Genomic DNA, 144,179 nt, shown 5'->3' with positions numbered 1-144,179 from the left:
GTAAATTCTTCTTTGCTTCTTTTTTCACTGCATGATGTAAAGATGTATATATACAACCCCTTGCCCTAAAAGAGTCCCCTGGAGAGAACTGATCTGAAATGCATGAAAATGCTATTTAGAAAGCTATTTTGCTTTTATTTCTATCCATAATAAAAAAAATTATCACCTCTCATAATTACATAAATTAGTGTTTTAGGAAATCAATGTTTTTCAAATGATCAAGATTTTCTTTACATTTCACACTAATGGTACAAAAATTAATGTTGATATATTGCTTTTCACTTTACAAAGCACTTGAAACCTATATTGGCAGCCAAAAGCTAGTCTAAATGTAAAAAGGAATACATTAGCATTCTATTAATAATTCCAAATAAAAATCATTTGTACACTTTTACTTGGTCAATTTCCTGTTTCTTGCCAAAAACAATCACCTGTCAATCAGTTGAACTATGGCAGAGGGAAAAAAAGCTAGAAGAAATCATCAGTACTCCTTCAAGAGCTAGAAATTATGAGTGTCTAAAAATATTATAATTAATTTAAAATATACATTATTAACTATAATTCCACAGTCAACACAGACCTGACATGAATGTATTTCAAATTATCTTGAGAATTTGTTCCATTGCTTTACTTGACAGATTTTTCTGGTACCATAGTTGTTTTTCCCTTTTGAATCAAAGTTTAATATCATCTATCAAGTATTAATAATTAGCTTCTCTCATTTTGTCACCTCTGCTCAATTCCCTCAACAAAGCAAAAACACATGAACAGCCCCGCCATATATGCCTTCTAGGAAAACGTGTTTATACTTTTCGGGATAAAGAAAACTTAGTTCATATTGTTCTGTGTGTGAGAATCTTCCCAAGGCTACATCAACACAAAGTAATCTGAGCCAGTATAACTTGCTTTGCCTTTTACTATTGTTATCTGTGTTAGCAGTCAGTGAGTACTTGGTACAGGGACACGACGATGACATGTTTTAAGTGTCTACATGCAAAATGAAACTTTCCTCATTCTCTCTTATATCTGCTTAGTAAAAAATAGGTGGATATAGATGATAGTGGATAGACAGGTAGATAATAGGTACAGTAAGCCACAAGATTTCTCACCAAATAACATCTTCCTAATCTGGCATTACTGTGTAACAGGTCACATGAATTAACCCAAAGTCTATAAGGCTGTAATGGTAGCTCACAATTTTTGAGCATTAGAAAGAGCCCAGGCATTGGGCTAAGTCAGTCGTGTGTTACTTTAATCGTCACAGCACTGTTATAAAGTGGGTATAGCTACTTTTCTTGTTTTGCAAGTGAACAACTAAGTTTTACAGATGTTACATATATAACTCACCTGAAGTCACACACCAGAATGAAGACCATAATGCCTATGTTAGAGGATTAAAAGAGTTAATATATATGTAAATTGGCTGACAAAAGCTGTGGCATTTAGAAAGTGGTCCATTATAATTTCTTCTCTCTCCCCTTATTTTAAAATGCTACGCTTAGAAAGAATACCTACCACTTCTGTAAGTTTCCTCAGTTATTTTCCAAACATTATCTTACTGAGGTGAGGCAGCTATTACTTCCTTTGTTTCAGAAACAAGAGATGAAACAACCTGCTCAGGTTCATGGGTAGTACAACTGAGATCCAATCTGTAAGGGGTCTGTTCTTCAGGGAGCTATTCCCATACAGAATAAAATTGCCATGGGAAAATTTAAATACAACAGATAACCCTATCAAGATACTCAGAAGTAAATCTTTGCCAATTTTCCTATAAACACATGGATAAGAGCAGAGGTTGGGAACCAGAAGAATATTTCAATTCTGACTTCAGGGAAAAATTTAAATGTCTACTAATTTGCTATTATAACTATTCTCACTATGTTGCATATGTACTGTGATGAATGTGATGAATGATGGATACAGCCAGAACTCTCCTATTCCAAATCAATCATGTATCTGTAGAAACAATGAGCTACACAAATATTTGGATGTCATGGTTCCTGTTTTGTTTTCATCCATTTTCATATTTTTAAAGACTTAGACTTGCTGAACCTAACAATCTATAGAGCCCAATATCCAAAGTGTAGAAAGTCACATTTTATTGGTTTCAATTGCTTTTTACAAAAGTATAAACAGCATAAATCAGTGTCCACTGCCATCAAAATCAACTGGCCTAATCAATCAGACTAAGCCTTGAGAAAATTCTCATTTTGCCTTTTTGATAATCCCATTCTATAGGTTTCCTGATTTTAAGTACAAGACTTTTAGTTTTGGAAAATGTTACAATTTGCTATGACAATAAATTTTTCAACAGGAAGCATAAGTAAATCCCATCATCCATTGTAGTTCTTTCTTATTTTACTCAAGGAAGCCCTATTGTAAACTTCTATGTTTTCTACTTCTACTATTTTACCCATGCTTCTCTTCACATATAGAAACACTAAATTAAAACCAAATCCAAAAAAAGTTATCATTTTCAAAATTTAAGATTCTCCTCCTCCAAATCTTCCCTTTGCCTCTTTTGTGATCAGAAAAATCGATAGCAATGATTTCACAGGGATTTCCTTCTGAAAAAACTTATTACCCTTCACAAAAGAGAATGTTCACACTACTTCTCACTCAATCAAAGAGAATATGCCTTTTACAATTGTTCAATGTATTAAAGCAATATAAAATAAAGCAATAAACTAAAATATAGTCAGTTCTCCACTCACTTTTTTCTCCTGGTTGGCACAACAAGGATTCATAACTAGAAACTTCAGAATCTAGGGCAGGGCAATTCAGTTTCTACCTTGTGTCTTCTGCTCTGCAAACTGCAGAAAGTCAACTAACAAGACAAGCCAGGTTTGAATGATCCTTCAACATCCATCTATTCACAGGAAACACCTGAGAGGCAATAGAATACAAATCTGGAATGTTCTATGTCCTTAACAAAATGATCTATTGATACCTTGAGGTAAAAATGAGTTGGGTACGTAGGTCAGCCAACCTAATGAGGAGCTTTCAAGTCCAGAAGAGCTCAGAAGGATGAAAGCTTCCAGAGAATTGGAACTGTGGGTTCCTAGAAATTAAGTTACTTCACAAAATAATTCAAATGTATTTGAATCTTCCATATTTGGATTGTAGTGTGTGATGACATAAGAAAAAATTTTCTAAAAAGTCATTGCTGAAGGGGTGAGAGCCAGGGTTGGATTTTAGGGGCGGCAGCACTGGGTGACCACTCACTGGGCTGTTAAGCAGACAGAAAACTCAACTGGGGAAGAAAGGGGACCGGGTGGGGGCAGAGGGGTCCTCTTGTCTCCAGGGCTCCAGGCCCTGCTTTACCTCACTCTACTGTGGCTCAGATGCCTCTGAAGGCCTCAGGCTGCTTCTTGCCGGCTCCCACCCGGAGCTGTGAGTCCACACCTGGCCGACTTCCCACTCTGTTTTGTCAGGATCCGGGGAGCTCTGGATCTTCTTGCTCTCCACTGTAAAGGCAAAGACACATTTAAAGGGGACTCTCAGGTATTTTGAAATGTGCAGTACATTCTCACTGATGCTTGCCACCCTGCTGTGCAACAGATGTCAGGGCTTCTTCCTCCTGTCTGTCTGAAACTGTGTCCTGTGACCAAATACCCATGCCCTCCCTCTGCCGTCCCCCAGCCTCTCATCACATCAAGCTACTGTACTTCTATGTGGTCATCTTTGCAGATTCAACACGTAAGTGATATCATGCTGCATTTGCCTTTCTGAGGTGATGGACATGTTAATTATCTTGATGCCACCATTCCACATAGTGCACATGTATATAAACTTCACATTGTACCCTATACATGTATACAACTATGACTTGTCTATTAAAACTAGTATCGGTAAAACCATAACAAATAAGATGTAGGAAGCATGACTGGACCGCCCACATACTTGATTTTGCTGCTTCAGCTGTCCACATTCCCTGGCACTACCTTGTTTAGCCTTGTGTGGCAGATCATTTGGGCTGGCAGGATACAGCAAATTCTTAAGAGAAACTTGTCAGATTTCCCAGCCAGCCTCGTCTGGCCCTGGTTCTCTTCAGAGGAAGAGGTTTAGGTTGTCCTGTCTGGCTGCCCAGCCTGGCGACAGGTGGCTTCCCCGGATGTTTCCTGGGGAGAGGTGTCCCCTCCTTGCTCTTCCCCATGGAAGCTGATGCTGTGGGTGGAAGGGAAGGCCCTGGGGACATGTTGGGGGGCTGTGCTTTGATGGGACTTGTGCGCAGGCTGTGCAGAGGACTGGCTGTCACTGTGGCTTTCCTGGTCTCCTCTGGCATCTCTTGCCCATTGATCCAAATGCCCCTCATAATTTGAAGGAAGGTGGGCCTCTCTCTGGAGTCAAGGGTCAGAAACTGTTTCAGAAATGCTTTCAGCTCCTTCTAGAGGAAAACAGGTGTCTCCACCTTGCATGTGTGATGTTGCTTTTAAGATCCCCCCAGTGCTCTCCATCAAATGGCAGAGTCTTGGCTGTCATGGTGTAGAGCACAACCCCTAAGCTCCACATGTCCACCTCTGCTTCCATAGAGTCCTTATTCAGGAACTTCTGGGGCACAAAAACAGGGAGTTCCACAAAAGCTTCCCAGCTTGATCCCTTCACTAAAAGTCATGGCAAAACCAAAGGAGCTAGTTTGATATTGTCATTGTCATCAAGTAGGATTTGGGGCTTTAGGTCCCTGTGGATAATCTGGTTCTCATGGCACTACTGCATGGCAGCCAGGATCTGTCACAATTTGGTCCAAGCCTCCTTCTCCTCCCTGTGGTCATGTCTCAGTATATGCTGGAAAAGGTCTGAACCACTGGCATATTCTGTTATTAGAGGGTGTCTTCAGTCTCAATGACATCCAACAGCTTAAGGATGTTTGGATGAATCAGGTTCCTCCTGGCTTTGACCTCCATATCGACGCTTTCCAGACCATGGAGGCTCTGATTGGACACGATTTGGGTGGCTACCTGGGTCCCAGTAGGAAGGTGCCAGGCCAGCATCACCTTGATGAAGCTACATCAGCTAATTTTCTTCAGGAGCTTATAATTGTTCAGTATCTCAGTGTACAAATTGGAGGCCACACCATGCTGCTTAGTCACCTCTATCTATGCTAACTCTACAGTAGTTATGCTAAGTAAGTAATGAACAATACCAAGTACACTACCTAGGCTAGGAATACTAACAATACTAGGTATATGAACCAGGCTAACAATACCATTGATACTAACTATGCTCACAATACTAAGTATGCTGTGCTAACACTAGTGTCAGACAATACTACCTGTGCTAACTACCTGAACAATGCTAAGTATAAAGTCTGGCTATGGTCAAACTCTGTAAGTCACCAGCAGCTTCCTGGGTGATAAGGGCTGGTTATGGAATTACTAAAACCTAGGCTAACCCTAGGTTTGAATAATTCTTAGGTTTTAGTAATTCCATAACAATGGCTCTTTCTGAGGTCAGAGCAAGAAATGGGCTAATCAGGGCTGGGGATAACCCAGAGTGGTTTGTTCCTTTTTTGGTCATAAGAACGTTTTCCTCTTTAAAGAAAACAAATTTTTTTGTTCACATGGTTATAGGGATCGATATTAAAGTCTACAGCCATATCACACTGAATGTGCCCAATCTTGTCTGATCTCGGAAGCTGAGCAATATTGGATCTGGTTAGTACTTCAATGGAAGATTGATGTTTAGTTTATTAGAAATTTAAATCTATACAATACTTCAGGGATCTTTCCATTTAGTAGGAGCTCACAGTGGAGGTGGAGAAAGATTTCTCATGCAGAAATTAAGATATAAATGTAAAAAAGTTGTTTATTTTGTGCTTTAGAAGGACAGATAGAATGAGAGAGAAAGAAAGTGGGGGGAGAGAGCAGGGTGATGAAGTGGCACCCCAAAGAAAGAGAAGGGAGATGCCAGCAGCAAGGCCAAGTGATTTTCTGCTTTTATGGGAACAAAGGGAAAAATAGTAATTGTTGTGGAGTAATTAGCAGGCAGTGGAAAGACATAAAGTTGTCTGTCTTTCTTGTTTCTTCTGTTCCTAGAGACTTGGTTATCTCTGAAATATATTCAGGCTTATCACAGGGGATATGATTTTTCCCCTGAGATATGGTTTAGGGCAGGAAATGAAGGCCTAGAGTTTACCCCTCTGTGCTCTAGTCTGGGAGCTTTCTCAGGAACACCTTTAAAGTATAGAAACAAATTCTAAAGGCTGTGAGCTGGTGACTATGGAGAGAAAGATTTACATTTCCTTTCTTTCGACTCTTTTCACACGTATGTGAAAACAGTTCCAGCAGGTTGCCTGCCAGCAGAGAGAGCTCATAGGATTGATCTTTAGCTGTCATTAGAAAATTAGGGAATTGGCTATTTTCCTGTTTTTTCAGCAAGACCTTCCTTACAGTTTGAAAATCTGTGATATCTTTAGGCTCCTAAGGATCTCATAATGTCTATACTTGAACTATTCCATTTCTTTTTCTTTAAATTCTGATTGGTGTCAGAGTGCTGCTAAAACATAGCTGACATCATGATACTATCAAAATGTCTTCTCTGGTGTGTAATACACAATAAGGTCCATTATTAACAGCTGTAGAGCTTCTAGAATAACTGTCATCATAATTAACCCACACAATCATCAGATTTGTCTTCAAAAAACCTCAGAGGCCAGGGAAAGAGACAAGATGGTGGACAAGAAACACCTGTGGCCAGAGTGTCTCTGCAAGAAGGACAGATTTTAGATGAATGTGAAAAAAAAAAATAGAGAATCATAGATCGGATGAATGTCAGAAGGAAGGGTCCCTGAACTTGCAGGAGACTCCACAGGATGAGGTTGTGGAGCAGAACTGGAAGGAGAAAGGCATCGGCAGGTCCCGAGCTACCGGAGACACCTGCTGCCACCAGCACAGAGATGACTGCCGTCAGTGAATAGTGAGCCTCTTGTGGACAGGGTACCGGGCTCCCAACTTCCTTGAGCCATGACCTTCCTCACAGACTGCAGCCAAGCAGCAGGCGCCATATTGCTTCATTCTCCCCTTTTCCTCTCCTACCTGCTGTTGAGAGAGACAATTTAGCCACAATCAGAAACCTCCATAGGGAATGGGACCCTTTCATTTGGGGCTCTGCAGCAGATTGAGGGGTACTCGAACTGTGAGCTCCCTATACACAAGACCTCCCTGGTAGTGCTTGCCTGGTGACCCCAGTAGAGCAGACAAACCCTGAGAGAGACATTGATCCAGCTTGGGCACCCCTTGGGTGACTTGAGACCAGCATTCTTCTCCCTGGCAAGGTCACTGATTCATCTCCAGTGCCCAGAGGACAGGCCTGCAGGCCAGATCCCATTCAACCAGGTCTCAATTGAATTGCCCAGGGGCACAGAAGGAATATTTGTGAACTAGTCTGCTGAGGTGTGTGTGTGAAAATTTATATCCACAAATGTCGACATCTGAAAGACAGATCACAAATCAACAATCTAATGAATTGTCTCAAAGAACAGGAAAAGGATGAGCAAACCAAGCCCAAACCAGCAGAAGAAAAAAAATAACAAAGATCAGAGCAGAACTAAATGAAATCAATAAAAAAAAAATCTATACGGAAGATAAATAAAACAAAAAGAAGTCATTCATTCACAAAATAAACAAAATTGACATGCCTCTTGCTACATTAATGAGAAACAGAAAAGAAAGGACTCAAGCTCAATCAGGAGTGAAAAAGGAGAAATTACAAATGATACCACGGATACAAAATATCATCTATGAATACTATAAAAACCTCTATGCATAGAAATGTGAAAATGTGGAGGAAATGGACAAACTCTTAGGAACACACAGCCTCCCTAGGCTCAATCAGGAAGAAAAAGAATTTCTGAACAGACCCATATCAAGTACTGAAATTGAAGCAGCAATAAAAAACCATCCTCAAAAGAAAATCCCAGACCAGATGGTTTCACACCCAAATTTTGACTCTGGGTGTGGAGGTTCATTCATGCCTGTAATCCTCATACTCTGGGAGGCTGAGGTGGGAGGTTATCTTGAGGTGGGAAGTTCAAGACCAGCCTGAGCAAGAACAAGACCCAGTCTCTACTAAAATTAGAAAAAAAATTACCTGGGCAATTAAAAATAGAAACAAACAAAGAAAAAATTAGTCAGGCATGATAGTGAGTGCCTATAGTCCCAGCTACTCAGGAGGCTGAGGCAGGAGGATCACTGGAACCCAGGAGTTTGAGGTTGCTGTGAGCTAGGCTGACGTCAGGGCACTCCTCTAGCCCGGGCAAAAAGTGTGACTGTGTCTCAAAAAAAAAAAAAAAAAAAGAAAAAGAAAAAAAAAACCACAATAAATGTTGATGAAGATACAGAGAAATTGGAACTCTTGTGCACTGGTGGAGGGAATGTACGATGGCGTCACTGCTATTCAAAATAGTATAGTGGTTCCTCAGAAAATTGAAAATTGAAGAGAATTACTATGAAACCCAGCAATCCCAACCTCTGGGTGTATTACCCAAAGGTATTCAAAGCACAATCTCAAAGAGGTATCTGTCTACTCAGGGTCATAGCAGTGGTGTTCACAAGAGATGAAAGGTGGAAGAAATCCAGGTGCTCACCAGTGATGAGTGGATACACCAAATGTGATCTATCCATACAGTGGAGTGTTATTCAGCCTTAAAAATGAAGGAGATTCTGTCGCATGCTACCACATGGATGAAGCTGGAGGACATTGTACTGAGTGAATAAGCCAGTCACCAAAGGTAAATACTGTTAAATTCCACTTATATGAGGTACCCAGAGTAGTCAAATTCATGGAGACAGGAAGTAGAAGTGTGGTTGCATGGGGGCCATGGGAATTAGGGACTTAATGCTTACTGGGGACAGAGTTTCAGTTCACGGGATGAGTTGCATAGGTAAATGGTGGGGATGCTTGTACAACAGTGCGACTCGACTTCCCGCCATTGAACTGGGGATGTAAAAGTGCAAGGCTGGGAGGTTTTTTGTTATGTGTATTTCATCATAGTCAACATAAATAAGGTTTTAAAAATTTAATGAAAACATTGATAGAAAATAAAGGTGGGGATGTAGGGCAACGGTTAATAGCAATTTTAATTGATGGAACCACTTTGAGAAAGATATTTGGCAGTAACAATGCATGCCCCATGGCCTAGGAATCTCACCTTAAGGGACACACCCAAGAGATGTGCCTAAGTGTGTCCTCAAAAAAGGAAGGTACACAGATATTCTTAGCAGTCCTGTGGATCAGGACCCCAAACTGGAAGCAACCGAAGTGTGCACAGTAGCATGGGTAAATCTATTGCTCTGTATTCACACAACGGCATAATATATAGAAAAGTGGATAAAGGATGTACAATGTGCAACAAATGAGGAATCTCATGAACTATATTGAGCTGATGAAGCCAATACAGAGAGTTTATGCTCAGTGATTCCCTTTATAGAAACTATAGCATCAAGCAAAATTGAGCTGTGCTGGGAGAAGTCAGGGTTGTGGTTTCCTTGGAGCAGGGGCTAGATATCAGATGGGTCTCCAAGAGACTCTGTGGTGCCAATCATCTGTTTCTTGATCTGGGTACAGGATACAGTATGTGTTCACTGTGTGGGAAAGAATTATTGTAAATTATATATCTGTGTGAATTATACTGAAATTAAAACTTTTTAATTTAAAAACATCAGATTACATATCAAACCCCAGATGAAAGAGGGACCTTCAGACTGTTGTGCCTTCCCCAGCAAAAGCAAGATCACAGCGACCACGTGCTGCCCTTTGTGTGGAGAGGCTGCCACCGGGCTCTAAGCAGTAAACCCACATCAAGGTGAGAGCTGAAGCCCAGGACTCCACCACGCTCCTGGTGGGCTACAAACATGGCCATGGCCACCTGAGTGCCAGGATCACCATCACTGCCTACCTGTCCCTCAAGGTGAGCCGGGAGCCCTGCCCTTCACCATGCACCCCGCCCCCTCCTTGCCTGATGGGAATTTCTCACGTGCTCTAACAAATCTGTATGAAACCCCAATTGTTCAGAATAGCTTTCGGCATAACTCCATCGGCCTGTGAAAGCAGGAATCGATGTAGAAGAAGCAGAGTCCCCCGATGGGGGACAGTGGTTGCTGACATCCGTATGATCACACGAGACAGTGCTTGGAAGGCTTGGCAGGGTGCTGACCTGCCAGGATCTCCTGAAGACAGCAGGGGTGTGGGCTCCCAAGGCTTCAAAATGTTTCCAATGGGGGTCAGAACAGAGGGGCGCTTCTGGTCCACTCCAGAGTTACCCTTCGGGATCCTTACAATCCCCAGAATTGGTACATCAGTCTTTGGTGTGTTAGAGTCTGGGGCCTGCCAAGACCTGGGTTCAGGGTGGATTCTGCCACTTGCCTGATGTCTGCGAATCCCTCGTCCCACGTGAGGAGGGAGGCGGTTGTGGCATGCACACGTGGAGTGTTCGGCCTCGGATTCCACTCTGGCCTCCCGAGGCTCAGTCCAGGTCTGACACGCAGCAGCTCTGTACTCTGCTCATTTCATTTTCCCAGCCTCCCATTCCCTGCCTGTAAAATGGGGGAGACAGCTCCTACCCCGTAGGGTTGTGCTGAGGATGAGCTGAGCTAATAAAAGGAATGGGCTGGAAAACAGCCTGGGAAGGAGTGAGTGCTCAGTAAGGGTTAGTTAGTAAAACATGAGAATAAAAAGGAGTGGGCCTTCCTCCGAGGGTGGTTGTGAAGGCTTCAGAAAAGGCCTGCCACACAGTAGGCTAGGGACTGCACTTGTTACTTACTGTGTTTGAATCCTGCCTTATCCACAAGAGGCCCAGAGAGGGTACGCTGGTGGGGAGTTCCTGCTGCCAGGGGAGCCCCCATCCTCCCAGCCTGGGCCGGGCAGCCCTTGCATTTCCCTGCCACCCAGAGTCAACCTCACAGACAGTGCTGGTCCCCATGGTTTGTAATGTTTTTTCTCCCTCTCTCCCATTAGAAGCAAGCTCAATGACCTTAGGACCTTCTATGTCTGCCCCTCTAGCCCTGGGCATAGTGCCCGGCACAGAGCAGACACCAACCGAGGGGGTTTTGTTTAGAATGAACGGGTGAGGAAATGGGTCCAAGGTCACCCAGCCAGGGCTGACACCAAGGCCTCCTGACCTCCAGAGCAAACACAGCAACACTTGCAGGCATCTGCTGGTGACCAGGGCCCAGCCTTGCCCCTCCTGCTCCACCCTTCCAGTTATGCAGCACATATCTATGCACTGGGAAGCCCTTGGCTGGAGCTGGGGGCCTCCTGGCCTCCTGGCTGGGCCTAGACACCCCGACAGGATCCCTCCAGGGCCTTTGCACTCATGCTCTGCATCCTGGGGGCTCCTTGTCCCTGGTGTGGCTCAGGTGTTCCTCAGCTTGAGGTCTCTGCTCCCTGAGAGCTGCTCTCTCTCTCAGACCCCTCCTTGCCCATGGCACCCACACTGCTCCTGGCACCTTTCTGTCCTTCACTCACTCTTCCCTGAGAGCAGTCACCGCACTTCCAGTGCCTTGCACGTGCCTGGTGTAGAGTGGGTGCTCAAATACTCTGACTGTGGGTGGGCATATCTGGGCCAGGGCTGGCAGTCTCCCTTGAATGACACGTGCCAGGAAACAGAGCCAGGCAGTATGCCTCCCAAGACAGTGAGGGCTGTCCTTGTCCTCTTGGGAGCCAGCCATGAAGACTCTTCCCCTGGGACCCTCCACCATGTCTGGCCTGCCCAACGTCTTTCTCATTTTCCCATCCCCATCCACTCCCCTATCCAATCCCCCAATGCAGTATCTACCACATGCTCCAAAGCCAGCCATCTGTTGTCAGGTCCTGAGGGTTGGAGGTGTGTGTGAGTCACCCGTGCTGTGGGGCCCGGCAGGGTGGGGTTTGGCTGGCATCTGAGCAGGACTGTTGCTCACTCACCTCTGTCTGGACCGGAGGAGCCGGCAACTCACTCCACCTTGGTTGAGGGAGGCCTCAAAGGGGATGTGGCTATTAAGCTGGGCTCAGGAGAACCCTGATTTTATCAGGGTTCGTGTCCCAGACATAATAAGTGGCCAGGAGCTGGGGCTTCTAGGCCTAATCTTCCCCAAGGGCGGCCTGTGAGCAGGCGTGGTGTTGGCCTGCAGCTGGCCATGGCCTCCCGGATCTAATGATGTTGGCTTTGCCCCTTCAGCACGACCCTCCCATGCCCGTGTCTGCTTCCATGGAGCTCATCCTGGTGGAGGATATCAGAGTGAGTCCAGAAGAGGTGACCCTCTACAACCACGTGGCATCCAGGTAAGGCCTTTGCCCTGCCACGGCCCTGCTACACGGTGAGATGTACCGAGGGGTCTTTTGCCCTCCAACATGCAGCCTGACCCCTCCCTGCCTCTCCCTCCTGCAGCTGGAGTGGCACAGCAGAGGAGGCTCCGGATACTTCTTCCTCAACACGAGCACTGCAGAGGTACTCAAGGTGGCCTACCAGCAGGCCAGGGGATCGCCTTGGTGAGTTGGCTTTAGTTCTTCATCCAGGCCACTGTGTGGTTAGTGGATTGACTATTTGAAAAGCTGGCACTTAAGCGGAATCTTTAGATTCTCTGATTCATTCAGCAACTTTAGTCATTGCCATGCTACCTTTGTGGGCTTTAGTACATACATATCCACAAAGTACTCATGCTATTAGTTACCTAATGGTTTCCTTTAAATCAATCTTTTAATTAAGACTAAAATGTTATTTCATATAGAGCATTATAACAATCATAAAGAAGATTGTTTTAAGAGAATGCATCAGCTTTTTCTATTAATATTTTCCCCATGTTTCTTTCTTGACCCTCTCCCTATCCTTGCAAGTATCAATTTAGCTAGGCCCGTGGCATGGAAATTAGCATTCTGCCGTATTCAATTGTGTTATGCTAGCATTTCATGTGTTTCCAAGCTTGCAATATAGGCTAGGTGATTATGTTTAAGCAGTCACTTATACTTTATCCATTGTATTTTTGTAGAGCATGTGGGCTGTCTAAAACATTTTGTTTTTCTAAAAATTATTACAAGGCATACAATAAAAAAAAGTAAAAACAAACAAATGCCAATATCCTACATGTCTGCATATTTGCAGGATGGATTACTAGGCAATCATGAAAATTGAACTTACTTTTAAAGGAAGATCTTACCACTGAATGTGTAGTAAAACCACTGCTGTAAGTCATAAATACCAAGGCTCAGCACTGACCTCCACATGTATGATTTCAGTATAAAATTAGAGATGGGGACCAGGCTGGAGGACTATCCGAGGGAAAGAGTCTATGCTGCACTGCAACCTGCACAAAGGTGCTTCATGATTTTCATGTATGAAAACACCATGTGTAACCACAATCCAGATCAAATTATTGAACATTTTCAGCACCAGAGGAGATTCTAGCATTCTAGCATGCTTCCTCCTAGCCACAACCTCCCCACACCCAAAAGTAATAATGATGCTGATTTCTACCCTCAGGGATTAGCTATGCCCGTTCCTAAACTCTGTGTAAGTGGAACAATACAACACCTACCTTCTTTTATCTTTTCTGTGTGTGACTCACCCTTGTTATTACACACAGCTGTAGTTTGTTCTGTTTCATTGCTGTGCAGTGTTCCATTCCTTGCAAATGTTACCATTGATGTTTCCATTCCTTTGCTTTGGTCATTACACAGTATGTGATTCTGTAGGTATGTGTACTTCTTTAAACTGTATTTATTAGAGCAGTTGTAGGTTCACAGCAAAACTGAGCTGTGTGAAAGTCCAGAGTTCCCATATCCTCCCCCCCCACAAACACACAGCCTCCTCCACTAGGAACATCTCCCAGCAGAGGGGTGCATTTGTTACACGCACTGAACCTGCACTGCTACATCCCTGTCAGCCAAACTGACTCCTTTAGCATCAGGGAATGCTCTTTCCTAAATATCCCTGTAACTTTTCTTGCTCTGAACTCTGCTATGATCCCTGCTTTTTTTTTTTTTCCATCATCTCTAATCAGCAGGTCTTCCCATGCACACCACGTTCTTCTTCTTCTTTTTTTTTTTAATTTTAGTGTATTATGGGGGTACAAGTCTTAAGGTTACATATATTGCCCATGCCCCCCTGCCCCTTGAGTAAGAGCTTCAAGCATGTCCATCCCCCAAATGTTGCACATCTTACTCATTGTGGTTGTATATACCCATCCCCTCCTCCCCCCTCCCACCCTCCCGACACCCGATAAATGTTACTCCTATATGTCCACTGAGGTGTTGATCCGTTAATACCAATTTGCTGATGAGTACATGTGGTGCTAGTTTTTCCATTCTTGAGATACTTCACTTAGTAGAATGGGTTCCAGCTCTATCCAGGAATATACAAGAGGTGCTATATCACCATTGTTTCTTAATGCTGAGTAGTACTCCATGGTATACATATACCACATTTTATTAATCCACTCATGAATTGATGGGCACTTGGGTTGTTTCCACAGCTTTACAGTTGTGAATTGTGCTGCTATAAACATTTGAGTGCAGGTGTCTTTTTCATAAAGTGACTTTTGATCTTTTGGGTAGATGCCCAGTAGTGGAATTGCTGGATCAAATGGTAGATCTACTTGTATCGCTTTGAGGTATGTCCATATTGCTTCCCATAGAGGTTGAACTAGTTTGCAGTCCCACCAGCAGTGTAGGAGTGTTCCTCTCTCTTCGCATCCATGCCAGCATTTATTGCTTGGGGACTTTTTGATAAAGGCCATTCTCACTGGAGTTAAGTGATATCTCATTGTGGTTTTGATTTGCACTTCCCTGATGATTAGAGATGTTGAACATTTTTTCATATGTTTGTTGGCCATTATTCTGTCTTCTTTTGAGAAGTTTCTGTTCATGTCCTTTGCCCATTTTTTGATAGGGTTGTTTGATTTTTTCTTGCTGATTTTGCTGAGTTCTAAATAGATTCCTGTTATCAGCCCTTTATCAGATGTGTAGCTTGCAAAATTTTTCTCCCATTCTGTGGGTTGTCTGTTTGCTCTCTTGACAGTTTCTTTGGCTGTGCAAAAGCTTTTTAATTTGATCAGGTCCCATTTATTTATTCTTCTTGCTGCTGTGATTGCCTTTGGGGTCTTCTTCACAAATTCTTTGCCTAGGCCAATATCTAGAAGAGTATTTCCAACATTTTCCTCTAGAATTCTAATAGTCTCACACCTAAGGTTCAAGTCAGTTACCCAGTGTGAGTTGATTTTTGTGAGAGGTGAAAGGTGTGGGTCTTGTTTCAGTCTTCTACATGTGGCTATCCAGTTTTCCCAGCACCATTTATTGAATAAGGATTCTTTTCCCCAGTGTATGTTTTTGTCTGCTTTGTTGAAGATTAGCTGGCTATATGAGGATGGTTTTATATCTGGGTTCTCTGTTCTGTTCCACTGCTCAATGTCCCTGTTCTTGTGCCAGTAAAAAGCTGTTTTAATGACGATAGCCTTGTAGTATAGTTTGAAGTCTGGTAAATTGATACCTCCTATTTTGTTTTTATTGCCTAGGATTGATTTTGCTATATGGGGTCTTCTCTGGTTCCATACAAAGCGTAAAATATTTTTTCTATATCTGTGAAAAATGATGATGGTATTTTGATAGGGATTGCATTGACCCTGTAGGTCACTTTGGGGGTAGTATAGACATTTTAACAATGTTGATTCTGCCGACCCATGAGCATGGTATATTCTTCCATCTGTTTACGTCCTCTGACATTTCCTTCTTCAGTGTTTCATAGTTCTCCCTGTAGAGGTCTTTTACCTCCTTAGTTAAATATATTCCAAGGTACTTTATTTTCTTTGTTGCTATTTTGAAGGGAATTGAGTCTTTGATTTGGTTCTCACTTTTACTGTTGGTGGTTATATATGAATGCCTCTTATTTCTGTGTATTGATTTTGTATCCTGAGACTTTACCAAATTCATTTATCAATTCAAAGAGTCTCTTGGTTGAATCCTTGGAGTTTTCTAGGTATAATATCATGTCATCAGCAAAGAGTGAGAGTTTTGTCTCTTCTGCTCCCATTTGGACGCCCTTAATTCCACTCTCTTGTCTGATTGCTGTAGTGAGGACTTCCAGCACTATGTTGAACAGAAGTGGAGATAGTGGGCAACATTGTCTTGTTCCAGTTCTAAGTGGGAATGCTTTCAATTTTTCCCCATTCAGTATGATATTGAATGTGGGTTTGTCATATATGGCTTGTATCATTTTTAGGTAAGCCCCGTCTATGCCTATTTTGTTGAGCATTCTTATCATAAAAGGGTGTTGAATTTTGTCAAATGCTTTCTCAGCGTCTATTGAGAGGATCATATGGTCTTTGTTTTTGCTTCTGTTTATATGGTGAATTACATTTATAGATTTGCATATGTTGAACCATCCCTGCATTTCTGGGATGAAGCCCACTTGGTTGTGATGCATTATTTTCTTGACAAGCACCTGAATTTGATTGGCTAGGATTTTGTTGAGACTTTTTGCATCTATATTCATAAGGGATATTGGTCTGTAGTTTTCTTTTTTTGTTGAGTCCTTTCCTGGCTTTGGTATTAGGGTGATATTGGCATCATAAAATATGTTGGGAAGGATTTCTTTCTTCTCGATGTTGTAGAATAATTTCTGCAGGATAGGCACCAGTTCTTTGTAGGTTTGGTAAAATTTGGGTGTGAAACCATCTGGTCCAGGACTTTTCTTTTTAGGAAGGTTTTTTATTGCTGTTTCAATTTCAGTATTTGATATCGATCTGTTCAGGAATTCTATTTCTTCCTGGTTGAGCCTAGGGAGGCTGTGTCTTTCTAAGAAATTGTCCATTTCTTCCACATTTTCCAGTTTGTGTGCATAGAGGTTTTAGTAGTATTCATAAATTATATCTTGTATCTCTATAGTATCAGTTGTAATTTCTCCTTTATTGTTCCTGATGGAGCTTATTAGAGATTTTTCTTTTCCGCTTTTTGTTAGTCTAGCCAATGGTGTGTCAATTTTGTTTATTTTTTCAAAGAACCAACTTTTTGTTTTATTAATCTTCCATACAGTGTCCCTGTTGTCAATTTTATTTAGTTCTGATTTGATCTTAATGATTTCACTTCTTCTGCTGGGTTTGGGGTTGATCTGTTCTTCTTTTTCCAGCTTTTTGAGACGATTCATTAGGTTTTCTATTTGTAATCTTTTCGACTTTTGGATATAGGCATTTATGGAAATAAACTTTCCTCTCAGGACTGCTTTAGCTGTATCCCACAGGTTTTGGTAACTTGTGTCACCTTTGTCATTTAGTTCAAAGAATCTTTTGATTTCCATCTTGATTTCCTCGTTTATGAAGTGATCATTCAGCAGAAGGTTGTTTAGTTTCCATGACTTTGTGTAGAAATGAGAACTCCTGTTAGGACTGATTTCTACATTTATTCCATTGTGGTCTGAAAAGATACATGGTATAATTTCTATTTTTTAAAATTGTTCGAGACATGCTTTGTGTCCTAGGATATGGTCAATCTTAGAGAATGACCCCTGAGCTGATGAGAAGAATGTATAGTCAGTGGTTTTGGGGTGGAATGTCCTGTAAATGTCAGGCAGGCCCATTTGTTCTAGAGTTCTGTTTAAGTCCATTATTTATTTGTTGCTTTTCTGTTTGGAGGATCTGTCCTGTGCTGTCAGTGGGGTGTTAAAGTCTCCAACTATTATGGTGTTGTTGTTTATCCATTTGTTTAGATCAAGCAGAGTTTGCTTTATGAATCTGGGTGCACCAAGGTTGGGTGCATATATATTTAGAATTGTTATGTCTTCTTATTGAACCATACCCTTCACCATTATATAGTGACCTTCTTTGTCTTTTATTACTTTTGTTGATTTAAAAACTAAGTTATCTGTAATCAGCACCACCATGCCAGCTTTCTTTTGGCTTCTGTTTGCTTGAAATATTGTTCTCCACCCCTTTACCTTTAGTCTAACTGCATCATTGCAGGTTAGATGTGTTTCCTGAAGGCAGCAGATACTTGGCTTGTGTTTTTTTATCCATTTGGCCAGCCTATGTCTCTTGAGTGGGGAGTTCAAGCTATTCACATTTATTGAGATAGCTGATAGGTGGGGCAGATTTCTGTTCATTATGTTGGGTTGAAATTTGTTGCTTTGTTTTCTCTCTTGAGCCATTGTGGTATCTGGGCTTTGATCTATAGCTCTGAGTAGATTTACATTCATGAGTGTTTATTGTGCTGATCTGTGGGTAACACTGTTTTGAGTACTTCTTGAAGGGCTGGTCTTGTCTTAGTGAATTCCCTCAGTCTTTGCTTATCTGAGAATGTCTTGATTTCTCCTTCATATACAAAACTTAGTTTTTCAGGGAATAAGATTCTAGGCTGGGCATTGTTCTGTTTCAGAAGAATGAGAATGGGGCCCCAGTCTCTCCTTGCTTGTAAAGTCTCAGTAGAGAAGTCTGGCGTTATTCGGATTGGCTTTCCTTTGTATGTTACTTGCTTCTTTCGTCGTACAGCTCTTAGAAGGGCTTCTTTAGATGATACTTTGGTCAGTCTGATGATTGCATGTCACGAAGTCTTCCTGTTTGCATTCAGACTCCCAGGAGTCCTCTGAGCTTCTTGAACTTGTATCTGGAGATTTTTAGCAAGCCCTGGGAAATTTTCTTTTATTATATCTTCAAATATCTTGTCCAACCCTTGAGTGTTTTCTTCTTCCCTTTCTGGTAACCCTATGACCCTCACATTAGGTTTCTTCACATAATCCCACATCTCTTGTAGGCTTTGCTCTTTTCTCTTGTTTCTCTGCTTTATTGCTGTGACTGATTTATTTAATTGGAAGGTGTTATCTTCAATCTCTGAGATTCTTTCTTCTGTTTGATCTACCCTGTTCTTGAGGTTTTCCACTGTGTTTTGTAGTTCCCTGAATAAATTCTTCATTTCCAGTTTGGTTAAATTTTCTTCATTATTTCAATTTCTTTAGTGAATTTGTGTTCTTGGTACTGGAGTCTTTTTGTGTTTTCTTTGTGGTGGTTATCCAGCTGTTCTTGCAAGTCGTTGAATTTTGTTACAATCCACATTTGAAATTCCTCTTCTGTCATTTTGGTTGCCTGATTTTGGTTAATGTCCACTTCTAAGGGGCTGGTGCTCATCTTTGGGGGTGGGTTTCCATTTGGTTCTTCATATTTCTGGAGTTCCTTCACTGATTTCTTCCCATCTGGATCAGTTGTTGCTTCTTCCCTTTAGGTTTTCGTTTGGGTATTGATACGCCTTGTTTAGTCTCTGAGCTGGTAAGTGGTGTTTGTGGGTGAGATTCGACCACACCCTGTATGATGAGTCAGTAGGTGCTGTGAAAAGGGTGTGCAGAATGTCCTCCCTGTCAGTAGGTGGTGCTTGCTCGGAGGAACAGGCTACACTATTGCTTTGGGGTCTTGTATCTAGTTCTTGTTGCCCTGGAGAGGCACTCTAGTGCCTCAGGTGGTGGGTGGGGCCCTGGGACTTCCTGGTGTGTCCTTTTCTCCACCTCAGTGAGGGCTGGTCTGGGAGTGAGTCTGGGCAGAGCTGGGTTGTGTAACCCTGCCCTCAGGCACCACCAATGCTGTTAGCGGGGTCAAAGTTCTTTTCTCTGCTTTGGGGGAAAAGCTGCCAGGGAGGGGCTGGAATGGCCCTGCTTAGTCAGATAGTCTGTGTGTGGGGTGGGGCTGTCTGAGACCCGCAGTCTGGAGCAGGCCTTGTTTCTTTCCACCCTCCCCAACTCCGCAGCTATTCCTGGGCCTCTGCCAGCAGGCCAGACCTCACACCACTGGGCCTCCTCTGGCTGGGAGGTTCCCTGCACAGGATTGCAGCCTGGGCTGGGTGCATGGCCCCCCTTTGGAAGGAGGGTTGCCCTCAAGGACACTGATCTGCCCCTGAAGGCACACACACCTCAGTAGGCTGTTCACGTATATCCCTTCTGTGCCCTGGGCAATGCGAGACCTGGGTGCACGGGATCTGGTCTGCAGGTCTGACCTCTGTGCCCTAGAGTTCAATCCCTAACCCCACCAGGGAGAGGAATGCCAGTCCCAATTCACCCATGGGGAGCCCAAGCTGGGTCTATGTCTCTCAGCCTCAGGTTCTGCCCAGTTCTCCTGGGATCACCATGCCAGCAGCACCTGGGAGGGCTGGAGGGTAGGGAGCTCACCATCTGAGTTCCCCTCAGTCAGCTGTAGGGCCCCAAAAGGGAAGGTCTTGTTCCCTGGTGCCTCTGGCTGGTGGCTATATTGTCTCTCTTGGCAGCCTCAGTTAGGGTCGGGGAGGGGAGAATGAGGCAATATGGCACCTACCGCATGGCTCGGGTCTGTGCACCTGGAGGTGCCCTGGGAGAATTGGGAGCCTAGTGCCACATCTGCCACGGGCTTACTGCTCACTGGCGGTGGCCATCTCTGGGCTGGTGTCTGTAGGTCTCTTCAACCACTGGGGAGCCAACCAGCAGTCCAAGATGCAAGAGAGGGGAAAGTTAACCGCTTTTCCTACCCTTGCCGCTGGTCTCCAGGCTACTCGGGAGATCTCTGCTTCTAGTTCTCCTCTGCAACCTCCTCCTGTGGTCTCAAGTACCCCTCCTTCTGACCCTCCTCTGATGTGTGCTCGTTTGCTTGCTTCTTTCTTCTTATTTCTCCTAGAATCTGTCTTTTCTGCAGAGATGATGGTGGTGTTTCTTGTCCACCATCTTGGTTCATGTAAAAATCGATCCCTGCTTTCTTTTGATGAGTGTTAGCATGATGTATTATTCTGCGTCTATTTACTTTTCATCTGATGTGTCTTTGTATTTAAAGTGGGTTTCTGGTAGACAACGTACAGCCACATCTTGTTTTTTGGTGCACATTGACAATCTTTGTCTTATATTTTAACCATTGACATTAAAGTAATCACTGATAGAGTTGGATTAATATCTAATACATTTGTTACTGCTTTCTATTCACTGCTCTGGTTCTTTGTTCTTTCTGAATTCCCTTCCTTTTCTGCCTTTTGAAGTTTTAATTAATCATTTAATATGATCCCATTTTTCTCATTTCTTTTTTAAACTTTTTTTAGTGGTGGCTCTAGAGTTTGCAACAAATCGAAGGCAACTTACACCGTACTCCTTCCTGGGTGGTACAGGTACCTTATAATAAAAAAAATTATTCTTTCTTTCTTCCTGTCCCTAATATCATGGCTGTTATTCATTTCATATAGACATGAGCACACACACACGCATGTAGTGGCCCGCTTACAGGATAGACGATGAACACAGAACACAAAACACAAACGCAGAACACAAAGAAAAATGCAAACACATGTACAAATGGTTGACTCGAGTAATAATACACTGGGTCCGTTTTATTTTTATACTCTAAAAAATTAAAGTTAGTTCCTTGTATGCAACCACCCAGGCATTGCAGCAATGGCCATAAATTCCAGAATAGCCTTAGGGAAGCAGATGTCCCCTGACTCACAATTTCAAGGTGGTTTCTCTAGGTGCTAGGCATAGATCATGGACCAAGATTAGCAAGGATGGGCAAGGTGAGTCACCGGGGGCATTTCTCATCCCCAGCTTCTCTTAGGGTGACCCCAGAAGATCTTCGGCTGAACCCCAGCGGCTGTGTCTGGCTTAGGTCGCCCCTCCCTTGAGGGGTCTTACCCATCATTGACTAACCAGCCATCTTATGGGGTGTTTATCATGTGGCCTCCAGACCCCCAATGCCGCGGGGCGGGGAAGCTCTTGTTTACTTGCAACTCAGGTCCTTTGTTATGCCTCTAGGCATAAACAGCCTTGTTTATCACAGGGAGCCTTTCCGGAACACATTACTTTCAAATGCTCTGGGTAGAACACATACATTACTCACTAACTTTAATTCTTAAACTAGGAAAATATATGTCAGTCCCCTACACATGCACACACACATGCTACTTTCATTGAATGCATGATGCTACTATTATCTTAAAGAAACTTGTCTGTTAGATTTAGAATAAGAAAAATAAGAGTTTCATTTTTCCTTTACTTATTCTTTCACCAATACATTGCTTTTCTTTAAGTAGAGCCAAGCCTCTGCCCTATATCATGTTCCTTCTCTCTGAAAAATTTCTATTAACATTGCTTGTTAGGCAGGTCCACTGGCAACAAATTCCCTTGGTTTTTGTTTGCCTGAGAAAGTATTTATTTCTTCTTCACTTTGTAGGAATAATTTTACAGAGAATAGAGTGCTAGATTGGTGGCTATTTTCTCCCAACACATCCAATATTTCACTCTATTCTCTTCTCCCTTGCATGGTTTCTGAGGAGAATCTGACATAATTCTTATCCTTGTTGCTCTATCAATAAGGGTTTCCCCCATACCTCACCACCTGGCTTCATTCAAGATTTTTTGCTTTATCTTTGATTTTCTGCATTTTGAATATGATATGCCTGGGGGATATGTATGTGTATGGTTTTTTTCTTCTTTTTTTACATTTATCCTGCTTGGTGTTCTCTGAGATTCCTAGATCTCTGGTTTGGTGTCTGATATTCATTTTGGAAATTCTCAGTCATTATTGCTTCTGGCATTTCTTCCGTTTCTTTCTGTCTTTCTTCTCTTTCTTGTATTTCTATTATATGTATGTTTTTATAGATGACCCACAGTTCTTGGATATTCTGTTCTATTTTTTTTCAGTCCTTCTTCTTCCTTCTCAGTTTTGGAAGTTTCTGCTAGTGTGTCCTCAAGCCCAGAGATTCTGTCCTCATCTATGTCCAATATAGTAATGACCCCATCAAAGGCATGCTTCATTTCTGTTACTCTGTTTCTGATCTCTAGCATTTCTTTTTCATTCCTTCTTAGAAAATCTCTCTTTTTACGATATATATCTGTTCTTGCATGCTGTTGGCTATTTTCATTAGACCCCTTAGCATATTTATCCTAGTAGCTTTAAATTTCCAGTCTGATAATTACAACATTCTTGCCAAATCTGAATCTGCATCTGATATTTGATCTATCTTTTGAAACTGTGATTTTATTTTATTTTTATTTTGCCTTTTAATATACTGCCTTATAATTTTTTTTGAAAGCCAGACATGATGTACTGGTTAAAAGGAACTCCAGGAAATGGGCCTTTAAGTGGTGTGACCATATGGTGTTGGGGGAGGGGAGGCATTCTGTACATCCACAGTAGGTCTCAGTCTCTTGGGGAACCTGTGCCCTTGAGCTCTGACCTTCCCATGTGCTTCTCAGTCTCCTCACCCAACCCCTTAGGTGGAGCAGGATGGAAAGGGTGGGCTGCAGTTGGGAATTCCTCTTCCCCTACGACACTTGGGCTCTGATAAAGTCCAGTGGGTCATGCCCTGGTTAAATAGTTTCTCACGAGGGGGTCTTGTTAAGAAGCAGAGATGCTCTGGCTTATTTTCAATTCCCTGATGGGAGGCACTAGGGGGATTTTTCTCTAATAGCACCTATAAGAACCTGGTAGGACTCCTAGAGGTAAAACTCACAAAACTATGGGTCCCTCTCTGACTGGGCCTCCTTGAAATATTTAACTCTCAGACTTATCTACCTGGAGCCTCCAGCAATGTGTCATCTGCAGGTGAAGCTTTCCTGACTTGGGACTGGGTCCTGGGGAGGTTTCTGCTCTTTAGTCTGTTTTAGTAAGTTGTGATCTCTTTATTTGTATGTCTGTCTGTCCCGAATTTTGGGGGCAACAACTTGCCCTGTCACCTACCTTCTCTGCCAGCTCTAGGAAGAGTTGTTGGTTTTTGTTTCTTCGGCTTTTGAGTTGTTGTTAGAATAGACTCATGACTCCCTAGCTCCTTGGACTGGAAACTGGAATGTGCACTTATTTTATTACCTAGGGATGAGACTGTTGGATCAGGAGGTATATGTATATTATGATAATACTGCCAAGGAATTTTCCAAAGTGGTTGTGCCAATTGACACTCAGTAGTGTATAAGAGTTACAGTTACTCCATATCTTTACTATGTCTTAGAACTGCTAACTTTTCATTTTATCCATTCTGTGGTGTGGGTGGTGGTATCTCACTGTGTGTCTGACTAACGATGTTGAGCACATTTTCATTCCACTGTATTTAACTTCTCTTTAAGTCCCTTCACTTTGGACTTATTTACCTGAGACTCTTCTTGGTTTCTGAGGTTAGCTCTAGTGGTAGTCAGCGTATATTTCCCCTTTACTTTATGCCTGCTATTATTTGCCCATTCTGCCCACTGTATTGGCATCCCCCAGCTTCTGGGGAACTCAAGTCTCTTTGTGCTCCAACTACCTGTGAGAGTAATTAAGAAAGTACCAAATTCAAACATTCTTTTCCCGTAACTCACACTCTCTAACCTCCCACCAAAGCTCCTTGGATTCCCATATGCATAGACCCTTAGGGCAGAGCTGGATCTCTTGACAGGTCTCATTATGCCCAGGACTCATGGTGAGTTCAGCACTATCTCAGGATGGAGCTCTGCTAGGCTTTAGTAAATTGAGCCACAAAGAATTTCATATTTTGAGACTGTGGATTTTTATTGAACAAAAAATACTAGGGATAGACACTGACTCCTCTTCATCACGGCTATAGATTTCTTCTAAAAGCCAGTCAGAATTTGCACTTCACAAAGACCCCACTCCAAAATGTAACATTTGAATCACTATCATCAACACCTCACATGGAGGGCTGGTTATTGTGAAGCCACAGACTTTAGATAATTTAAGTTGTCATGTACCTTTGTGCTAATAAAAATATATATCTTAACTCCAACAGAAACACTTATGTCTACACAAAGTCATGGAAACTAAACAACTACTGCTGAAGGATTGATTATTGGGTTAAGGAGAAAATGAAGATGGAAATCAAAACATTTTTAGAAGTAAACGAAACAAGGGACACAACCTATCAAAATCTGTGGGACACAGCTAAGGCAGTATCCAGAGGAAAACTTATAGCGGTAAATGCCTATATTCAAAAGATGGAAAGATTACAATGTAATGACTTGTCTCAAAGAACTGGAATAGGGTGAGCAGAGCGATCCCAAAACCAGCAGAAATAACCAAGATCAAAGGAGAAGTAAATGAAATTGATAACAGAAAAGGTATATGGAAGAGTAATAAAACAAATAGTTGGTTGTTTGAAAAGATAAACAAAATTGACAAAAATGTCTTTTGCTAGATTAACCAGAAGCGGAAAAGAAAGGACTCTAATAAGGTCAATCAGGAATGAAAACGGAGAAAATTACAACTGATAGGATGGAAATACAAAATATCATCTATGAGTACTATATAAAACTCTACACACATAAGCTTGGAAACATGGAGGAAAGGAACAAATTCTTAGAAACACACAGCCTCCCCAGGTACAATCAGGAAGATATAGAATTCCTGAACAGACCAATATCAAGTACCAAAATTGAAGCAGCAATAAAAAACCTTCCTAAAATTAAAGTCCTGGACCATATGGTTTCACACCTGAATTGTACCAGACATACAAAGAAGAACTGATGCCTATCCTGCAGACGTTATTCCACAACATCAAGAAGAAAGAAATCCTTCCCAACATATTTTATGATGCCAATATCACCCTAATACCAAAGCCAGAAAAGGACTCAACAAAAAAAGAAAACTACAGACCAATATCTATTATGAATATAGATGTAAAAATGCTCAGTAAAATCCTAGCAAACTGAATTCAGGTTCTTATTAAAAAAAAAATCACAACCAAGTGGGCTTCATCCCAGAGATCAAGGATGGTTCAACATATGCAAATCTATAAATGTAATTGACCACACAAATAGAAGAAGGTGTATCTGCAGGAGTGTGAGTGGACTTAGAAGATCCTCTGAAACCATGTCACACTGGAGGAACCAGAACCTCTAACAGCAGAGGGAGAAGAGGTTTCAAAGTCAGTCTAAAGTATGAACTAGTTTGCAGTCCCACCAAAAAAGACACCTGCACTTGAATGTTTATAGCACCACAATTCATAATTGCAAAGCTGTGGAAACAGCCCAAGTGCCCATCAATCCAAGAGTGGACTAATAAAATGTGGTATATGTATACCATGGAGTACTATTCAGCTCTAAGAAACAATGGTGATATAGCACATTTTGTATTTTCCTGGTTAGAGCTGGAATCCATACTACTAAGTGAGTATCCCAAGAATGGAAAAACAAGCACCACATGTACTCACCAGCAAACTGGTATGAACTGAGCAGCACCTAAGTGGACACATAAGAACTACAGTAATAGGGTATTGGGCAGGTGGGAGGGAGGAGAGGGGCAGGTGTATATATACATATTGAGTGAGATGTGCACCATCTGGGGGATGGTCACGCTGGAAACTCAGACTTGTGGGGGGAGGGGCGGAAGGGGAATTTTTTGAAACTTTAAATTGGTATCCCCATAATATGCCGAAATAAAAAACAAACAAACAAACAAAAAAAAACAAAGTCAGTCTAAAGTAGATTGAAACAGGATCTGCACTTTTCACCCGTCTCGTGCATGGTCGCTCCTCATCCCTGGGGATAAGCAGACAGAGAGAAGAACTGACATCCAGGACCCGCACTTTCCACCTCTCACAAAGGCCAGCTCCAAAAAATTATTCCTGAAAGGATGATGAAAGGGACCACTGTTCTTGAAGTAATGGGTGGGGGGGAAGATAATTCTTTGAAGAATGGTTATTATAAAGGCTCTGGGACCGACTTCTTTGAAATAGCCCCACATATTTAATAGCCCCCAAATAGGCATAGACATAGAAATAGCCTTCGAAAATAGCCTCCAAATAGGCATCCACATAGAAATGTCTTCAAGAATCACCTGAGGCTGTGAGCTCATGAAACCACTCCTCTAAAAATGCTGGGGAAATGCCTGGTGTCTTTGAAGATGGTGAAATAATGGTAAAATAACGCAGTAATGAGTTTTTCAACACTCGTGCTAGCTACTCCTCGAAAAACCCACATGACCGTGCCAGAGGACGGATTTGTCTGCCAGCACCATTTCCCCTTCTGGACTGAGTCACCAAACCAGTCTGAAGAGGAGGGTGAAAACTGCGGATCCCCACTTGTCACCTGTCTCGCGATGGGCACTTCTCATCCCTAGGGATGAGCAGCCGGAGGGAAGGACTGACACACGGACCCGCGCTCTCCACCTCTCACAAAAGCAAGCTCCAAAAAATTATTCGTGAAAGGATGGTGAAAGGGGCCACCGTTCTTGAAGTAATGGTGACCAGTGGGGAGATAATTCTTTGAAGAATGGTTATTTTAAAGCCTCTGGGTCAGACTTCTTCAAAATAGCCCCTTAGCTAGGCATCGACATGGAAATCTCTGTGAGAATCACCTGAGACTGTGAGCTCATGAAACCAGTTCTCTAAAAATGCTGGGGAAATGTCTGGTGTCTTTGAGAAGGTCAAATAATGGTGAAATAACACTTAAAGTAATGATGTTTTCAACACTAGTGCTAGCTATTCCTCAAAAAACCCCAGTGCCTGTGCCCGAGTACAGATTTGTCTGCCATCACCATTTCCCCTTCTGGGCTGAGTCACCAAACCAGTCTGAAGAGAAGGGTGAAAAGTGTGAATCCTCTTTCGGTCTAAAGTAGACCGAATCGGGATCACACTTTGCACCCATCTTGGGCATGTGGGCTTCCCATCCCTGGGGATAAGCAGAGAAGCACGGGACCTGGGCTCTCCACCTCTCGCAAAGGCCAGCTCCCCCAAATTATTCGTGAAAGGATGGTGAAAGGGGCCACCGTTCTTGAAGTAATGGTGACCAGTGGGGAGATAATTCTTTGAAGAATGGTTATTTTAAAGGCTGTGGGACTGACTTCTTCGAAATGGCCCCTTAGCTAGGCATGGACATAGAAATCTCTTCGAGAATCGCCTGAGGCTGTGAGCTCATGAAACCTCTCCTCAAAAAATGCTGGGGAAATGTCTGGTGTCTTTGAAGATGGTGAAATAATGGTGAAATAACACTTAATGTAATGATTTTTTCAACACTGGTGCTAGCTACTCCTCGAAAAGCCCCGGTGACTGTGACGGAGCGCAGATTTGCCTGCTAGCACCCTTTCCCCTTTGGGGCTGAGTCACCAAACCAGTCTGAAGAGGAGGGTAAAAAGTGCAGATCCTCTTTCAGTCTAGTAGATCCTTCAGTCTAGTAGACTGGAAGAGGATCCGCACTTTTCACATGTCTCGGCCATGCGTGGTTCCCATCCCTGGGGATAAGCAGCCAGAGGGAAGGACTGACACCCGGGACCCACACTTTCCACCTCTCGCAAAGGCCAGCTCCATAAAATTATTCATGAATGATTGGTGAAAGGGGCCACCATTCTTGAATTAATGGTGACCGGTGGGGAGATAATTGTTTGAAGAATGGTTATTTTAAAGGCTCTGGGACTGACTTCTTCCAAATAGCCCCTTAGCTAGGCACGGACATAGAAATCTCTGCGAGAATCACCTGAGGCTGTGAGCTCATGAAACCACTCCTTGCTGGGAAAATGCCTTGTGTCTTTGAAGACGGTGAAATAATGGTGAAATAACAATGAGTTTTTCAACACTGGTGCTAGCTGTTCCTCCAAAAACCCTGGTGACCATTCCCTGGCACAGATTTGTCTGCCAGCACTGTTTCCCCTTCGGAGCTGAGCCATCAAACCAGTCTGAAAACGAGGGAGAAAAGTGCGGATCAGTCATTAGGCTGAAACAGGATCTGCACTTTTCACCTGTCTTCCGCATGCGTGCTTCTCATCTCTCAGGATAACCAGCTAGAGGGAAGGACTGACCCGGGACCCACACTTCATACCTCACACAAAGGCCAGCTCCAAAAAATTATTCATGAAAGGATGGCGAAAGGGGCTACTGTTCTTGAAGTAATGGCGATCAATGGGGAGATAATTCTTTAAAGAATGATTATTTTAAAGGCTCTAGGACCGACTTCTTCAAAATATCCCCTTAGCTAGGCATCCACATAGAAATCTCTGCAAGAATCATCCTAGGCTGTGAGCTCATGAAACCACTCCTCTACAAATGCAGGTCAAATGCCTGGAGTCTTTGAAGAAATGATGGTGAGATAACACTTAAAATAATGCTTTTTACAACACCAGTGCTAGCTACTCCCAGAGAAACCCAGGTGACCATTCCCAGGCACAGATTTTTCTGCCAGCCCCGTTCGCCTTTCAGAGCTGAGCCATCAGACCAGTCTGAAGACGAGGGTGAAAAGTGCGGATCCTGTTTCAGTCTTTAGACTTGTTGTCCAAGACTAAGAAGAAGAGCAGATGCTAGCTTTATGGATTCACATGTCCCAGGTCAGATGAAGAATGGCATTCTATATAACGAATGTGCTGCACATAAGACATTTGCTAACAAGTGAGTGTTTGAAGAGAACAGTGGTGGGGAAACTGGGTCTCCACAGAGCACACATTTACAGACGCATCCCCAAACTCAAAAGAACCCATGTTAGAGTCTCTGAGCAAACTACAAGTGTGTTTCAAGAAAAAACGTAACATCACATAGAATTGTGTTGGTTCTTATTTTATAGGTTTTGTAGTTTTATTTATTGAAGGTTTGGTTTTTATGGTATAAGTATTATACCAGAAAAGTATTACAATTCTTTAAGTATTAAAGTACTAAAAGTTCTTTACATATTAAAGAACTTCTCATTTTTGTGTGTATCTATTTCAGAGCACAAAAAAATTTGTCTTCACTGGGGATCTGAGATACATTTTTTCCTCTTTAAGACAGAAGGGAACAACATTCAAATTTAAGAACACTGTCACATACTGTTAGCAAAGATCAAGGTCACTTTCATACTGGGGGGGGCACACACCCCACCCTCCTCGCCTCCCAACCTCAACCAAGTGCTGGACGCTAGCGCCCCCTTGAGGCTTACCTGCAGGGCAATTTTCTTCTTCTTGCTGCCCACGGCCCTGCAAGGAAGAGGAAGCCCTGTCGCGGCGGGCTCGGGCTGTCCCCCGCAGCCTGGCGACCGCCCGCCACGCGGATCAGCAAGCCCAGAGCCTCCTTCAGGCAGATCTCCAACCCCCCACCCCCGCTCATTTTTAAAGTGCCTCTAAGTGGCAGCACATCACCGCACTGATGCAGAGCGAACACCGCACGAGGGGAGCGGTGCATTTCTAGGGACCTGCGAAGCCCCTTCCCCACCCCGGGGCCGCCAGGGGCGCGCGCACCGGCCCGAGTGGGCGCGCGGCGCGGAGCAGCTTGCCAGGCGTGGGGACGAAAAGAGGACGCGGGACTGCTACCCCTACTGTTCCAAGTAGTACTGGGAAATCGAGCCACCACGAGCGATCTCCAGCCAGGTAGGTGCACGGCCTCCGACGCGCCGGAGTCACCAACGGAGTCGGAGGCGGCCCGGCCACGGTCGTCATGGCAACCCAGCACGCCAGGCCTGCCAGGAAAGGCTGCTGACGCGGAAGCCACGCCCGCCCCAGGCGGGAGGCAGTCTCTTAGCCGAGACTCTGGACCCGGCGACAGGCAGGAGGGAGTCCCGCCCCTTGCCGGCCAGGTCGGACTGTGGGGACGCTCTCATTGGCTGGAGAGCTTGTCATTGTCTGGAGGCTTTGAACCCACCAGGCGAAGACCCCAAGCACCTGGGCGTTGTACAGTTGCATCCCTGAATCCCTGCATCGCTCCTGCCGGGTCTGCCAGGGCTGGTGTGCAGTTTTTTTTTTTACCTTTACATATCCGCATAATGCGTACCAGGCGGGGGTGCCTGAAAGGTTTGAGGGGTCTACAAAAGTTCTCTATAAGCTGAGCAGTAGCTCCTGCCTGTAAATCCTAGCACTCCCGAGGCTGGAGGGGTGGGAAGGAGAGGATTGCTTGAATTCAGGAGTTGGAGACCAGTCTGAGCAAGAGTGAAACCCAGTCTCTACAAAAAAAAAAAAAAAATTGAAAAATTATCCAGGCGTGGTGGTGTGCGCCTGTAGTTAGAGGCAGGAGGATCCCTTGAGCCTAGGAGTTTGAAGTTGCATTGAGCTATGATGACGCCACTGCACTCTACTCTGGGCAACAAAGCACGACCCTGTCTCCAAAAATATATACATATAATATTACATGTCCAAAATTAGGTATGAAAGTCAAGTGAAACACATATGAAATAGCTACAAACATGGTAGATATTAATCCAACTATATTAATAATCACTTTATGTAAATAGTCTCATTACACTAATTTCAAGAGATCGGCAGAGTGGATTTTTTTTTTTTTTTTAAAAAAGGTGTGTGTTGTCTAAAAGACAACAATTGTGTGTTGTCTAAAAGAAACAGAGAAGTTAAAGGTAAAGGGCTGGAGAAAGCTATGCCATGCTGACACTAATCAAAAGAAAGCTGAAGTACCTTTGCTAATTTAGGAAAAGCAGACTTCAGAGCAAGGATACTTACCAGGGATAAACGGGAATTACATAAAGTTAAAGGGGTCAGTTCTCTGGGAAGACATAACAATACTTTATGCACTTAACCACAGAGCACATGAGGCAAAAAAACCATAGAACTGCAAGGAAAAATAGGTAAACCCAGTATTTTATTAATAATTGAATATTTATTTATTTATGAAGGGGTGGGGTTGTGAGGAGAGGTGTTCAGTTGCCTTGTTGGTTTTTTTGAGACAGAGTCTCAGTCTCCCACGCTGGGTAAAGTACAGTGGCGTTATTGTAGCTCACTGCAATCTCCAACTCCTGGGCTCTAAGCGATCCTTCTGCTTCAGCCTCCCAGGTAGCCGGAAGTACAGGCCTGCCCTGCAATGCCCAGCTGAGTTTTTTCCTTTTTCTCTTTCTTTCTTTCTTTTTGTAGAGACAGGGGGGGTCTCACTGTTGCTCAGGCTGGTCTCAAATTCCTGACCTCGAACGATTCCCCCCTCCCAGAGTGCTAGGATTATAGGCATGAGCCACCACACCCAGCCAATAATTGAATATTTAGCACCACTTTTTAAGTAATTAATAGATCAAGCAGACAGAAAATGAGCAAGGGTATAGTTGAACTGAAAAACATCAGTCAAATCGATCTGATTGACATTTATAGACTACTTCACTCAATAACAGCAAAATATAGATTCTTCTCAAGCTCACATGGACCATTCACCAAGTTAGACCATATTCAGGCTATAAAACATACCTTAACAAATTTAAAAGAATAGGAATCATACAAAATATGTTCTCAGACCACAATGGAATTCAGCTAGAAATCAGTAACAGCTGATGAAAGAAATCTAGAAGATTTAAATAAATTGAGAAATATTACATGTTCATGGATAGGAACAATCAATATTGTTAAGATAGCAATTCTTCCCAATATGATCTATAGATTAAACACAATTCCACTCAAAATCCCAGCAAGCATGCTATTTTGTGGATATCAACAAACTGATTTCTGGAGTTTAAATGAAAAGGTAAGAGACTCAGAATAGTCAGCACAATGCTAAAGAAGAAATAACAAAGTCAGAGAACTGACACAACCCCAATTCAAGACTTATTATAAAGCTACAGTAATCAAAACAGCATGATATTAGTGATATTCTTTCAAACAGTGAGAGAATAGATACATAGATCAATGAAAAAGAATAGAAAGCCCCAAAATAAATCTATAAAGTATAGTCCACTGATCTTTGACAAAGGGGCAAAGGAAAGTCAATGAAGAAAGGTCTTTTCAACAAACAGTGCTGAAATAATTGGATGTGCATTTCAAAAGGAAAGAAAGAAAAAGCAAAGAAAAAAAGAATCTAGATGTAGAACTTACAGCTTTTGCAAAAAATAACTCAAAATGGATTATAGTCCTAAATGTAAAATGCAAAACTATAAACTTCTAGAAGAAAACAGGAGAAAAATCAAGGTGATCTTGGGTTTAGTAATGACTTTTTAGGTATAAAACCAAAAGCATGATCCTTGAAAGAAAAAATTGATCAGTTGGACTTTGTTAAAATATAAAAACTGTGCTGTCCAAAAGACGTTAAGAGAATGAAAGGACAAGCCATAGACTGGGAGAAAATGTTTGCAAACCATGTATCTGATAAAGGACTTGTATCCAAATTTTACAAAATCCAACAATGAGAAAGCATATATCCCAATTAAAAAATGGGCAAAATACCTGAACAGACTCCTCATCAAAGAAGATATGCATATGGGAAATAGGTGTATGAAAAAGATGCTCAACCTCATTTGTCATTAAGGAATTAGTAATTAAAATAATAGTGACTCTTTCTCCCCCAGTGCATTGAAGAAGAAAACGGAGTCTGGACCAACACAGCACCAGTTCCTTGGAAAAGGAAATGAGGTGGAGAGGCAGCAATGAATGTGGATCATGAGGTTAACTTCTTAGTGGAGGAAATTTATCATTGGGATTCAAAAAATGCTGATGGAAAGTTAAGTGTGAAATGTAGGGTCCTCTTCTGAAATGACAAATGTGCCAAGCTCTTTGAAGTGTTGGTAAGAACACTCAGAACTGCAAAACATGGGAAGATTGTTATGTACCCAGGAGAGCTAGTTTTGCAAGGTGTTCATGATGATGTTGACATTATATTGCTGCAAGATAATGTTGTTCAAGTATCTTTATTTGTTGCTACTTTTTGTTTGTGGTTAACTGGAATATGAAGTCAAAGGACAAACACTTGAGCATACTTAATGTATCTTTATAGCACTTTATAAACAAAAGGAGACTTGTATTTTAAAAGTCTGTCCTTTTTATATCTTAAAAGAAAATTTATGTATTACACTGTAAAATAAACAGATTGTATTTTTTTTCCTCGGGAATCTGGTCGGGAAATGTAGGCAATGACACTTTTTTTTGGTGGGGATGGGAGAGTGTTTGTTTCATAAGTAATTCTTAGACAATTTCTACAGCTATTTGACATTCTGTGAAAGCAAGAAGCAAACTGAAAACCAACTCCCATGAGAAATATTATGCTTATATAATAAAGACATACAACTGTCCTTAAGAAAATAATAGTTCTACACATCTATTAATTAAAATGGCTAAAATTTAAAAACCTGACAGTTTCAAATACTGGTGAACATACAGAGCAATAATAATTTTCATTTATTGCTGGTGGGAATACAAAATGGTGCAACCACTTTGGAAGTCAGTTTGGCAGTTTCTTATAAAGCTAGACATAGCTTTCCATGTGATCCTAAGTTGTCACCAAATTGATTTGAAAACTTATGTCTACACAAAAACCTGCATGTGAATGTCTATAGCATCTTTATTCATAATCACCAAAAAATTGGAAACAACCAAGATGTTGTTCAGTAGGTGAATGAATAATCAAACTGTGACACATCCATACAATGGGATATTGTTTAGCAATTTTTAAATGAGCTATCAAGCTACAAAAAGACATGAAAGAACATTAAATGCATGTTACTGAGTGAAAGAAGTCAGTCTGAAAGGGCAACATATTGGATAGTTCCAATTATGTGATATTTTGGAAAAGGTAAAACTATACAGATAATAAAAAGATCAGTGGTTTTCAGGGGAGCAGGGGAGTTGGGAGAAGGATTATAGGTGAAGAACAGGAGATTTTTAGGGTGGTGAAACTATTCTGTATGATACTTTAATGGTGGATACATGACATTATGCATTTGTCAAAACCTGAAGAACTTAACTGTACAAAAATAAAATGTGTACACATTTTTTAAAAATTATGTAGGAAGTTCGAGGATCCTAGGAAGAAAGGCAGACTGTGACAAGAGAATCTAATTGTTCTATAAATGTTTGAAACAGTCTAACTGAAGGTGGAAGGAGGAAAGATGCAGACCTAAGTATCTTTGGAGATGAGTGCAATCGGTAAGACTAAAGGCAAAATGAACTCAACAAGGGCACTATACTATAGCTGATAAAGCTGGTTCCCCAGAGGTATAGTTTAACATTCCGATACTGCTATCTGTGTATACTAGAATTGCACAATTTAGTAAATAGATGGTGGATGGTGGAAGCCAGGGAAAAAATAATTAATGGGGTAGAAGAGACACATGTCCTATGCATAAGAATTCCAAATTGCTCCTGTAAATACTCTGCCCTAAAGAAGGGGAAGCTTTATTTGCCACTCCTTAAGTATGGACTGTGGATAGTGACTTCCTCCCAAAGAGTACAGTATGGAAAGAGTCAGTGGAAGAGCACCTTGACAATGGAGAAGCGTGACAAACACTACTCAGCTAGGTGGTCAAGGTCAACCTCAGTGATAAGTCATGTTGATAGTATGAACCCTTGTTAGGATGTGATAAAAATAATACCATCACCCCAGCCCAATTATGAGAAGAATATCAGACAAATTGCATTATAAGGCCATCCTACAGTATACACAACCAGCACTCCTCAAGACTATCTTGGTCACAAAGAAACAAAGTCTGAAAAAGTGTCATAGCCAAGATAAACTTAAGGAGATACCATGACCAAATGTAATGTGGTAACCTAGATGAGATCCAAGAACAGAAAAAGCACATTAGATAAAAACTAAGACAATCTGAATCAACTATGGATTCTAGTTCATAATAATGTATCAGTATTGGTTCACTGATTGTAACAAATATCATAGTAATGTAAGATGCTAATAATAGGGATCCTCCTGCCAGCACACTGAAATATAGACTTTCATTCTTTCCGAAAGGGTTAAATTTCCTACCATATGGTCACTATTACAAAACACATTCACGGCCAGCGTGGTGGATCACGCCTGTAATCCTTGCACTCTGGGAGGCCGGGGCGGGAGGATTGTTTGAGCTCAGGAGTTCAAGAGGGAGACCCCATCTCTACTAAAAATAGAAATTATCTGGACAACTAAAAATATATAGAAAAAAGTAGCCAGGCATGGTGGCGCATGCTTGTAGTCCCAGCTACTCAGGAGGCTGAGGCAGGAGGATCGCTGGAGCCCAGGAGTTTGAGGTTGCTGTGAGCTAGGCTGACACCACGGCACTCTAGCCCCGGCAACAGAGTGAGAATCTGTCTCAAAAAAAATAAAATAAAATAAACAACAACAACAAAAACAAAACACATTCACATCTTTCTGAGGCTGAACCTCAGAAACAAATTTAGGGAAACCACGTATCCTCAGTGTGCCTGGAACACCTCCACTTTACACCTGTTGTCACATGTAATAATAGCAATCCCTTTTGCTTTCAAAAGTCCACAGTTTGGACAATGTGGAAGGAACTTCATTAATTTTTCTCTAAATGGATTACCTTGGGTCACCTCTACTTTTTACATCCTGATTTAATAAAACTTCCATCTTTTACATGTTTTATGCTATGGGTCAGTGATCTGATTGCTTTGTTCAAAAACATGTTTTTAATTAGACATGCCCTAAGGGAGGTACTTTTTTTGTTTGTTTTGTTTTGGTTTTGTTTTAATGACAAAACTTCTAATTTTAAGGATTACTGAGATGTTTGGTCTTAAAGATTAAAAAACTATACCCCCATAATACGCTAAAATAAAAAAAAAGAAAAAAAACCAGAAAACAAATTCTTTGTCCTGCAACTCACATATATTGCCACAAGGTGGAGGCTTACTCAAAGGAAACCTTTCTGAGACCCCAATTGGACAGGAGGTGCATTTTATTTTATCAAAACACTTCAGAACTGATGTGACTATGTAAAACAGGAATGAACCTACTCACTTTAAGAGCAAATCATAGAGCAAAGCAGGGTGTTTTCCCAGGATAACTTCCAGTTTTTCATAGTAAATGATAAGACTGTATAACACATCTTTGTCTAGCATGACTCCTCTCTGCTTGCAGATATGTTTTCTTTTCTCCACGAGTAACAGCATGTCCCTCCTGTGACTTACGCTGAGGAAGGCAGCGGGGAGTAGTAGAAATGGGAGCTTTAGGGTCATACAGACTTGGGCTGGGTACCTATGTAAGCTTGGGTAAATGTTATAACTTCCTCAGTCTCAGTTTCTTTCTTTCTTTTTTTTTTCTTAAAGAAACGGGGGCTTGCTATGTTGCCCAGGCTGGACTTGAACTCCTGGGCTCAAGAGATTCCTCCCACCTTAGTCTCCTGAGTACCTGGCACTACAGGTTCGTGCCACCACACCCAACTTGTTTCCTCATCTTTAAATGGGGATATAATGTTGTAGAGAGAGATAATGTCTTTCAAAGTTTCTTGACACTAAAGCCAGTATTATTATTGTTGTTGTGAAGGTATCCTGCCCCCTTTCACGGGGTGGAATCGTGCTGGGTGGCAGTTGCCCAGTTAGGGATCACATGGCACGCCCAGCCCTCACCCCTTGCATCCAGATGGAGCCTTCTGCTTAGTTTTCTTCACTCAGGGTGGAAGTGATGATGCTACTTCTGGGCACAAGTTAAGTATCAGATGTGGAATCTCCACACTCTGCCTCCATCTGCCAGCTTCACGTGACCAGAGTGACCAGAGCGACTATAATGACCATAAATATTACAATTTTGACGAAGTGTAATTCATCAATTTCTTATTCTCTGTTTATTGGTTTCTTTGTCCTATCTAAGAAATCTGTACCTACTGTAAGTCCTGAAGATATTTCCCTATTTTCTTCTAAAAATTATAAAAAAGTTATAATTCTAGGAATTATTTAAAAATTACAACAAAAAATTATTTAAAAGTTACCTTTACTTTAGGCCTATGATGCATCTCAAATTTATATTTTATTTGAATTGAGATAATTGTAGATGCATGCAATTGTAAGAAATAACACAGAAAACACTTTTGTACACTTTGCTCAGTTTCCCCCAACAGTAACATTTTGCAAAACTATAGTATTACACATTACCACAAACAGGATATTGACATTGATATAGTCCACCCATTTTAGTCAGATTTACCCAGTTTTAGTTGTACTCATTCGTGTGCACGTGTGGATTAAGTTCTATAAAATTTTGTTACCTGCACAGGTTAGTGTGTCTGCCACCATGATCAAGATTCTGAATACAAGGATCCTTCATAACCACACCCACCTCCCTCCTGTGGATCTCTCCCAACCCCAACCTTCAGCTCTGGCAACTGCTATTCTCTCCAACATTTCTAAAATTTTATCATTGAAAAATGTTATATAAATGACTTTGTGCAATATGTAACCTTTGGGAACTGGCTTTTTTTCACTCAGCATAATTCACTTGGAATTCATAATTCCCCTGGAGGTTCATTCAAATTGTTCTGTGTATCAATATTTTAATTTATTTTTATTACAGCATATCCCATGGTCTCAGTATACTACAGCTTATTTCAAATTAATATTTGTGTCAGATGTGAGGTAAGGGTCAAAGTTCATTTTTTTCCCCCATATGGGTTTCTGGTTGTGCAAGCACCATTTGTTGAAAAGGCTTTGCTTTACTTCATTGAATTGCTTTGTTGCCTTTGTCAAAAACCAATTCGCCATGTAAGTGTGAGTTTCTTTCAGGACTTGTTAGTCTATTCCACTGATCTATTTGTCTATCCTCATGCCACTAGAGTCAACCTGTTAATGTTTTGAAAAATCCTGTTGGAAATTTCATTAGGATTGCATTGTAACTAAAGATCGACTTGGGGAGAAATGACATCTTAATGATATTGAGTCTTCCAAGTCTTATATATGGCATGTGTTCCATTCTTTAATTTCAGCAATGTTTTGTAGTTGCTGAACTAATCTTGCAAGTCATTTGTATTTTGTGTTCACTAATGTTATTATTAATAAAAATTGATTTTATTTTTAACTTCACTTCTAATTATGTGCTGCCAGTGCGTAGAAATACAACTGATAGTGTGTATATTGACTTTGTATTCTGAGATCATGCTAAACTCACTTCTTAGTGCTAGTAGACTTTTTGTTGATTGTGAGGGTGACTTTGAAAACACAAGATAGTGAGCCATAACATGGAAGCAGCCTGTCTCTCTGAGCCTACCAACCCATGTGGGACCCTATCACATTTTTTTCATGTTGTAGAAAGCAGTGGAAGTTACCATCAAAATGCTGTTCTGTATTGTGAGTCCTAGCTACTTCCTAGCGACTCTTTTATCACAAAGCCTCAAGTTCCAATCGTGACCAGAACTAATGAGCCCTGTGCTGCCTGACATTCAGCTTACTGAGAAGTTAGAGGAGATAGCAAGAGACATGCTACTTGTTGTATAGTAGTCTGATCATAGGTCCCTCCTGTTGGCCAACACTTCTTCGTGAGCTTCTCATGTTTCTGTACATTTCACAAGCAGAGGCTTTTTTCCCAACTATTTTTTCAGAAATGTTTATATAGTGAACAGCCTTGAAAGATAGAGCAGTATCTCCTTCTGAAGCAAAGGAAAGCTTACAGCTTTGGAAGATAGGGATAGCATCTCTTTATATAGAAAGCATATTTAGGCTGGGCACGGTGGCTCATGCCTTTAAGCACTTTGGGAAGCCAGGGTAGCAGGGTCATTTGAGACCTTCTTGGGCAACATACAGAGACCTTCATCTCTATAAAAAAAAAATTTTTTTTTTAATTAGCTGTGCATGGCGGCACATGCCTATAGTCCTAGCTACTTGGGAGGCTGAGGTGGGAGGATCCCTTGAGCCCAGGAATTTGAGGTTATAATGAGCTGTGATTGCACCACTGCATTCCCACCTGAACAACAGAGTGAGACCCTGCCTCCAAAAACAAAAATGAAAAAACAAACAAACAAAAACAAAAAAAGAAACTTACTCTCCAGTGTATAAAAGCATTAGTTTCTTGAAGCTAGGGTTCTTCACCTATAACACAGCCTACTGCATGTGCAGGTGTACTTGGCCATCTATGGAAATTAGGGTTCAGGAAATCTGTGCAAAAATGCTAATACTCTGGCTACTGCTATTGCTTTAAGTAATAAACTATCTTTCATATCTGACCCAGGAGTTTCTTATATTCTGCCAGCATCTATGAAACTATGGAATGATAACTTGTTAGTTTGCAAGTAGGATAAAATCTCAGATCTTTCACAGCTCTTGACACCTCCAGAGAGGTAATGAACTTTGCCCTTTGATTGTTTCAGCTCCTCTGGAGACAGGAGAGCATGATCTTCTACCCTCCCATTAGAACGCCTTGCCTATCTATTTTGGCCAACCAAAGAAGCTTTTGAGGCAGAGCTGGATCTCAGTCAAGCCACCAAAACCTCGTTACTAGGACCACACTCCTCCAGTGCTTCCCCTGAAGTTTCCTAAATGGCTACTCAGAGATTTTCAGGGATTAATGCTAAATAGCCTTATGGCACTTCTAAACTTCACTAATATTTACCTCAAAGATTTGTGTGCGTTTTGGAATATTACATATTAGTCTATATTTGTTTTAATGTAAAAATATCATTTTAAAATTCTAAACATCAGGGCTTTAAAAGTTTTCTGTTTTGTTTGTCAACAGGGGTGAAGCTATTGGATTCCAGAAAATTGGGCTAAATTGAAACAAGCAAGCCCTGCATTTCAAGTTCAGCATGCAGGCAATTTTTCTTTCTGTGACTTAGTATTACAATCCTTCAAGTACTAAGACTCATGAAAACATTTGACTACAGATGACGGTCATTTTTCCACTGCTTTACAGGCTGGGGCTGGGTAATTACTGGGAAGAGTTGCTCAGGAAGCTGGTTCCAGGGTATGGGTGGCAGAATGTCACTGAGAGCATCTCCTGTCGAGGGGCCAAGACACATTGTTCATGTGGCAGGAAATGATTTTCGCCCAAGCTCAGCTTCTTATCAGCTTCCAGGAAATGTTCATTATGGGTTTGTTTGTTTTTTTTCAATGAAGAAAAATGTCTGATGCTTAAAAAATTATTTTTTACCTTCAATGCTGTCATTTTTATCCAATGTAAATTTCTGAAAATGTAAGATTTTGGGTATATGTAAGTTACTCAAAAGACTCATAGTCCTCTTCACCCAACTCCCCAAGATTTGGAAAATAATCAACAGTTACATTATTTTAGTTCAAAAGACAACAAATTTGCTGTCCAAAGAGCTAGCTGTTCCCAGCCCCCAACCAGGCAAAGCACTAGTTGTGTGGGCGGGAGACATCAGCAGTAACCCATCCTGCTGCAGTCACCGCCCCACCCCCGTGCAGGCCTTTTACTTGATCAAGTCTCAAGAACCAAGACCAGCATGTGTTTAGGGAACTCCAAAGTATCAGGTTTTTACATCACTCACCGAATGTTAATTCTGGAATTTCATAAAAAAACATGAGAACGATTGGGAGAAAAGCAGGAGGCTCTTGATTTGGTTTGCATCTGCATGTAACGAAACCATTGGCAAGAATGAAATTTTAAAACTTTATTCCTTCAACTCATTGAGTAAATTCAATGCTCCAGGAAAATGAGCCAAGTCATAGCCTGTGATTGGGCCCTAAAGTCTCACACATACACTATACCTGGATGTGAGAAGCACAGACCTGGGAGGTCGGCCTGGTCTGGACACATGGCTTCCATAGTACCGTGTAAGACCCCAGAGAAAGCCTGGAGGTTCTTTGCTCCATTGCTGCCCCCACCCCCATTTATTAATTCATTAATAGCTACCAGAAAAAACGACCAGTTTATTAACACTAAACATAGAGACCACAATTAAAATATGCATACAGACTGGGCATGGTAACTCACACCTGTAATTGCAGCACTCTGGGAGGCCGAGGCGAGAGCATCGCTTGAGCTCAGGAGTTTGGGACCAGCCTGAGCAACAGTGAGACCCTGTCTCTACTAAAAATAGAAAAAATTAGCAGGGCGTGGTGGCTCACACTTGTAGCCCCAGGTACTTGGGAGTCTGAGGCAGGAGGAAAACTTGAGCCCAGGAGTTTGAGGTTTCTATGAGTTATGATGAGGCCACTGCACTCTAGCCCAGGTGACAGAGTGAGACTCTGTCTGAAAACAAACAAACAAACAAACAAACAAACAAAATGTGTCCACCCTAGGGGCTGGGCCTGAGCCCTGTTCCCTTTTCAGCTCTATTTCCTAGCATGGAGGGAGAAGTTGTACCATCCTAGAGAAGCCTTGCTTCTGAGAAGAGATGGAGGGAGAGATACTGAGCCCCAGGCCCCAGTCATGGGTACCATCTGACAAGGATGTATAAGGACTGGGAATTCAGCCCACACGTAGGCTTAGCCTGTGGCTTCAGGGGAATGAACATACCAGGCTGGAAGTCTGCCCTGATCACTCTGTGACCTTGGGCAAGATTATGTAGGAAATCTGTGCAAAAGCATTCTATCAGACCCAATTTATTGCTCCCACCTGCTCCCCAGGCCCTCGGCCACTTACACAATTGAGAGCCCAGCTGCCACCACCACCTCCTCCTTGCCTACCACCAGCTGTCCCAGCCTTTGCTGGGGTGAGAGCCAAGCCCTGGCAGGGCCTCCATTGCACCTGCTGCAGCAGGAGCCGCAGCAGCTCTGGCCGCCAGCCCTGGCTGACCAGACCCACTAGCCTCTAGCCGTTCCCACCGCCTCCTCAGACAGGTAAGGCACAGGCTCTGCCTCACTCGAGGGCTCTTGGAGAAGATCTGACCTGGAAGTGTAGTGAGTGCATCCCATGGAGAACTTTGCCTGTGAGAGACAGAAGACAGGAAGGAGATAAACTCCTTCCTCCTTCCCCTAATGAAATCACTACAGGGCTCAGTGCTTCCAGATGTGCCGCATGATAGACCAGAAGGATGCTTTTTCTTATAAGTGCCATCAGCCTCATTAGTGTACCATCTTCTGTTTGCTCCTCCACCTTTCCTGCCTCACTTCTCTTTTCCTCTCACTTTTGCTGCCCTGGCATTGTACCTCCCTCCAATAAAGCGTCAGTATAGATGCTTTCTTCAGGCCCTGTTTTCTAGGGATATGGTCCCCAACCCCCAGGCCATGGCCTGGTATCGGTCCATTGCCTGTTAGGAACCAGGCTACACATCACCGCCTGAGCTCCACCTCCCCTACCCACCCCACACACACCACCCCCACCACCGTCAGTGGAAAAATTGTCTTCCATGAAACTGGTCCCTAGTGCCAAAAATGTTTGGGACTGCTGTTCCAGAGAACCCCAGCTAAAATGATCCCCTTTCCTACTGCCATTCCCCACCATACCCCCATAGATACATTCTGATGTATCTCTTTCTTTGTATATGTACTTGCAAAATATTTTTTGCTGCATGTGCATGTGTTTTTGAATTATATAAGCATTATTGTGTTACATACTTTATTCCTCAGTCTGTTTCTAACTTTTTCAATCATCTCTATGTTTTTAAGATCCATACATGTTGCTATGTGAACACCTGGTCTAGGTGTTGCCTTGGTACTCCATGGCAAGTAGCCACCACGTCTTCCCTACCCACTCCCCAGTGATGGACATCAAGATTGCTTCCAAATCACCCACCTCAAACAGTGCTTCTCAGCAATAATTTTTGTTTGAAACTCTCATTTCACCTGGTGTCAAATTAAGTCTTGGCCAATTCCATATCATGCTAATGAATTCAGGATTTTCTCAGTTAATTACTGTTTCTCTCTATTCACCCCCAACACACACCCTTTTGTTGGAGTTACCCTTGCAGTTATAGGGGACTTTCCTAATGTTAGGGCACAGTGGGAGGTACATTTGGTATTGTTTACCTCTCTGCTCTGGCATCTTCAGGGATCTATGCATTTGGTAGTATTAGGTTATTACCCCATGCAGATGGCTACAGCCTCCTCCTCATGCTAACAGCAAGGTCTGTAGGGTCCTCTGGTTTGTGTGTGTGTTTTTTGTTTTAAGACTTCATTTTTAGAGCAGTTTTGAGTTCACAGCAAAATAGAGAGGAAGGTGCAGAGATTTTCCGTATATCCTCTGCCCAATCACAGGCACAGCCTCCCAATTATCAACTTCTTCCATAAGAGTGTTATATTTGTTACAGTCACTGAACCTACATTGACACATCATAATCACTCAAAGTCCATAGTTTACATTAGGGTTCACTCTGGGTGTTGTACAGTTCTATGCATTGTTTGTTTGTTTTTTAGACAGACTTGCTCTGTCACCCCGGCTAGAGTGCAGTGGTGTGATCATAGCTCACTGCAACCTCAAATTCCTGGGCTCAAGTGATCTTCCCATCTTGGTCTCCCAGAATGCTAGGATAACAGGTGTGAGCCACCATGCCTGGCCAGTTCTATGCATCTTGACAAATGTATAATGTATCCTCCCTTATAGTATCATATGGAGTATTTGCATTGCCTTAAAAATCATCTGTGCGCCATCTACTCATCCCTCTCTAACCAACCCCGACCTCCTGGCAACCACTGATCTTTTTACTGTCTCCGCAGTTTTGCCTTTTCCAGAATGTCATATAGTTGGAATCATGCAGTATGTACCCTTTTCAGATTTTCTTCCACTTAGTAGTATGCATCTAAGATTCCTTCATGTCTTTTTATGATTTGATAGCTCATTTCTTCTTAGCATTGAATAATATTCCATTGTCTGGATGTACCACAGTTTATCCATTCACCGGCTGAAAGACATCTTGGTTGCTTCCGAGTTTTTGCAATAATGAATACAGCTGATAGAAACGTTCACGTGCAGGTTTTTGTGTGAACATAAGTCTTCAAATCCTTTGGGTAAATACCAAAGAGCAAAATTGCTGGATTGAATGGTAAGGGTAAGTTAAATTTTGTAAGACACTACTAAATTGTCTTCCAAAGTGGCTGTACCATTTTGCATTTCCACTAGCAAGGAATGAGAGTCCCTGTTGCTCCACATCCTTGCCAGCATTTGGTGTTGTCAGTGTCCTGGATTTTTGCTACTCTAGTAGGTGAGTAGTGGTATCTTACTTTGTTGTTTTCCTTTGTATTTCCCTGATGACAGATGATGTGGAGCATCCCTCTGGCTTTCTGAGGCACTTCCGTGATGCTCTTGGCTGCAGACATGCCCTGTTCCTTGCCTCACTGACATGCCAGTGCTGAGACCCTCCTGCAGCTACCTGTTTTCTTCTGTCCCCACACTCTGTGGCCTGAGGTCTCTGGGAGACACACTACCTTCCAAAACTCATTAGAGGGGCACAACTCCCTCTGCTCTCAGTTTCCTCAACCCTGTCTGGGGTTCTCTTACTTCCTCTGTCCCATAAACTTTGCTTTCACTTTTTACTGACCCTTCATGTGTCCTTCACTTCCTTCTTTATTTCCATGTTTCTCTCCAGGATCATTTCTTTTTGGCTGGAATTTTTTTTTTTTACTGCTTGTTGATGATAAATTTCCTCAATTTTTGACTATCTGGAAATTTATTTTGCCTACATTATTGAAGGATATTGTCACTAGCTATAGTTCTTTCTTTTCTGCACTTTAGATAAATTATTCCATTATTTGCTGGATTCCACCATTTTTGTGGACCTGTCAGTTTTAAAGTTATATGTCTTTTTTCCTTTATCTGCTTTTATCATGTTTTTCTTTTCTTTTGTTTTTAGCAGTTGAACTACGATATGCCTACATATGGTTTTCTTTGTGCTTATCCTTTTTGGAGTTCACCAAACTTCCTGAATCTATGAATTTATGTCTTCCATCAGTTTTGGAATATTCTCTGCCATTATCTCTCTGAATATTGAGAGGTATTCTGTCCCATTACCTCTTTCCCCTCTCCTGGGATTCTAATGATAAGAATTTAGAAATTTCAGTATATCCTACCTAACTTTTATGCTATTATCTCTTTTGTTTTTTCAATTTCTTTCTCTGTGCATTAGTATCTCTGTATTCTTTTGATTTGTTTTCTAGCTTACCAAGCCTGTGCACATCTGTGTTCAAACTGTTATGAAACTTATCCAGAGAGTATTTATTTCAGTTATTATAATTTTAAGTTCTAGAATACTCATTTTATTTTGATTTTTTTTTTTGTATATTCCACTTATTGGGTGGCATTCTCTCTTTTTTCATCTATTTTATCTACCCTTTCCTCCATTTTTATTCAATATATTAATCATTAGGTGGCGATATTTTGAGTTTTTAAAGTATAACACACATGCAGTGAAATGTGCAAAGTGTACTAATCATTAATGTACAGCTTGGTGAATTTTTACATTTATATACATCCATGTAACCACCCAGATCAAGATGTATAACATTTCTGTCACTTTTTTCTCACTTAGTTATCACTCCCCTACCCCAAGACGTAACCACCACTCTGACTTCTTTTACTATCAATTATATTTACTTTTTATTGGACTTCATATATGTTGCCCTTTGTACCTGGCTTCTTTCCCTAAATGTAATGTCTATGAGTTTCATTTGTGTTGTTAATGTATCAGTATTTCATTCTTATTTATTGTAGTGTAGTATTCCATTGTATGAATAAACCACAATTTATTTATTATCCGGTTGGTAAACATTTGGGTTCTCTCTTCTAGTTTTTGGCTATTCTGAATAAAGCTGCTATAAGGATTGTTATACATGTCACTGGGTGGAAGTATTTACTTGGTTCTCTTAAATATAGACCTAGAAGTAGAAATATTGAGTCAGAAGTTAAGTGACATTTAGCTTTAGTAGATTCTAATAAACAATTTTTCAAAGCTGATTGTGCCAGTTATCAATTAATTGTCTGTTAGCTCCAAATTTATCCTTAATTGTCTGCTCTGTGATAATGGAGGTGGACCCTGAAAACATCTCTCCTTTGCTGGCTGGCACAATGTTAAGCTTTGTCAGTAGAGAGCAATGGCAGCCAGTGCAGGAGAAAGGGGCTTCTCTTCTTGGTTCTGATGTACCCCCTTGACAGGTGCTATAGTTTGGATATTTGTTCCCCAAACCTCATGTTGACATTTGATCCCCAATGTTGGAGGTGGGGCCTAAAAGTAGGTGTTTGGGTCTTGGGGGTGGATTCTTCATGAATGGCTTGGTGCCATCCTGGAGGTAATGAGTGAATTCTTGCACTATTAGTTCCTGGAAGAACTGGTTGTTAAAAAGAGGCTGGCACTTCCTCCCTACTCCTTGTTTCCTCTCTCACCATATGATCTCTGCACATGTCGGCTCCCCTTCCCCTTCCACCGCGAGTAGAAGCCCTCACCCAAAACAGATGCTAGCATTATGCTTCTTGTACAGCCTGTAGAACTGTGAGCCAAAGAAACCTCTTTTCTTTATAAATCACCCAGCCTCCAGGTATTCCTTTCTATCAACACTAAACAGATTAAGATGGCAGGTTCTTACAGCACATAGCTCCTGTGACATGCAGCAGCCAGACACACACAGCACATCTCCTTTGGCAGCTTCCTCCAATACACCAAAGGTCAACTTCCAGTGCATCATTCCTGTGGAAAGTTTTCCAGCAACTTCCAAGGCATGGCACCTTTCTGTGGGTGGCTTCCCTCAGCACCCAAGAGGAATGCTCTTCAGTAAATTTCATCTACACAGACCTTCAGTGAACTTCTTCAGCATCCAGTGGGTCATGGCTGTACCATCTTCAACAAGGTGTGGATCTCAACCTGATGGTCGAAGGCTAAGGTCTGGGCCTCATCTGGATCTGTTCCTTCCTTGGGTGCTCTGCCTCAGCCCTAAAGACTGCTCCTTATATCTGCTATAACTGTATTCTTTAGTTCTCCTTTCCTCTTAGTAGTAATTCTATCTTATATTTAATAATTTTTATATTAAAATCTACTTATCCAAATTACTGTGTAGTTATGTATCCTGAGTAAACCCTGACTGATATGTGGATATAGAAATATTTACTCCTACCAGCAATGTGTGGTAGAAGTAAGTTCTTCTACAATAAGTTAAAGTCTTTGTCTATCAACCACAACATCTGGATTATCTGTGTGTCTCCTTTTATTGTCTGGCTTTTTTCTCTTATCAATTATATTTTCATGCATCTTCACAAGTTTAATTATTTTTTACTATATGCATGCATTGTATAGAAAATGGCATGGCAACTCCAGATGATGCAGTTTGCCACAAAGAGTATTCCTTCTTCCCTCTGTTAGGCAGATGGGGGTGAGGAATGATTACATCAATCCAGGGAGGGATTGAACTGGGTTGGAGCTGGGTTTTGAATTTTGGAATCTATATGTCTCCAATCTATCTCTGGTTTACCTATATTCCTAGCATGTGGCTTTTGATGGAGACTCTTGCAGGTCTCTGTATCCTCAGCTGTGAAAGTCCGTGGAGATTCAGCTCTGCTTTTCAAATGTTCCCAGTTTACCTGTCCAGACTCTGTCCCCACAGAACTTCAAAATCTGACCAATGTCTTGAGATATGAGCTGGCTTTGTGTTTGAGGCAGGCCCTTCCTTCTTGGGAAGCTTTTGTTTTTTAAGTACTGGAAACTGTGGAAGATTTTCTTCTGCTTTTAGATGCATTTCTAGGCCTAGAACCCAGCAAATGTCATGTGGAAAAAATTGGTTGCATGTTTAAGGTCCCTGGTTCTAATTTGTCATTCTAGCACCATGTGGCCACTAAAAGCTTTGCTGGTTTCTCTTTCCTTCATTAGAGGTTACTTCTGGACAAAGCTTGATCATTAGCCATGGCCCCAAATTGACAAATGTCCCAGGTCAGGGGTGGGAGACTGGGGGAACAACTGGATAGCCTCATCTCATTTTGTTGCAGTAGGTGCCTGCCACAACTTACTAAAGCCTCCCTAGCAGAGTAAATTGCCTGGGCTTTTGAAACTCAAACCCTTTCTTTCTAAACTGTTGTTTTCTCTAGCATGTGTTTCAATATTTTAAAATTGATTTTTCTTTCTTGACAAATTTCTGCTGTAATGTCACTAACCTGAGGCTCTGGATATCAAAATATTGTTCAATATTTTTCAAACTATAGGTCACAATCCATTAGTGGGTCATGAAATTGATTTAGTAGGTCTTGCTAGCATTCTAAAATAAAAAGAATAGGATAGATCACAGTGAGTCACACATAGTAAAGATAAGTATTGTTTCATAAAACGTGTGTGTGTTTGTGTGTGTGTGTGTGTTCTGGTTTGCAATATAAAACCTACTTCTTCCTATGAGTTGTAATCCAAAATATTTTAAAGCCACTGGACTTTAGTTTAAATGGAGGAAGAGCCAAATTATCAGAAAAATAAATATCAGAAACAAATGTATTTGTTGAGTATGGACAACTTTTTGGAGAAGTTTGGCTGAGCATAGGAAGTAGGTTGATTGGAAGCTGCTCTTCGAGCCCAGAGAGCAAGAAAAAGCGCATGCTAAGGATGAACTGTAAGCATCAGAGAGGAAAACCGTGTGAGGCCTTGCTCCTAATGAGGCTGGAAGAGGTAGCGGGTGCAGAGGGCTATGCCTTGGTCTGTTTTCTGCTGCTATCACAAAATACCACAGACTGGGTAATTTATAAAGAAAATAAATTTATTTGGCTCATGGTTCTGGAGGCTGGGAAGTCCAAAAGCATGGTGCCAGCATCTGGTGTGGGTCAACCCATGGCGGAAAGGCAAAAGGCAGAAGCTAGTGGGAGACAAGAGAGAAAATTGGGCTGAACTCCTCCTTTTTATCATGAACCCATTCCTGTGATAACTAATCCGCTCCTGCAATAATGTCATTTATCTACTCATGAGGATGGAACCCTCATGACCTAGTCACTTCTTACAAGCCCCACTTCCCATAACTAAATTTCAACATGACTTTGGAGGGGACATTCAAACCATAGCAGGGTGGTAGGGAGGGCTAAAGATGAGAAGTGACTGGACCTGGATTGGTAAAGGCCATGAAAACCCTGAGAGCAGACTACGTAGTTCTTGATGCTATATCATCCGTAGCGCAAGGATAAAAAGGCCTTGTTCTTGGTGAGCAAGGTTCTTTCACTAGTCCATGCTTGGTGCTTCAGAGTAGCCAAAAGATCTAACTCCAGGCACAGGCCTGAAGAGACTGTGACTGGACTGAGTGCTCATCATCTCTTCACCTTCTCCCTGCTTCCCCAACACCAAATACACAACTGACCTGCCCATCGAGTGACCTGGCATAGAGGAAAGAGGACAGGCTTTCTGGTCAAAAGAGCCTGGCTCTCAGTACACCAACTGTGTGGGATTAGGCTCATAGTCTCCTTATGTCTAAGATGGGTCAGCACAGGGTTGTTGAGAGGTGTGCAGATCCATCACTATATCCGGTGCCTGACACACCATGTGTGCTCAGGAACTCACAGCTAATTTTACCCCTGGGGACTACACCAAAGCTTAGAGTTCTAGAGGAAGGTTGGGTCACAAATGACCTGGCTGACTTCCAGCTCCAAAGTCCCAGGCCCACGTGTTTATACACTGAACCACTACACACTGGCTTGGGTCTGCTCTGAGCAAGCCTCCAAGGGCAGAGAGGCAAGCACAGGACACATTGCAGTGGATGAAGCACGTTTGCTTTGTCACTGACTGGGGAAGTCCTACTCTTGGTTAGCCCAGTGACTCTGACCTTAGCCCTATTCTGGGAATTGACTCCAGCCCTGTGGCTGTCCTTGGACCTCTGGGCATGAAATTTGGGCCTGAGCCCTGCCTGGATTCTTGGTCAGGAGTATGGCCTTCTGCCATGCCTCAAACCCACTTGATCATCCAGGTAGAGCTGCTGGAGTTTTTAGAAAGACTTCAGCTCAGTCATGCCTCAGCATATAAGATTTTCTCTTTCCCTTCTCAGCCTACCTAATTGCTATTTGTCCTTCCAGACCTCGCTCAATCATCAGCTCTCACAGAAGTCCTGCCCTGGGCACTTGCTCACACCCACATGCGTTAGGTACCCTTCCTTTGCGCTCCCACCAGCCTGTGCTTCTCTCTTCCACACCATTTCCCCCTTGGTTCACACTCACTTTGCTTGAAGGTAGGTCTCTGCCCTGGTGTCTGACACTCAATGGATCTTCTGGCCACGTTTACTGGATGAACAAACTACCAAACCCAGGCCTTGCTTTTCTGCTCCATCTGTGACCCTGTTCTCTAAAGCCCCCATTTGCCAGCAACTGAGCCACACCTTTATTTCAGAGTTCAAAGAGCAGAGGTGGCGACCCAAATGGGACAGACCATCCCCAATCACAACCTGCACAATTTAATCTCACCATTAGAGAATCCATACCCAGGTAGCTGGGTATGACTACTAGCTGTTTAAAGTCCATTTCTGAGAAATGTGTTATTAATAATACATGCATGAAAGTGGTATAAAGACAGCTCTTGTGTAGACATTGTCACAGCTCAAGCTGGGGGTAACATTAGGCTTCTGCGCCAGTCAGGGCCCAGGACAGTTCTTTCACTCCCTATTGCCAAGGTGAGATACTCTTGATAGTACCCAGTCTGCTCTTCCCTGTTCTGGGCACTCTTGGGGTCTACCAGGCCTTCAGAGCAGCAAATGGGAGTGAGGGTGGGGGGGGGGGTATAACAGCTTCCACCAAATGGCTGGTTGGGTGGCCGGGATGCCAGTGGAAGCCTGCCTGGGATTGAGAGCCTCAGCGTGGCAGGCAAGCCTGCCAAGGGGACCTCACAGCAGAGCTGCAAGGTCCCCTTAGGCCTGGGGTGAAAAATGGGAAGGAAGTGGTTTCCTTGGATGTGTAAAGCTAGTTCCAAGTCATAGAGGTCCGCCCACAAAAAGACTGTGCTCAGAAATGATGCTGATAATCAAAACCACAATGAGATACCACTTCATCCCCAGTCGGATGGCTATAATAAAAAAGACACACAATAACAAGAGTTTTAGAGGATGTGGACACATTGGAACCCTTATACATTGTTGGTAGGAATGTAAAGTGGTGCAGCTTGAAAAACAGTTTGGCAGTTCCTCAAAAACTTAAACACTTTTTGAGGCTGGACGTGGTGGCTCACACCTGTAATCTCAGCACTTTGGGAGGCTGAGATGGGAGGATGACTTTGGGCCAGGAGTTCAAGAGCAGCCTGGGTGGCATAGAGAGACCCCAGCCTTACAAAAAATAGAAAAATGAGCTGGGAGCGGTGGCGCACCTGCTGTCTTAGCTACCTGGGAGGCTGAAGCAGGAGGATCGCTTGAGCCCTGGAGTTTGAGGTTGCTGTGAGCTATGATCACACCACTGCACTCCAGTCTGGGTGGCAGAATAAGACCCTGTTTCTAAAAATATAAAAACAAAAAAACAGTTAAATAGAGTTAACATATGACCCAACAGTTCCACTCCTAGGTATATACCCAAGAGAAATGAAAACATATGTTCATACAAAGACTTGTACACAAATATTCATACCAGCTTTATTCACAATAGTTCAAAAGTGGAAACCTAAATATCCATCAACTGATGAACAGATAAACAAAATGTGATATATATGTACAATGAAATATTATTCAGTCATAAACAGGAATGAAGCACTGCTACATGCTAAAACATATACGGACCATGAAAATATTATGCTAACCGAAAAGAAGCCACAAAAGACCACATGTCGTACTTTTCCATTTATAGCAAATGTCCTGAATAGGCAAATCCACAGAGACTGAAAGTAGATTAGTGGTTTCCAGAGGCTGGGGGGAGGGGAGAAGGGGTAAAGTCTTTTGTGTTGTTTTCTTTTTGTGGGACGCGATGAAAATATTGTTATTAGATCACGGTAATAGTTGCACAACTTTCTGAATATACCAAACACCACTGAACTGTGCACTTTAAAAGATGGAATTTTATGGTAGGTGGAGTATATCTCAATTTTTTAAATGAGGGGAAAACGACGCCGATGGAGAGGAGTTAGGGGAACTGAAACAATGAAATGGTGAGCAAGTGTCGCCTGTCCCCGTCGCGTCTACCCGACGAAGTTTGGGCCCAGGAACAGTACACCAAGAAGGCCTGGGGTAAGCGATGCTAGGGGCTTGGTCTAGGAAGAAAGTCATCTGGGGATTCAAAGAGAATGCGGTTAAGGTGGCGGCCGAGGACCGCCGAGGATTGGGGAGGCGTCCGTAGGCTCAGAAGTTGGCCGGGCTAGAGCGGAGATTTAAAAGGCTGGAGCGCAGAGGCTCTTAAAGCGGCCCGGCAGAATTCCCATTCGGCGTCACCTTAAAGCCAGCTCCCCCGCTCGGACCCGGGTAAGTGCGCGGGGCCGCGGGGGAGGTAGCGGCGCCGGCCCCGGCTGGTGGCCCGGCTCGCGCGCTCTGCCCGGCCGGGGGGACTCGGCGCGGGCGGGCCGGACTTCGCGGGGCTCGCGTCCCGGAGGACGGGGTGCTCGCGGAGCCGCGGGGTCCAGGCGCCGGGGCCGGGCTCCTCCAGCGCCCGCCACACCGCTCTATTTTTAGCAGGCGCCGTGGCAATATAAGGAATGCGCGGCGCGCCGGGCGCTCAGGGCGCGTGCGGGGTGCGCGGTCGCTTTAAGGAGGCGCCGGGGCGGGGACGGCCGGAGCGGCGGGCGGGCGGCCGGCTGGCGGGTGGCCGGCAGTCAGGCTGCCGTGGGCCCCGGCTGGCGCGGCGCTGCCTCCTCACCCGCGCGAGCATGGAGGAGGCGACCTGAGGGCCGGAGCCGAGCCGGGGCGGGAGCGCGCGGTGAGTGGTCGGGCGGCCCGGGAGGGGAGGGAGCCCCGCGGCGCCTCCCCCGCCCGGCCGGTGCTTTGTTCCGGGGCGGGAGGTGTGGCCGCCCCCGGCTCGGCAGCGCTCTCCTAGCGCGTGGTGCGCCCTCGGACTGGCTGTTCGTGGCCTTTTGCCCCCATCGCGTGCTCCAGAGTAACGGTGTGACAACGGAAAACCGGCCACTACTGAGACCCCGGTGGGGAGGGCCTGCTCACCGCTCAGAAAGACCCTTTCATGGTAATCACCCTTGGGTTCCTTGGCTGCCCTGGCCAGGACCTGTCGGGGAGAGGGGCAGCAGGACTGGGGTGGGGGTGGGGGTGGGAGTGGGGGTCTCTTTCCCCATGTAAGATGGTGTTAACGGGGGGGGGAGGGGGGGCAGGGATCCTTCAGGGAGTTGTCAAATTTATCTGAATAATAAAAGGCAGCCTGCTTCATAAACAACCCATCGCTGCACCCCCAGGGCTTGGGGAGCTGGGGTTCTGGTCGCAGCTAGGGCCTGGGCTCAGACATTTAACTGTGTGTCAGTCACAGTGCCGGTCTTGTCCCGCAAAACTGAGTGCCGACCCAGCGTGGTCACTGCTGAGATGGGGAATCCCAGGCGTCGTGGGATCCCCACTGTAGACCCGGTTATACTCTGTGGCGGGAGCTGAGGTCTGTGCTGGCCTGGGGTACCGTGGAGGCTGGAGAGGTGCACAAAGACCACTTCACTGTGGTCTTGATGTAGAGCTCTGGGATCGCCCTCCACCCCCATGGGCCCCTGCTGGTAGGGCACTTCCTTGGGCTAGAGTGATTCTGGCTTCTCCAGGACTCCCTCTGTCCTGGGCCTGACCAGAGAAGGTGACTGACAAGGCTCAGAGCTGTGGCCTCCGGAGGTTTGCCTGGCAGCAGGAGCACGAAGGAAATGTGACTTAAAAGCCCCAAAGCTCCGCTGTATTAACAGCAGCCAGACTGCTGCACTTGAAGTGGATTTGTTCATCTTTTGACTAAATGCCTCCAGAAAGGTTTTATTATTATAAAGGGTGGAAGAACTGGGGCAAGAAATGGTCAACAACTCTTGCTTTGGGCCATGGAGCTGTCCTGGCCCCTGTTGTGAGGGTCTGGCTGTCCTGGGCTTGAAGGCTGTAGTGCAGCCTGTATTATGTTTTATAACACAGCATTTGCTGTAGACATTCGCTGGTGGGTTGAGGTGTGAGGTAGCGAGCTGTGGTTATTAATAACTGGTGTCAGAGGCTTAGCAGTGAACAAAGCACTTTGCCGGAGACAGTTCTTAGAGTTTCTCCTGTTTCTTTTCCCAGGGAAGAAACTTGAGCTGCTAACATTTTGTAAACCTCCTAATTTCCTGTAAATCTCATGTCTCTGCTGACGGGGGCTGAAAATGTTTCAGGCAATGGTTTTCACCCTTGGGTCTGGTCATACTGCCTTGGCAGCCAGTTAGCTTCTCTGTCTGTAGTTTATGGCGTGGGGCTTTGATGCTCTGGGGTTTTCTAGGTCTGCTGACCTCTTTGTGGGGGGCATGTTGAATAAGCCTGGTGCTCTAGTGGAGACTGCTCCCCCAGATGTGGCCTCGACATTTACTTGGAGGGGTAGTCAAGGCCTGGTGATGCAAGCGATTATTTTTCAGAGTTGTCACCTTTGCCTCCTGCAAAAGACAGTTTATGTTTTTCACTTATATTGTCATGTAATAAGACATTTTTGTGACAGGTTTAACTTTTATTATTAGTTCTAGCCACAGGTATTTCATACTTTGATTTGATCTGAGCTACATATAAAGCTACTTACAAAGTTAACCTTGAGTTGGTTCATGAGTTCAAGTGGTCATCTGGAACCAGGAAGGACTGATGGGCTCTGGTAAATTAAGCCCCAGGGGTGACTGGTCCTAACCTCGGTCAGAATTACATGTTGACCAGCATCCTGGATCTAATGAGTTGTCAGGGAAATATGGCCTCCATTTTAAATTTCACATCTGGTGTAATCATTGTAATCTGTTCTACCAATGAAATGCCCCCAGAGTATGTCTTCCGCAAGCTCATGGACATTGTGTTGTTTGTACAAACCATAATCATGTGAACATGTTCATAATCAGTGGGAACATGTTCTTGTGCAAAGCTGGAATGTTCCCAAGTGTCCAGAGGGTGTACATTGAGTTCCAGAGGCTCTGTACCGGCCAGCCCAGGGCAGGCATTCAGCCAGCTATAAGGTACAGTCACCCTTGTCTGGGGATGGGAAAAAAAGAAGGATCTGGGGGAGTTCCCTATAACCTGGGGCATCTGGCAGGTACCTATTTTCTAGTGACTGAGCAGAGAATTCAAGCTTTGAGAGGAATTTTGTTTGTGGACTCTGAGGACCTGCACCTTCATCTCGAATAAGTCCTTGTGGTACTGAATCAGTGGGGATGCTTTTGGCTGCAAGTAACAAAATCCAAATAACAGTAAGGTTGAGCAGAGCTCAGGTCTCCCAAAAATGTACTCATTCTTGTGAGATCTCTGTACACAGGAATGGGATATTAGTGCCACTACCAGCTAGTTCTTGCATGCAACAGGTAGCCAAGAAGGCTGCGTTTCCAGAGTTCAGAGTAACGGCTTCTACCTTCTTGGGTCACAGCCTCTTTAATATGCCAATGAGAAGCCCAGAAAATAATGTTCGACATACAAAGTTGGGCTTTTAATTCAGGGGATTCATGGAGCTCTGAAAACCAGCCCTGGATCTCAGGTTAGCCACCTCTGGTCTAAAGACAGGTGTAATGTTCCCTGGGGATCTATTCTGTGTGTGGCCTTGTCGTCCAGCCAAGCCAGTATGCCACTCCAGGGCTGCCTGAGCAGGCAGCGGCAGAGATCAAGGATACAGATAGAGTGGGACAGTTATCATTGCTCAGCCTGTGCAGTCAGCCAGCGGGTCCATCCTGTGGAGCTCTGACAAAGGGCAGCAGTGCTACCCCCTGCTTCCGCTAGCTCTGGGGGTGGGGAGGGGACCTGCTGATATCCAGATGTCCAAAAGACAAGGTAGGTAGGTCATCACCAGTTGGTGAGGTCTCATAGGGCTGTACACCTGGCATCAGGCTACCTCGATGGATAAAACGTCACGGTTTTGTTGCTAGTAAGGTTTTGGAGAGCACCAAGAACGGATCTGGCTGTGCAGCATGTAGCGGCGGGACAAAGGAGGGTGGGATGGAGAGTGGGAGCTCGGAGCTTTTGGCCTTCTGTGACTCTCTGTAGGGCTTGGGTTGGGTGTGCTACGTGGCCTGTGCTACATGGCCCCAGGCTCCATCTGCAACTTCTCTGCCCAGCCCTCAGGGTTGTCATGGGGATTAGATGAAACACACAGATGAAAATGTGCTTGGGAGGCCAAGAAAGGACTGTAAGAATGAAAAGCATTATCAGTATTCAGGCGAACTTCAGGTAACAAAATCCTGGACCAAGAAGGGCCCCTTGAGTACATTCAGCCTAGATTCACATCCAGTAGAGCACATTTCTCATAGTAGTGAGGGAGATAATTTTAGGTGAGACACAGACAGCATCTTTCATTTTAATAGTTACATACTGGTTTATATAATATGTATTATTTAAAAATACAGGGATCACATCAAACCTGGTTTTTTAAAATGAATATTTTGTTTAGGTTAAGGGTAAAGAAAGAATTTTAAAAGTATGGTGATTTCAGATTAAGCTGGTATTAGTACAGTAGTAGACAAATACGGCCAAGATGGGAAGTGACTCCTGAGTAAAGGCTCAAGGAGAGACTCTAACAGGGGAGTCCTTCCTTCCGTGACAGCCTGTTAAGGCTGAGTCTTTGATTTCTGCTTCTAGAGATGAGCACTTGCTGCCTGCCCTTCAAGTCGGTCCACTCTGTTTGGGAGTTTATCCCTGTGAAGTTCTTTCCTTCCTTCCCTTAACCTGTCCCACTGGATCCATCCCCCGTGAACCTTTGACAGTCTTGCTCTTCTCAAACATGACCAGCTTTACTTTCTTCAGCAGCTTCAACTGCTCCTCACATGTCATGGTTTAAAGATAGCCCTCATGTATGTCCTTCCTTCCTTCCTCCCATCCACCCACCCATCCACTCGTCTATCCATCCTACTTTCCTTCAGCCAAGACTGGTGGGCTGGCCCTGTACCACTCACTTTATATCCTCCGTCTCTGAGCCCCACAGTGGTATTGTCAGATGCTGTTAGCCTTTTACAGCTGTGGGAACTGAGGCTCAGGGAGGTTAAGTAGGTCACCCACAGTCATACTCTGAGAGAAGCAGAGCCCGGAAGGAGTCTGACCAAGGTCTGTCTGTCCCCGAAGCACATGTTCCTTCTGTTACATTGTGCTGTCCCCAGAACTGAATGACCAAAATGACACTGTCCCTTCTCTCCTGGTTCTTATGGGACATATCCCATGGGGGTGTGTCTGTACACAGTCAGTGCTGCTGCGGGGCAAAGGCTCACGAGGGGTGGGGATGGAGCAGCCTGTGCACGAGCACCAGGAGGTGGCAGAAGGCACAGAGGTGCAGAAGTGGCCGGTTGGCAAAGAGGCAGAATGCACCTAGATGGCAGTCATCTTGTCATCAGCTACAAACCCCTAAATCATGAGTGCACTTTATTTTTTTAATTTGGAAAAAGAGAAAAATATATAAAGGATAATATAACAAATACCATATACCCATTACCCAAAATGACCAGATGTGACCATTGTATCTGTACCTGATCCTTTCCATGCTAGAGCAGGACTTAATAATGCATCCCTGGTCATTTGGCCTGGCTGCTTGGACTCTGTGCTGGGCTCTGGGAGCCTTGCTCGTGAGTTTCCATGGTTGGCTCTCTCTTTGGGCCTCGTATCCTCAGCTAATTTGATGAAGATGCCGGCGGGCACCCCCCGCCCCAAGGTTGTTGATTGAAGAGCCTTTTGCTGTTTCTGACCACACTGGGGAGAGGCCATGGGGAAGTCGGAAAAGTGTGCATTTTTGGCTGTGACCTTTTTCAGAGAAGTTCATCCACCCTCACAAACACCCGCCTTGATCATTGTGGGTTCAGGCCAGGCTGCAGAGTGTGGTTTAGTTATAGCTGCCCAAACTGAACTGTAATTTAAATGGTGGATTTGTGTATTTGGAAGACACAGAAAACATGATTCTCTTTATAATTAGATGGCGATTTGTTAAGCAGCTCATCTGAAATGATCTTTAACAAAATACATTTTATTTCTTAAGTATACCACTACTTTAATGTAAAGAGACTAAAGCAGGACAGACCCCTAACCCCTAGCCTTACCTGCTGCCCCAGCTTTCCCTTCCTGCATCTTTCACAGAAGAACCAGTGCCTGGTACTGGGTCCTCCTCTCCTCCAAGCAGGAGTGAGGCAGGAGAGCCAGCTCTGCAGCTGCAGAGGCTAGACTCGCTCCATGATGACAGCACCCAGTTTCTCACCCAACTGTGTGCAGCCTTCTCCTTTCCACCCCCTGATCGGCTCCTGAGCTGGAGCCTGGCGTGATCCCATTTGCACTGGAGCTTGGCTCCAGTTATAACGAGCAGTGAGCAAAGTACTGCTTTTTAGAGCTGTGTAGCAAAGACTCAAAAACTTCTGGAAAGGCCTTCCTTACCCAGGCAGAGCCCATTTTCAGTGAGTCACGATTGGGGATCAAGATTATTATGGAACTAGTTTCATAATAGAACATGAGGACCTGAGAGGATCCCCAGCTCCTCTTCCTTAAGTGGCAAGAAGGACTTGAAGTGTTTTCTGTCCCTGAGATGCCAGCACAGAATAATACCACTGGTTCTCTTTCCTCACTCAGATGGTGCTGCTGCAAAGCCAGCAGGGGCTGGGAGCCCGGAGCCCGCAGAAGGACCTGCTTTGTTGGGCTCGCCTTGCATTAGAAGCGGTGCCAATGGAGGCAGCTAAACATACTACAAAACCAATGCCTATTTGATTATACAGATATGTACCACATGTGTTGTGTTTACAGGCCCACTTGTAAAAGGCAAGTTTGGGTTTAGAAACAACCTCCTATACATACAGTGTGTTAGGCTGTCCCTATTATACCAAGTGCACAAATTAAGAGTAGCAGTTTTTGTGGGCACGGGGAGCTGGGGAGAGATTGCTGGAGCGTGATGGACTCAGGTGGCCCACCCACCCCTTTAGGAGCTGACCATTTTGGGAGGGGGATTGGGGACAGGTTCTGAAAATATAAAATGAAATATGTAAAAGCATTATATATTCCTTTCAGCAGCACAATTAATTTTAGTTCAGCTTAGCATTTTTTTTTTATCCTTTAGAATTTCAGCATGCCTTCTGGAAAATCCCCCCTTTTCAAATAACCCACAAATTCACTCTTTTCTATTTTAACTCCACTGGGAAGTGTTGTCCCAAGGAGGAGGCAGGGGCAGAGCCATCTTTCTTGGCTGATCCCCTTCTGGGAAGCCTCTATCATGGTCTTCTTTCAACGCCTGCTTTATTGTGCCCAGAGATGATGGAAGAAGGGTGGAGCCACTGTCCCAAAGCCTTGGGCGGGGGGCATATATTAAAAAAGACTTGTAAGAGATAGGTCTCCTCAGCCTCCCTGCTATGCCCACATTCCTCAGGTCCAGCTTCCTTGGGCAGATGGCTGGAAGGCCTATCGCGCCTCATGCCCAAGCCCTTCTTTCCCCACTGAGGAAGTCTGGCCCAGGAGAGGTCAGGTGCCTTGTTGGTGCTCTCAGGCCAGCTGGCATCACGGCCTTCCCGCCACCCACACTCACTGGCCCCCAGCCCCACCCACCCACAGTGGACAGCTGCCTGAGTCTACTTATCTGGGACTGGGTGGGTGTTTCCTGCATGGTTGAGATTTTAGGAGGAAATCAAAATAAAGAAACAAAGCCTTTGTTTTATTTATGGACTCCAACTGGGGATGCCTGGAGGGATGGAATGGGGGAGCAGGAGGAGCAGGTCACTTGGCACTTCAACAAAATAGCCATTCTAAAAGAGCATTTAACAGGGACTGTTTCTATTTAGGGTTGGCGGGGGTGAATAGGAAAGATGGGTGGAGGGCTAGGAGAGCCCCTTTGTGCTGAAGGAGAGGGTGGGACAGCCCTTGCCCCAAGCATGGTCTCTGCCAGCGCCTGGTGTTCAGGCAGGGAGAATTGGCAGCAGCCTGAGGGCCTCAGGGACTCTCCACCTTCCCTTCCCGAGGGACCCCTTCTCCAATTCCTGTCCCACTGCCTGTTGTCTTTGTGACCTTCAGTGAGTTGCCACCTCTGTGAGCCTCCTCTTCTTTACTCCTAAGGGGGCATGTCCCTACCACCGCCTGTGCCCCTTCTTTCTCTAGTGCAGTTATGCTGGCGCAAGCCCTCATCCCACATATGTGGAAATGGGAGGTGCCTTCCCCCACATTTCCTTTTCTTTTCTTTTCTTTTCTTTTCTTTTCTTTTCTTTTCTTTTCTTTTCTTTTTTCTTTTCTTTTCTTTTCATTTCAGGGTATTAAGAGGGTACAAACATTCATTCCCCCACATTTCTTAATTCTTCCAAAGGATTTTCTCCTTGTAGAAGTTCTCTGAGGTTATCATTTATTTTCTTAAAAAATTGCCCAAGTGTTGATGCAAACCCTCCTCATCTGCAGTATTTCTCAGGATTTCGGGGTGGGGACCATGCCTGCTGGCCATCTGGCTCCAAGGTCAGCTGTCCCTTTGCCACATACGCATCTAATAGGCTTAGCACCTTCATTCCCTAAGCCCCACCAAGCTGTGCTCTTGTATGTAACAGGCTTTCACCAAGCTCGAAGCAGGGCAGAAGTTAAAACCGAATGTCAGATATCCTCCCCTTGCTTGGTCACACCCTTGGAGAATTACTCCACGGCTGTCTCCTCAAACCTAGTTTACTGCCATTTTCCAGGGACCAGCTTCCTGGACACTTTCCCCCAGACTCCCCCAAAACTCCAAATTTCCATTGCTTTTGATTGTAGAAAAATAACGACATCTTTGCTAGACTGTGGGCTACCCTTTTATTAATACATCTGAAAAGGACCATTAAAGAGCTTGTCTAAACAAGAATTGTGCACCCTTGGCCTACTCTGTTACCTATAGTAAGAACCAGCAGAAGCTATGGGATTATTAAACTGTTATCATTACTAGCTAGATCAAATTCCTTTTTATTTTTATTTTTTTTGAGACAGAGTCTTGCTCTATTGCACCAGGTGGAGTGCAGTGGTGCCATCATAGCTCTCTGCAACCTCAAACTCCTGGGCTTACGTGATCCTTCTGCCTCAGCCTCCCAAGTAGTTGGGAGTACAAGCATGTGCCACGATGGCTGGGTTATTTTTCTGTTTTTAGTAGAGATGGGGGTCTAGCTCTTGCTCAGGCTGGTCTAAACTCCTGACTGCAAGTGATCCTCCCAACTCAGCCTCCCAGAGTGCTAGGATTACAGGCGTGAGCCTCACTGTGCCTGGCCTAGATCAAATTCTTAAGCCAGGCTTTCTTTCCTAATGACCAGAGCAAACCCACGTGTTAATCTTTAACTTTCCTGCTAGAACATTTTGCAGAGTAACTGTAAGGATTAGAGATAGTATATATCAACAAATATTTATTGAGTACCTTCTCTGTGCCAGGCACATGCTAGGTACCAAAGATACAGTGGAGAATAAAACAGAGGATGGATCCTGCCCTCATGAGGCTGACAGTCTAGTGCGTGAAGATACATTACATCATAAACAACTAAGCAAAGTACCAGCATGCACAGTACTGTCAAGGCAGACAGTGGGGTGCTTTGGAAGAACACAACAGTAATTTCAGCTGTCTGGGGTGCAATGGGGTCAGGAAAGTATATGATGTGGGGTGCTTAGCATATGGTCAGGGCTTAATAAATAGTCATTATAATCAACCCTGACCACAGGGCCCAGCCTGGTTCTGCTGCTACCACCTGTCAATGGAAAAGAAGCCAAACTCTGTGAAATAATTTAAAGAGGTTTATTCTGAGCCAAGTTTGAGGACCATGACCTGGAGCCACACCTAATAAGCCTTGAGCAAAAGGACTTGCTGTGGTTGGTTTACAGTTTGATTTTATACATTTCAAGGAGACAGGAATTAAATGTAAAGTTGTATATCAATACAAGGAAGGTGCACATTGGTTTAGCCCTAAAAAGTGGGACATCTCAAAGTGGGGATTTACAGGTTAAACTCTTTGATTTATAATTGGTTAAAGAAATAAAGCTTTGTCTAAAGGCTTAGAATGTTTTAAGTTAAGGAAGTCTGTTAATCAGAGGCAAGCCACCAGGTATACGGCCTGGTATGTGGGTGAATTGAGGACGTCCAGGTGTGGTTTAAGCTTTGTCTTGCATAGCTTTAGGCTTGTTAATGCCTTACAGAGGATGTCTCCAAGAATGAAGCAGGGCAGGATGAGGCATGCCTGACCTCCCTTCTGGCCAGCAACTCAGTTTTAGGGTATCCCTTTAGCCACGAGGGAGTCCATTCAGTCAGTTGGGGGGGGGGGTTAAGATTTTATTTCAGTTCACACACCTACCAACAATAGTTTTGCACAGAGAGGTTTTTAATTTGCCCAAGGTTATACAGCTAGCAGAGGGGCAAATGCTTTGATTCATGACTTTTTACAAAAGTGCTGTATGTGGGAAGCAGAGGGGTTGGGAGGCTGGCTCCCCAGCCAATACCGGCCTTCGGATGGGCCCTGCCCCTGGGAACTGAGTGGTCGCCAGCTCTGCCTTTGCTGTTCTTCTGGCCCCGGCAGCTGCCTGGCCTGGCCAGGCTCATTAACCAGGCAGGAAGAACGCAGCCGTTTAGGGCCTGGGGAAAGAGATGTTAAGAGTGGCCTCCTGCCTTTCCAGCCGAGTGGGCTTAAAATCCTGGATTTATAATAGTGTGAATTGTGATGGAAAAAAAGAAAGAAAAAAAAATCCTGGATTTGGAAGGGTCCCTGAGAAGTCATCCCACCCCGCCTCCAGCCCCATTCACCGCTCCAGAGCCAGGTGGCCGTCCTCCCTCCAGTGTCCGCCTCACGGGCGTTCGCAGAGGAAAATCCCACACTCATTGCCATGCCCGCCTCGTTTTCAGGAAGTTTCCCTTTTATTTGACTCCAGCCCTTCTCTCTGCAGCCTGGTTACTCTTTAACAGTGGAGATTAGATCATCTCTCTTCACCTTAGGGAAGAGCCTAAACCCTGTTTTCTTTCTTATTTTTGGACAGGCATCAAAATTTTCACATTCTTCATGAATGGTGTTTAACATCTTGAATGTAAACGATGAAAACAAATCAAAGCAGCAGTTCTTTCTGATCGTGCCTTTTTGTCCTCCGCCTCCTGGGTTCTGTTACACTCCCGGGTTGGGCTGTGCACCTTCCCCTCAACAGAGCAAGGCTGCCGTCTCCTGCAGGCTGAGTGACCCCTCCTGCTGCCCTTGCCTCAGTGTCCCTCCGCTAGTACTTCCTTTGGCAGGAGCCCGCTCTGCTGTGGAGCAGCCACACCTCTCAGATGTGTGTGTGCTCAAGCAGGCCAGGGGTAGGGCTAGAGGGCTGATTTGTTTGGTTTATACAACGTGTGAAACTTTCAAATTGGTGGCCAATATTTAAAAAGCAGGAGTTTTCGCATAAAAACTCAGACTTCTGGGTGTTATTTAAAATGTTAGACTACCTGGCAACCCAGTTGAGACATTCTCATGGTACAGCAGGCAGCGGGTACATGGTCACAGTGGCCTCCTGTTTGCCACGGGCCCAGCTGCCCCCTCTCTCATTGGTCCACCTGGCCTCTGCCAGCGCGTGAGTCTGGGATGTGCATTTTCTTCTCAAGTCCTTCTTTCTGCTACTGGAGGAAGACTTCGCCCTGGTGAGAAGCATCCATCTCACAGGCCCGGGGGCTGCTGACACAGAGGATTGCCTTCCCTTCCTCTCTGTTGCCACCCCTGCCCTTCTCCTGGGCCACTTACCAAAGGGGGTGGTGGTGGAAGGGTGTGACTTCCATGAGGTGAGCAGCTCTGGGCTGGGGCAGCCTAGGGCACAACCAGTGGAGCTGTGCTCTGTTTGGCTCCACACAGACCCACGTTCGAGATAGGCGGTGTGAGAGGAGTTTGCCCTGTAGCCGTGTGGGGACTGGGTGCGGCACCCCCGGCTCAGAACACCGGGGATGTCACGGATCTGGGCTCTGGGCACTGGTGGGGGCTCAGTGCTCTGGGAGTACGGGCAGCAGGGAAGGACTCCTTGTTGTCACTGCTTCTGCTGGGCTGCTGCCCACGTGTGTCCAGTGGGACTCCTTACATGGTGTCTCCCTTGTAAGGGCTGCCACCCCACTCCTGTAGGCCCTGTGTGGTCTCAACAGAGTGCCGGCACCATCCACACAAGCCTGCTCCCATGGTAGAAATGCAGACAGCAGGCCCCTGGGGCGTCTCTGTGCAGAAAGTGTCCACTCTAAGGTGCCCAGAGGTGAAGAAGATGAGGCCTGGCCCTCAGCCCCCGTCCACTGTAGCAGGGGACTATGACAGTAAGGAACACACATCTCCTAGATTTGAGGGGAGATGGAGAGGTACACACCAAGCTTTGTGGTCAAACTTGCGCATGGAGATGCGTGGCCTTGGACAAACCACAGCACCTCTCTGACGACCTGCATGGTTCCCAAAGGACCTAAATGCCTCTTGGTAAGATGTCTCGAGTCTTCAAATGGAGTAACGGCTGCAAAGCACTCAGGCTGCTGCCTGCCGCCTGGCTGCCATTCCACAGATGGAAGCAAGGTGGCCGGGTGGAAGGAGGCTGTGGGAGGTGGAGGTGGCCTGGGGCAATTAATCACTTCTGGAGGCTGGGTTTATTTAAGAAAGGCTGGGGGGTGGGGAACAGGGAGGCTGCTCCTTAGACAAGGGGCTGTTCTCACAGGCAGAGGACAGGTGAGAAGCAGTGAGAACTCTCATGGGCAGACTTGGTGCCTGTGGGCGCCAGGCACCCTGCCATGCACCATCCCTGTCCTCAAGGACGGGGCACTAGGAACCAGCAGGGCACAGGCTGTGGGAGGGTAAGGGGTGTTGGCCTGGAATGCCGTGGTGAGGGGGAGAGCTTCAGGCACCCATGGGCAGTTTTTCAGGAGGACGACGTGCTCAGGGGTGAGCTGAGGAGCAATCACACTGGAGTGGGGGGGGTGACGCTGGTGGAGGGGGCCCTAGGCGAGCCGCTGAGGTAGGCAAGCCACACACGGCAGAGGCGCTGGGCCTCGGCCTCGGATTTGAGGTAAACGGATGTTTGAACTGCTGGGGGACAAAGACTAAGAGAGTTGAGGGCAGAAAGGTGGGAAAGGGGCCGGGCTGGTGGGGGCAGGTGCTGGCCGAGTCCAGTTTGTGCAGGGTTGGGCCCGAGCAGCCGGGAAGGAGCAATGAGGGGCTCATGGGCTCAGCAGAGTGAGGGTGGGGAGCAGGAAGGACAGCAGCCTGCCAGGCTGGGGGAGGTGAGGGCCCCCAGCATGACCTTCGCAGTTGTGTGCAGATTCCTATGGAAAGCTGCAGGTGAGACTGCCCAGCACTAGGAAAATATTAATAGACCCCCAGGGACTGAGAACAAGGATTTAAAAATAAAGCCACTTCCTCCTCTCTTCCCTTAGCTGCCACTCAAGGCAACTGGGAGACTGATGGCAGCCTTGCCCTCACCCCAGATTGCGTTCCTCCCACCCTTGTTGTTGGTGGGGGCTGGGATAGGACCCCAGAGGCCATGGGGCCAGGTGAGCTGGGGCAGCTGTGTGGCCCCTTAGACTGAGGGTCTTGTTGCCACCTAAGTTCTGAGACCACTTAGACCCTCAGGCTTGGGGACTCTGGGTGGTGACTGGGGCAGTTTCGGTTTCCTTGCTTGCCAGGTCTCAGTGCCAATCTCAGCCTTTCCCTGTCCTAACCTGTGCTCTTGGGCAAATGCCTTAACTTCTCTGCCTCTGTCTCCCCCCTGTTAAAGTGGGGATGATAGCCCTCCCCAGAGGTTCCAGCCTCAGGCCTTTGTGGCCCAGGTGGCCCTCCCCTGGGTCACCTGTCCTTCCCAGCCCTGTACCTCTTTCCAGTCCCCTGCCCTCTGAGCTTCTGGAGTTTGTACTGTGCAATTTGTCTGGTCTCTGCTGGGCTTTTCCTGCTGGCTAACCTCAGTGTGGTCATCAAAAAGAGTTGTGGGGACCCTGTTTGACTGCGCAGCCATTCAGCAAGCCTACGTTACACTCCCGTGTGTGCTTGGGGTGCGGTAGGTTAGGGTCTGAGGGCCCCCAGTGCATGTGAGGCGCATCACTCCTAGCCATGCAGCCTTGGGCACTTGTTTCATCATCGTTCAGTGCTTATTAAGCAGCTACTGTGTGCCAGCTCAAGGGGGGTTTGGAGAAGCAAGAAGGCTTCCTGTAGGAGGCAGGACTTAGGATAGATTTCAAAGAAGGATGTTGATGATGGTAATAACTTGGTGTTTATGAGCAGTCATTCTGTGCCAGATATAAGGACAAGCAGATAAATGTAGCCTTTCACAGCCACCATGAGGCAAATGCTGCCACTGTTGCCACTTTGACAGAAGAGAAAACTGAGGCACAGAAGGCAAATGACTTGCCTAAGGTTGCAGGCTGTCTGCATAACTCAAGCTCCTTGGCAAGGGGTTCCAAGTGAGGGGCCAGCCCTGGGCTGGGCATGTGTAGGGACACAAGGAGATGGGCTGGGGCTGAGGCTGGGGCAGGGACCAGTACAGGGAAGAGGATCCCAAATGGAGGGGATAGAAAATAAGGGTTTCAGAGCCACCTGGTGCCCCTAGCTTCTTCCTTGGTCCTCAAGGGTGGGGGTACCTGCTAGTACCAGATCTATGTCCTGTTCTGCAGTCTGTCCCAGTCAGGATATGGGGTGCCAGGGGCAGGGGACATCTGTTCCCAATGACTACTGTTTGCCCTGGGTGCCCCCAATGTTTTGCCCTGCCGGGCTGCTGCTCCTGCAGGGCAGTGATCTGGCCTTGGGGGCCTCCTGGACTCTGATGCCACCCCCCTGCTCACTGCTGACCTCTTTCCAGCACTCCTGGATCTGCTGCCTCTGCCCTGGCCTGACTCCACACGCATGTGCCCACCAGCACCACAGCTGCAAGAGTATGCCCAGCACGACCGGCTAGCGTGGCTCTGGAACCACACTGCTTGGTTTCAGATCCTGGCACTGCCACTTCCTAGCTGGGAAACCTTAGAAACGTTGGTTTATTAATACTTCTCTGTGTCTCAGTTTCTTCATCTATAAAATGGAGATAATCAAAGTCCTTATTACCTCATAGGGTTGTTATGAGAATTAAATGACTTAATTTGGTAAAATCTTCCAACAGCATCGGACACACTGCTTACATATAATGTTCCTACTGTTTCTAATCTAACATGACCACTATTGTAATTATCGCGGAAGATGGTTTCTGCACACATACTCTGGGACTCGTAGTGGTGGTTGTAGGTAGCTAAGCCCCAGGCCCTATCCGGGAGGTGCTCCCATGCTAGTAAGGAAGACACAGGTGTCAACAGTTGAAATATAAGGAAGCATGTGGTACTTGGGGGCCATGCAAAACCCAAGTGCAAGTGTCCCTCCTCTGGCTTACTTCAGCCTTGGCCTTTACCTAGATCTCTGGCCTCCTGTCTGATCATTTCTGCCCTGCTGCAAGCAGTTCAAGTGGGATCCTGGCAGAGGAGTTTGGATTGGTAGAAAAGCAGGGCCAATAGATTAACAGAAGACTTAGATAATAGAGTTCTCCAGAGATAACCAGGCAGACTATCCCTAAAGGTGCTGAGCTCTTCCCATGGAAAAGGATGGCCACTAAGAGATGTTGTGGAGAGAACCAGAAGGGTAGAGTGTTAAGGGTTTCAGATCTGGGGTAGCAAATGAGTTTTCTCTCTGGATCAGTCACCTTGCCCTGGCTGTCAAGAGTGCTGTGTTGAAAAGGATTCCATTAATAAGATTGAGCAAGGAAGAGGACCGTGTCGAACAGTGATGTCTGCCACGGCTCTGGGAATGGGAGGAGCAGCACCCACACCACGTACTTGCCATCTGGGCTCGATGATGGTTGCAGCATGAAGTCACATACATGGTCAGGTGGGTGGTTAAGTCTTAATATTGGAGTAAGCTGAAAGCACTGGTGGCTTCCTGGAGAAGTTGAGTGGCCCAGTGACAGTGCTGGGCTTGGATGAGCACAGGTATGAAACAAAGGGCTGGAGCAAAGTCTTGGGGAAAGAAAAATGAAGCCTTAAGGGATGCCAAGTGGCCTAGACCCCTAGCGGGGTCACACACTGTTTATGCACAGCGGCAGGTCAGCAGCTCTGGGGAAGCTGCCCATTTCTGGGAATTGTGCAGAAGGGAAGGGCAGCTCCTGGAATGCAGAGCTATTTCCTCCACATGGGTTGGGTCATTCCCCCTAGTGTGACACACCCCCTGCGTTGGGCACACCCAGACATCATAAAGATGAGATGGCTTCCCAGGATTGATTCAGCTCACTGTGAATGAAAGTCCATTCGCTCTCCTAAGAGCTCCATTAATAATGAATGTGTCCTCCTCTTCCAGCCTTATTGAAACTTGTGGTCCAATTAATGGGGTGAGGGGAAAATCTTTAAAATAGTATAGAATTAGAAAAGCAAAAAGCAATGAATGCCAAACCTTCAATAAAGTTGGCGGCATCTTTGGGAGAGGTTCTGGGTTGGCAACTGCCCTAGCCTCTGAGAATCTGTGGTCCTGTATTTGGGGCCAGGGGAAGCAGCAACAAGGATGAAGAGTGCGCTATAGGGTAGTGAATCACGATGACAGTTAAAGAAAAGCCATGTGATGCTGCAGAACTAATTGACAAAAGAATCAGAGGGAGTGTGGCATGACAGTGCTAAGCATGACCTTTGGCTTCTGACCAATTCACAGCAGATGTCCACTAAATGGTGGGGTTGTTACTGCAGTGCCGCTCGTCCTGGGCACCATTTTTTTCTGGCCAGGACATATGCCACTGCTTTGGAAGTGGTGCTGGATGAGGAGTAGGAAGAGGGGTGCATGGAGAGGTCAGGGAGCCCATGGACCCTTTGATAATGTCTGTAGCCAAAGCCATTTTTCTCATGTGTGTAGCTTACTTAGAACAATGGACATTGATCTTTTGGGGCTGTCATTTTTTTAAACAGGCTCTATTGAACCCCTAGAACCTGGGAAGTTGGGGAGAAGGGGGCACATTTTGTGAGGGATAATAACCACTGGGCACTGCTGGGGCCCACTGCTGCCTTAGGCATTCATATCCATCACTGTGTCGGGTCCTCTCACGGTCCTGTGTGCTGTGGGTGCTCTTAGCTAGGACTGGGGCAGGGAAATGGTCTAAATCACTGAAGCCTACCAGGTTTGTATATCGATGCAAATATGCCCTTGCTGAGGGACCCTCCAGGTCTTTTTCACTGGGGCCTTACACATTCTCGGGGGCTTTGTTCTCCTGCTTTGTAAATGGGGAAACTGAGGTACCAAGAAGTTAAGAAACCTACCCCAGGTCATGCAGGGAGTCCATATCGGAGGCGTGAGTGGAACTCAGGGGCTGCCTGGCTGCAGAGGTGAGGCTGTCTGATGCCCTAGGCTGCCCCCCTGAGAACCACTGGGGCTTTGCACAAGACTGTTCCCCGGAGGTCTTGGACTCACCCACCACATTTTGAAAAGGTTATGTTGGGGTCATCAGCCCACCCAGCCACTCACTTCTAGGGCTGTGAGCCAGCCCCATCAGAAGAATGGGCATCACCCCTCTGCTTCTTGGCACGAGGGAGGGTTTGGTGGGTGGAAGGCTGCTTTGGGACAGTAACAAGTAGTCAGTCAATGAGCAGACACTGAGCCTCCCATGTGTTGGGCCCTCTCTGTCCCTGTGAGAGGCAAGGGAATGAGAGGATGTGGCTCTTGTCCTCGTGGAGCTTACGATCTATTTGGGGAGGTGAAGCATTCAGTAAACAACTTCAAACCATGCAAGATGGTGCTGCTAACCGTGGGGGAAAAGGAGAGTTAAAGACGGACAGCAACCAAAAATGCTTACATCTCAGTTTAAAGATGCCTAAGGTTTTCGTATATGTGTTATTAAAATTGTTGTGGGAGCATTATTGCCTTTTAGGAAGAAGTTTCCAGTATGAGCAATGGTTTGGGTTGCCATGCAGCGTGTGGGCTGGGCGGGGCTCTGAGTGCAGTTGTTGCCATGGGAACCAGCTCTGCCGCCTCCACTGCCAAGTGGCTGCTGTTCCAAAAGTTGGTTTCTGCGTGGAGGGGGCAGTCTGGAACCTCAGAGCCATTTCCCATGGAAACAGTGCTCCAAATGATGGGTGACGTTCCCACACAGGCTTACTTCATCTGGCTGTGATGGCGCTGAGATGGCAGCGGAACTTCTCGTGGGGGAGGAGGAGACTGGGGATCTGAGCCTCAGACAGCAGAACCGGGAGTGAGTGTGTGTGAGCACGCTCTGTCTTCTGGAACACAGTAAACAAGGCGAGAGAATGAACGTTTGGGCGCATTCTCTGAGCTGGCTATATCTCATACATTTTTATTTCACGCTTGTAGCAGTACTGCAAAGTACGATCCTCTAACCAGCTCCATTTTACAAGATCCTGAGGCCGTGAGAGGTAACTTGCCCAAGGTCACTCAACTGGTCAGGAAGAGAGTATCCGGCACAGAAAAAGAGGGGGAAACTTTAAAGAGAACCCCAAGTCTGTCTTATGCCACCCTCCCATCTCAAGGGGTCCAAATCATGATCTCCGAAAGTGAAGAACCTGCATCCTAGAATGAGCTCTAAAGTGCCTTTTAGTTGGGAAGGCTGGAGACCAGGGGATGTTGGGAATGTAAGCAGTTTGCTCCTTAACCACCAACCAACATTTTGTCCTATGGTGACTTTCATCGTAGCCTGTGAGTGGCTTTTGTAAAAATCTTTCTCTGTACCACATGAGACCACACCACACCAGGAGTGAACCGCACCACACACAGGAGTGTGGTGTGTGCTAACCTCCCCATTTACAAAGACATTATTTGGCTAGAAGGTTTTTTGGGGGGTTGAAAAACATGACTATCAGAAGAAGATACAGCCTAGAGCCTTTATGAATTGGAAGACTCCCTGGACTCAGTCTCCTGCCCTGGCAACCTCATCTTTCTTCCTGGGCTTACACTTGCTTCCAGAGGGTCCTGTCTGTGCAATTGGTCTGACCTCTGGGTAGAGGGAGGGAGGTAGTCCCAATCCCTGGCTGACAGTTGCCCTTAGCCATGTGCGTGGCGAGGCCAGGTCTGTGGCTAGTAGTTTGGCCGTTGTTCAGAAACACCAACGTTGAGCAACATCTGGTTCATTCAGCAAGTATCTGCTCTGTGCCAGTGCTGTGCCAGGACCTGAGGGTGCAGAGAGGAACAAGATGCAGTCCCTGACCTTGTGTGCATAGTAAACATGTAGAAAGTTCCAGGCATGGTGGGCACTGTTCCAGGAACTTCAGGGCTCAAAGCACAGATGGAGGCAGTGCCTCTCTTGGGAGGCGACCCCAGGGCCTCATTCTGGCCCACAAAGAGGTGTGTGCTCTCCCAGGGGTCCTGGGTGTGTGCAGAGGATACAGTGTGACCACAGGGACACTGGGAGAACACAGCTGGCTGGGGGTGAGTCGAGTGTGAGGGGCTGCAGCCTGGGTACAGCTGGAGAGGTCAGCGACGGCAGCTTGTGACAGGCATGAGTGTCCAATGGGGAAGCCTGGACTTGACTCAGCTGTGAACAGCACTGAAAGGTTTTTCGCCACAAGGGACCCATTCCGATGTCTGTATTAACCATGTAGTCTAACCCTGTTCCACTGAGACCCCAAAAGGGAAGAGAACCCCAACTTGGCTCCATGTGGTCTCCAGGGGTTCAATCCCTAAGAGCAGGGTGCTGTAAAAAGGAAGGGCCCTCAACTGGCCATTTCCTGCCACCTGCCTTGGCAAGCAGAGGGCATTTTTATACAAGTCCCCAGGTGATTCTGCTGTGGGTGGCCTGAGCACAGACTCAAAGGTTCAATTCACGTCCTCCATCATACTTCTTAGCCTATTTATTGTCTTGTTTTCTTTTTGAGAAGAAAATCAAGAGAAACAGTTTTCCTTTCCAATATCTTCCCACTCACTTAGTATTTTTCATTCATGTCACTACCAGCAAAGAATGGAAGCTTTAAAAACAGCCTCTCTCAGCAGCAAACATGTTTTGCTCCTGGTCCATCCCAGGCTAGGACAGTGGTTGATGAGGGGCTGACCCACACTCTGCCGCCCTGAGAGGCAGAGGAGAGAGGGAGCTGGCCCTCCAACTTCCCCTGGCCCCTCTGGACTGCCACCACTGTGGTGGGTTTGGCCCTGGGAGAGCTCAGTTAATAGAAGCCCCAGCTTGTCTGGAGATGCCAGAACCAGATTCTGGGGCGACAGCTGGTACTGGTCATATCCTGCCCCAGAGGAGCTTAAATCTCCACTCGAATGAGGGAGAATCAAACTTTTTCAGGTGGCTTGAACATGATAATTTGTTGGGAACATCTTGATATTAGTAAACTTTTCCAGTATACAAATATAATATATGTTTATTATAGAAACATTGAGATAATGAAAATGCCCTGAAATCCTCCTCGGAGATAACCACCTGCCAAACCTCTTGGTGCCGGAATCCATACCTGGATATATGGATTCCTAAATGGGTTCCTTCATGTAAGTGTGATTGTTTTTACTGGCTGTTTTGCAGCCTGGGTTTTTTGGAGGTTTTTTGTGTTTTTAATTTTTATTTTTTAGAAACAGTATCTTGATCTGTCACCCAGGCTGGAGTGCAGTGGTGCAAACCTCTAACTCCAGGGCTCAAACAATCCTCCTGCTTCAGCCACTGGAGTAGCTAGGATCACAGATGTGCGCCCCTACACTCAGCTAATTTTTGTATTTTTTTTGTGGAGACGATTTCGCACTTTTTGCCCAAACTGATCTTGGAACTCCTAGCCTCAAGCAATCCTCCTGCTTTGACCTCCCAAAGAGCTGGGATTGCAGGCGTGAGCCACTATACTTGGCCAGCCTGTTTTTTTTGTCTGTTTGCTTGTTTATACATAATATAAACTTTTTCTAGGTTAGTGAATATCATCCTTTTAAATGACTGCATAATATTCTATTATTCTATTCTATTACTGCATAATATTCTGTTAATGTCTAGATAAACATTTTCTTTAACTGTTTTCCCCCAACATTTAAGTTATTTCCATTTGTCCCCATTCTTATATCTTTGTACACTTCTCTGATTATCTCCTTAGAATAAATTCTCACATGTGGTAGAGCTGCAGGAGGAGGTATGTCCATTTTCAACTTTAAATATTTATGCCAGTGTATTCTCAGCCCAGCCCAGGCAGCTTTACACTCTAATCGTAGTGTATAAAGCTTGTACTTCCCCCACACTTCGGGGAAGTCCTAAATGTCAACATCAGGCTTCAGCAATTGCAAAGGATTCTGCAATGACTCTTGCCCATAGCCCCATGCAAATTGGTGTGGCCACATAACCCACATCTGTGTCTAAAACCCTTTCTGTCAAAATCTAGAATTGAAGACTTTTGGAACTAAAAATAACTATAAACGTCATCTAATCTGGACCTTTGTTAGATAAGAAAACTATGGCTCCGAGAGGACAGTGGCCTTCCCGAGTATTGGCCGAGCATGGAGGGCACTCTGTTCCTTGTCCTCCCGGCCACACTGCCTCCTGCCCTCTAGGAGACCGTAGGTTTCCCTGTCACACAAACACCATGCCTTCCCCCCTCCCGACTTGCACAAGGATCTTTTCTTCTACACAGCAGTAGGATCGAGCTTTCCCTCCCTCGGTTCATGGTCAGTTTTTGCGCTACCCAAGACTGCCCTACCAGGAAGTAGTATTGCTTCTCCTTAGCAGGGTCCTTGGCCAGTAGGTTAGGTTCCTGGCAACAGCCCCAAGTTGTGCTTTAGGTGACTCCCAGGCCCCCCCCCACTAGTGCTTAACATTTAGCACTGTCCATCTCCTTCTGGAACTACTGGCCTCTATTTTCGCGACAGATCCTGGTTTCCCTCCTGTTTCTCTGAGTGCTCCTTCCATGCTCCCTGCTTGCCTCTTGTCCTTGTCACCTTGTGACACTGTTTCCAAAGGTTACTCTTCACGTCTCTGCTCTCACCTCTTCATAGTCAGTTGTTATCTGTTAAGGCCCAGTTATTCTTTAGAATCCTGGTCCATCCCATTCCCAACTGCCTCCTAGTCACCTTAGCTCAGGGTTCCTCAATCTTGGTGCTATTGACACTTTAGGATGGATAATTTTTTGTTGGGGGGGACTGACTGTGCTGTGCATTGTAGGGTCCCTGGCCTCTGCTGACTAGATGTCAGTAGCACCCACTCAGTTCTGACAACCAGAAATATCTCCAGACGTTGCAAATATCCCTGGGCGGCAGAGTCACCCCTGTTGAGAACCACTGCCTTAGCCAGACTCAACATCATCAAAACAAAACTTCTGCCTGCTCCTCCCCTGCTAAAATGGGATTAACCAGATGCCCTAAGAGTCCAGCATGCATGACTTTGTACATGATAAAGGGCAAGGAGACAGAAGGAAAGGAGGCAAGATAACAGAATTCTGACAGTGGGAAGGGGCCATGGAGTCCCTGGGCTCAGGTGTGCCAAACTATCATGGCCCCCTTTCTCTGTGAGCTTCTACATGGCCTTACATCCTTCTTGGCATAGCATCCCAACTGCTAAGAGATTATTTGAAAGGTGAACCTTCATGCCATCCCTGCTCAGACCAATACCCTCATGTTTACCTGTGCAAGTCCTGGGCAGAAATTTAGTGGTTGAAAAGCTTCTTTGCCATAGCTTTTGGCTGTTCTTGTTAAACAAGACTGGTGGTACTGAATCCCCAAGATCAGGCCTGGCACATAGTTGGTGTTTAATAAATGCTGGTTGAATGACTCATTTTAACAGGGATTGTCCTGGGTGGGGGGACCAGGGATCATACTTTTACTTTCTTTTGCATCATTTTTTTTCAATTTTAATCCTTTCTATAATTGATAATATTTAAAGTAATATTTATTACTTTATAAGAAGGGAGGAAAATGCATGAATACTTTCCCCTAAGTGACAAAAGAAAAAAGGCCCCTGCCTCATTCCACATGTCTTGCCTCCCCAGGTCTGATCTACGAGAAACATGGCAACCAGCGCCGTCCCCAGTGACAACCTCCCCACATACAAGCTGGTGGTGGTGGGGGATGGGGGTGTGGGCAAGAGTGCCCTCACCATCCAGTTTTTCCAGAAGATCTTTGTGCCTGACTACGACCCCACCATTGAGGACTCCTACCTGAAACATACAGAGATTGACAATCAGTGGGCTATCCTGGACGGTGAGACTTGGGTGGCAGCCCTGCATCAGGGGGACGTGGGGACGTGAGGTGGGAGGGTCAGGGAAATTGGACAGGCCTCAGTGTGGCAAGATCGTTCCCTTCATGTTGCTGTTCCGGGATGGTTAGTCTAAGGCCTCGCATAGTTTCCAGGGTGAATTCTGAACAGGGAAGGCCTTAGGCTTAGAGGACTTGAAAAGCTTTGTGGAAACCAAAGTGTGCATTCAACAAAGAGGCGAGGCTAGAATCGTGCCAACTCAGTGATGTCATGTTTGTTATTTCTTGCTGATCAGAATTCTCTGATTAACAGTTACGGATGTCTGTAGCCAATAAAAAAGGGAAAAACACATTATTTCTTAATGAACATAGTTTATTTGGCAATTGCCCTTTGGAGGGAAAAATCTTGCATCTGACATTATATTTCTATTTTAGTGTAAATTAGTCTAGATTCGGAGTTCTAAGTGTGGTAGGCAGGCCAACAGCAGCAGCAGCACCAGCCTCTACTGACTCAGAAATTGAGGGTGGGACCTAGCAACCTGTGTCTTAACACAGCCTCTAGTTGATGCTGAGGTTAGAGAACCACTACTCTGGATGCTTACTGATAATTGCTTTGTATTGCCTGAGTCTCCCTCTTACACAAAGATCCACTAATCATAGCATGTCTGTGAGGAGGGGTGCTTTGAAAACCACTAGTGTACAAATCCTCTATCAGATATGTGATTTGCAGATATTTTCTCCCAGCCCATGGCTTGTTTTTCATTCTGGTAATAGTTTCTTTCTAAGATCAGAGTTTTTAATTTTGATGAAGTCCAGTTTGTTAGTTTGTTCTTTTATGCATTGTGCTTTTGATGTTGTGTCTAAGTAATCTTTGCCTAACCCAGGGTCACAAAGGGTTTTTCCTATGTTTTCTTCTAAAAGTTTAATGGTTTTAGCTTTTACATTTAGGCTTATGATTTACCCTGAGTTAATTTTGTATATGGTATATGAATCAAAGTTCATTTTTCTATATATGAATATGTAGTTATTCTAAGACTATTTGTTGAAAAAAATTGTGTTTTCCCTACTGAATTGCCTTTGTACCTTTGGTGAAAATTAGTTGTCCATATATTCTGTTTCTTTGACCTCTTTGTCTCTCTTAACACCAGTACTGTACCATACTGGTGTTAGTAATAATAAATCTTGAGACCAGGTTGTCCAACTTTGTTCCTTTTCAAAGTTGTTTTGACTAGTCCAGGTCCTGGCTATTTCTATATGAATTTTAAAACCTAAAATTCTAGATTTTGATTGGGATTGTATTGAATCTGTAGATCAATTTGAGGAGAATTGACATATCAACAACGTATGTTGAAGCTTCCTTCCTATCAACACACTGTCTCTTCCCATTTATTTAGGTCTTTAAGAGGTTTCTCTCATCCATTTTTTGATGGCTTTAAATATGAGGTTTCTCTCATCAATTTTTTTGATGGCTTTAAATATAGGCTTTTACGTATTTTATCAGATTTATGCCTACATCTGTACTGATGCTATTGTAAATGATTTCTTTTCTTTTCTTTTTTTTTTTTTTCTTTGAGACAGAGTCTCACTCTGTGGCCCCAGCTAGAGTGTAGTAGCTCACTGCATCCTAGGCTCAAGGGATCCTTCTGCCTCAGCCTCCCAAATAGATGAGATTGTAGGCATGCACTGCCATGCCTGGCTAATTTTTTCTGTTTTTAGTAGAGACGGGGTCTTGCTCTTGCTCAGGCTGGTCTTGAACTCCAGAGCTCAAGCGATCTTCCCTCCTCGGCCTCCCAGAGTGTTAGGATTATAGGCGTGAGCTACCATGCCCAGCCCTTTTTTTGTTTTTACTTTCAATTTTCAATTGTCCATTGCTAGTATATATAAATATGATAGATTTTTGTATATTAGTCTTGTAACCTGTAACCTAGCTAAACTCACGTAATAGTTCTAGGGGTTCTTTTGTAGATTCCACTAGATTTTTCTGCATAGACAGCCATGTCTGTGAGTAAAGACATTTGTATTTCTTTCCAATCTGGATAGATTTTATTTCTTTTTCTTGCCTTATTTAATTGATTAAAGCCTCTAGTACACTGTTGAAAAGAAGTAATAAAAACAAACATCTTTGTCTTGTTCTTGATCTTAAGGGCGAAGCGTTCAGTCTTTCAGCATTAAGTATGATGTTAGCTGTATGGTTTTTTGTAGATGCCCTCTATCAAGTTAAAGAAGTTTTTTCTAGTCCTAGTTTGCTGAGAATTTTTATCAGGAATGGATGTTGGAATTTTTCAAATGCTTTTTTTGAGTATGTGTGTCCACTGAGATAATCAAATAGTTTTTCTCTTTTAGTTTGCTAATATGGTAAATTACATGGAATTTTTTCTAATATTAAACTGACATCGTAATCCTGGGATAAACCACACTTGGTTATGAAGTATTATCCTTTACTGTATTATTGTTGGCTTTGGTTTGATAAAAGTTTGTTTAGAATTTTTACATCTTTGTTCTTGAGGGACATTGGTCTATAGTTTTCTTATAATGTCTTTATTTGATTTTGGTGGTATCAGAGTAATACTGGCCCTATAGAATGAGTTGGAAAGTATCCCCTAGCCTAATTTTCTGGAAAATTTTGAGTTAAATTGGTATTATTTCTTAAATGTTTAGCAGAATTCACCAATGAGGCCATTTGGACTTGGAATTTTGTGGGAAGGTTTTTAACTACCAATTAAATTTCTTTAATAGATAAATGACTATTCAGGTTTTTAAAAAAATTTTCAGTGAGCTTTGGTAGCTTGTGTCTTTCAAAAATCTGTCCAGTTTATCAAAGTTATGGAATTTATTGGCACAAAGTTGTTTATAATATTCTATTATTATCTTTTTAAATATCTATAGAATCTGTAGTGATATCACTTACTTCTCTCATACCTGATATTGATAGCTTATATCTTCTCTCTTTTTTTTTTAGAGAGACAGGGTCTCACTCTGTTGCTCAGGTTGGGCTCCAGTGATCTGCCCACCTCAGCCTTCCCAGTAGCTAGGACTACAGGTGCATGCTACCACACCCGGCTAATATTTTTATAGAGACAGGGTCTCACTATATTGTCTAGGCTGGTCTTCAACTCCCAGGCTCAAGTGATCGATCCTTCTACCTCAGCCTCTCAAAGTACTGGGACTGTGGGCATGAACCACTCTGCCCAGCCTGTGCCTTCTCTTTTTTTCCTGATCAGGCTGGCTAGAGATATATCAACATTATTGACTTTCTCAAAGAACTAGCTTTTGGGTCCATTGATTTTTCTCATTTGGTTCCATTGATTTTCACTCTTTATTATTTCCTTTTGTCTTCTTACTTTGGATTTAATTTTCTCTTCTTGTTTTAATATTTTAAAATGGAAACTGATGTCATTTCCTAATTTGAGACATTTCTTCTTTTCTAAGATATTCATTTGGTGCTATAAATTCCCCCTAACTACTCCTTTAGCTGCATCCCACAAATTTTAATATGTTGGGCTTTCATTTTTATTCAGTTCACAATACTTTCTAACTTCTCTTTTAATTTCTCCTTTGACCCATAGGTTATTTAGAAGCATATATTATTTAGTTGTCAAGTATTTAGGAATTTTCCTGAGATCTTTCTGTTCTTGAGCTGTATTTTAATTCCATTGTGTCAGAAAACATACAGTGTACTATTATATTTGAATTTTTAAAAATGTATTAAGGCTTGTTTTATTGCCCAGAATATGGTCTATCTTGGTAAATGTTTTGTGTGCATGTGAAGAGAACAAGTATTCTGCTGCTGATGGGTGAAGTGTTCCATGAATGTTAATTAGATGAAGTTGGTAGACAGTATTATCTAAATCTTCTGTATCTTCATTGATTTTCCACCTACTTTTTCTGTCAATTATTGAGAGTGGGCTATTGAATTTCAGAGTATAATTGTGGATTTGTCTATTTTTCCTTTCAGTTCTGTTGATTTTTGCTACATGTATTTTAACATTCTCTTATTAAGAGCATAAATGTTTAGGACTGATATATCCTCTTGACTGGCCCTTTGATAATTATAAAATGACTTTCTTTGTCCCTGGGTTTCCTCTCCCTGCCCTGCAGTCTGGACATTCTCTCAAGGCAGTCAGCTGGGGATTAGATACCCTCACCTCTTGTGTATCCCATTTCTCAAGGATCAGTGTCCTTCATTGCCTGTTGTCTGGTGTCTTGAAAACCACTGTTTCACATATTTTGTCTGTTTTTTTGGTTGTTTCAAGTGAGAAGGTAAATCTGGTCCCTGTTACTCCATCTTGGTCAGAGGCAGAACCAAATCATCACTTTTTAAAAAATACAACTGTGAATATACTAAAAAAAAAAAAACTACCTAATTATACACTTATGAATATTATGGTATATGAATGATATCTCAATTTTTAAAAAAGCACCATCCCTCAGGGCCTTGTTTGTAACCCTAAGACTTGAAACAGTTCCACCAGGTACCAAGCACATGCCAACCTCAGGGACTTGGCATTTTGTCTTCTCTTTGTCAAGAACTTTCTTCCTGCAAAAATACTCACTTCATTTCAGTCTCAGCTCAAATGTCACTTTATCTGAGAGGTCTTCCCTGACCAAACCATCTACACTAGTATCCACTCCCACCTCCTGTCATTTCTATCCCGTTATCCAACTCTCTTTTTCTTTATTCTACCTTTTACTGTTGAACATATTATATCCTTATTCATTTGTTTAACTTTTTGTCTATACTCACTAAAATGTAACTGTATGAGAACAGTGACTTTATTTTACTTACTGTAATATCCCTAGCAACTAGAACACTGCTTAGGACATAGTAGGCCCACAGTAAATATTTGTAGAATGACTACTCAAGAGGCTGAGGTGGGAAGATCACTTGAGCCCAGCAGTTTGAAGCTGCAGTGAGCCTGGGCCACAGAGTGAATGAAATCCTCTCTTAAAAAAAAAAAAAGTGGAATGGATAAATGAATAAATAAATTCTAAACAATGCATGTGCAGTCACAGATTGGATATGCTAGCTATGTTATTTTCTTTTTTTCCTATAATTTCTATTTTAACAGTTTTAATGTATGCAGTTAGGTATATATAGCCCAGGAAAACATGAGGTGAAGGCAGAATGAAGAATATCTGGGCAGTGGCTTCACACAACAGGAAAAACATTTCTCCTTATGCTCTGTGTGTTCACTCCAAAACAACTAGTATCACCTGACACTTACCTCCTTCTGAGTTTTGAAGTTAATTTACTAAAAAGATTAGTGGAGCCTTGGCTTTGAGTCCGGGGCAACAGTTTGGCTTCCTGGGAAAGGCTGGGAGAGGCAGGAGAGCTGTTACGCATTGCAGTTTGCAGCTCCTGTGGCTGGCCGTGCAAAGTGCTATGACTGACAGTGCCTCTGGGGAAGTGGATTCAGCCTGGGGGGGTTGCACTGGTAATACTGTGTGTCGAACCAGCTGGAGTTCTGTGATCAGAAATAGTGCTGTTTTCTTTGCCCTTCTGAACACTGAGTGTCTATTACCTGTAGCTCTCTCACTGCAAACGTACCTATTTCGCCATGTCATTCCTCCAGATGCTGTGTTACTTTTTGGAAGGGCAGCGTGTGGATAAAAGTGGCAGGAACAGAAAGTCCTGAAGGCTGAGACTGAGGTCCTTCTCTTCCCTGGGAAATTCCCGAGCATGGGACTGGCTGGAGCAATTCCCCTTCCTCCAGCAGCAATGCCCTCCAATTGACGCCCATGGTCACTGTAACGTCTCTGCTTCTGGCTTGAAGAAACACTTCTCTGCACTTCGTGTTGAGGAGATGGCCACTGCTGTTGTTGAGATCACTGCTCGACCTAACCGTAGCAAGTGAAAGACTGCTGCTTGAACTGGAATCACTAGCATCCAGTTCTGAAGATTTTCTCCCCAACAACAATATGTGGTTATAACTTCATCATATTTCATTTTACTAAGAGATTCTTGAATTCCTTCTTGTGACTATCCCATTCTCACCAAAATATCCATATGTATCTGGTCTGAGATGTCTAGTTCTGCTTCCACAAATGGTTTAAGTTCATCTTCTTCATACCCTGCAATGAGCCACCTTCATTTCCTGCAGAATGCCTCGTTTCATTGGATTTAGCACCAGGAAATGTTTGAGAAGTTTTATACAGTCTGTAGACATGTAGAAAGGGATTGTATATTTCCCTGTCTATATGGTTGCTTCTAGTTTTTTCAGGTGTTGCCCAGCAAAGGGAAGTGAGCTGGTGACAAGGACATACAGTATTACCCCCAGGTTCCATACATCCATCTCAGGCTCATCCTGTTTCTTGCTCTGGAAGAGCTCGGAGGCTGAGTATGGAGGAGTGCCACAAAAAAATGTTTGCTGTTTACTGCCAAAAGTAAATTCATTGCTTAAACCAAAATCTGATATTTTGATGTTCATTTTAGCATCTAATAATAGATTTTCAGCCTTGAAGTCTCTGTGAACGATCTGTTTTTAATAGCAGTACAGGACCACAGACATGATCTGCCTAAATTTAGCTCTTGCCGCTTCTTCCTCCATTCTTCCATGTTCAACAAAATAGTCAAGGCCTTTCACCTCTACTTGCATATTTCATGATCATGTAGAGTGTTTTTCCAGTTTCAGTGACTTCGCATAACTTGGCTATATGTGGGTGGTTTAAATTCTTCATTACTCTGACTTCTCTGAAGAACCTTTGTAGACTTGTTGGATTCAGTTGAGTTTTGTCAATTATTTTTATTGCAACCTCTCTGCCTGTAAGGATTTGTCTTGCTAATTTTACTTTCGCAAAATTCCCCTTGCCAATTGTTTTCAACAGTCTGTAGTTTCCGATGACAGGTTCTTCATCTGCACAGGAAGCTATAGAGTTTCTACACCAAGCTTCACAGCAGCTGGTGCGAGAGGTAACTTCTTGATGCCCATCTCCATGTGATGTGTGCCCAAAGTCACCAGGTCAGCATCCTCTGGATGACTTTTGGATCCTGGCCTTCCTCAAAGCATTTCAATTTATCAAGGTTGCACGCTGCCCTCAGCTCAGCCACCACCTCCTGGCTACAGCCCAGATCCTGGGCCACCGAGGCAGCCTCCCAGTCCGAGCCAGTGACCTCTCCACGTCCAGGTGGCTCAGGTCCTGGCAGCTCCCTCACCAACAAGTTCCTGGCCCGTGCAGCCAGCCACACCACAGCTCCCCAAAGACACTCGCGTGGAAAACGTGTGTGTTTAGCTCAGGAAGCTCATACTCTGGAGAGCTGCGGCCACCAGTGCTGGGATCCGAGCGAGGCCTGCCTGCCGCACACTCCACTGCACGTTGGGCCACCTGGGCTGCTTTACATCCATGTTCCTATTTCCTTTTGTTCTAACTCACATTAAAATAAATGTATATAACTATTAAAATTTAAAAACTTACATTTATGCACTTTCTAAAATCATTTTATCCATCACCCATTGGAATATATACCACACTTCGGGATATACCAAGTTAAATAATTGTAAACAAGTTCCCTTACTGCAGGAGTTAGAAGGACCTTTCATATATAAACATATTAGAAGCATAGTATATTGGTAGGATATATTGTCCTTAGGATTTCCCAAAGGGACCATTTTTTGTACATCATTTTGGGCTATGTTCCGTAGAAAATACTCTGAAACACATTGCATAATGCATGTAATAGAGTAATACCATGCCTGGTATATAGTTGGAGCTCAGTCACAATTATTTCTCTCTATAGCCATGTAACTTCTCTAACTTTTTTTAAAGTAACTTTAGACATTAATTTAGTTTTCAAGGGAAAAGAGTTTTCCTCAAGGGTGATTTTTAGAAAGATGTTGTGATAACATATATAGCAGTAGCAGCAGGGAGAGGGGAAATATGACCACAGTATTGCCGTAGAAGCATGAATTTGCAAAACCCGTGTGCCTAAGCTCCTGGGCCCTGCATGGCATTACTTTAGGAGCATGCATTTGCCAAGCCTCTAATCCTGCCACTGAGTCAGGCTGGATTTAGGGCATTGCCCACCCAGGCCTTCCTCAGGAGGAGATACCAGATTCCCAGATTAACACACTTCTCTACTCCATTAGGTCTTCTATTAAGAAAAGGAAAGCTTAAAATGTTACAGCTAAATATTAATTTAGCATGGCCTTTAAAAGAGTGTGAATCCGTAGTTTGGAAACTTTAATCAAAGGCTAGTTGTGTTTAGGCTTGAGTGTGACTCTGAACCTTTCTGGGGTGGCTTGTTGCCCTGGGCTACTTCCTGAGGCCATTCCATCTTGGGGAAGGTGCTAAGTATGGAGGTGCCTTCACTTGCCCTGCACGCTGCTGAACTCCAGGTGCTCTGAACTCTGCGTTTCTCTTTTTCTAAACTCGGAGTAAAAACATGGCAGGCATGATGAGGAGGAAAAAGAGGAGAATAATAATTATGATGACAGTGATGTTTATTGGGCAGTTCCTGTGTGGAAGGCTCATGCTAAGCACATGGAATATGCTCTCTTTTAATCCTTGCAAACACCATTGTGGTGGCTGCCATTGTTGCCTTCGTTTTGTAGCTGAAGAACACAACGCAGTTTCACGTGGCTAGCAAGTGTTTGAGCTCCCTTTTGACTCAGCTCGCGGTCAGTCTGGTTGTCCAGGAGAAAAGCCTCTCCCACAACACAGCTGATCCCTGTGTCCCTGGGGAGTGTGGCTGAATTGTTGAGATCAACAGACACCTCACCTGCGCTTCTTACACCTCGCCGGAGTTCCCCCAGAGGGGCAGGTGCTCTGGCTGTGATCTGAATCTTGCATCAGAGATCTGTATGCTTGCTCAGGAGCCGCCTTTGTGATTTCCACACTAAGGATTCTCACAGGCTTCTCACTTTCTTACAAACCTGTTTCTTGGTTTCTTTCAAGAGGCCACATTGCCCACAACCTGTGAGACAGGAGGTGGCTGGCCTCGGGGGCCAGCAGCCTAGGGTCTCCAGGGTCTGCGGAATGCCAGGGCTTAGGAGCAAGCCTGCTCTGAAGTTCTTACCCTCAAGGGTTCAGGACCCTTGTCTCACTTTCCACTCTGGGAACGCCTCCTCCTCCCCATGCACCTGCCCCGTGTCCTCCAGCACTCTCTTCCGGTCTCCGACCTGGGACCCCACCGTGCCCTGCATTGCATTCGGTTGTGTTCCTCTCCTTACCCCACTTCTCACCTCAGGAATCAGGAAGCCCCAAAGCCTTGGGGTTTGGTTTTTTAAAAAATTGTTGGAGATATATATGGCATAAAATTTACCATCTTAACCATTTTTAAGTGTACAGTACATTCACATTGTTCTGCCCCATCCCTGCCATCCGTCTCCAGGACTTTTTCATCTTCCCCAACTGAAACTCTGTGCCCATGAAGCACTGACTCCCCATTCTCCCCTCTCCCCAGTCCCTGGCAACTGCCATTCTACTCTCTCTCTTTTCTTCCTTCTCTTTTCTTTCTTTATTGATGTATCATAGTTGTACATATTTGGGGGGTACAGGTGGTATTTTGATACATTTATATAATGTGTAATGATCAAATCAGGGTAATTGGGATATCCGTCACTGCAAACATTTGTCTTTGTGATGGGAACGTTATAATTCTTCTTTTCTAGCTATTTTGAAATATAAAATAAATTATTGTTAACTATAATTTCCCTACTGTACCATCAAATATTGCTCCCGTTAACTAAAGTCTTTTCAGTCTCTCCTTTCCCCATCCCTTCCCAGCCTCTGGGCACCACAGTTCTACTCTCTACCTCCATGAGATCCACTTTTTTAGCTCCCACATATGAGTGAGAACATGCCATATTTGTCTTTCTGTGCCTGGCTTATTTCACTTAACATAATGACCTCCAGTTCCATCCATGTTGCTGCAAATGACAGGATGTCATTCTTTTTAGTGGCTGAATAATATTCCATTGTGTATATAAATGATGTTTTCTTTATCCATTCATCCATTGATGGGCACTTAGTTTGATTCCATATCTTGGCTATTCTGAATAGTGCTGCAATGAACATGGGAGTGAAGATATCTCTTTGAGATAGTTTTCCTTTCTTTTGGATATATTCCCAGCAGTGGGATTGCTGGATCACACAGTAGTGGTATTTTTTTTTTCTTTTTTTTTTTTTAATGAAGTCTTCAGTGGGAAGTAGTGGTATTTTTAGTTTTTTTGAGGAACCTCCATGCTGTTTTCCGTAATGGCTGTTACATTCTCACCAACAGTGTAGGAGCATTCTCCTTTTGCCCCATCCTTGCCAGCGTTTGTTTGTTTATTTATTTATTTATTTATTTATTTATTTATTTTATTTTTTTTTTTTTTTGTCTTTGATAATAGCCATTCTAACTGGGGTGAGATGACATCTCATTCTGGTTTTGCTGTAAATTCTCTCATGATTAGTGATGTTGAGCATTTTGTCTTCCACCTGCTGGCCATTTCTATGCTTTCTTTTGATAAATCTCTATTCAGGCCTTTTGCCCATTTTTTAAGTCAAATTGTTTGTTTTTGTTTGTTTGTTTTTGCTATTGAGTTGTTTGAGTTCCTTATATATTCTGGTTATTAATCAGTCCCTCTTCCCTTAAACACTAACTCCCCATTCTCCCCTCTCCTCAGTGCCTGGCAACCACCATTCTACTTTCTGTCTCTGTGAATTTAACTATTCTAGATACCTCATAAGTGCTGTGATAAGTAGAATCATGCAATATTTGTCCTTTTGTGGCTCACTTATTTTAATTCATGTATCTTTAAGGTTCATCCATGTTGTAGCATGTGTCTGAATTTTTCATCCTTTTTAAAGTTGAATGATACTCCACTATATGTATGTACTACATTTTTATTATCTATTCAGCTGTCAACAGACACTTGGGTAGCTTCCACCTTTTGGCTATTGTGAATAATACTACTATGAACAAGGTGTACAAGTCCCTCCTTTTTTCCTTTTGTCATAGAGTTCTTGTGTGCCTACGTTTTTCTGTTGGGTTAGGGCTGGAAGGCTGCTAAGCTCTATGGTGTCAGCCCCTCACTCTATACCTGTGGAAACCAAGGTGCAGATGGAGAAGTGACTTGCCTAGGATCCAACTAGCAGGATAGCCAGGCCTAGGGCCTCTTGACCCTGGAAACCAAGGTGCAGATGGAGAAGTGACTTGCCTAGGATCCAGCTAGCAGGATAGCCAGGCCTAGGGCCTCTTGACCCTGCCCCATGTGTCCTCCACCCTGTCCTGCTGCCTCCTACTTTGGCCCAAGCCTCAGGCCTGTAAGGCGAGATTGCTGACCAGATCCTCTGCCCACTTATAGCAGGGACAGGTATTTCTGGGCCTTCTCACCCATATGGCTTCCATCCCCACCCTCTACCTAGCCAGCCTCTGGAACTTTGCATCATTCTTCTGTCAGCGGAGAACAGGAGTGGGGTCTGAGTCTCCAGACACTCTTTCCTCCCTCTGAGCTCTTGGGCCCAGCTTTGCAGCCTCTCTCTCCCCTGCTTCCCCAGAAAGGGCTCAGTCTGCAAAGAGCAAAAGCCTGGCTCTTCTGCACCCTCAGAAGCTGGGACATTTCCACCCTGGCTTCTGCCCAAACCTCAGACACAAGTGCTCTTGTCTTCCCAGAGGAGCCTGAACCTGGCTTTTCCCCGAACACTTGAATCCACATTCTTTCTGGGTATCAAGAGAAGAGAACAGTAGAAGGGTAGGGATTTTTTCTGAGCCAGGGGCTTTACCCAGTAGGCTTCTATGCTCACAGCCCTTAGGCCAGCTGTAGAGTGGGCACTCTTCATGGGCCCCAACTAAGAATAGGGTGCAGGCAAAGCTGGTTTGTCCTCCCACCCATCCTCCCCTCCCCCTGCCGGCAGTGATGTGGGAGGAATTTCCCTCTTTCCCTTTGTGAGGGAGCATGGCTGCTGGCCTGGGATTATGGAACCCAGCCCTGCAGGCCTTCGCTGACCCTTTGTCCTGGCTGCATGGGCCCTGCTGCCTGAATGCTTCACTGATCTCACGGTGCCTGGGGCAGTGCTTGCTCCCAGAAAGCTCTTCTTCACACTGAGATCAGATCTCCTCCCAAACCCTCTTCTGCTGTTGCTCCTTCTGCCCTCAGCAGTGATAGCTGTTACAAAGGACCAAGACTTTTCTTGAAAGCCCTATGCGAAAGGCTTTTACAAGGATTGCTTTATCCCATTTTTGTAAAGGTTTTGCTAAATTGAGATTAATGAGATAAATTGAGATTAGTAAAGTGAGATTAGATCACTTTACAGGTGAGCATGGCTGCTCTGCAGCAAGGATACCCTGGCACTGCTGTACTAGTTGGTAAAATAGTGAAATCCTCTGTACCACTGGAAAATTGCTGAGGCAGCTTCTGCTGCTGCCCTGTGCCCCCAGGCCCTTCCCCTGGGGACCCCAGACCTCCTGCTCCTGCACCTGTCCAGCGGCTCTCTGACACGTCGGGCTCCTACAGGTGAACGAACTGAGACTCAGAGAGGTGAACTAGTCTATTCTGGGTCACACGGCTGATTAGAGCCCCCTTCCTTCTGATCTCAAAGCCAGGGATCTTAGTCCTGCTCCGTGCCCATTGTAGCCCCCCTAGCCAACCTGGGAGCTGACAGACCCACCACCAGCTGCAGAGTGAGCTCAGAATCAGCCCAGGGAGGCTTGGACTCAGTGATGAAGGTGTGAGTGCAGTTCGCATGCCCCCCACCAAGTCTCGGCACAGCCTGGGCACATTCCAAGCTTGTCAGCACCCCAAACTCCAGATGTTTCTCCTCTTTCATTGCTAACAACCAGGTCATATGCTCCTGCAGTTAATGTGGGTTTTTCTCAAATTTCAGAACTTCATGTTGATCACTGTTAGAAGTCATGTGACCAGTTTGATCCAAGCACACCAGCCTTACCAGTGGGTGTGAGATCTCCCCTGTCTGCCTTGGTGTTGGGTGATGCTACCTGCTCTGGGCCCCAAGTGTCACCTCTGTCAGCTTTTGCTTTGTGCTCTCCCAGTTCTGGTGACTGGGGGGCTCTTGTACCCGTTAGGCAGAGACAGCCTCTGGACAAAGACCTTGTACCCTCGTTGTGAGATCTGTATCCAAATGGGATACCTTGCTTCCAGGAGCTTATAATTTGAATTTTTCCATTTATCTGTTGCAAAAGATAAATGGAAAAATTCAAATTAGAAGGTCCTTGAAGGAAGGGACTATGTCCTTCACCCACCATTGTATCCCTGAAGCCAGCTGGATCTGGCATCTATTAGGTGCTTAATTATTATTTATTGAGCAAGGGAGGGAGCAAAACACCTTGCGAGGGGCTTGGCACATAGTAAACTTCAGTAGATGCTGCTGTTGTGATTGCTCTAGTATGATTTATAATATTACTTATGAGGATGGCTTGGTGCTTTCAAGAACAGGCCCTATCGCAGGCCCTATCACCTGAACAGGCCCTATCACCTGGTTAGGGACCACTGACCCATGCCTCTGCATCTGAGGAGGCCCAAGAGTGAGGCTCCAGCCGCTGGCTTAGGGATACCATGTCTTTCCCCAGTGGTGTGTGAATTGGACCCTGGGTCTTGGGTACCTGGGTATGTTCACTAATTCATCCAGCAAATACTTCTGAGTACCTGCCATGTACCTGGCTTTCTTTTGGGCTCTGAGGATGCAGAGCCTCTGCTCTCACAGAGCTTATGTGAGAGAGGGGTAGGGAGACAGAGCATAAACTGATGTCTCAAAAGGCTCCCTGTGGCTCCGGTGTGGATAGCAGACTATAGGGGAACCAGGGCAGCATTACGGAGACCAGTTAAGAGGCTCCTGATGGTGGACTAGGGCACTGGTGGAGGAGGTGGCGGATGGAGGTGGGTTCTGGCTGTGTTTTGAAGGAGGAAGCGATAGGATTTGTTGATGGAGGTGTTTGGGATGGGGCAAGGGTTAGAGAGGAAAGAGTCTTTGGCCTGCACAACTGGTAGAACAGAGTTATGTTTCTCAAAGTTAGGAAGACTGGTAAAAAGCACATTTTGGAGGGAATTCAAGAGTCTAATTTTGGACATGTTAAATCCAAGATGCCTTTCACACGTACAAGTAGTAATCAGGGCAGCAGCTGGATGTCTGAGCCTGGAGGGGAGACGTGTGGGCTGGAGATGGAAATCTGCCAGTCGACGTGTAAAGCCAAGAGATGAGAGATCACCAAGGAGTGAATGTGTAGAGGCTGAGGGGACAGAGCAGGACCAGTCCCTGCAGTTGGAGAAGAGCCAAGTGAGAGTGGCGTCCCAGGCAAGTGAAGAAGGTGCTTCACAAAAGAAGAAACATCAGCCACATCAGATGCAGGCAAGGAGTTCAATGGGATGAGGACTGAGAAGTGCCCGTTGGATTTAGTGACATGGAGGTCACTGGGAACTTGACTAGATCGGTTTTAGTGGAGTAGTTGAAAATGAAATTCTGATTAGAATGGGTTTAAGAAAGAGTTGGGGAGAGAATGAGCAGGCACAGAGACTGGTCAATTCAAGGAGTGCAGCTGTAGAGAGGAACAGAAAAGTGGACAGTAGCTGGAGGGAGAGATAAGACTGGGGCGAGGCCAGGCACAGTGGCTCACACCTGTAATCCTAGCACTCTGGAAGGCCGAGGGGGGCAGATCGCTGAAGGTCAGGAGTTCGAAACCAGCCTGAACAAGAGCGAGACCCCGTCTACTAAAAATAGAAAGAAATTAATTGGCCAACTAAAAATATATAGAAAACAATATTTGCTGGGTGTGGTGGCTCATGCTTGTAGTCCCAGCTACTTAGGAGGCTGAGGCAGAAGGATTGCTTGAGCCCAGGAGTTTGAGGTTGCTGTGAGCTGTGCCGACACCACGGCACTCTAGCCTGGGCAACAGAGTGAAATTCTATCTCAGAACAAACAAAAAAAAAGACTGGAGTGAGGTTTTTTCTCATAATTTTAAATTTTAATTTAATTTGATTCTTTAAAATGAAAGAAATTATAGCCTGTTTACATACTGATGGAAATAAACCAATAGAGAACAGGATGGTACAGGAGGAGGAGGGACAACAATAGTGGCAATGTCCTTGCATGGGAGGTGGGGGACAGGAGCCACTGCCCAGCTGGAGGAGCTGGGCATGGACAGGAGCAGGGCCAGGTCGGCCACGGCAGCAAGAGGGCAGGTGGAGCAGGTGTTTCAGAGAAATGGAGGTAGGTTGGATTTTTTCCTCATATAATTTTTTTTATTGAGATATAATTCACATGTAAAATTCACACAAACAGTTCAGTGATTTTTAGTGTATTCACAAAATTGTGCAACTTTGCTGATTGCTGATTGATTCACAACAAATTGCCGATTGATTCACAAATCAGTAATCGCTGGAATCACCACTGTCTAATTCCTGAATGTTTTCATCACCCCCTCAACACCCCACACTCATGAGAAGTCACTCCCCACTCTCCCTCTTGTCAGTCCCTGACACCACTAATCTGCTTTCTGCCTTTATGGATTTGCCTGTTCTGGGCATTTCATATAAATGGCACCATACAACACATAGTCTTTTGTAACTGGCTTCTTTCATTTAGTACAATGTTTTCAAGGTTCATCATGTTGTAGCATTATCAGAATTTCATTTCTTTTTATGCATGAATGATATTCTAATATGTGGATATACTATATTTTGTTTATTTCTTCATCAATTGGTAGACATTTGGGTTGTCTCCATTTTTTGGCTATTATGAATAATTTTGCTGTGAACATTCATATGCAAATTTCTGTGTGGACATATGTTTTAAATTCTCTTGGGTTTGTACCTAGAAGTGGGATTGCTGGGTCATATGGTGACTCTGTGTTTAACATTTTGAGGAATTACCAAAGTATTTTCCAAAGTGACTGCACCATCTTACATTCCCACCAGCAGCCTGGAAGGGATCTGCCACTTCTGAGGTGGATTGATTTGAGGTGGAGGCAGGTAGAGTTTATCTCCTGATGGATTGGTTGTGGTTTCTGAACTGAGAATGGGAGCTGGATGAAAGAGGAGGCAGTGGTTGCCCAGGGAGCAGGAGAATGACTAGAGAAGGATGGGGTGGTGGGAGTTTGGAAGGCCCTGGAAGTTGGTGCTCGAGACTTTAAAGGGAGCCAAGCCAGTGCACCGCCATGAGTTTTCTCCTCTCAGCCACATGTGGCTGCCCAGGTGCAGGCGTGGCGTGGGTAGAGAGTCTGGCCTAAGCAGGTGCAGGTGTTGTGTGGAAAGCATGGCCTCTGGGCCTTCGTCCTCCATCTCTGTCCTCACCTCTCCTTTGAGACCTGCTCCTCTTCACAGGCCTTGGGAACGCTGCTGCCGAATCCCTGCTTAAAGACAGGCTGGCACAAGAAGCAGAGCAAGGCTTGGACACAGATAGGCTTGGGTTCAGATCTTGCCTGTATTGCCCATCAGCAGTACGAACCTGAGTAGGTCACTAGCCTTGCCCTGCCTCGGTTTCTTGCAGTTTGCATACCAACTCAGGGGATGGTAGACCTCATGAAAACTTTTTCCAGCACCTCCTCACTCCATTCCCTGCAGCTGTAGTAGCGTGGCCTCTAGAATGAGCATCCCCTGGGGCTGGTGGCCAGCGCTTCTCAACCCTGATGCTGTCCTTCAGTCAGCAGGTTGAGAGGTTGGGGTCACTGCAAGAGGGAGTCTTCCCCATGGCCAGGGAGCAGCCAGCGCCCACTATACAGGACGTTAGCTCCTTCCCCTTTGGAGAGTCCCAAGGGGTCCGGCTGTGCACACCCTGGCAGCGCTTTGGAGAAGTTGCAGAAAGCAGCCCTTTTTCTGGGAACAGTGCATGGCAGATGCATCCAGCCTTTTTTCCTGCCTGGCATCCAGCCCTACTCAATACATTCCCCTTACCCAGAAAGTAGAGCACAAATTAAAATAAAGAGCATGCCTCACTATGTATGCCCAACTAAGTGACATTATTTTATTTGAATCTATTCCCAGGAAGGACACAGGCTTCCTCACCTAACTCTTCTGTAAAATGGGCATAATCATTCCTGCTTCCCATGGTGGGTCTGTGGATTAGAGGTACTTAGAAAACTCTAGGCATGGTCCTTGGAGGCATATTATCTCTAGAAATTATTGTCTCTATTTGATATTCCAGCACCCTTACTTCACACCAAAGGGTGTGTCATAAAAGTTAAAAAGTCAGTTTTTAGTGATTTTCCTTAAAGCTGGAGTGGGTTGTTTCAACATGGTTATGGCATTTCCTATAGCGTGCATGTCATTTATCTAGTCATTCTGCAAGTATTTGGGAGGCCCTCATTGGGTGCTGAAGCTTTGGAGGGCCCAGGGAAATGAACGTCAGGCTCCCACCCTCTGGGGCTGCACACATGGTGGGAGCTGAGCCAGGCTGACAGACACAAACTTGGAGGAACAGATGACATGTGCAATAGGAAGGCTTCAAAGACAGAGGTCAGAGGCTGGGCCCTCTTCCGAGAGGAGAGGAGCTGGACTGCATCCCAGCTAGAGGGCGACCAGGACAGCCGCAGAAAGGAGGGGAAAGGAGATTCTAGGCGGAGGTCAGGGCTTGGGCAAAGGCTTGCCCGAGACAGCCTGGCCAGTTTTAGGATGGCCAGATGGTGTGGTTCTGGTTGAAGAAAAAAGACTAGACACTTGGGCCTTTGCGAAATAGGAATGCCCTCCCTCCCAGTTTGTGGCCTTGAGCATGTCCCTTCAACTGCCTGGGCCTTAATTAATGTCTCCATCTGTGCTAAGGCGGCTGTAATAACTTTCTTCCAAAGCTTTGTAGAGGACTGAGAGTGTGGGTTCATAAAGCCCTGGCACAGTGCTGCTGCCAGCAGGAACACAGTGGATGGGACGACTTTAAGCCAAAGGGCTCTGTACCCTGGGCTGCAGGTACTGTCAGAGCTGCCAGACCCCATGCTGGGGTTTACCTCCTTCTGGAAGCCCAGGAGAAGGAGGGGGGGGGGGAGAAGGGGGAGGGGTGAGAAGGGGCAAGGAAGGGAGGAGGAGGAAGGAGGAGGAGGTCTTGACAGTCACATGGGACACAGGCCAGTGCCCCTCCATGCTGTCTGGCTGGCTGCCTGGGACCGCATGCCACGCCAGCATGTAGGGCTTGGCTGCTAAAATCCACAAGATCCAAGAGTGGTCCCAGGGTCTCTGCTTAAATCCAACTCTGCAGTGCCGCTGGCCCCCACCATCCCCAGGTAGGAGGATTGGGGCAGGGCAGATGAGTGTGCACAACACTGACCTCTCTGTCTCTAGAATCTCCATGTGTCTTTTTCCTTCCTCCTGCCCCAGTCTGACTCCCCCTCCCTGGGCAGAACACCTCTTCTCCACAGTGACTAATACTTTCTGTCTCTGGAGTCCTCCTACCTTCACGACATCAGGCCTAAGGAATGCAGAGGAAATCATAATTTCTTAAAAGCACAGCTGCCCATTATCTTCAGCCTCCCTCAGGGAGTCTTGGAGGCAGAACTGCCAACAGGGGGCCTGAAACCAGGCATTTCCAGGTGTGTGTGTGTGTGTGTGTGTGTGTGTGTGTGTGTGTGTGTGTGTGTGTGTGTGTGTGTGTAGGGGAGGGCTGGAGGTGCGGTGGGGGGGCGGGGGCACAGACGCCCCAACGAGACTAGGCCCTGAACTCCCTTCCTGCTTCCTGCTTGCCAAAGAATAGCTTTGTGCTTTTCCTGGGCAGATTTTGTCTCTTCAGTTTTATCTGCAATTATTGACGTATTCAGGCTTTATATATTTTCTTGAGCCAATTTTCATTTATATTTTCTTAAATCATACATTTTAAGAATTGAAAATTTATTGGCATAAACTGTATGATTTTCTCTCATAATGAACTATGTAGCTGCATTCCTAGTCATATGCCTATTCTCATCCCAAATGCTTATTTGTTTTTCTTTTTTCTCTGATAAGAATTGGTGAAGTTTTTTTGTTGGTTGGCTGGTTTGGGTTTTTTGTTGTTGTTGTTGTTGTTGTTGTTGTTGTTTTGGTCCTTTGAAAGAATCAACTTTTGATTTTTAGGTATCAACTACTTTCTCTCTCTTCCCACTTAGGTAATTTCTGCTTTTATTGATTTCTTCTTTCTTTGGTTTTCTTTTATTTTTCCTTTTGTAGCTGCTTGCTTTAAATGCTTAGTTAATTTTCAGTTTTGTTTTCTGAAATGCATTTAAAGCTGTAATTTTCCTTTGAGTACCACTTTGGCCTCAAACCAGAGGTTTTATTACTGTTCATCGTCCTTCTACTCTAAATTGTTTGTAATTTCTGCTTTGCTTTTCTCTTTAACTAGAGAGTTACAGAGCAGTATAGCTTTTTAAATTTTCAAGTGGATAGATCCTTTTTATACTCTTGTTTCTGTTCATTCCTGATCTTATTACATTATAGGTTAAGCATCCCTTATCGAAAAATCTGAAATCTGAAGTGCTCCAAAATCTGAAGCTTTTTGAGCACTTACATGGTGCCACAGTGGAAAATTCCACACATAAGTACTTAACACAAACTTTATTTTGTGTGCAAAATTATTAAAAATATTGTATGAAATTACCTTCAGGCTATGTATGTAAGCTATATATGAAACATAAATGAATTTCATGTTTAGATTTGGGTCCCATCCCCAAGATGGCTCATTATGTATATGCAAATATTCCAAAATCTAAAACACTACTGGTCCCAAGCATTTTGAATAAGGTATAATCAACCTGTATAGGTAAAACATAAAATACATGATTTCTACTTTTTAGCATTTGTTGAGATTTTTATTTATAGCCTCATATATGGCCAATATAGTTCATTTGTTTAAAAATGCTTATTCAGGGCTGGCTTGGTGGCTCACGCCTGTAATCCTAGCACTCTGGGAGGCCGAGGAGGGAGGATAGCTCAAGGTCAGGAGTTCGAAACCAGCCTGAGGCAAGAGTGAGACCCCATCTCTACTAAATATAGAAAGGAATTAATTGTCCAACTAAAAATATATAGAAAAAATTAGCTGGGCATGGTGGCACATGCCTGTAGTCCCAGCTGAGGCTGAGGCAGAAGGATCACATTAGCCCAGGAGTTTGAGGTTGCTGTGAGCTAGGCTGATGCCACGGCACTCTATGTGGGGCAACAGAGTGAGACTCTTTGTCTCAAAAAAAAATAAATGCTTATTCATTGTTTGAATATAAAGTTCTCTCGTCTCTAAGATTAAGTTTTTAAATTGTATTATTTAATGACAGATGAGTCCTTTTGGAAGCTATTTGTTCTATCTTTAAGACCTGTTCAAGTCTTCCATGATATTATAGGGTCTGTCAGCCCCTACTGTTTAAAAATCAGTTTGTGTGTTTATTAAGAGATAGGGTCTCACTGTGTTGCCCAGGCTGAACTCTTGGCCTCAAGCGATCCTCCCACCTCAGTCTCCCAAGTCACTGGGACTACAGGTGTAACACCGTGCCCTACTTACATATATTAGTATATTTTTAAGCAATGTTCTTAGATGCTTATGATTCATGACTTTGGTATTTCTTGACACTTGTACCTTCTCCCACTATAAATACCCTGTCTTTGCCCTGTTTAATGATTTGGCCTTGAATTCTGTTTTATGGGTGTACTTCTTTTCTTTTGCTTAGCATGTAACTAATATATTCTTTTTTATCCTTCCTTTTTTCACTCTTTCTGTGTCACTTTGCTTTCTAATGCATGTTTTGTAAGTAGCAGACAAATGAATTTTGTATTAAGTATCTTCTTTTAATAAGTAAACTTAACCCATTTGCATTTACTGTAATTAATCATAGTTAGATTTATTTCTGCCAGATTGTTTTATGTCTACTTTTTATTATACTTGCTTATTTTTGTTAAGCTTATTTTTGCCTTTTGTTGGACTGGTTCCATTTACATGTTCTGTTTTTCTTTCCTCTATTGATTAGCAAGTTTGGGGTTTTATTTCTGTTTTTCTGGTGGTTATGCTATATACAGACATGTGTTTACTTATATTTTTCTATTAGCATCTGGGTGCAATCAGGGTCTTCAGCCTCTTCTCAACTGAAGCAGGAACTTAACAAGTAACTTACTTTTTCCCAGCTCCTACCCTCACACATGGGTCATCAGAGATTTTAGTTCTAAATTGTCATTCATTTTCTTCAAATTATATAATATTTATTTAAACATAACTGTTCTGTTTTTCTGTTTTCTTTGCTTACCACTGTAATACCACTCATCTTTTTCATGTATTTATTTTTTACTTTGCTGGAGTACATCCTTCAAGAATTCTTTTAGAAAGCATGGGTAATATAATTTCTAAGACCTTCAGTGCCTACAATGACTATTTTACCTTTCTACAAGGCCCGTTTTGATTTTCAGCTCCTTATTGAGTTTTTAAAAAATTTTTTTGAATGATATTTTTAAATATCCTAGATGTCTGGTTTTTGTTTTGGATAATATATACCTTTAAAATCTGTAAATATATTAATTACAATATTACCTTAATGTATTCTGCTATTCAGTTCATACCTTCCCATCCCTGCTTCAGCCAAATTCATGCCATTTTTATCTGTTTTATTGATTGCAGTTCTGGGTGGAAATTTTTTTTTAGGAAAATAAGGCCACGCTCCCTCTGATTGAAGGTGCATCCCTGGGAAATACTGGGGAAACTGCCTCAGTCATCCGGTGGCCTTCAGCTGGTCCTGTCTTCTTGGCCTCTTCGTTTTACACCCAGATGAACCAGTTCCAGGAAGTCAGAGCTGCAAGGGCCTGAAGGTCCCAGAGCACCTTGCCCCATTTCCCTCAGGAGACGGAGGCCCAGGGAACACACTAGAATAGCCACGAAATGCTCTTGCGTCAGGGGCACATCTTGGGTCCTCACGTCCACCAGTTGTGCCTCTGAAGTGCTGAATGACTCTGGGGGACGGGCAGCACTGACAAGCCGTGGGGATAGGTCACTTTCTTGGGCATGTCTAAGGTACCTGCCTGGCAGGGCGCGGTGGCTCCTGCCTATAATCCTAGCACTCTGGGAGGCTGAGGCAAGGGGATCACTTGAGCTCAGGAGTTTGAGACCAGCCTGAGCAAGAGTGAGGCCCCATCTCTATTAAAAATAGACAAAATTAGCCAGGCGTGGTGGTGCACACCCGTAGTTCCAGCTACTCAGGAGGCTGAGGCAGGAGGATCACTTGAGCCCAGGAGGTTCAGGTTGCAGTGAGCTATGATGACACCATGGTACTCTACCCAGGGCGACAGAGTGAGACTCTGTCTCAGGGGAAAAAAATGTAAATAAATAAGGTGCCTGCCTAAGGAGATACGCATTCCCGGGTGTCCTCCTGTGGCTTTCCTTGCCAACCACATACCCTGGCAACTCCCACATCTATGCCTCTTGCCCCCTCTTCTAGTCTCTTGTCTGACTTATGTCCACAAATGTCTGCTGGAAGTACCATATACGTGTCTGATGGGTTCTAGGCTTGTGTCAGAAACAGAGCCCTCCAGACCCTGTTTCTCGCCCAGCCTTCCCCACCTCAGTATGTGGCACCACCGTCCACCGGGCACTCAGGCCAGACACAGGCATCGTCCTCAAAGCCGCTGGCTGTCATCCCCCTCTCCCCACATTTTCCTCCAGAAAGCCCTGCCCCTGTTGGCTCTGTCTTAGAAAGTGGCCTGGACCAGGTCGCCTCCCACAGCACCCTTGGTGCAGCCCTGCAACATGCCACGCCTGGATTGTTGCACTAGCCTAATAACCAGTCCCCTGCTTCCACTCTTAGTCTGTTTTCCCCAGCAAGCAGAGTGAACTTTTCAGGATGTACTCCACAGCGTGCCAGTCCTTTGCCCAAACTCTGCAGTGGCCCCCATCTTGCTTGTTCAGTGCTCCAGGCCCTGTGACCTGCCCCCTCCACCTCTACTCCATGCCCCTCCCCTCCTCCCCTTAGCCCTCCAGGCCTGCCCTGGCACACCTCCACCTCTGCTCCACCTCTGAGCCTTCGATTTGTGCTGTTCCCTCTGCCTGGGGTGCCCTTCTGCTACATCACATGGCTCCCTCCCTCCCTCATTTAGTCACTGCTCAGCTGTCACCTGAGAGAGGCCCTCCATTTCTATCCAAAAGGACACCAACTTCTGCCAGCGACCCTCCAACCAGCTATGTTGTGCCAAGAAAGGTCGGTAGGGGTTGGGGAGAGTCCTTGGGGGCTCTGGCAGCAGAATGCTGATGCGAGTCAGCTCGGCAAGGCCAGGGGAGAAGAGGAGAGCAGGAGTTGGAGTAAGGAGCCCCAGGCGGGGAAGGTAGCCGAGGGGGAGAGAAGACCCCAGGTGAGGGTGGCAGGCTCACAGCAGACCCTCCTACAGAACTTCTCTGTGCCGGTCACTGCTCAAGGGCATTGCCTGTAACAACTCAAAACAGCCTTGGCTGTCCCTGTGTTAGGAAACGTAGTCACAGAGAGGTGAGCTTGCCCAGGGTCACCCCCTAGGAATGGGGAGCCACACTTGGCCTAGTGGTCTGGCTCCAAAATCTGTAACCACTCACTCCACCGCCTCCGAGGAGAAGGGACATGTGGGTCTGATCAGACAGTAGAGGTTGCTGGAGGAGGGAGGGGAGCCGCACCCTGAGCAGAAGCTGGGGGATGCTGCAGGTTCAGACTTCATGGCCCTGGGGGACGGGAGGGGTCAGGCCTGCACAGCTGGCAGTGAGCAGAGGGGAGCACTGTACCTCAGCAGGGAGGAAGGTGAGTGGCAGGAGTCCATAGCTGGGCAGGATGGGGAGGAGCCTCGGCTGAGATGGTCCTCCTAGCTTCTTTCTCCCCAGCACCCTGCTTCCAGGCCCAAGCCCATGACAGCCCCCTCCTAGGCGGTGAGTGCCCCTGGCTGCCGAGGGGCCACTCCTTCCCCAAGGCCCACTTGGTATCTGTCCTGCAGGGGCTGAGGAGCTCGAGATGGGCTCCTGCCTGGGATGGCCTCTTCTGTGCTCCCCCAGGCACGTCTGCACGAAAGCTCTGCAAGCTAGAGGCGGCCCCCAAGGGGCTGCAACAGTTGCATTTTTAGAGGAGGAAATGGAGCCTCAGAGTCAGGTAACTTCCCATGGAATCAGTTTGCAAGGGCCGCAGCAGGGATCCAAGCCTGGGTCTGGGTACTCCCCAGAGGGGTTTAGTTGCAGAGTTGATCACTGACTTCCTGAGGCTTGTCTGTAGGCTGAGCGTTTAGGCCCAGTGAGCACCATGGGTTGAAAGTGGGGAGAAGGGTTTGGTGGGCCCACAATGAGTCAGGTAGAACCTCACACTGACACAGACTTTGGGTGGCGGAAGCCCCCCCTCAGGCCGTTTACAACCCCAGGGAGCTCGTGGTGACTGGGACCCAACCGCAGTGGGGACAGCAGCAGCACGGGGTCTGCAGCCATGGGGGCTCCAGGGTGGGCAGGGACAGCCCCTGAGTGGCCTCATCCCACCCTAGTTCTGGACACAGCCGGGCAGGAGGAGTTCAGCGCCATGCGGGAGCAGTACATGCGCACAGGGGACGGCTTCCTCATCGTCTACTCTGTCACCGACAAGGCCAGCTTCGAGCACGTGGACCGCTTCCACCAGCTCATCCTGCGTGTCAAGGACAGGTGAGGGCCTGGGGCAGGGCGTCCCTGCTCTTGGCTCAGAGGGGATCTGGGCCCTGTCAATCTTTCTCTCTCTCTCTCTCTCTCTCTCTCTCTCTCTCTCTCTCTCTCTCTCTCTCTCTCTCACACACACACACACACACACACACACACACACACACCTCACTGAATTCTCTCCCTGTTAGTTCTTCCTGCACCTACCCTAGTTCTTTCTAGGGGACAAACTGTATCCAAGGCTTCAAGGGGTCACTCTCTCCTCTCTCTCCTAAACTGCCCCCTCAATCAAGGAATCATCAGTGACATCTTGGTTTTTCAACTCCAATTTAACCAAATTATATTATGTTCAAAGGAAAAGTGAATTTTCTCTCCAGTATGCATTGTAATTGGTTAAATCCCATTTGACTATGAGGCTGTAAGCCCCTAATTAAAGGCTCATTTTTTTTTAGCATTATGTGGAGTAATTAAATAATCTGGAGCCTGTTTTAAACCCAACTGGTCTTGTCAGTTAATTGGATCTAAAAGAGGCAATGTCAAGAAAATGAAAGGACAAAGAAATAATAGGAAAACAGCAAGCTTTGAACAGATCCCAGTAAAGACAGAAAAATCCAGTTAACACCTATTCCAAAGGCAAAGTGTTAATAACTTTGCCAGGTAAAGGGACATACACACATATATACACATAAAGATTCAACAGATTAATGGCTTAAGCCCCTGAATATATGAATCTCAAAAGAGAAAACATAAATGCCTCAGATGTTGGAAAATATTCAGCTTTCTTGCTAATCAAATAAATGTAAGGAAAATAATAAAGTATCATTTTTTACTTGTCAAATTATGATTTTTTAAATGGAAATATCCAGCGCAGCCAAAGATGCTGTGAGACCGTTGTTTCACTCACTTTTGGACAGCAGTTTGGCCACGTACGTCAATAAGCGTCTTTAAGACGGCCTCACGTCTGGACCCCATTGTGCGGCTGCTGTTTGCCCTGTGCCCGCTGTGAGCCAGGCATGGCCCTGCTGCTCTTTGCAAGTGGTCACAGAGGCCACAGCAGCCCCGCAGGGTTGGTACATCTGAGTGACCGAGAGGAGGGAACCAGGTCTGGGGAGCCAGGGCCTGGCTAGCACCGCACCCCCCCCCCCAGACCTCACTGCTGGCCTTGCGACAGGCCGGAGGCTTTAAGCCAAGCCAGCCAGCAGCCTCCAGGCCCTTCCCTCTCTTTGGAGAGGAGAAGCTCAGAAGCAACAGCAGCCCGGCCACCTGGGGAGGGGTCGGGGGGCTGTGTATGCCTGAGGTGTCGCTGCCCCACTGTCACCAGGTGGGTGGGGGGTGAAACCTCACTGAGCTTCTGTTCCTTTGTTTCCCAGGGAGTCATTCCCGATGATCCTTGTGGCCAACAAGGTCGATCTGATGCACTTGAGGAAAATCACCAGGGAGCAAGGAAAAGAAATGGCAACAAAATACAATGTAGGTGTGTGTGTGTGTGTGTGTGTGTGTCGGGGGGTCAGGGGACGTGTGAAAGTTGATAGCCCGTCACCCCTGCAGTCCTGGTCTCCAGAAATGGACTCGGGCCTCCTGGGTAGCCATCCGGACGGCACACAGTGGCCTCTGGGGGCGTGGGGGGGCATATGTGATGGGGGATACGTTGGAGTCATAGACCAGAGAAAGCACTTTCTGTCAGTCTCTAGGGGCTCTGATGTGGGGTCCGGGTGCCTTCCAGTGGACTGGAGGCTGTGGTGTTCAGCCCACCCCCTGGCCAAGGGCCGTCAGCCCCACCCAGGTGCCATGGCTTCCTCACTGGGCCGCGCAGCGGGGTTGGCTCCTGCGGGCTTCTCTGAGCCGCCGCCTGGCTGTGCTCACCATCATCAGGGGCAGCCGCTGCTCTCCGAGCCCCGCACTGTGCCCAGCGGCCTTGTGCTAAGGGAGCGGGAACGCAGCCTCACAGCCTCTCACCACTGCTCACAGCCACGCCTGCGGTAGGGAGCGTCCGCATTTGCCACGGGATCAACCTGAGGTGCCCCTCAGGCCCACGGCACGTGTCAGCAGCCGTCTTTGTTTGTTTTTCCAGTTTTGCCCGCTGGAGGATGCTAGGTAGGGGCTCTGGGCTTCCTCCTCCTCCCTGAATTGGCTCAGCATGTGGCTCTGGCCTGCTGGGGTCAGTCGTGCCCATGTTCTCTCTGCCGGCTCCCTACTGCCAGGCGCCCGTCCCCTCGGCCCAGGGACCCCGTCCTGTGGGTGGAGGAGGAGGGCGTACAGGGGGGAGTTGTGCCTGTCCCTGCCTTCTGTGTTCACTCACTCACCCATTCAGCGGTTCCAGGCCCTGGGAAACAATACTCCCTGCCTCGTGGTGCTTACTTCTAGTGACAGGAGAGGGGACAATAAGCAGAGCAAATTAGCATCGAAAAGTGATGTGCGATGGAAACAAGTAAGCCAGGGCAGGGGACGGGGAATGCATGGTCGAGGACATGCTTTCCCAAGTAGATGGCCAGGCAGGGGAGGCCTTGCTGGGAAAGGTCCGCTCCGGCAAGGGCTTACAGAGGTAAGGGAGTAAGCCGTGCAGGTATCTGGAGAAGGAAAATTCCAGCAGGGGGAGCAGGAGGGTGAGCAGTGGGAGGCGAGGGCAGAGAGGTGGTGTGAGGTCTCCTGGGCTTTCACTCTCAGGGAGAAAGGAAACCACAGCAGGGTGCTGAGTGCAGAGTGACAGGGTCTGACCTACCGTGCAACAGCTCCCTGGTGGCCGCATGGAGAACAGTCTGTGGGGGCAAAGGCGAGAGCAGGGAGACCAGTCCTGGCTGCACAGTGACCCCAGTGCAGGCTGACCGGGGCCAGTGTGGGGCTCCTGAAGGTGTGGTGAGGACAGGTTGGAGTCCAGCTGTGTTTCTAACAGAACTAGCAGGATTTGCTCGCAGATTGGCTGTGGGGTGAGAGAAAGAGAATTGAGGATGAATCCAAGGTTCGGACACGAGCAACGTTCAGGAGATCGGAGTTCCAGTAACTGAGCAGGGAAGGACTGTCAGAGTAAGTGTGGGAGGAAGGAGCAGGAGCTGCTTGTGGTCCCTTCAGTTTGAGGAGCCTCGTGGATAATCGCATGGAGCAGTTAGGACAGCAGTCACTTGTACCTGTCTGCAGGTAAACATGGGACATTACCAGCGGGTAGGTGGAGTGTGAAGCCATGAGACCCAAGGGAGCACGCACAGGCAGGGAGGGGGTGGGGGCCCTTCCGTGTCATGGTGTGGGCAGATGAAGAGGAATCACAAGGGAGACGAGCCAAGACATCAGTGGGGTGTGAGGACCCAAGTGGGGGGTTCTGGGAGCCATGTAGAGAAGATGCCTCAAGGAGGAGAAGTGGTTGGCCAAGACGGGAGCTGCTCAGAAGTCTCCAGACGAGGCCCAGGCACTGACCCAGGTCTAGCATAGGAAACCGGCCTTGTGGAGCATACATGGTGTCTGACGTCCCGAGCAGAGACAGGCCAGGGGAGCTGGGCTCTGTAAATGACCAGTCCCGCTGAGCAGAGGGGGTTTGCCAAGGGCTTTCACACACACCCTCTCAGTGTCCCTTCCCGCAGCCCTGGGGGGCAGGGGTGCTGCACAGGCGGCAGCAGCCTCATGTTATAAACAAAGAGAATGAGACACAGGAGGTTAAGTGACTTTGGGGGGCTCACAACCTATGATACCCCCCACACATACTAGTACCCAGGTCTCCAGCCTCTCAGCCTAATGCTGCTATAGCTAATGCTGCTGCTCCATTTGTCACTTGACCAAATGACTTTGTAAGCTACTATTAGTGACACCTGATTTTATAGCTTATAAGGTAAACTCCTCTTTAGCTAAGACAAGTCACTCCACCTAATGCAGGAAGATGGCATTTCCTAGCCCTTTGGTGGAGTTTAATGATACCACTAGTCATTGCAGGGTTTCCCTTATTTAAGTCTTGTTGCTATTGAAATCCTGGAATTCTAAGAATCCAGATAATGCACATTAGTGCTTCTTCAGTGGTAGAGGCAGGACACCCGGAAAGAAGATGGAAGGTGTCTGGGGACCCGGGGGATACTACAACTCAGGTTCTTTTGAGTGATGGGGTGGGTCCACAGGCAGCAGTGCTCTGAGACCCCTGGAACTGGGCGTGCCTGAGCTGGCAGGAGCATAGGATGTGACGGGGCTCCACGTAGGCCCAGCTCCAGCTGCGGGTCCTTCCCTGCGCCCCTTACGGATGCGCACAGGGCAGCGCATGGGCCTGACCTCACAGGACTCTACCAGCCGCTTATCAGGAGCATCTTCCATACCTGGACATGGTGTCCAGCCTGAAGGGCTCCCAAGCTGACCTCAGCACCCCCCACCTGTCCACAAGGGGCCCGGAGGAGAAGCGGAAAGTGTGCGTGGTTCAAACCCTGATTCTCCGCCAGCCGCTGTTGACCTTGGGCAAGTGCCTCGCTCTGAGCTCGGCCTCCCCAGCTGCGGAATGGAGAGGCTCACTGACCCCAGGGGTTAATGTGAGGATTACATGACATCAGAGACATTGGGACCCGGAAATCCAAACAGCCCACAGTCAGACAGACAGCCCTGCGTGTGGGCCGTTTCTATGCGGTGTTATCTGAGGCTCAAGTATTTGGAAGGTCCGAGCTCTGCCTTTGCGCTTGCTCTGTCCCCATGTGTCTGTTGGCTGCGAGAGCTCTGTGAAGCCGCGGCAATGTGTGAACATCTGACTGCACGCGGTGACGGGGGACGGGAGACACTGTGCTCTGACCAGTGACTTACAGCATTCTCCTCTAAAACACCAACTCTGTCCCCCTCCCCCGTGCATTTTAAGTGTCAATCATCTTTATTTTCTTCACACCTGTGCGTTCTTCCTGAGCCCCCCACACGCGGGGCGTGAGCACTTCCTGCCTTTGTGTGGGCCCTGCCGTGGGAGGGATGAGCGCTGGGGAGTGTGTCCTGGCCTCATGGAGCCTTTGTTCTCCTCCCTGTGCCAGCCCACGGCTCGGTGTAGACGTGGGCCTGGAAACTCCTCCGACGGGGTCACCTTGGTCACGGCTCCCCATGTGCTGCTCCCTTTGGGCCGGCGGTGCTTCCTCAGCGCTCACGGTGCAGACAGAACCTCGTGTAAACATGGCCGAGCGCCCGGGCGCGCAGACACAGACCAAACAAGAGCTGGGCCGGCGGGCTCGTCGGGGTGGCGGCCGGCACGCAGTAGCCAGGCTCACCCGGGTCAGAGTCCTGCCCGGGCCCGGCCTGTCCTCAGCCTCTCCCGCCAGAGTCCCCCCCTGGAGGGGCCCAGAGAGAGGGCAGAAGTCACCGAGAGGCAGAGAAACAGGGCTCAGAGAGAAAACTGAATAGGATCAGAATGTATTTCAGTTTGATGGGTGAAACAGCCTTTTTCATCTTCAAGTATATAAAAAGATCATTTTTATTCTATTTTTAGGGAATTATTAAATATCTCTGTGATTAGAGAACAAGAGGGAATTAGAAAAGCCATTAGTAAAACTTTCCAACGCTACTGACTGAGAAGCCACCAAAGGCGTCTTGAGGCTGTTGGGGGTCAGGGGCTGTGTGGGGGGCTTTGAAAGCAGCTGGCTTCCTCAGAACCTCTGAGAATTTCTAAGGGCGGTGCAGGGCTCTGGAAACCTCAAAGGGTCACTTTGACCGAGTGAGCTCTGCCTTCCAGATCCCGTACATAGAAACCAGTGCCAAGGACCCACCTCTCAACGTCGACAAGGCCTTCCATGACCTCGTCAGGGTCATTAGGTGAGTGACGCCATCACCCTAGAAAGGAGCCCTGCAGCAGCTGCAGGGCTTACAGGATGCAGCTCCTGCTCTGAGGCCATGGGCAGCCCTGGGCCTGGTTTGGGGTTTCTTGTCCCTCCCTCCATTTCTTTCCCTTGCCCTTTCATCCTCCTCTGCCCAACCACAAAGAGGCGTGTAGGTGCGGTCTGCTGCACACTGCTGAGTGGCCGTGCCTTCCTGCCTGGGGCAGCGGCTCAGACTCCCTGGCAGGCAGCCCCCTCCAGCCCGTCTGCAGTGTTCTCCCCACACCGGAGCTTTCAACGCGGTACAAAGTAGATGCCTTCCCTCTTCCCTGCCCTTGGACATTTCCCCTCAACAACCAAACTTTTGATTCCGGGGCTCAAATTTCAGAGGCATGGCACCTGTCCTTTCCAGACCCCCACACACTGTCCAAGTATTGTCAGCAGTCCTAGTGAGTTCCTTTGCATGGTCAGGGGCCAGACCTTGGTCACCTCATGTGCTGGTGTCTGAAACAGCCTCCTGGCCGTGTCCCTTGCTGCCCACCCCTCCCGTTTCCCAGATTCAACACGCAGAGCAGCCCACGCAGCGTTCTCAGACACCATAAGGCAGCGTGCGCCTTATGCTGGCAACTCGGAGGGGTGCTGGCGAGGTGTGAAATCAGAGCCAGGGCTCTGACAGGGTCCTTCCCTATTTGCCACCCCCCAGCCCCACACACACGAAGCGAGCTTGTTTTCTTCTCATTATTCCCCAGCATAGTGGGGAACACCGCAGTCTTCACTTTCTGTGGTTGCAGTTTTGCACTCCTGAGCTGACTTTCCTTGGGGCATTTGCCCCCCTTAAGATACGCCACTGCTGCGTAGCCTGTGCTGTTGCCTGGGTGTGGACCTCTGCAGTTCCAAGGGCAGGTTTTCGACAGAGAAAAAGTTAAAGGGTTTTGCACTCAGTTGACCCGTCATTTTATTTAAAATATGAAACACAGAAACAGAGGCCAAAACTGCATAAAACATAGAACATGATGTTGCTTATGATTTACAGCATAGCATCATGTCAGCAATTCCCATCCATGGGGTGATTTAAGGGTGTCCCTCCTCTCCCTCCCAGTTTCACTGTTCAGTAGATGCTGTCGGCCAGGCCCTCCTCCTGCCGGGACAGCAGCACCTCTGAGCCCTCCCCGCCCGCCACCCCTGCCAGAACGCGCAGCCTCTGCCGCAGATCCAGGGCTCAGCAGGGAAGGGCAGAGCAGAAGCAAAACCCCTTCTGACTTTGCCCTTCTGTCCTTTATTGTTTCAAAAGGCAACAGATTCCAGAAAAAAGCCAGAAGAAGAAAAAGAAAACCAAATGGCGGGGAGACCGGGCCACTGGCACCCACAAACTGCAGTGCGCGATCTTGTGACGAGCCCGGGGCACAGTAACAGTGGCCTGCAGCCCTCGGGACCCTTCGCTGCCTAACTGCACTGAACCATTTCTAACCACCACCCTTGGCACAGGAAGGGAGAAGGGGAGGGTGGGCAGGGAACAGAGAGGGACTGGCTTTGCCCAGAGGCCTCAGGCTTTCCCGTCCCTCACAAGGGACAAGGAAGCCACCCGTAAGCAGAAGCAGCATTTCCAAGTCCCCCATGTATCGGTTCCATCTGGTTCCTCCCTGTCTTGGTGGGTGTGTTGTTTCTTTTAACTACGTAGCGATGATTTAATGTGGAAGCATTTATCCACATACAAAGTACAAAATAAGCCATGAACAAGCCTCCTTCCCTTGCCCCCAAGTCCACAGTATCTGAGCTTGGGTGTATTTGTAGATTTTTAAATTATTTTAGTGATTGTTATTTTATTAAAAGGGTCCTGACCCACTGCCTGGTGAAGCTTCAGGTTTCCAGCAGACCTCTCTGGTCATATGTCTGGAATATTATTGTTTTTTTTTTTTTTTTCAACTGAGTTTTCCCAGCAGTGCCAAAACTCAGCTCCGTGTGAAAGTAGAGTGACAGAGATGACAGAAGTTAACGGGGACGGTGGCTGGAGGGAAACAGACCCTACTTGTGGCCTAGAAACTGGAGAGGAGAGAGATGTGCTTACCTGGATGTTTTGCTATGATTGAGGATGCAGACATTAGAAAACAGGATTTTATTTTGCTGAAGGGAGTGACTGGCACAAGCATGTCAGTTCTAAAAGGGGTTTTCACTATTCTGGAAATGTATAAAGTGGGCTGATTGGCTGTGCAAAAGTGTTGATTTTTCAGACAGTGTAGGTTAAGTTCTGAGTTCTTCCCAGATGTCTGAGAGGGTTTCTCCAATCTGTCTCTTACTGATTTCTCATATCACCTGTGCTACTTGGTGCCTCTCTGATACAAACACATTGACACATCAAGGTAAGCTCATGTGGACACCATCCAGAAAACTCTAGTTCATGCCGAATCTTAACCAAACACGATTCAGTACTGTTATCACTAAAACAGCACCAACACCTGAAGCCATTTTCCCTTTGAGTCAACAGTCCACCACCCATATAAGCCCAGTAAATGAGCAAAAACCTTCCAGTATTTGCAAACTTAGTATTAGGTTGCCTTTTTTATTAACCTGTTGGATCTTGACTATCACACACTCAGAGGAGAAAGGAAGGTGGGCTGATAGCGTGGCTCCCAGACACCTTCTGCAAGGGGACGGTCCCCCAACCCCCTGGGAGGCCCACTGCCCTCTCTGGTGCTGCTGCTGCTGTGAGCCAAAGCCTGTTTTTTTCCAGTAAGGGTCGGGGTGGAAGGGCAGCAGGAACAACACTGGACCCCTGAGAGAAAGTCAAAAGATGAGGTGACACAGCTAGTGACCTTATTTTCCAGATGTTACAAATCAGGTCACTGTGCAGGCAGGAACATCCCCAGCAAGTGGCCTGGCCACTCTGGAGAAAGAATCCCGAGGAAAGCAATCACCCAGATGGATGTCAGGACACTTGGATTCTTCTCCGGTTCTGAGATGTGCCGAATCCCTAACTCAGCGAGGTCACCAGCGCCGAGGGGCCCAGCCGAGGAGTGGTTCTGCCACAGAAGGAAACAGTTGAGACTCGTTAGTTGGAAATCAAACTTCTTATTTGTCTAAATGTCTCCTTTTTTAATTCCTAAAAGGAAGGTTAAGAGAGAACATTCCAGATGAGGCGCTTCAGAGTTTTCCAAGATCCTGTAACATAGGTATTTTAAACACTAAAAGGACAAGGCTCTAACCAACCCTCATGCTCCCCTAAGCTGCGACTGTGGCAGGCACGAGTGCAGTTCTGCAGCAGCTGCAAACTGGAGGTGCGGAGGAGGGAAAGCAGGTGGGCAGCAGTGAGGATGGAGAGGCTTCGAATCGAGAGCCTGGTGGAGGGGGACAGAAAGCCCTGCGCAGGGTGGCGTCCACTGCTGGAAAACTTGCGGCAGCACCAGCCCCCACCAGCCCACGCCCTGCTCACTGTGGAGCTGCGTCTCCCTGCCAGCACTGAGGGGGGTCTTACTGGAAGCAGATCGGGCAACCTAGAACGAAGCCCTCAGCCATATAGGTAGCCAGACATTTGGGTCCCAACCACTCTTGGCCCCTCCTGCAGAAGGGGTGCCGCGTCTGTGCATCTATCCTGCCTTGGCCCAAAGCTTAACTCCACAGTTAAGCTGTGCCCAAGGGGAGACTGGTTAAGGGTTGGCCTTCTGCAGCTGTTGGGCTGACAGTAAGCTTTCTTCTCCCATGACCTCATTTTCACCAGAGGTGAGATGGGTAAACGATGCCATTTTTAGACCTGGGCCCTGGTGACAGAGGCAGCTTCCAGATAGGCCAGAGTAGAGTGTACCCTGGGGCATCTTCTCCATCATCGCCTAGGAGGGTCAGTCTGGGGAACCTGGTTGGCCATGCAACACCATGACCCAGGAGCCCAGTGTTGACATTCTCATGTTCCTACTGGTTTTCCAGAGAATAGTGCTACCTTCAGGTCCCCTGGAGCACACTCTTCCTGAAATCCCCTCACCCCATGCCTTTGCCACTGTGTGCTCTCAGATTTCCTTCATCATTCTGAAACCCTCCTTGGAGGGCTGCTTGTCTCCCCAGAGGTCATCCTAGCCACCCTCCCCATCCCCACAGCCTGAGCCCATGGCCACTTGCTTCCCACACACCTTGCTACACGGGATGCTTGGAGAGTTTCTCTTAGCACTTTGCCCACCACCTTCTCATGTTGGCCTAGTGGGGGCTATCTCCCTTTACCAGATGAGGCCCACTCTCACGTGGCAACTCTAACCCTATTGCCCCTTAGACACGTTACAGCAAATGTAGAGCCATAAACCAGGTTTCCTCCCTTTGGCAGCCCATTGGGTTTGAAATTCCATTTTGGATTCACTTAGAATGAAAGATACTTGAATTATTGAGCGCCTGTGAGCGCCCAGCTTGTTTCACAGTATTAACAGGTGGCCATTGTCGTGAAACGAGAGTGATCCCTGAAGATCTCAATGATGCTTGAGCCTTTTATGTAACTTTTTATTAGGTCTTTGTGTATCTTGACTCATTAATAAAGAAATGAAATACTTGTCTGTCTTATGCTTCTTATTCACATTCTCCAAAAATTTTGCTGAGAACATCGTAAGTTGTCAGTGTTTTGCCCAGAACACCCACCTATTATGGAACGTGACCTTGGGCCTTACCAAACCTAAAGTAAGAAAGAGACCACTGGTCTCCTTCCTGCACGGAGCCAGAGGATGAAGGCAGGTTAGCACAGCATTTTTATTTTATTTTATTTCTTCTTTTTTTTTTTAAAGACGAGTTCTCACTATGTTGCCCAGGCTGGACTCAAACTCCTGGGCTCAAGTGATCCTCCCACGTCAGCCTCCCTGTAGTCCTGTAGCTGGGACTACAGACATGAGCCACCGCACCCAGCTGTAGCATGACATTTAGGGGCACCAGCCTCTTGATGCTGGGCAGACATGGATTCCAGCTCTGCCACCAACCTTTATGTGCCTTTGAGCAAAAGGCCTGCTTTAGTTTTCAGCTGCTCTGCCTGTGAATAGGACAATTGTACACACCTCCTAAGTAGCTCGGGGACTAAAGCTAACTGTAGGCATGTGGTGAGGATCCCAGAAATGCTGTTCTTTGTACAGGACACCTGTTGTGTTACCTGCGAGATGTTCCTTTTCACAGAAACTCAGCCCCTGCCTCTATCCATAGGGTTATGGTCTTTTGTACAATGTGATTTCATTTCTTTGTTGATGGAATCCAATTGGTATTTGACCAAGCTCGGGATTCCTTTTCCAGGGAATAGAAGCCAAATCCCTCTCCTGGTACCTCTTTGGGCAACTCTAGTTGAAACATGTAAGTAAACTTGGGGGCTGGAGGATGCTTCCTGTGCCCCCTGGGCTGGGGGCAGAAAAGCCGGGGACTGCAGACTGGAGGGGAGGGGGCTGAAGTGCTTGGCTGCCTGCCCATCCATCCATTCATTCCACAAGTATGTACTGGGCCCTGCCGTACGCCGGGCATTGGGCCGAGTGCTAGCTGTGGTGGTGAGCAGGGCAAGGGGTCTTCTGATAGTTTCTTTTTTCCTAGTCCTATGTTAGTTTCCTGTGGCTGTTGTAACAAATTACCACAAACTTAGTGGCTTAAACAGAAATGTATCCTCTCACAGTTCTAGAGACCAGAAGTCCAAACTCAGGGTCACTGAGCTGACATCAAGGTGTCAGCCGGGCTGCTCTGCTCTCTCTCTGGAGGCTCCAGGGGAGAAGCTGCTCCTTGCTTCTCCCAGCTTCTGGCATTCCTTGGCTTGTGGCCCCTCACTCCAATCCTCAAGGCCAGTATCTTCAAGTCTCTCAATTTTCCATGCTCACATTGCCTTCTTTGTGCGTGTCAAATCTCCCTCACTCTCAGATGACGCTTCCTCCATCACTGAGGAAGTTGAAGGCAGCTGGACAGGATTTCCAGACTCCTCCCTACCTCCTTCCCCCACTCACCGGCTTGGTTGTTACAGAGGAACCCTCCACACTCCTGGCTAAAGCAAGCTCTTCCCCTGCACCCCAGAACACACCAGGACATTCGTGAGGCACTTCACCCCTCTCCTGAACATCAGTTTTTCCCTCTACTGGATCTTTCTCACCTTAAACGAGAACAAAACCTTTTTTTGTTTTGGCAGAGGCACTTCCTCTGCCAGATACCACTTGCTTCTCTGCTATCTTTTATAGGCAACTGTCTTAAATGAGTACTCTGTACTCACTGTCATGAATTCCTCTCTTTCCTTTCTCTTTAAACTGCTCCAAATGAGTGTTCACTTGCCACTCTGCCACCACCACAGTTCCCAAAGTCACCACTGGCCTCCATCTGGCTAAATTCAGTGTGGCTCTCAGTCTTCTCATACTTGACTTCCCTGAAGCATTTACACAAGCACTCCCTCTTCCCTGTTAAACTTCCTTCCATTGGCTTCTAAGATGCTGCCATCTCTTGGTTTTCCTCCTTCACTGGTCACTCTTAGTCCCCTTTGCTGGCTCCTCCTCTAACACCTACCCTGATAACTCTGCAGCCCCTGAGAGCTCCTCCCTGCCTGGACACTTCTTGATGATCTCACCCAGTCTCGAGACAGATGCCTTTCGTGTGCCGGTGGCTCCCAGTCGCGTATCTCCAGCTTGAAACGCTCCCAAACCCCACTCCTGTCTAACTGCCGACTTGACGTCTCCACTCAGATGTCTCAGGTACAGTGTCTCAGAGTTAATATGTCGGAAACAGAATTCCTGATTTACACCCTCCCGCACCTGCTCCACCCATAGCCTTCCCCAGCTCACTTAACGGCAACCCCATGCTTCCCGTTACTCATGCCAAAAGCCTTGTCCTTCATGCCTCTATTTCTCTTGCATCTCATGTCCAATCTGCCAGCAAATCCTGACTCCACCTGCTAACGATACCCAGAATCTGCCCAGTTCTCACCACCATCACGGCTCACATTCAAGCTGCCGTCGTTCACGCCTGCTTCACTCTTATCTCCCTGCAGTTCATTCTCAATACAGCAACCAGAGAATTTTGGGTAAAATGGAAGTCAAAGTATATCTCTGCTCTGCTCAAACCACCCACCCCAATGGCTCCCCCATCCCATTTTTAAGATGTGTCAGAGTGGACTGAACACCTAGTAATGGGCTTCATTAGCCACAAGGAAAGCACTGTCAAATATGCCGATTCCTTCGAGCGACGCACACTCACTGAGCTCTGAGCCCCCCATCAGGGCTGCGGGGAACATTAAACTCAGTCACCGTGTCTCAGGGGTTCACAGGCTAATGGGGGTGATGGGCTGTGGCGACCTGTGCATTAAGAGGAATCCCTTAACCCAGGGGAGCTGACACGGGGGCTCTCATAAATCTCGGTCTCTCATAAACCTTGTACTCAGTACATGAGGTTGTTCACTGACTAAACATTTGGTCACACTTGGGGCCCACTAATTGCATCACTTTTGAAGATTAAAGGTTTCACTTTCTAAAGCATGCCCAGGTTCCTAGGTCCATACCAGGACTACTTTAAATAAAGTCCACCTCCATCTCCAGGCACTTCTAAAGAGGCCATGGGTCGAGTTCCCGGTGTCAGAGATGGCAGCATTGTCATCTCCCTGGAGCTGGTTGGAAATGCAGGCTCTTGGGCCCTATTCTGAGCTTTCGAATCAGCATTTGCATTTTAACTGATTCATGTGCACAATAAAGTTCAAGTAGCCACAGCCCCAGAACACCAAGCTCCGCATGGAAACGAAATCCAGCCCTGGACTCAGTGTGCCTCAGGACCCAGTTCAACTTCATCCAAACAGAGGGAGCCTCATCTGCATTCGTGTAACAGAGAGTTCCCTCCTCTGCCTTTAACAGCTGCGAGATTCTGCGGAGGGAGGCGGGTGGTGAGCTCCAAAGTACCCTCCCACGGTCAGCACAGCACGTGCTTCCTTTAATTATGGGAAGTTTTTACACAAAGGAAAGTGGGCTCCCAATTTGCTTCTCAAACACTTGCATTTTTCTTAAAATGGGTACAACTGTGTTAAATGTAAAGAACAAGAGAAATCTAACGATCTGAGCTGAGAACTAGAGGCCGTGTTCGTCAAGCACTCTAAAGTGTGGGATGTTCTCTGCAAGCTGGAGATACTTTCATTCCCCAGGATTTTCACTCTGCTAGCTGCTGGGCTGCAGCATCACACCAAATAGCTCATTACCATGCTAATGTGAACATTGAAACATAAAAAGAGGAAAGCTGAGTTTGAGCAAAGAACTGACAGATGCTTTCAGTGAAATAAATGTACATCCTGGCAATTAAGGAACAAACCATTAACTCTGACTCAATACACCCTTCTAGTCAGTCATGAGACCTGCACCTAGGCTGATGAGCAAAGGTGAAAAGATCACTGGACAAGTGGTTTTCAAAGTGTGTCCCCCAGACCAGCAGCTTTGTGTCCCTGGGAATTTGTTAGAAATGCAAGTCCTCTGGCCCCACCTACTGAATCAGAGGTTCTGAGGTAAGGCCCAGCAATCTGTGTTGATTAAATCCTCCAGGAGGCCGGGTGTGGTGGCTCACCTGTAATCCTAGCACTCTGGGAGGCCGAAGCCGAGGCCGGCGGGTTGCTAGAGATCAGGAGATTCTGATGCTCCCTAAAGTTTGGGAACCACCAAATTATAATAGATTAATTTAGGTGAAAATAAAAGTTCCTACCACAGGAAGGTAAATAGCAGCTTGGTCTGATCTTATATGCAAGGCAGCTGCTGGCTCTCTGGTCAAAGTTGCCCAAGTCCTGCCTCTTTCCTTCCTGCCTCTGATTAATGAGGGTCCCTCAAGGCCTGGAACCCAGGACCTCAGCACAGGGGTTGTTAACCTTGGCTCCATGGGGTTACAGGTAGGGTGGCTGACACCCCTGAAACACATGCAAAATTATATATATATATATATACATGCATTCTTCCAGGGAGAAAGTCATGTTTTGTCAGATTCTCACTGTACCACTGAGTGTTCCCAGCATGAAAATTAGCCAGCTTCTTGAACTTTTTCTTACTGCAGGCCCTTCTGGTAGTTTCACAGCCGCAGAGAGTGGAAAGAGGAAGTGCAAGGAGCATAGATCCATCTCCTCCACAACTTCTAAGAAATTCTAAATTGTTCACTTGCTGGACACGTCCCTGAACCTGCTCCCACAGCATCCTGGGGGAAGGGAGGTGGCTGGGCTCTTCTCTCAGTTCCCCCCACACCGCCAAGTGTGTGGCCCACATGTGACTCCCCCACCCCTCCCCCACTGTGGTTAACACCACTTGCCTCTCTGGCCCTCGGCACCCTGGTCCAAAGTTGGCAGAGGAGCAAAGGAAATTTGGGGTGCCACGACAGCTTCAGGACTATCTGGCAACCCATCACTGGGGTGGGATCTCGGCTGGGAAATGGGCACAGGGGAGAGATGTAAGGGATGTAGAGGAAGCACTTGAAGTCAAATGCCATCAACTTGAATTCCAATTCATAACTACCTAGACCACTGTTTCAAAACTCGGGCTGTGTATTACAATCACCCAGAAACTTGAAAAATAATCTTGCTGCCCAGGCAACACCTTCAGACTCTGGTGTGATTGGCCTGGATTGGGGCCCAGGCATCAAGATGTTTTAAAGCTCTGCAGGTGAGCTGATGTGCAGCCACAGCTGAGACCACTAGCCGGGCTGCATTTTATTCTTGTTTATGGAATACTAGGCTTTTCAGTAATCATTGATTAATGAAAAAATAGTTGTCTGGCCCAGGCACAGTGGCTCACACCTGTAATCCCAGCACTCTGGGAGGCCAAGGCAGGAGGATTGCTTGAGCTCAGAAATTCCAGACCAGCAACAGCAAGACCCCATCTCTAAAAAAAAAAAAATAGAAAAATTAGCTGGACATTGTGGCTGGACACACCTTGGCTGTAGTCCCAGCTACTCGGGAGGCTGAGACGGCCAACATCAGCCCTCAGTGAGTTAAATATGCATCTCTCGGATTCTCTCAATCTCATTTGCTTCCTTTAGCCATAATCCCATAGTCTCATCCTAGGGTGAAATATGATTTCAACTACTAAAAGGATGACCGAAGCCTCCAGTTTGCTCAGGGCTGGGGAGTTTCCTAGGACGCTGGACTTTCATGGCTAAATCAGGTACAGTCCCAGGCAAACCAGGACCATTGCTCACCCTACTGGTACGAATAAAATTTTCACCTTGTTCTGTAATAATAGTACTACCAACTATAAATTAGCTGGTGGTGCCAAATCTTTAGCAACCATCACAATCAGCTGGGTGGCTAGTTAAAACACAGGCTTTTAGGATTTATCAGTTCTGGGGTGGAGCCTGAGAATTTGCATTTCTAACAAGTTTCCAGGTGATGTGTTATTCCTGGTCTGGGACCACATTTTGAGAACCCTGAATTAGCTAATCCACATTACACATTCAGCAGAAGGCTTAGCACAGAGTAAATGCACAAGAAATACTAGTTATCAGCTAATGTTTTGAGCACTTACTGTAAGCCAGACCCTAGTTCTACATATTATCCCATTGAATCCTCATGACAACCTTGTGAGGTAGGTGATATGATGCTTGTTTTATAGACAGGGAAACTGAGGTCTAGGGACAGCTGGAAGTGACTGAGCCTGGACATACCCCCAGTTCTGACTCTGATGCCTGAGCTCCATTCACCCCCACCCCCGCCCCTGCCAGCCAGAGGACTGAGCTAGTCCCAGCTAGCTGCCCTGCCCTTTTTAAATTTTAACCTTATTTAAGGAAACTCTTTCTATGCATCTCCCACATCCCCGCCTTCTCCCAAGTGAGCTGAGTGCAGATCAACTTCCCCTGGATGACTCAGCAGCAGCATTCTGAACTTCCATGACAGTCATTTTCCAGAGACTCCTCTCTGGGGGCAGCCCTTGCTGTGGTCTTGGTTACCACCTCCAGTTCTGTGCCCCTGCTGCCTTGCCCTAGCCTCCACCTGAGAAAGTCCCGGCCAGGACAGCCCAGCAGTTAGCACAGCGGGTGAGACCCAGGAGGTCTCCAGCCTGAGCACAGTCCAGGGGCCTCTGGCCTGCAGCCCAGGGGGACACCCACAGCCCTGGGCTGTGACCCCAGCCCTGCTCCCTTGGAAGGAGCCTGCAGTCTGAGGCTGCTGCAGATGGATCCCTCCACGCGAGGCATGGCAACTGTTTTTCTTGTTAACATAGGAATTTCTCCCCGCTAGTCCGCAAATAAATTCAAACTTTTGGTTCCTTCTTTGTGGTTGGCATTGCTGGGGTTTCTGGTGTTTCTGGTGCACAGCGGCTGTGTGGGGTACGTTAACTGCACAGGCTGTCTGGATCTCGCCCTGCTATGCTGCTGACTGACAGCTTCAGGCAAGTGGTCCAACCCCTCCGTGCCTTGATTTCCTCATTTGTCAGATTGGGCTGATGATCACAGTACTTACTTCTTAGGGCTATCGAGCTGTTGTTAGATTTGAATTAAATACAGTCATGCACCAAATAACATTTGGGTCGATGACAGACTACATATACGAAGGTGGTCCCATTATATTATAATCTTTACCTTTTCTGTATTTATCTATGTTTAGATATAGATACTTACCTTTGTGTTACAGTTGTCTACAGTATTCAGTACAGTTACATGCTGTGCAGGTTTGTAGCCTAGGAGCAGTAGGCTGCACCATATACAGCCCAGGTGTATAGTAGGCCACACCATCAAGGTTTGTGTAAGTACACTCTGTGATGTTTGCATAACAATGAAATCGCCTAACGATGCATTTCTCAGCACATATACCCATGGTTAAGCAATGCATGACTGTATATACATTCAGAATAGTGGCACAGAAACTCTATTTAAATGTTAGCCAGGAGCCCAGAATCAAATCAATAAATATTTCTGGAGTGCCTACTAATAAGTACAGCCACCATTTATTGAAATTTAGCAAGTACCAGTCATTGTGCTTGGAATGAGTCACCTCATTTAAAGCTTGGAGGGGCTAGGTGACTTGCCCAAGCACACCTCCCCTTAATAAGAGGGATGCTTGGCTCCCAGTCCAGGCTGATCTGTCCAGCAGGGCTCCCTCTGCCTCTTGTGCAGGGCAGGCCGTGGGCTGGGCATTCAGCAAGGAGTCTTGGCCTCCCCCTCATCCTCTGACCACAAGCCCTGACTGCCCTCCCACCTCTCCACTGCCTGCCTCCCCTACCTCTCCCGAGATGCTGCTTACCCCAAAACCAGCTTATTGTTGCCCTCACCCTCCTGTGTCTCAGGGTACTCTGAGCTCTGCTCTTGCCCAGCTCACCTTGTCAATCAAAACAGATCCAGCCCTCATAGGAAGCAATTAGGCATCCAGTATCAGGAGGCTTAAGATCCTCTATCCTGGACAGGGTGTGGTGGCTCACAAATCTAATTCTAGCACTTTGGGAAGTTGAGGCAGGAAGATTGCTTGAGACCAGAAGTTTGAGACCAGCCTGGACAACATGGCAAGACCCCATCTCTACATAAAAATTTAAAAATTAGCTGGGCATGGTTGCACAAGTCTATAGTCCCAGCTACTCAAGAGGATCACTTGAGCCTAGGCGTTCAAGGTTGCAGTGAGCTATGATTGCACTGCTGCACTCCAGCCCGGGTGACAGAGAGACCCTGTTTCTAAAACAAAACAACAACAACAACAAAATCAATCTTCTGTCTTGAAAATGCTACTCCTAGGATCCTCTCCTAAAGAAATAATTAAAGATGCAAAGAATGATGAACAAATATGATCTTCACTTGATAGGATACAAAATTGTAAATGAACGATAACTGGGGACTGACTAAATAATGCTGTGTCCATAGAGTGGAGGATTGTACAGCTAACATGTGACAGCAGAAGACATGTTTGTTTCCTGTACTTTCACCACCCCTGAATATTGGCAAAGATTTCAAAAAAGATGCTTAGTAGAAATGTCAAAAAAATGACATCTAGTTTCTATTTTATTTTCATTTCTTTGATTGGATTCTTAAGGCTTCTCAATTTTTATTCCTTATAAATTGCCTGTTTATGCCCTTTCTTCAATTTTCTGTTGAAGATTTCATTTTTCTTATTTACTGGTTTTTATGTATTCAGTTTATTGAACACATATTTATTGCAAGATTTTTTTCCTAGAATATAATTTTTTTTCATTGTATTAATGATTTCTTTTCACACTATAGATGTTAGGTGTATTCCAGGTGGGAACCCAAAAAGTATGTGTAGGACAGAATGTGGTTAATGCAAAACTTTGACTTACAATACAACAGCTGCAGGAGTCCCTGGACTTTGTAGGTCTGTCAGGCGGCTGCAGCCAGCATTCCTTCCCCCTCCCTCCCCGATGGAGACCACGGCCATCCCTCCCTAACTCTCCTGATAAGGACTGGCCAGAACAGAAGGATGCATGCGACTGGGGCAAAGAGGTCATAGGAGTTGGTTGCTTGAAGAAGAATTTACTATAAACAGCTGTTCTGCCCACCATCCTCTGCTGCACGCAGCAGGAAGCAATTCTTCACCTGCCAGTTTGGCCCAGAAACAAAGACCTGAACAGGGTTGGTGGGAGGGGGTCGGCCATCCCCGTTTATAAAAACCCTCACTAAACCCCCTTCTGTGCTGACTCTCTTTTCGGACTCAGCCCACCTGCACCCCGGGTGAATAAACCAGCCATGTTGCTGCCACATAGCCTGTGTGTGACATGTGTCCTTTGTGTGTCATTCATTCACCTTTTCAATAGATATTTTAAATTTTAAATATTCAAAGCTATCATTTTCTCCTTATGCTTTTTGTCTTTGGTGCAATGCTAACAGGGTCTTTGCTCATCCAAAGAGTATGATATTTTTTAATACATTTATGGTTACACCTCTTTTACAGATGACTTCCTATCCATATAATAAGGGAATGGAATTTTCTATACCTCATCCCATTACATTGAAGATTAAATGAACTAATTTATGGAAAGCTTTAGAAACAATAACTGGCACATAGTAAGTTCTCTGTTGTTAGGTATTATTAATTTAAACTGTAATTCATTGCAAATTTATACTGGAGTTAGGTGTAAAGTAGCTTTGTGTTATGCCACTTGTCCCAACACCATTTATTCAATAACATATCCTGTCCTCAGCATGAAGCCTGTAGCTAGAATGCCATCTTTTTGCTGACCCCAGCCCCGGGGGGAATTCCCTTTACAGAGCTATGTGCTGAGGGTGAGGTTATTCCAAACTTCCTTGCTCATCCTCTCACCAGTACTCTCCCCATGCCAAGCTCACCATGGCTGGGAGCAGAGCCAGGACACACTCAGCCTGACTGCTCTCTCCTTGCCCAGCCCAGGTTCAGGGTGTCAAAGTCAACATAAAAATGTGGAGACGAATCTCTAAATTTAATGTTATATATGGGAAGCAAAAATTGCCATGGGGGGCGTATACATATTTGTGTCCAAAGAACAAAGAAAGCACTCCAGTGAGAATGGCCTTTATCAAAAAGTCTCCGAAAAATAAATGCTGCCGTGGATGCGGAGAGAGAGGAACACTCCTACACTGCTGGTGGGACTGCAAACTAGTTCAACCTCTGTGGAAAGCAATATGGAGATAACTTAAAGCGATACAAGTGATTCTACCATTTGATCCAGCAATCCCATTGCTGGGCATCTACCCAAATGATCCAATGACACTCTACAAAAAAGACACCTGCACCCAAATGTTTATAGCAGCACAATTCATAATTGCAAGGCTGTGGAAACAGCCCAAGTGCCCATCAATCCAAGAATGGATTAATAAAATGTGGTATATGTATACCATGGAGTACTATTCAGCTCTCAGAAACAATGGTGATATAGCACATCTTATATTTTCCTGGTTAGAGCTGGAACCCATACTACTAAGTGAAGTATCCCAAGAATGGAAAAACAAGCACCACATATACTCACCAGCAAACTGGTATGAACTGAGCAGCACCTAAGTGGACACATAGGTACTACAGTAATAGGGTATTGGGCAGGTGGGAGGGGGGAGGAGGTGGGTATATACTTACATAATGAGTGAGATGTGCACCATCTGGGGGATGGTCATGCTGGAAACTCAGACTTTTGGGGGTAGGGGGGTAAAGGGCATTTATTGAAACCTTAAAATCTGTACCCCCATAATATGCCGGAAAAGAAAAAGAACAAAGAAAGCGTTATGGTGGAAAACTTAGTAGGTACTCACACCGTGGGTGGAGAAAAATTTCTCACACAGAGATTAGGATACAAAAGTATAAAATTTATTTTATCATTTTAGAAGAGGAGAGAGAGTGGGAGAGAGAAAAGGGAAATTAAGGGAAAGAGAGGGGAGTTGTGTGGTGAGATGGAGAAAGAGGGACGGTGTTACACCCAGGAAATCAGAAGGGAGGTTCGTTTTAAGAGGACAAAGAGAAAGAAAAAAATAGTGATTGTTGTTGGTTGATAACAGAAGCAGCTGTGGAGTAATTAGCAGGAGGCAGCTGTAAGACATCAGGTTGTTGGTCTTTTCTGTTTTGTTCTTTTGTTTGTTTTTTGTCCCTGGAGACTTGGTTATCTTTGAAACGTAGTCAGTCTTATCCACTGGGAATGTGATCTTGCCCCAGACATATTGTCTTGGGCAGGAAACTGAGGCCTGGAGTGTGTACCCCTGTTGTCCTTGGGAACTCAAGGCTGTAAAAGGCAGTGAGCTGGCAAATGTAAAGAGAAAGATTTACATCTCTTTCTCTCAGTTTGGCTCTTTTTAGATGTTATGAAAATGCAACCCTGCAGGGTGTCTGTCAGCTAGGGAGAGCCGGCAGGGAGCTTTTTTGTTGTTATTCTCTTAGCAAGACTGACCATCCTTTCAGGAAGGTTGGGGTTTTACAAAAAGGAAAAATGTTATGCGTTGCTCTTTAAGAAAGTTCGTCAAGACTGGTGAGATGGCTCATGCCTGTAATCCTAGCACTCTGGGAGGCCAAGGCGAGCGGATTGCTCGAGGTCAGGAGTTCAAAACCAGCCTGAGCAAGAGTGAGACCCCGTCTCTACTATAAATAGAAAGAAATTAATTGGCCAACTAATATATATAGAAAAAAATTAGCCGGGCATGGTGGCGCATGCCTGTAGTCCCAGCTACTCAGGAGGCTGAGGCAGAAGCATTGTTTGAACCCAGGAGTTTGAGGTTGCTGTGAGCTAGGCTGACGCCATGGCACTCACTCTAGCCTGGGCAACAAAGCAAGACTCTGTCTCAAAAAAAAAGAAAAGAAAAGAAAGTTTGTTGGCACTAGTAGGGTTTAGGGGAGCTGGCAAGCTCTAATTGGCGAGTGAGGGCCGTGGATAAAACTAGTCTTAGAGTAGAAGCAGGTTGTTTTGGTAGCCATTAGGTAAAACTGGTTTCAGGTTACAGCCAACAGGCAGTTTCAGCGGCCAGATTTGCAGAGAATTACATGTGCCCTGAGTGCTCCATCCCCCAACGCTGATTTAGTTGGGTAAGACAAGAATGACCCAATTAGTATGATAACTTTCACAAGGGTCTCATAGCTTCAATCCTACAAACCCTCCCTCTTTCCCTTCACTTAGGCGACTGGAGCCAGTGAGACCCCATTTTCTCTAAGCCTCCCCCGTAGCCCACTGAGTCTTCTTGGCCAAGGTCACCAATGGCCCTCCTCCCAGGCCTGCGTGCCAGGTAAGATCCAAGGGGAGGACAGTCCCTCCACCCAGCACTGGGTGGTGGCGAGGAGATGGGGTGTGTCTCTCCCTCGGAGGGGACACTTAGCCGGGCTTTCTCCCCACCAGAAGTTCCTGGGCCCACATAAGGGCCAAACTTCCTTGATCTGAAGCTCAAGCAGTGTTAATTCCTCTCTCAACATTCACCTCTGCATGGTTACTTTCTTCAGAAGTAACACGCATTTTTTTCTGGAGGCACGGTATCAAAGGTTAGGGAAGGAGATATGGGATTCATTGATGGACAAGCCTTTTTTATTAGGCAAAGAACTGAAGTCACTTTTTTTTTTTGAGACAGAGTCTGACTCTGTTGCCTAGGCTAGAGTGCCGTGGCATCAGCCTAGCTCACAGCAACCTCAAACTCCTGGGTTCAAACAATGCTTCTGCCTCAGCCTCCTGAGTAGCTGGGACTACAGGCAAATGCCACCATGCCCGGCTAATTTTTTCTACATATTTTTAGTTGGCCAATTAATTTCTTTCTATTTTTAGTAGAGATGGGGTCTCGCTCTTGCTCTTGCTCACACTGGTCTCGAACTCCTGACCTTGAGTGATCCACCCGCCTCCCAGAGTGCTAGGATTACAGGCATGAGACACCTTGCCCAGCCTGAAATGTCACTTATTGAGAGCTCACTTTATGTGCAGGCAGGCTGGAAGCTGCACAGCACTAGGGTGCTATTGATGTGGCCTTTGTGTGAATGACACCCCCTGGTCTTCGTGTCCCCAAGGCATGTGTTGAGAGCTTGTACTATGCTAATTCTCACTGCGTCCCATGAGAAGGTAGACCTCTGTCAGAAAAGGAATTGAACTTCCAAGAGCTAAGTAACTCTCTCAAGGTCTCACAGACCTGATCAGCAAAGCCAGGGCTCAGACTCGAGTTTGACTCCATCCCTTGCTAACCCCACACTAGGATCAGAGGACATTTCCTCATTAATTATGTGGCCTTGGGCAAGTTATTCCAACTCTATGGGCATGAGATCCCTTGTCTGAAAAACAGAAATCATATGAGTACTTAGCTCTAGGGTTGTTGGGAGGGTAAAATGAATTAATGCATTCAAGGAACTTAAACTAGTAGCTGGCATACACATAGAAAGCTTGTAATACTTCATAATTGCTATTTTTAGCATTACCAGATTACCATTATAGCAGCAGTCACAGTTGATATGCTCCCTGTTGGAGGTTCCCCTGGCCAGCCCTAGAACACCTGGGAAGCTGGACCAATGCCCCTCTTGTCCACCAAATGGCACCATGGCAGAGCGGATGGACCCCTTTCCAGCTGCATCCTTGCTCGCCGTTTGTAGGGAAGCCCTCCAGCTCCCACAGAGGCCTGGGAGAGAAACAGTGCCTTCTTCAGAAGGGGGATATCAAAGGTCAGACCCCTCCACCCACCTGCTCCTGCTCTCACCCCTGCCCTGTAAGACTTCTTGCTCTCTGGAGCTGCTTGTACCCAGATACATTAGGGACCCAGTGTCTGGGCCATAGCAGGGTCAGCATTTGTACTTGCCAAATGCTTTGCACAGGGCCAGGCCAAGGAATCTTCTCAGGAACTGTTTCATGAACCCTCTGGGTCTCAAGTTCCCCACCCAATGCCAGCCTGGCCCCTTCTGGATACTTCCTACAGAAATCCAAGCCCAGCCCCCTCACGGCTGAACTCCAGTGCTTCTAGGGACTGATCACTCCATCTGCTTGGAGCTTTCCAGGTAGACACAAGAAATGTGGGGTACCCAAGAAGGACTGTGAGAAAGGCTCTCTTGGTTCTATTTTCATGGGGCTCCACACACACAGACCTACCACCACCTCTGCCTTGGGAGACCCCAAGACTCTGGCCTGTGCACTCTGCACCCAGCATTTCACAGTGCTGTCTGAGGTCCACCTGCCTCAGATCTCAGATGGAGCTTACTAAAAGGGTGGATTCCAAATGCATCACCTTGGGCCAGTGGCCCTCAAAGGGTGGTCCCAGGACAAGGGCAACACATCTCCTGGGGACTTGTAAGAAATGCAAATTCTCCTCACTCCAGATCCACTGAATCAGAAACGCCGGGGGGCCCCAGCAGGCTGTGTGTTAATAAGCCCACTAGTGACGCTGCTGTACAGGGAAGTTTGAGGCCCGCTGGGCGCACTCTGCCCCTCTTCTGTGGCTGCAGGGACCATCACCGCAGATGGCGCCAAATCTCTCCCTCCAGTGCTCCAGCAAGGCCAACACGTCATCCCCAAGGGGGGTGTGGTTGGTGGATGGTGTAGTGCACCACTGCAGATGGTTGCGGTATGTATTTTCGCATATAATGGTGCTCAAAGCTACTGTGGTTTTAGGTTTTGGGGTTTTTTAGTTTGTTTGTTTTTTAAGAGACAGAGTCTCACTCCAGGATGGAATGCAGTGGCTTTATCATAGCTCACTGCAACCTCAAACTCCTGGGCTCAAGCAATCCTCCTGCCTCAGCCTTCCAAGTAGTTAAGACTACAGGCACATGCCACCACACTCAGCTAATTTTTCTATTTTTTTGTGGAGATGGGGTCTCTCTATGTCACCCAGGCCGGTCTTGAACTCCTGCCCTCAAGTGATCCTCCCACCTCAGCCTCCCAAGTGCTGGAATTACAGGTGTGAACCATTGCACCCAGCCTGGTTTTAACATTTAATCTTGATGAAAATATGTAACGTTTTCATTATAGTTGGTTAGTAAATAGAACCCTGACTTGTGACAGTCAACTCGCAAATTATCAGATTACATGTTCTATCTCATTTCCGACAGCTGTAATATTTTTTCTCCTCTGAGGCAGGAGGAAGTTGCACTGAGACATTGCGGTGATTCTGTTATAGTGGGGAAGGGAGGAGCTGTAGGCCTCCCTCCATCCCCTTCCCCACACGCGTACACACACACACACACTCACACACACACACAATGTCAATGACAGCCCCTGCCCTGGGGAGGGACCAGCCCAGGATGGGAGCAGCCATGCTACCTGGAGGAAAAGGAGGACCAGACCCATTCTTCAGGAAGCTTGCAATCTCAAATAGACAAACACACTTTGGGCAGGAAGTGTGACACTTAATTCCCTTCCCTGCCAGTCACTTCCAAGAGAAGAGTTTCATTGAACTCAGAATTGCCATCCAAATCCCTGCCACACATGTAGTAAAAGAAAAAAAAGACTTATGTCTTATGGAAAAGATCTGGTGGCATCGTATAAACAAGGCTTTTTAATGCTGGAAGCTGCTGAAAAATGAAAATTTTTCTTTTTAATTATTAATAGATGTGTATGTTTCTCAGAAACCCTCAACCCAATTGTTATGATTCTATAATTTAAAGTGTAGTGTGTTGAATAGTAGCCATAAGAAGGTATGCCCACGTCCTACCCCTCCTGTACCTGTGACTGTCACCTTATTTGGAAATAAGGCCTTTGCAAATATAATTAGTAAAGGATCTTGAGATGAGATCATTCTGGATTCGCAGAGGGCCCCAAATCCATTGAACGGTGTCCTTGTAAGAGAAAGGACAGGGAGATTGGAGACGATGGAATGCCTTGCGCACACAAAGGCAGGTACTGCAGTGACGTATCTGCAAGCACAGGAACACCAAGGATTGCCAGAGCCACCAGAAGCCAGGAGAGGCCTGAGACGGACTGTCCCTCACTGCCCCCAGAGGACCCAACCCTGCCAACACCTTGATTTTGGACATGTGGCCTCCAGAACAGAGAATCAATTTCTATTGTTTTAAGCCACCCAGTTTGTGCTAATTGGTTACAACAGTCCTAGAAATTAACACAAAAATATTATGTGGTACTTTATGGCAATAAATTTGACAGTCTACAAAGACAACAGATGATTCTCTGACAATATTTATACAGCCAAAAATATGACCCAGAAAGAGACAGAAAGCTTCAACAGTTCAGCAAACAATAGAAAAACCTGGAAAATTTGCTAAAGAGTCATCACTTTATAAAGCACCATGCTGAGATTGTTTTATAGCTAAGTTTTACCCAACTGCCCCAGATAAATAATTCCCTTGTTATTAAAACTATGAAGACTAGAGAGAAAAGCCCCTAAGTCACTTCATAAAGCTAGAAATACCTTAATATTAAAGTCTGGTAAAGCAAGCAGAAAAAAAATAAGAAATTTGCTTATGAAAACGAATGTAAACATTAAAATATAACACTAATAAACCTGATAACGTATAAAAAGAGACCCGGCCTCCCTGCCTCCCCACAGAGGCCCCAGACCATGAGGTTCCCTTCAGGGGTTGAAGAGTGGGAGCGAGGAGGTTGTCAGATAGTGTTGTCAGTGAGCATGCCCCCTACCTGGCCTTCTACCTCATCGCCCACCTCAAGTCAAAGAAGGGGCTCCTGTAACTCGAGGGACACAGAAGCCAATGCAGACTCCAGGTGAGGGGTGTGGCTGGAGCCACCCTGGTGTGGTGGCAGATTGTGGGCGAGGACTGCGTAGAAAGGCCTGCATTTCCAGCCTTCCATGGGCAGCGGCATGTGCACATTTCCTGTGGGCCAGAGATGGATCCCAGGGAAGGGAGTGGTGCTTAGTAGGGGTCCCCACACCGGCAGAACAACAGCCAGGAGGCTGAGGGAGAAGTCTACACAGCCACCTCGAGGGGGCATTGCCTGGATCAAAGGCTCTGTAGGAGAGCTGCCCTCAGTAGCTGTGACTGTGGGTACCAGCCCCAGATAGAAGTGTACCAAGCTACTAGGTCCTCCCTGCTCCTCACCTCTGCTCTCTCCCAGAAAGCCCCTGCTATGGTCAATTATATGTGTCAACTTGCCTGGCTCACGGGGTGTCCAGATATGTGGTTGAACAATATTTTGGGGTGTGTCTTTGAGGGGGTTTGGGGAAAGGGCTAGCATTTGAATTGGTGGACTGAGTATGGGAAAAGTTCACTTTCTGCTTGCAGCTTACTGCATAGACATCTGTGCAACAAACTGGTTCTACCAGGAATGCAAGTATGGCTCAGGGTATGAGGATAATTTAAAGGCCATGGGATCGTATCTATAGATGTTGGGAAGATAAAATTTGATAAAACATTTGATGAACATTTGATAAAATTCAACACACAGTCCTAATAAAAATGCCAGTAAAATAGGCATCAAAAAAACCATTTAAAGTTTTAAAGACTGTGTACCTAAAGCCTACAGCTAGTATCTATTTTTGATTTAAAAATCAAGAAAAGTACAAAGAAAAACAATCTCTCATATTCACATCACCTAGAGCTAATAAGTTGGCATATTTGTTTGCTTTTTTAAAGAAAAATTATTCTGCATAATACATGTTTGTTAAAAAGAATTCAAACAGGCCGGGCTCGGTGGCTCACATCTGTAATCCTAGCACTCTAGGGGGCTGAGGCGGACAGATCGTTCAAAGTCAAAAGTTTGAAACCAGCCTGAGCAAGAGCAAGACCTCATCTCTACTAAAAAAATGGAAAGAAATTAATCGGACAACTAAAAATATATAGAAAAAATTAGCCAGGCATGGTGGCGCATGCCTGCAGTCCCAGCTACTTGGGAGGCTGAGACAGAAGGATTGCTTGAGCCCCGAGTTTGAGGTTCCTGTGAGCTATGCTGACGTCACTGCACTCTAGCCTGGACAACAGAGTAAGATTCTGTCTCAAAAAAAAAAAAAAAAAAATGAGGCCGGGCGCTGTGGCTCACGCCTGTAATCCTAGCTCTTGGGAGGCCGAGGCGGGCGGATTGCTCAAGGTCAGGAGTTCAAAACCAGCCTGAGCAAGAGCGAGACCCCGTCTCTACTATAAATAGAAAGAAATTAATTGGCCAACTGATATATATATAAAAAATTAGCCGGGCATGGTGGCACATGCCTGTAGTCCCAGCTACTTGGGAGGCTGAGGCAGAAGGATCGCTCGAGCCCAGGAGTTTGAGGTTGCTGTGAGCTAGGCTGACGCCACGGCACTCACTCTAGCCTGGACAACAAACCGAGACTCTGTCTCAAAAAAAAAAAAAAAAAAAAATGAAAAGAATTCAAACAATGGAAAAAAAGTGCAACAATGAAATATTTTCTTAAATCACCAACCAAAAACAGTCATTATTAATATTAGGTAAACATCATTTCAGGTCTCTTACAAATAGAAGGATAAAGATACTTTCAATTGTACTTAAATTTATAGCCATGTTCATGAGGAATATTGATCTGTACTTCTCTTTTCCTGTAATGTCTTCATCTGGTTTGGGTATTAAGGTGCACAGGCCTCATAAAATGAATTGGGAAGTGTTCTATATATCCTTATTTGGAAAAAAAGCATTTGTATAGTATTAGTATTTTCTTTTTAAAATATTTCATAGAATCCATGAATAAAGCCTTCTGGGCCTAAAGTTTCTTTTTCTTCTATGGGAAGTTTTAAATTACAAATTTAGTTTTTGAAATTAATATAGAGATATTCAAATATTCTATTTCTTCTTGAGCCAATTCTGGTAGTTTCTATCTTTAAAGAAATTTTTCCCTTTGATTTAGGTTGTCCAATTTGGGAGCATAAAGTTGTTCATTATATTCTATTTTCTTAACCTTTTTTTGTTTTAAATATAGAGAGAGTCTCACTCTGTTGCCCAGGCTGGAGTGCAGTGGCCTAATCATAGCTCACTCTAACCTCAAACTGTTTTCCATAGAGGTTGTACTAGTCTGTAGTACCATCAACAGTGTATAAGCATTTTTTTCTCTTTGCATCCACACCAGCATCTATTGTTTTGGATGTTTTAATAAAAGCTATTCTAACAAGAGTAAGGTGATATATCTCATTGTTGTTTTAATTTGCATTGCCCTGATGATTAGGGATGTTGAACATTTTTTCATATGTTTATTGGCCATTTGTCTATCATTTTTTGAAAAGCTTCTGTTCATGTATTTTGCCCACTTTTTAATGGGGTTTTTTGTTCTTTTTCTTACTGATTTGCTTAAGTTCTTTGTAGGTTCTAGATATTAACCCTTTAATGAATGTGTATTTTCTCCATTCTGTAGGTTGTCTGTGTGCTCTGTTGATAGTTTCCTTAGCTGTGTAGAAGCGTTTCAATGTAATCAAGTCCCATTTATTTACTCTTATTGTTGCTGTAATTACCATCGGTGTCTTAATCATAAATTCTTTGCCTAGTCTGATATCTAGAAGAGTTTTTCTATATTTTCTTATATAATTCTTGTGGTTTCATGACTTACATTTAAGTCTTTTATACATCTTGGGTTAATTTTTGTGAGTGGTGAGAGGTAGGGGTCTTCTGCATGTGGCTATCCAATTTCCCAGCACCATTTATTGAATACGGCTTCTTCTTCCCAGTGTACATTGATGTCTGCTTTGTCAAAGATCAGTTGGCTATTGGTAGATGGTTTTATTTCTGGGTTCTCTATTCTGTTCCATTGGTCTATGTCTCTATTTTTGTACCAATATCATGCTGTTTTGGTTGCTATAACCTTGTAATATAGTTTGGAATGTGATGCCTCCAGATTTGTCTTTTTTGCTTAAGATTGCTTTGGCTATGTGGGCTCTTCTGTAGTTCCAAACAAAGCATAGAATTATTTTTTCTAGATCTGTGAAATATGACATTGGTATTTGACAGGGATTGCATTGAATCTGTAAATCACTTTGGGTAGTATGGACATTTTAACAATGTTGATTCTACTGATCCATGAGTGTGATATGTTTTTCCATTTGTTTGAGTCATCTGTGATTTCCTTCCTCAGTGTTTTGCAGTTCTCCTTGTAGAGATTTTTCATCTCCTTGGGGAAGTATATCCCTATGTATTTTATTTTCTTTGTAGCTATTGTGAATGGTATTGAGTCTTTGATTTGACTCTCAGCTTGATTATTATTGGTATAAAGAAATGCTACTAATTTGTGTACACTGATTTTGTAACCTGAGACTTTGCCAAATTTATTTATAAATTCTAGGAGTCTCTTAGTGGAGTCTTTGAGGTTTGCTAAATATATCATATTGTCAGTGAAAAGCAAGAGTTTGATCCCCCTCTTTCTCAATTTGGATATCCTTTATTTCTCTCTCTTGTCTGATTGCTCTGGCTAGGACTTCCCCAATGACTGCAGAATACACTTTTTTAAGCACACATAGAACCAAGATAAGCTGTATCCTGGGCCATAAAATAAGACTCAATACATTTCTGAGATTTTAAAACATACAAAGTACACTTTCTAACCACAATAAATAAGAAATTTATTGTGTGGCATTAAATAAGAAATTAATAATAGGTAAGCTAGAAAATCTCCAACTATTTAAAAATTTTAAAAGGGACTTAGAATTAATCAATGAATCAAAGAGAAAATCACAATGAGAAACAGAATATTTTTTAACTGAACAAATAAGAAAGTATAACATATTGGACCTAAATCTGACATAAGAATAAACAAAATGTCTGAATAATCATATGTGTTAATAAAATTAAATCAATAATTAAGAACCATCCCACATAGAACATTCTAGGCTCAGATGGTTTCACTGGTAAATTCTACAAAACATTGAAGGAAGAAATAATACCAACTATATGCAAATTCTTTCAAAGTATAGAGGAAAAGGAAAACTTCAACTTATCAGCATAATCTTGATATCAAAAACTGACCAGGAAAGAGAATCACAAGAACAGAAAATTGCAGACCAATATCCCTCATGAACATAGATACAAAAATTCTAAGCAAAATATTAGCAAATAAAATCCACTAATAAAAAGGTAATACATAATGACCTACTGAGTTTGTGTGTGTGTGTGTGTGTGTGTGTGTGTGTGTGTATGTGTGTCCCTCCTTACCTCCCTCCACTGAGTTTTATCCTAGGCATGTAGTATTAATTATATACATCTATAATTAATCACCATAATTTTGCATTAACAGAATAAAGAGGGAAAAACCATATGATCATCTCCATAGATTCAGAAAAAGCATTTCATCAAATTCAACATCAAATTCAGTAAGCTAATATAAGAGGGGAAATTCCTTAATCTGATAAGGGATATCTTTTTTTAAATTATAGCTAACTCATGTATAGTGATAAAATACTGAACACTTCCTCTAAGATCAGGAACAAGACAAGGATTTTGCTCTCATGCCTATTCTGCATTGTACTGGAAGGCCTAGCCATTCCAAAAGACGATGAAAAGAAACAAAAGATATAATGATTGAAAAGGAAGAAGTAAAAATGTGCTAAATGGCAGATAACATGACCTTTTTAGAATATAATATTCAAAAGAATCTACAAGCAAAGTAGTAAGCTAATTTAGTAAGGTTGCTGAATATAAAATTGATATACAAAAATTAATAAGATTTCTATATGCTGGCCAAACTCTAGAAAATGAAATTGAAAAACCAATAGCACTTATAATAACTTCAAAAATACTAAAAACCTAGGAATAACTCTTATAAAAGTTATGCAGTTCCTCTATTCTGAAAGCTACAAACATTGTCCAAACAAGCAAACTACAGAAGCCCTAAAAGAAAATGATGGGAGATAAATGTGTTGATAGATTGGAAAACTCAATATTGTTAAGATGTGGTGGTGGGCAGAATTATGAAATGGATCTCTGCCCTCTAGTGTTAAATTCTGGATAATCCACTCTCCTTGAGCCCGTGCAAAACCTCTGACTTGCTTCTAGCCAACAGTGATGGGCTGTCACTCCTGTGATTGTGTTATGCTATATATACAGACAGTCCTCACTTTGCATGGTAGTGTGGGACAAGCTGAATTGTTTAAACTGATGTTAATAATCAACACGGGAAATTATGATTGTTCTTTAACCTTTAAAAATGTTTGACAAAACATTAAAAATTCTCTTACTGTCAGTTATAAATGTATAGGGAAATGGGAAAGATAGCGAAACTATTATATATTTGATACTTTGTAATTTAAAACATTAGAAACATTGGCAGTATCTACTAAAACTAAAAATTCATATCCTATGACCAAGCAATTCCACACAAGACCAAGAGAGCATATGTCCACCAAGAAATATGTATAAGAATTTTCATAGTAGCTTTATTCAGAATAAAATAGCCCAAAATAATAATTTAAAAAGTGTAAATTTTCATCTTCAGAAGAATGGATCAGCAAACTATAATATATCCATGTAACGAAATATTACATAGTAGTTTAAAAAACCCAATTCTCACACATGCAACAATACAGTGAATATAAAAAACATTAAGTTGAGCACAAAAGCCAGACATAAAAGTATATATACTGTTGGATTACTGTTGAATTTGATGTATATGAAGTTCAATAACAGGCACATCTAGTCAATGGTTATAAAAGTCAGAAGAGTAGTTAACCTCTGAACATAGGTTTTAACTGGAAAGAAGCATGAGAAAACTTTCTGGGGTGATCAGGATATTCCATATCTGGATTTGGTGCTTATACAAATGTGTAATTGGTAAAAATTGAATGAGATGTACTTTTAAGATTTGTGTATTTTACTATATATAAATTATATTAAATGAAAATAAATATGGAAATAGTGTTTATAAAGCCTTTAATACAACACCTTCCACACAGTATGATCTGAAATGTTAACACTTTGTTATTTTAAAAACTTGTAGGATGCAGTTACAGTTGTGCTTAGAAGGAAATTTATAGCTCTAAATACATATAAGATAAAAGAGGTTGAAAAATAATTACCTTAATTTCTATCTCAAAAAGCTAATGAAAAGAAAAAAGAAAAATGCTTTGTGTTTACAGCACAGTAAACCAAAGAACATAGAAAAAAGTTGATCCAGCAATTTCCCTTGTGTTGAAAGCAGGGCCTCAAACAGAGTACACCAATGATCATAGCAGCATTATGCCTAATAGTCAAAATATCAAAACAACACAAATGTCTATTGCTGGATAAATGGATAAATTAAATGTGGTACATACGTTGGAATATTAGCCTTTAAGAGGAAAGAAAGTGTGTCACATGCTACAACATGAATGAAGCATGAAGACATTATACTAAATGAAATAAGCCAGACACAAAAGGACAGATATTCCACCTGTATGAGTTACCTAGAGTAGTCAAACTCAGAGGGACAGAAAGTGGAATGGTGGTTGCCAGGAGCTGGGGGAGGGAAGAATGAGTAGTTATTGTTTAGCAGGTACAGAGTTTCAGTTTGGGACATGGAAAAAGTTCTAGAGATGGATGATGATGATGGTTGCAGAACAGTGTGAATGTTCTTAATGTACTGGACTGTACACCTAAAAATGGTAAAAATGGTAAATTTTATGTTATGTATATTTTACCATAATAAAAAAAAATGAGACACCTTTGGTCTGGTTTACTTTTGGTAAATAAAGTACTGGATTTGGGGTGTCAAGAATGGCAGGGGTAGAGCCTGGAGCCGAAGAGACGGAGAAGAGGGGCAGGGCAGGAGGAGTTCCGAAAGAAGGGTGAGGCAGGATTCCCCAAACTGCAGCTTCCAGGCCTGATCTGAGCAGTTCTAGAACCACGCTGTGGGCAGGTGGAAAGCGTGGGTACATGGAGAAACATGAGGTCACAGACCTGCCTGTGGTCTTTGAGGGAGGCCTGGCTGAAGTCTTAACAAGGTGGTTTTCCCTCGGCCTCCATCCTGCCCCATGTTAAGCAGGAGAAGCAATCAGAGCCCAACTCGTTAAGACGGCAGCAACTCCATCTTCATCCAGGACAGTGAACGCCACCCGGGCCTCCTGCTTCACACTTAGGATGTAGTGGGGTTGAAGACACAGGTGCGGGCTGGATCCGAGAAGGTGATCTCAGGATGGTAGGCAGGGGCCAGATCCTGTAGGACATTGCAGAGAGACATGTCACCCTCCCGTCTCCATGCCTTCCTGCTGCCCACCACCTTCACCACACAGCTACCGTGTTTCCCCGGAAATAAGACAGGGTCTTATATTTATTTTTCCTCAAGAAAACACCCTAGGGCAGGGGTCCTCAAACTTTTTAAACAGGGGGCCAGATCACTGTCCCTCAGACCGTGGGAGGGCCATTGGAGAGTGTGGCGCAAATTCCACACATGCGCACTGTGGGCCCTGGACGAGTTGGCTGCTAAGCAGGACAGGCAGCCGCAGCAAAAACATCCACTGGCCAGATAAATGTCCTGGGCAGGCCACATGTGGCCTGGGGGCCATAGTTTGAGGACCCCTGGCCTAGGGCTTATTTTCAGGGGATGTGTTGTTTTCCCCTCAAAGCCTCAGCTTGCAGCACACACAGGAACCTGAAGTAGGGGGCTGGGGGAGAGCCGACCTTATTGGTGGGGCTGCCCGCACCTTTCCGGTCACCTCTGGGATGGTAGCTATCACGATGGGGCAGATGAGAAGGGCTGCTCATCTTCTTTACTGCTCCGAGACGAAATGCATGGGTTGTGCAGATACACTGCGTAGCCACACCCATCACTAGGTCTTATTTTCAGGATAGGGTTTATAGTGCGCAAATGCTTAGAAATCCTGCTAGGGCTTATTTTATGGGTAGATCTTATTTTCAGGGAAACATGGTACCTCCACCATGTGTTCAGGACTGTAAAATAACTGACTTCCTAGGTGCAGTCTCTGCACCTGCCCCCACCCCAGGACCCCACACAGTGCTCTAAATATAGTCATATTTCGTTGGCTGCTGTATTAGTTCCAGGCCCAGCCTGAAAAGATTATAGGTGAACAGCCTAAGAGGCTGTGGCTCCCTCTCTAGCTGTTTCTTTGATAAAGTGATTAAGGACGGTCCTGTTTTGGGCTCAAACACATTCATTTGTGTGTTTCTTTACAAACATTAAGCACCTTCTGCATTCCGACACCCTGGTAGGTGCTAAGCTTGATAACCCAGTAAATTATCAAGACAGAGAGAATTGAAACTCCTTAGTAGAAACGCCTGAGACTTCACAGATCTACTTAAAGCCTTCATTTGACCCAATGGGTTGCTAAAGTCCAGAGTGGGAGTGGGAATTGCCCAAGGTCATATAGCAAATTATTGTTTTTGTGTTTTATAAAATGAGATGATATATAAATGGGCAAAAAGGATATGAAAAGATACTCGACATCAGTCATCATCAGAGAAATGCAAATCAAAACCACAGTGAGATATCACCTCACACCCATTAGGAGGGCCACCATCAAAAAACCAGAAAATAACAAGTGTTGGCAAGGATGCAGAGAAATTGTAACCCTTGCGTATTGTTGCTGGGATTGTAAAATAGTACAGCTGCTATGGAAAACAGTATGGCAGGTCTTCAAAATTTAAACAGAATTACCATATACCCTGCAAGTCCACTTCTGAGTATATACCCAAAAGCATTTCAGGGTCTCAGAGATATTTATACATCCATGTTCATAACAGCATTATTCACAATAGTTAGAATGTGGAAGCAACCCAAGTGTTCATTGACAAATGAATGGATAAACTAAATGTGGTATGTACATACACTGAAAGATTAGCCTTGAAAAGGAGGGAAATTCTGACATAAGCTACATCACGGATGAACCTTGAGGACATTATGCTAAGTAAAATAAGCCAGTCACAAAAAGACAAACACTGTATTATTCCACTTATATAAGGACCCTAGACTAGTCAAAATAATAGAGACAGAAAATATTAATAGAATGGTGGTTGCCAGTAGCTGAAGGGAGGGGAATGGGAATTGCTGGTTGATGGGTATAAGGTTTCAGTTTTGCAAGATAAAAAGAGTTCTGGAGATGGTGATGTTGGTTGCACAGTAATATGAGTATAATTGAGACCACTGAGTTGTCCACCTAAAAATGGTTAAGATGATAAATATTATATGTATTTTATGACAGTGAAATTGTTTAAATTATACAGATAATACACAAATACATTCTTGTTGTAAAAAGTCAAAAAATATAGATAAAACTAAGTTCTTTGGGCCGGGCATTGTGGCTCACGCCTGTAATCCTAGCACTCTGGGAGGCCGAGGGGGGCGAATTGCTCAAGGTCAGGAGTTCAAAACCAGCCCGAGCAAGAGTGAGACCCCGTCTCTACTAAAAAATAGAAACAAATTAATTGGCCAACTAAAAGTGTATATAGAAAAAATTAGCCGGGCATGGTGGCACATGCCTGTAGTCCCAGCTACTCAGGAGGCTGAGGCAGAAGGATTGCTTGAACCCAGGAGTTTGAGGTTGCTGCTAGGCTGACACCACAGCACTCTAGCCTGGGCAACAGAGTGAGACTCTGTCCCAAAAAAAAAAAAAAACAACCAACTAAGTTCTTTCTTGAAAACTTCCCCAACTGGACATACAACTTTACACACATTGTGTCTTACTCAATCCTCATAATTACCCTATGATTTAAGTATCATGATTTCTATTTTACAGATAAGGAAATGGAACTGCAGAGAATTAAGGATCTTTCCCAGAGTCAGTAAGTGCTTGAGTCTATATTGAAACCCAGGCTCACATGGCTTGAGACAGAAGCAATAAAAAATTAAAAAAAAAAAAAAAGTAGACTGAAACCCAGGCAAATGAACAACAAAGACTGTGCTCTTACCCAGTGCTCTCTAGCCCTTCTTATTGGCTTATCGTGGACCTAGGCACCGAGGCATGAGGATGTATCAGACACAACCGCTGCCCTCAAAGAACCCCAGTCTGACAGAGAGGACAGACACGTGGAAAATTACTCTAGCTCCATATGGAAATGCAAAAGTAAAACTAATGACACCTACATAGTGGAGGACGTTTATCTTTCTGTTCCAAAGATGAGATGATTTTATGAGATCTTAAGTTTTTTTTAAAAAAAGGTAAAATTATATGTACACTTTTAGTCTTCTTTTTTATTTAGTTCTCAACTCAAATTTCCAAATCAACCTGGCTAAAACAGCTCTCTGCCCGATGCCAGTCACTCTCTGTCATCCCACGCACTGCACTATCTTCAGAGCAATTTTCTTTATCTGCGATTTTCTTGTTCTTTATTTAAATGTTGGTTATCAACATTTAACCAACTAGAATGTCAACTATGTGAGAGCAGGGAGGCTGTCTGTTCTGTTCACCCTGAATCGCTTGTGCCTACAACAGGGCCTGGTACTCAGTAGGAGGCTGTATTTGTTTCCAAGGGCAGCTGTAACAAAGTGACACAAACTGGATGGCTTAAAACAACAGGAATTTGTTCTCCCACAGTGGTGGAGGCTAGCAATCCAAAATCTACATGTTGGCAAGGCCAGGTTCTTGCTGAAGGCTCTATGGAATAATCTTTCCTTGCTTCTCCCTGGCATCTGGTGGTTGCCAGCAATCCTTGGCATCCCTTGTAGCTGCATCCCCCCAGTTTCTACTTCTGTCTTATGACCTTCTACCCTTTCTGTGTCTCCTCTGCGTCTCTGTCTCCAAATGGTCTCTTTTCTTATAGGGACACCAGTCATTGGATTTAGGGCCCATCCTAATCCATTATGATCTCATTTTAATTTGATTACATTTGCAAAGACCCTATTTCCAAAGAAGATCACGTTCATAGATAGCAAGGGTTAGGACTACAACATAGCTTTTTGGGAGACACAATTCAACCCACAAGAATGGCCAATAAATAGTTGAGCTACTGTTCCCTGAAAAGCTGGTATGTAATATGATGGACACTCAAATGAGCTTGCAAAGGCTCTAGAAGGCTTCATTCTCCCCAGTTTTGCTGTAATCGGTGCATAAATGTCTTTGCTGGCTGTAGTAACTAGACTTTATTGAAACGATTTGTTCTGTAAAATCTGGATTCATCAAAAGGCCACACTCAAGGATCCAGAAGGCCACACGTGGCTCCAAGGACACAAGTTTCCCACCCCTGAACTAGGGTGTCCACATTGTCAGGCAGGGACCAAATCTGCATGTGGCAAGTACAGGCCAGGAGGGTGGCTCCTAGGGGCAGAGAAGCTGGGGGAAGGAACTGCAGGAAAACACAGCTAACAACCACAAAGAGCAGGAACTTGAGGTTTTATATGTCAGTCATCTGGTACCATCCCACACCTCCCGTAAGCCCTCCCCTAGACCAAGCCAATAAAAGGAAACCACCTGGGCATCCTCAATATCTTTCTCCACTCTTGGAAACTGACCCATTCCTTTCTGGGATGTACTCTTTCTTTGTATAGCTCCCTTCTTTTCTGCAATAAAAGCTGTTCGTGTGGAATCGCTTCCTGTCCGTGGTCACTCCATCACACTGGCCCTGCTTGTGAATTTTCCAAGCAAGGAGCCAAAGAACGAGGACAACAGTCCACAGAGAGGCCCGACCTGACATTTGATGTCAAAATCCGGGAGCCTCTTTCTTTCGAAGGTAAGGTGATGGAGTACGGGTGTTTTCTGGAGGTTGTCTTGTCACCTCGTCTTTGTGTCTCCTCCTTTCCCTAGTCTGGTGAGATGTGGTGAGTAGGGCGAATGTGGTGCAAACCCGGAGTTCCTGCCCCCTTTTTTTTTAAATGACACTAGGACTCAGGAAATGGCATTTTGGAAATCCAGTTCTTCTACATGCCAGTCCAAGTCCCATGCGACTCCCCTCCCCCTCAGCCAATGGGTGCCTGCTCTCTGTGGAGAGCCGTTTGTCCTCAGGCTGAGGAAGCAGTGCAGCGGTTGAGGGTACCCTGGCTGGAAAATTTCCTGACTGTAGTGAGGCCCCTATAATAGCATGTGGTCTCCCTCACCCCGTAATCCCATCTTTCTTTTTCTAACTAAAAGGTAGTTTTCTAGGACTATATCCCGTGACATTCCATGCTGTTTCAGACTTAGAGAACTGAGGGTAGACTGAATCCTGCCATCTGCCATGTGGTCATGGGGGAGAAACTTTTCACTGGGCCTTCAGAGCCAGGGCAGGGCTCTGACCATGGGGACAGGACATGGTGTCCCCATGGTAAAGTACCACTCAGGAAAGTGATACCTGCATGTGGGCTGGCTGGTGTGTCAGGACTGGGGACACCTTGTCTGACGGGCCAGCAGACTAGAGGTTTGGGGCATGGCCTAACTAAGCAAGCTCTGAGCCAAACCTACTGGACACGGGGCCGCCTGGTCCAACGGGTAATCTACTCTTGGCCTATTCTGTTCTCTTCCCATAGAGACAATGGGACAGGAAACCTCAGTCACCACCAATTCTCCTCTGGGATGTCTATTAAATAAACTGGAATGGTCCACCCCTCCTCTTTGCCCCTTTTTTCTGAGTCCAAATCTACCTCCCATATGTCCTTTACAGGAAGTAGGGCCCACAGGACAACCTGTGAGGGGCCATGTTCCATTCTCAATGAGGATCTCAAAACATGTAAGGAAATCCAAGAATGGATTAATAAAATGTGGTATATGTATACCATGGAGTACTATTCAGCTCTAAGAAACAACGGTGATATAGCACATCTTATATTTTCCTGGTTAGAGCTGGAACCCATACTATTAAGTGAAGTTTCCCAAGAATGGAAAAACAAGCACCACATATACTCACCAGCAAATTGGTATTAACTGAACAGCACCTAAGTGGACACATAGGTACTACAGTAATAGGGTTTGGGCAGGTGGGAGGGGGGAGGGGGGCAGGTATATACATACATAATAAGTGAGATGTGCGCCATCTGGGGGATGGTCATGCTGGAGATTCAGACTTGTGGAGGGGGGAATGGGCATTTATTGAAACCTTAAAATCTGTACCCCCATAATATGCCTAAATAAAAAAATAAAAAAAAACAGCATGTAAGGAAAAACTGGGAAGCTTCTCAGTTGACCCAAGGAGGTTCATAGAAGAATTTGAACACCTGATTGTTTTCGATCTGACCTGGAAGGATGTATGGGTCTTGCTCTCACATTGCTGTTTGCTAGATGAAAGAAATAGGATTTAGGCAGCCAGTCAGGTTTATGGAGATCAGCTTCATGCACTAAATCAAAATCTTCCACCTGGAAATCAAGCAGTTCCCCTGGGGGACCCAGGGTGGAATTACCAACAGGGTCAAAGAGGACCCCTTCTCTGCAGCCATATTACAGTGTGCCTCATAGGAGGCATGAAAGCTATTCAGGTAAAACCAGTCAACTTTTCTAAATTGGCAGAGGTAGTTCAAGGAAGAGGAGAAAGCCTGGCAATATTTAGGGAAAGAATCACTAAAGCTGTCAAGAAATATACCAATATGGGCCCTAACTCAGCAGAGGCAACAATAGTAATAAATGCTCACTTCATTAACAACTCTTACTCTGATATTTGCTGAAAACTCCAGAAGTTGGCCTTGGGACCCCAGATAAATACATCCTAGCTACTGTCGGTGGCCTCCACCATGTACAACAACTGGGATATAGAGGTAACACAGAGCGACCGCCAAAAGGCCATATTATTGGGGTGGCTATTGCCACTACAGCTCACCTGGTTACTCCAAGGAACCCAGGAGGTGGCGGTAAGACCTGTTTTCAGTGTGGGAAGCCTGGGCACTTTTGAAAGGAGTGCTGAATCAAGACCAAAGGACCCTGGAACCATACCAGGAAGGCCGTAGGGCCCAGAAAACCATGTCTAAGATGTGGACAACAGGGCCATTGGGCACAGGAAAGTCCCTTGACCTCCGGGGAGGAAGCAGGGGGTCCAGGCCCTAGCAATATGGATGGCCAGGCCTGAAGGGGCTCAGGTTTGACACAGGCTCCCACCTGTACCATTGAGATCACGCTTGAAGAACCTCAGGTAACCTTGGATGTAGCTGGTAAGAAAATCCTTTTTCTGCAGTCATAAAAACCTTTAGTGGATCCCTGTCATCCTCCTCCTGTATGGTTGTGGGCATTGATGGATGCCCCACCAGAGGGTATTATACTCCTGTGTTATGTAGCTGGGAGGAGTATTAGTTACCAATTTCTGCTTATCCCTGAAGTACCAATTTCGTTATTAGGAAGAGATTTTTTTGGTCAAGTTGGGTCTCCAATTACAATTACAACCCGTACACTATTATGTGGATGGTAACACCTGACAGGATTTTGAGAGAGAACCGAAGCTACCTACAGGCCTAGAGAATGTAGATCCTAGAGTCTGGGCAGATGGAAATCCCAGACAAGCTGTAAGCATTCCACCAGTAAAGGTGATCCTCAAACCAGGAATTCCCTTTCCCCCCAAGGGACAGAATCCATTGTCCCCAGAGGGGCAGTGGGGAATTGCCCCAATAATATAATTGTTGAAGGCTAGATGTTGGTATAATGTTCATCCTCTTGCAACACTCCCATTCTAGCAGTAAAAAAAATGCATCGGAAATAGAGACGTTTTCAAGACTAAGAACCATAAATGAGGCTGTGATGCCTTTATACCTGGAGGTCCCAAATTCATATACGGTTCTCACACAGATTCCCCCAGGATCAGCCCATTTTTCTGTCCTAGGTTTAAAGGATGCCTTCTCAATTCCTTTACACCCAGACAGTCAATTCCGGTTTGCTTTTGAACTGGAGGATTCCTGCTACAGGAAGAGCTAGACAGTTAATGTGAACTGTCCTTCCTCAGGGGTTCCAGGATAGTGCCCATTTGTTCAGGGGAGCATTACAGAAATTGCTCACAGAATGAAGACCATACCCTCCAAATGCATTGATACAGTATGTCAGGGACATACTTATTCGTAGCCCTTCTTATGAAGACTCAATTATAAGTACCAGAGCAGCCTTAGAGTTCCTGGCGAAGGAAGGCTTTAAGGTTTCTAGGGGAAAAGCTCAATTGTGTGTACCAGAGGCAACCTACTTAGGATTTGTTACAATCCAGGACAATGAAAACTGTTCTTAAGTAGAGTATAGGTCACTTGTTTCCTGGTAACCCCAACTACAAAAAAAATTTAAGAGAATTTCTGGGAATGGCTGGATATTGTAGAATTTGAATTCCCCAATTTGGAGAAATAGCAAAACCCTTATATGAAGCCTTAAAAGCGGATGAGAGTGAAGCCTTGATGTGGGGGAAAGAAGAGGAGAAAGCCTTTCAAGACCTAAAAGAAGCCTTAACCCATGCACTGGCCTTGGGAATACCAAACTTAGACAAACACTTTATATTATATGTTGATAAGAAAAAGAAAGTGGCTGTGGGAGTTTGGGTACAAGAGTTTGGAGGGAAATTGTGACTGGTAGGATATTTTTCTGAAAATGTAGACCCAGTAGCCAGAGGATAGCCCCATTGTTTGAGAGCGCTGGCTGCCGTGGCTCTCCTGGTAGAGGAAGCTCAAAAGTTGGTCCTTTCTGGGACACTCAAGGTTCAGGCACCACCTGAACCACCATAATCTGGCCCCTCTTTTAACCAGACATGGATGGAGCTGGCTCTCCAATAGCCAGGTGTTACGTTATCAGCTCCTCTTAACAGAACACCCAGACGTTACACTGGAAACTTGTCAGGCCTTAAATCCAGCCACACTCCTTCTGGCAGAACCAGGAGAACATGAAACTGTAAAGAATCCGTACTAACAGGGTCAGCAGGGAGAAAAGATTTAAAGAATACCCCTTTGTTGGACCCAGGGGACATTTGTTTTAGGGATGGTAGTAGTATGGTGACAGATGGACATCAGAGAGCTGGGTATGCGGTGGTCTCCCATACTCGGGTTCTCGAGAGTGGCCCCTTACCACCAAGTACCTGAGATCACAAGGCTGAGCTAATAGCCCTAAGGCTGGCACTAGGACTGGCCAAAGACAAAATAATGCAAATATACACTGACATTAAATATGCCTTCCTGGGGGGTATAGTTCAGTGGTAGAGCATTTGACTGCAAATATGCTTTCATGATTCTCCATGCCCATGGCCAAATTTGGAAGAAGAGGGGTGACTCTCAGTTAGAAACTCTCTGATCAACATACAGAAGGAATTCAGAAACTTTTACAGCAGTGTATTTACCAACAGAAATGCCAGTCATGCATTGTAGAGGCACCAAAAAGAAGGGGACAGTGCACAGGGAAACAACAAAGCTGATCAAGAGGCCAAGAGGGTGGCAAGGGAAGAGGAGTTTGTATCTATGGCATTACTGGTCTTACCTGCACCCTTAGAAGTACAAGACAGGTGGGTCTATTCCAAAGAGGATGAGGACTGGCCAAGGGAAGGGGATTCACCTTTACTCCATGGGATGGTGGGAGCAAGAGGGAAAGCCCTTCATCCCTTCTAATATTTCTCAAAAGGTGATCTCTAGCTTCCATCAAGCCTTCCATGTGGAGGCCAAGTCTTTAAAGATCCTTTTAGGAAAAATAGTGATTATCCAAGAATTAGACAAATTGGTCAAATAAGTTACTGCTTCGTGGAACCTGTGTATGCAGAATAACCCACCAGGGGGCGCTCCCCTGCCTTTGTTGCTAGAGCTGAAACAGCTGTGAGGCAGGTAACCGGGAGGAAGACTGGCAACTGGATTTTACTGTGATGAATTAGTGCAGAGGTTTCAAATATCTTTTGGTATTGGTGGACACCTTCTCAGGATGGGTTGGGGTGTACCCAACCCGTACAGAAAGGGCTGCAGAGATATGTAAAACATTGTTGAGATATCATATCTTGCTTTGGTCTTCCCCTGAGGCTTCAGGGTGATAGTGGATCAGCATTTACATCCAAAATAACCCAGGGACTGACAACTGCCTTAGGAGTAGATTACCACTTACACACCTCCTGGCAGCCTCAGCTGTCTGGCAAGGTGGAGAGAACCAACCAAACTTTTGATTGTCCCCAGAGGGACACTGAAACTCAGTCCTTTCGAAATCTTATGTGGCCAGCCATTCCAAGAACAAGTTATCAGGGAATGTGTTGAGGCTGTTATCTTCTAAAACACATCATAGAAAGTACAACAGACATTGTTGGACTAAGGGCAACAAGTCCTGACTGGTCCCCAGGAAGGGAAAAAAAATCACTTCCACCATGCAATGACAGAGGGTGGGGGTGGGGGGATGACTGGATCCTCCTTAAAGATTGGAAAGAAAGAGGCCCTACCCGTCAGTTAGAGCCCATGTGGAAGGGCCCATATCAGAACTTGTCTACCCCCACAGGAGTGCAAGTGAAGGGCATCTCGAG

General features: G+C 45.2%; 1 protein-coding gene and 1 pseudogene across 4 annotated transcripts; one reads left to right on the top strand and one right to left on the bottom strand.

The window, feature by feature from the left end:
- The first annotated feature begins 52,243 nt into the window (after positions 1 to 52,243).
- Positions 52,244 to 109,550, top strand: MRAS (muscle RAS oncogene homolog). 4 transcript variants are annotated; one of them, XM_012749145.3, is made up of 6 exons: positions 52,244 to 52,502; positions 75,250 to 75,460; positions 99,790 to 99,943; positions 101,305 to 101,404; positions 105,600 to 105,679; positions 106,973 to 109,550. In XM_012749145.3, the coding sequence occupies exons 2-6, from the start codon at positions 75,268 to 75,270 to the stop codon at positions 107,070 to 107,072; spliced, it is 627 nt and encodes a 208-aa protein (XP_012604599.1). In that variant the 5' UTR covers positions 52,244 to 52,502; positions 75,250 to 75,267; the 3' UTR covers positions 107,073 to 109,550. The 4 variants fall into 4 exon arrangements, with proteins under 4 accessions (XP_012604599.1, XP_012604597.1, XP_012604595.1 ...); XM_012749143.3 differs by lacking the exon at positions 52,244 to 52,502 and adding an exon at positions 52,563 to 52,733; XM_012749141.2 differs by lacking the exon at positions 52,244 to 52,502 and adding an exon at positions 53,033 to 53,184.
- LOC109730374 (MAP/microtubule affinity-regulating kinase 3 pseudogene) lies at positions 75,518 to 82,414 on the bottom strand (annotated as a pseudogene).
- Positions 109,551 to 144,179: the final 34,629 nt, after the last annotated feature.

Source organism: Microcebus murinus, chromosome 1 (assembly GCF_040939455.1).
Source record: "Microcebus murinus isolate Inina chromosome 1, M.murinus_Inina_mat1.0, whole genome shotgun sequence".
Lineage (NCBI taxonomy): Eukaryota > Metazoa > Chordata > Mammalia > Primates > Cheirogaleidae > Microcebus > Microcebus murinus.
This window is presented reverse-complemented; position numbering and strand designations above follow the sequence as displayed.

Bases quoted from the DNA above. Each gene is read 5' to 3' on its own strand.
- MRAS (XM_012749145.3), top strand. From the start codon at position 75,268: ATGGCAACCAGCGCCGTCCCCAGTGACAACCTCCCCACATACAAGCTG. The intron at 99,944-101,304 runs GTGAGGGCCTGG...TTTGTTTCCCAG, and splicing joins ATCCTGCGTGTCAAGGACAG to GGAGTCATTCCCGATGATCC. The intron at 105,680-106,972 runs GTGAGTGACGCC...TTGTTTCAAAAG, and splicing joins GACCTCGTCAGGGTCATTAG to GCAACAGATTCCAGAAAAAA.